General features: G+C 38.5%; 2 protein-coding genes across 3 annotated transcripts; both read left to right on the forward strand.

The window, feature by feature from the left end:
* Nucleotides 1-309: 309 nt before the first annotated feature.
* On the forward strand, nucleotides 310-28,844 carry daglb (diacylglycerol lipase, beta). Its single transcript, XM_052102450.1, has 15 exons — nucleotides 310-738; nucleotides 5,997-6,148; nucleotides 6,254-6,428; nucleotides 7,254-7,521; nucleotides 11,455-11,577; nucleotides 11,720-11,847; nucleotides 12,065-12,191; nucleotides 12,288-12,371; nucleotides 15,232-15,309; nucleotides 20,364-20,444; nucleotides 20,544-20,671; nucleotides 21,049-21,117; nucleotides 21,332-21,404; nucleotides 25,619-25,866; nucleotides 28,057-28,844. Exons 1-15 carry the CDS (start codon nucleotides 644-646, stop codon nucleotides 28,250-28,252), a joined length of 2,025 nt encoding a protein of 674 aa, XP_051958410.1. The 5' UTR covers nucleotides 310-643; the 3' UTR covers nucleotides 28,253-28,844.
* Nucleotides 28,845-33,542: 4,698 nt separating this feature from the next.
* Nucleotides 33,543-106,475, forward strand: spag9b (sperm associated antigen 9b). Of its 2 annotated transcripts, XM_052102445.1 has the most exons (29): nucleotides 33,543-34,169; nucleotides 59,576-59,696; nucleotides 63,662-63,732; nucleotides 63,897-63,988; nucleotides 77,191-77,341; nucleotides 85,549-85,759; nucleotides 86,917-87,010; nucleotides 87,234-87,355; nucleotides 88,324-88,381; nucleotides 89,990-90,142; nucleotides 90,254-90,305; nucleotides 90,492-90,622; nucleotides 90,742-90,798; nucleotides 93,438-93,614; nucleotides 93,959-94,088; nucleotides 94,772-94,864; nucleotides 94,945-95,118; nucleotides 97,436-97,607; nucleotides 97,797-98,003; nucleotides 98,353-98,536; nucleotides 98,666-98,788; nucleotides 98,959-99,039; nucleotides 99,133-99,200; nucleotides 99,361-99,509; nucleotides 99,783-99,954; nucleotides 100,044-100,157; nucleotides 102,818-102,994; nucleotides 103,230-103,361; nucleotides 103,447-106,475. In XM_052102445.1, the coding sequence occupies exons 1-29, from the start codon at nucleotides 33,870-33,872 to the stop codon at nucleotides 103,563-103,565; spliced, it is 3,885 nt and encodes a 1,294-aa protein (XP_051958405.1). In that variant the 5' UTR covers nucleotides 33,543-33,869; the 3' UTR covers nucleotides 103,566-106,475. The 2 variants fall into 2 exon arrangements, with proteins under 2 accessions (XP_051958405.1, XP_051958406.1); XM_052102446.1 differs by lacking the exons at nucleotides 33,543-34,169; nucleotides 59,576-59,696; nucleotides 63,662-63,732; nucleotides 63,897-63,988 and adding an exon at nucleotides 69,331-69,608 and having other exon boundaries at nucleotides 103,447-106,474.
* Nucleotides 106,476-144,179: the final 37,704 nt, after the last annotated feature.

The following is a 144,179-nucleotide window of genomic DNA, read 5'->3' on the forward strand; positions in this document are numbered from 1 at the left end:
GGAGTAAATAATGTGTCACTTCAGGTTTTGTTAGGAAATGGCCCAAAGCAATCAAGAATTTATCAAGAGAATAAATAGAATATAAGATACGTTTTGTGCGTTTTCCCAACCACACTCCAATCCAGTAGGTGGCGGGGCACGTTTAAGTTCGATTGCCAACTGCCATAAAAAATTCAGAAGAAGAAGTAGTCGCCAGCATTTTATTTATTTATTTATTTTTTTTTTTTTACAAATGCATTAAACTGAACAATAGGTGGCGGCATGTGCTCATGACACCAGTCCGCCATTAAAATAAAAGAAGAAGAAGAAGAAGAAGAAGTAGTCAGGACTTCATTAATGTAGTAAAATCAGTGTCGTGATTACAAGTAGGCAGAGTAATGGGGTTTTATAATATTCATTGTCGTTTACGATCGCGTAAGAAAATCAAGATTTAAATAAAAAAATATATATACCCGCTTTTCATCTGTTAATGATTTGGCTGCAGTATCAATAGAGTAAATATGACAGACTTTCAGTCACAGGTCAGCTAGCAGACAGATCAAGAGCGATTTGCTGTATATCTGGACAGATAATAGTGTAGCTCTTCTGTGGTCTGGGCGGTGGTAGCATTTCGCAATCAAGATTTCATTACTGTGTTGTCAGGATGCCTGGGATGGTGGTATTCGGACGCCGGTGGCGGATCGCCAGCGATGATCTTGTGTTTCCCGGTGCCTTCGAATTATTTGTCAGATCGCTGTGGTAAGAAATAATTTTACAATATATTTTAATTTGAATAACATATAGGTTGTCTCAACCTATTGAGCCGACTACCTAGTCTGCACTTTTGGTTAAACACTCTCCTTCCGAAGTAAAATACTGCGGTCAGGCTAGACTCCACTGGTAATTTGTTTTTTTTTTTTACTTTTATTGACCAGTTAGAAAGGTACATTACAAACATAAATGCAATAGCAAACATTTCTTATCCAGACAACAGACAAGCATAAAGGATGAGAAACTAAAGTACATAACATAAATAACAGGGTCTAGGTAAGTTTTACTTTAGAGTTACAAAGTTCCAAGGCAACTTCTTCTTCATTGACCTCAGTGACAGGAAATAATGACATAGCTCCTTGTGAAATGTATAAAAGTTCGGTACTGTTTTAATGAATCTACTTTTATGTAAAAAGAATTTCCCAAGAATAATAATTATGTTAATTGCCAAGTCGTGTGTTCTCTCTTTAGGAAATAACCAATAATGTAATCTTCCCAGAAGGCATTAACAAATTTACATTCATAAAAGAAGTGTTCTGTCGTTTCAATTTGTTCATCACAAAATGAGCAACTGTTATGATCTAGACCAAATCTGCATCTTAAAAGCTCTCCAGAAGGATATATTCCATTAAGAGTTTTAAAGTGGACTTCCTTTGCTTTTGGTACAATTGGACATTTAAAATATTTTGTTCTCAATTTCTTAAACTCATCATTAGAAAAATATTGGAAAATTGATTTTGTTTTTGTGTGTGTGAAGAAAATGGATATAATTCATTAACAATAGCTTTCTGGATTGTGATATTTGGTAATTTCAGGTTAGTAAGAGCTAGTCCATTCAGCAAGAGTTTAGGAAGATAAGGAGTTACACTACTGTGACAAACTGTAGGACATTTGAATTATAGATTGTGGGATTGCTTTGATAACAATATCATACTGTGTTCGGTCATTTATCTTAAATTTTAAACAAAAAGTCTCAAAAGGTATAATGATTCTTGTATTTTCCGAAAGGTGCACCACAGACCATATTCCTCTCTCATACCAATTGTTGTAGAATAAAGATTTGTTCCTACACACCTTATATCTACAATTCCATAACGGGATGTTATGAGGGCTACAATTGTGCTTGTAAATCAATTTCCAATATAATAATATCTGTTGATGAAAATCTGATAACTTGATAGGGAGCTTTTTAGGTCATAATCACATCCAAGAAGGAGGTTGATGCCCCCTAGTTTCATAAAAATGTTGCTAGGGATATGGAACCAAAGGCTGTTTTCATTTTTCACAAAGGATCTAAGCCAATTAGTTTTGATAGTACCGTTTAATACACTCAATATCAATGGCATTCAGACCTCTTCATCAAGCTCTTTCACCATAATTCCTTTCCTAATGTAGTGTGTTTTTCTTTTCCAAATGTAATTAAAGTTTGCCTGGTTTATAGCATTTATTGCATTTCTGGGGAGTGACATCGAGTAAGCTGGGTAGATAAATCTTGAATTACATTCCATTTTTGTAAGATAAATACAGCCAATAATAGAGATATCTCTTTGAAACCACAAATTCAAATAAGATTTACATTTATCTAAATTATTCCAAATTTTGAGATTATTTAGCGTGTTTTTATCCTTTGTAATGTGTATACCTAGGTATTTAATGGTTGACTTAACAGGAATATTATGAATTGTCAACAGAGGGGAGTTATGAATTGGAAATAATTCACATTTGTTTAGGTTTAATTTTAAGCCAGATGCTTTAGAAAATAAGTCTATTGTATTGAGGACTTTTTGGAACTTGGTTACTATTTTTCATAAATATAGTTGTGTTGTCTGCCAGTTGGCTGAAGTCTGAGTTTTTTTTTATAAGAATAGAGAGCATTTACGCAGCAGTAATAAATAGTAAAGGAGAGATAGGACACCCTTGTTTAATTCCTTTGTCAATTGAAAATCTTGGAGATGTTCCATGTGGTAATAAGTATATAAATATGTCCTTGTAAATTAGTTTAACTAAATTTATAAAGTTTTCTCCTAATCCAAACAATTCTAATGTACGAAACATAAATTTATGTTCAGTTGTGTCAAAAGCTTTAAAAAAATCTAAAAATAAAATAAAACCTTTATCTTCATTTAAATAATGGTAATCCAGTAAATCAAGAACAAGTCATATATTGTTATGAATTTACCGACCTTTTAAAAAACATGACTGTGTCCTTCCATTCATCCATCCATCTTCAACCGCTTATCCGAATTCGGGTCGCGGGGGCAGTTATGTTATTCATTAATTACGGCATGTAATTTTAAAATAAAAGCGACCTTCCGGTGAACATTTCACATTCAGTCTGTCAATAATGAATCAATGAAAAAAGTAAATGAATAGAAATGCACATAACTACATAAAACAAACTGAATATATATATATATATATATATATATATATATATATATATATATATATATATATATATATATATATATATACACATACACTCACCTAAAGGATTATTAGGAACACCTGTTCAATTTCTCATTAATGCAATTATCTAATCAACCAATCACATGGCAGTTGCTTCAATGCATTTAGGGGTGTGGTCCTGGTCAAGACAATCTCCTGAACTCCAAACTGAATGTCAGAATGGGAAAGAAAGGTGATTTAAGCAATTTTGAGCGTGGCATGTTTGTTGGTGCCAGACAGGCCGGTCTGAGTATTTCACAATCTGCTCAGTTACTGGGATTTTCATGCACAACCCTTTCTAGGGTTTACAAAGAATGGTGTGAAAAGGAAAAACATCCAGTATGCGGCAGTCCTGTGGGCTGAAAATGCCTTGTTGATGCTAGAGGTCAGAGGAGAATGGGCCGACTGATTCAAGCTGATAGAAGAGCAACTTTGCCTGAAATAACCACTCGCTACAACCGAGGTATGCAGCAAAGCATTTGTGAAGCCACAACACGCACAACCTTGAGGCGGATGGGCTACAACAGCAGAAGACCCCACCGGTATCACTCATCTCCACTACAAATAGGAAAAAGAGGCTACAATTTGCAAGAGCTCACCAAAATTGGACAGTTGAAGACTGGAAAAATGTTGCCTGGTCTGATGAGTCTCGATTTCTGTTGAGACATTCAGATGGTAGTGTCAGAATTTGGCGTAAACAGAATGAGAACATGGATCCATCATGCCTTGTTACCACTGTGCAGGCTGGTGGTGGTGGTGTAATGGTGTGGGGCATGTTTTCTTGGCACACTTTAGGCCCCTTAGTGCCAATTGGGCATTGTTTAAATGCCACGGCCTACCTGAGCATTGTTTCTGACCATGTCCATCCCTTTATGGCCACCATGTACCCATCCTCTGATGGCTACTTCCAGCAGGATAATGCACCATGTCACAAAGCTCGAATCATTTCAAATTGGTTTCATGAACATGACAATGAGTTCACTGTACTAAAATGGCCCCCACAGTCACCAGATATCAACCCAGTAGAGCATCTTTGGGATGTGGTGGAACGGGAGCTTCGTGCCCTGGATGTGCATCCCACAAATCTCCATCAACTGCAAGATGCTATCCTATCAATATGGGCCAACATTTCTAAAGAATGCTTTCAGCACCTTGTTGAATCAATGCCACGTAGAATTAAGTCAGTTCTGAAGTTGAAAGGGGGTCAAACACAGTATTTGTATGGTGTTCCTAATAATCCTTTAGGTGAGTGTATATATACCTAATTTAATAAAAAAAAGGCCTACAAACTTAATAATAATTTAAAAATAAAGAATATATTTTTTTTATTGCAATTTTAACAAACAGAGAATACAAAAATACAAACAATATTTCAGATAACAAACAAGTTATGTCTCAGAGAAATTATATAAAATGTTTAATTAACCTATTGAAAAAAAAATATAATAAATGAAAAAAATATATATAATAAAGAGAAAAAAAAAAAGAATAATAATAAAGAATAGATTTCCAAAGACCATCTGACTTTTAACCACCAAAATGACAGACTGCCATTAAGAAACTTCCTGTTGTTAAAGCCCTTTAAAATGGCATATACAGGCTGTGATTTCTATAAGTTCAGATATATATTTAAAAGAAACTACCTGTTTCCAAAGAACACTCACTTCAAAGTGATAGTACACCACCTCAGACATTCACACAATGTCAGGGCAGTCTGATGTTAATTTCAAAATTAAAGCCTTCTAAAATTACACACACACACGTGTGTGTATATATATATATTATTATATTATATATTTAAAGAAAGTTCTTCCAGGTGTGTCCTCTGTCATCTCCACTGTCTTGAGTGTGTTCAGTTACAAGTTGTTGACTGCATCAGACTACTAGGTGCTCAGCCTGTATATCATTCTGAAGTGAAAGTGTTCTTTGGAAACAGAGAGTTTCCTTAAAATATCCATCTGAACTTATAGAAAGCACAGCCTGTATATGCCATTTTAAAGGGCTTTAATTTTGAAATTCAACAGGCAATGTCTTAATGGCAGTCTGTCATTTTGGTGCTTAAAAGTCAGATGGTCTTTGGAAATGTATTCTTTATTATTAATTTATTAAGTTTGCAGGTGTTTTTTTTTTATTATATTAGTTTATTTTTTTATATTCAGTTTGTTTTATGTAGTTATGTGTATTTTTATTCATTTACTTCATTCATTATTGACAGACTGACTGACAATGTTCACCTGAAGGTTGCTTTTATTTTGAAATCGGTTTTTACATGTTCTTGCCATAATGCATAGCATACCATGTTTTTCCAAGTGGAGGCTGGCCTGAACGTAGTAAAAAACTAGCTATGTTTTGTGTTATAATGTGGCAAGTTGATATACAATATTTTTCATGGTACTCCAGGGCACTTTAAGTATATAATGGTACATGTCCATTAACCATGGTATTTATTTAAGCAAAATGATTAACGGTGATATTATCATGGTACCATGTTCAAAAAACATAGTATTACCATTGTGCATGTCCAAAAACTATGGCTGTGCAACGATGACATGTCCAGAGAGAGAGAGAGAGAGAGAGAGAGAGAGAGAGAGAGAGAGAGAGAGCACAGGGTAGTACATTTTGGTTATTTTTTCTTAGTACTGTGATGCCCAAACATGCTGTCTGGATAGGCAGCTTACTAGACACAGACACAGAGTTAGGGAGTACATTTTCAGAGATGATGTGTGATATCGGTATGATTTATGTTGTTTTGCATGACACCGAATCCTCCTTTGACATTTCATTATTTTGTCTCTTAGCTGGATTGGGACCTTAATTCTGTACACCAACCATAAGGGTCGATTTGACTGTAAAGGTGGAACAGTTTTGCATAATTACCTTGTTGTGCTTCTTGTGCTACTGGCAGTCATTATCTTGACACTGTGTGCAATTGTTTACATCAGTGCTCAAGGTAAGTGTCTTTTCTAGAGTAGTCAAAAACCCAAACAGGTTATATGATTTCTCTATATTTGGTGTGATTTGCCAAGCAATTTAATGTTGCAATTATTTGTTTTAGGAACCATAATGAGTCCAGGGCCTCGCCGCTCTATGCCAGCCCTGGTGTATCTCCGCGCCCTCCTGTACATCCCTGAGTTAATATGGGCCTGTCTCGGGGCTTTATGGGTCTCTGACAACAGCACGGGATGTGCGCCAGCAGATGTTGGAGCTGTGATAGGAGCTGTGGTTTCCAGGTAACTTAAAGGAACAGTTCACCCAAAAATGAAAATTCTCTCATCATTTTCTCACCCTCGTTGTTTATGACTTACTTTCTTCTGCAGAACACAAATTAAGATTTTTAGAAGAATATCTCAACTATGTAGTTCCATATAGGTGAATGGGGTCCAAAACTTTGATGCTGAAAAAAGCACATAAAGGCAGCATAAAAGTAATCCATAAAACTCCTGTGGTTTAATCCATGACTTATGAAGTGATCCAATTGGTTTTGGGTGAGAACAGACCAAAATATACCTCTTTTTTCAATATAAATCTTGACATCAGCAGTCTCCTTGGCATTAAGGATTTCAAGCCTGATTACACCTACAGGATTTCCTAGTGCTCTGCGCATGCGTCAAGTGCTAGGAAGTGTAATCGAGCTTGAAATCATGATCATGCCTAGAGACAGTTATGGCAATATATATAGTGAAAAATGTGTTATATTTTGGTCTGTTCTCACCTAAAACTGATTGGATTGATTCTGTAGACGGATTAAACTAATGGAGATTTATAGAATACTTTTATACTGCCTTTATGTGCTTTTTGGAGCTTCACATTTTGGGACTCCAAGAGCTGAGATATTCTTCTAAAACAAATTGTTTGTGTCCTGCAGAAGAAAGTCGTACACATCTGGGATGGCATAAGGTTGAGTAAATGAGTTTCATTTTTGGAAATTCTAAATGTTATAAATGTAAAACATGTTAATCTAGATTTTATAATAGCTTTGTTTACACCCGGTATTAACTTTTAGGGTTTTAACAATCCTTGAGAATGATGTGATTGTGGTCTCTTGCTATCTTTAGCTGGATCATCCTTCTCTCCATGGCAGTAGGTGTGCTCATTGTGTTTGACCCGCTGGGCAGCCAGAGACTGACTGCTCTGATGGATGATCACTCAGGCCTGAGGGACATGGAGAGCAGCGAATCCTCTCAGCTCTTTTACACTGCACGCACGATGGCCACACGGGTGTGGGAGAGTCGGCTACGTCTGCTCTGCTGCTGCCTGCCACAGGACGACAACCACCGCGCAGCCTTCTCAAGCATCGCCCAGCTAGTCAGCAGCTTCTTCATGGTTAGAGAAAGAGCCACAATGCACCTTACCCTTTCATGTTGTTCCAAACCCATATAACTTACTTTCTTCTGTGTAACTAAAAAAAGGTGAATTTTCAAGAGAATTCTGGCTGCTGTTTTCCATATAATGAAAGTGAATTAGGACTGGGGCTCTCAAGCTCCAAAATGGAAAAAATAAAATGCACCTTAAAAGCTGTCCATACAATTTGCATGCTATAAGTCTTTGAAGCTATTAGCTCTCAAATTAAACCTCAGATTGTTGATGAAATTATACAGAAAATAACAGCATCAAGTATTTTCCGTTAAAATTTTTCTGGATTTCATGTTAAATATTTTAATGAAATGTTATGATAAAATTGTGTAATCAAATACATATGGTACAACTTTAATCAAATAAAAATATAGTAACAATATATACAGGTATATATATATACATACATACATACATACATACATACATACACACTGGCGGCCAAAAGTTTGGAATAATGTACAGATTTTGCTGTTTTGGAAGAAATTGGTACTTTAATTCACCAAAATGCCAGTCAACTGATCACAAAGTATAGTCAGGTCATTACTTCTAATCCCCATTTCCAGCAGCCATCACTCCAACACCTTATCCTTGAGTAATCATGCTAAATTGCAAAGAATATCACTTGCCATTATATCAAACACAGCTGAAACATATTTGGTTGGATAAATGAAGCTTAATATTGTCTTTTTGTTTGTTTTTGAGTCACAATATGCAATAGACTGGCATATCTTAATATCAATATTAGGTCAAAAATGGCAAAAAAGGCTTTCTCTAGGCACCCATCAGTCAATCATTGTTTTGAGGAATGAAGGATATACACTGCTTGAAACTCCAAAAACCTTAAGATTTCATACAAAGGTGTACACTACAGTCTTCAAAGACAAAGGACAACTGGTTCTAACAAGGACAGAAAGAGATGTACAATTCCAGATGTACAGCTAAACAAGAGGATAAGTACATCAGAGTCTCTAGTTTGAGAAATAGATGCCTCACATGTCCTCAGCTGACAGCTTCATTGAATTGTACCCACTCAACACCAGTTTCATGTACAACAGTAAAGAGAAGACTCAGGGGTGCCTTATGGGAAGAATTGCAAAGAAAAAGCCAATTTTGAAACCAAAAACAAAAATAAATGTTTTGAGTGTGCAAAGAAACAGACATTGGACAACAGATAATTGGAAAAGAGTGTTATGGATCTTAACCACATTGAGCTTTTGTGGGATCAGCTGGACTGTAAGTTGCTTGAGGAGACAAGACAGCCACATCTATGGCAAGTGCTACAGGAAGTGCGGGTCTATATATATATATATATATATATATATATATATATATATATATATATATATATATATACACACACACACACACAGTTAAAGTCAGATGTTTACATACACTTAGGTTTAAGCCATTAAAACTAATTGTTGAACCACTTCACTGATTTCATATTAGCAAACTATAGTTTTGGCAAGACATTTACTTTGTGCATGACATGAGTCATTTTTTCAACAATTATTTACAGACCGATTGTTTCACTTTTAATTGACTATATCACAATTCCAGTGGGTCAGAACTTTACATTCACTAAGTGAACTGTGCCTTTAAGCAGCTTGGAAAATTCCAGAAAATGATGTTAAGTCTTTTGGCAATTAGTTTCTGATTGGAGCCAATTGGAGGTGTATCTGTGGATGTATTTAAGGCCTACCTTCAAACTCAGTGCCTCTTTGCTTGACATCATGGGAAAATCAAAAGAAATCAGCCAGGACCTCCACAAGTCTGGATCATCCGTGGGAGCAATTTCTGAACGCCTGAAGGTACCACATTCATCTGTACAAACAATAGTATACAAGTATAAACACCATGGGACCACACAGCCATCAAACCACTCAGGAAGGAGACTCATTCTGTCTCCTAGAGATGAACTTCGTTTGGTGCGAGAACTGCAAATCAATCCCAGAACAACAGCAAAGGACCTTGTGAAGATTCTGGAGGAAACGGGTAGATATCCACTGTAAAATGAGTCCTATATCGACATAACCTGAAAGGCTGCTCAGCAAGGAAGAAGTCACTGCTCCAAAACCACCATATAAAAGCCAGATTACAGTTTGCAAGTGCACATGGGTACTTTTTGGAGAAATGTCCTCTGGTCTCAGGCTTGCAAGCTGAAGAACACCATCCCAACCGTGAATCATGGAGGTGTCAGCATCATGTTGTGTGGGTGCTTTGCTGCAGGAGGGACTGGTGCACTTCACAAAATATATGGCATCATGAGGAAGGAAAAGCAACATCTCAAGACATCAGTCAGGAAGTTAAAACTTGGTTGCAAATGGGTCTTCCAAATAGACAATGACCACAAGCATACCTCTAAATCTGTGGCAAAATGGCTTTAGGACAACAAATTCAAGGTATTGGAGTGGCCATCACAAAGCCTTGACCTCAATCTGAATTTGTGGGCAGAACTGAAAAAGCGTGTGCAAGCAAGGAGGCCTACAAACCTGACTCAGTTACACCAGTTCTGTCTGGAGGAAATAGCCACTATATATATATATATATATATATATATATATATATATATGTATATGTATATGTATATGTTTTGTAAAAAAAGATGCACAACAGAGCAGAGGAAAAGGTTGCCATGTCTGAATCACAACATGCTGATGACACTTGCTTTTGTGATATTGCTTACAGATAATAATACTAATAATATAACCATTTTATATTATGTTATTTTTACTATGAGTATTATTGCAACTGCTTTGAATTATACTTTTATTCAATACTAATATTTTTCTGTTGTAATGTCTTCAATTTCACGCAATCAGCTGAATAGAGCTCTCATTTCAGCGGGACTTTTATTTTTAAAGTTATTTGAAGTTCTTCCTCTTTGTGAAGAGTTTGTTATATCAAGCTTACTGTGACTCGTGAGCTGAAATCTCCCAGGTGCAACGGAGAAAGAGTTAATTTAAGAGTTCAAAACTGTTTATACACTCAACTCACTGATTTGTGGCTTTACAGATGGACACTATTGGACACACTTCATGAAAATCAAGCATTAGTGTGTGTTGCGATTGTGTGTGTGTAAAGGAGATGACAGGGCAGAGAGGTGCCTCAACTTCATACTCTGGCACGCAACGCATGTGACTATATTATTTAATTAAATTACATCCTTCTGCTGTTTAATGATCACACTTGGACAGATATAGGCTTTTTTATTATTATTTTCAAATGGTCTTTGATCTCATCTGAAAACTATTACATTACATTTAGCTAATGGCAGCGTACTTTAATATGGTACCGAAATTAACAACAAGATAATATCGTACCTTTTAAATTTTTTGGTATTGCAATATTTCATTAGTAACCGTATACCACGCAACCCTACTGCCGTCAAACCTGATGTGTCTAATAACGTCATAATTGATTTGACGGCTACAGAGGAGGGCAATATTTTCAGGAAATAACATCTTACATTTGGGTCTGCTTACACAAATTATCATATGGCTACAGAAGACTTGGAATACAGCACACAATTTGAGTGGACCACTTTTATGGTATTCACTTTCATTATATGGAAAAGAACAACCAGGATATTTTGTTTCATTTCCTATGTTGTGATCCACAGAAAGTGAACTGGTTTGGAATGACACGAGACAGAAATCATGACAGAATTTTTATTTTCAACTTTTTTTTTCTGTGGCATACTGTCACAGTAAATAATTTCGATTCACACCTTAGTTTTAAAAAAAAAAAAAAAAAAAAAGAGCACAGAATCGCACTTACAATAGAAGTTCTTGTGCACAACCATTTTCTTAGCATATGCGTTTATCTGGAGCAAATAAACGTTACCTTGCAGAGGGTAATATGAAGTTAACTTGCCACTATCTTGATCTCTGTGTTCAGGATACAGACCTGGTGCCCAGTGACATTGCTGCTGGTCTGGCCCTTCTGCATCAGGAACAGGATAAAATGGAGCAATGTCGAGACCCTGATGAGGTCCTGCTTCACAGCCCTTCCTCCCCCATAGTGAGTATGCATCTCTGATAAATGCTGTCATCACAGTAAATTTAAATTGGAGAGGATGTATGCAGGAGTTAAAAGATTAAGGGACGTAAAATATGACCTGTGCATTGAGTAAACCCTAGCACTTTCTTGTGTCTGTGTCCAGAGAGAAGATCTGGAGATTGAGCTTGAGAAAGCTGCTCACTGTATGCAGTTTGCTGCAGCTGCATATGGCTGGCCAATGTACATCTACTCAAACCCCCTCACTGGACTTTGCAAACTCAGTGGAGATTGGTGGGTATAACATTTGATGGCTTAAAAGGAAAGTAAATTAGGGAAAGGGAAATTAGTGATGCACAAATACAACATTTGTGTGACGATACCAATATACTGATGCAGATAACTGTAGTTTGCCCAGAAACTACACCATTCCCCTTCAACAACATCAAAGATCAATTAGATTCCTTTTTAATTTTCGATTAGAAATTACAGTAATTGTTCTGGGTTTCAGCTGCCGAAACCGTCAAGTAGAGTACGACCTAGTTGGAGGAGACAGCCTTGGTTGCCATTTCACCTCCATATTACAGAGCACAGGACTGCAGTACAGAGATTTCATCCACATCAGCTTTCATAACCAGGTGAAATTGCATGGTTTCCTCTCTCCATTGTCAAGAAATGCATACTAATTTCAGAGTGATTTGGAATTATTACAACAATATCTTTTTATTCTTTAGATCTATGAGATCCCATTTTTCGTGGCGTTGGATCATAAAAGAGAGGCCGTCCTGGTTGCTGTGAGGGGAACTCTGTCTCTCAAGGTGAGTGTGAAATAGCCCTTAAACACCGATAAGTATAGGGATGCTTTAAAGTAAGCAAGAAGTAAACGTGTTTGGACAAACCAATTAGGGATGCACTGATGACATTTTGTGCTCCTGATCCGATTCAGATAAATGCGCTCCTGATCGATACCAGAGTGTTTATTTTTTCTTAATCAGTTAAGAATATCTATACCTCACTGTGTGGGAAATTATTGGGGGTACACATTTATATGTAAAGAAAGACAAGCCTCCAACTACACATTTCATTATAAAATAGATAAAACAAAAGCAACTACATAATAAATGTGAAGCCTATTAATACATTTTTTTTGTTTTTAAATAGTTATTAGATAATGCAACTGCATATTTAACAGTAACTCAAGTCTTCTGTAGAAAAGAAGCCAGTTCTCTTTACACATTTTCCCAACTTGTATCTGGATTTAAATTGGCGTTGCTGTGGTATCCACAGTATGAAAATTGACGGTTATCATGGTATCGAGAAAAAAATGCAACCGGATGGAGAATCTCACCTGCGTGTGCGCATCTTCTTTCCTCCTCGACTACCCGTCAGACTCGTCAACTTGCGCCACACACACACACACACACACACACACACACACACACACACACACACACACACACACACATGCAGCAGAGAAAATGTCAGAGAGAAGCGATGCGAGGGGGTCTGACGTGTGTGTGTGTATGTGTGTGTGTGTGTGTGTGTGTGAGAGAGTAAAAGCAGTGTTTCTCTACTGGTTGGTCGCTGGTCTATTTGAACTGGGTTGCGGACAGCAGGGAAAGAACAATGCCATGGTTCTCCCATTTAAGATATTTCGGCAGCCACTCAAGTGATAGACTATTTAGGACTGCCGAGACAGATTTAATGATAATCAGCTAAAGTGTTTTTATCTGCTCTTTCACACGAGTGTAACGGAACCAGCTCGCAATCATGATCTGCTTTTCTCTCTGGCATGCGCGTGCAACAACCGGGCTTCCCTTGATATTGATGCGCTCAGACCTCAAAATTGATGTGACCAATTTCAATTCTAGTGAGAATTTTCTAGTTTAAAGTGTCACAGAGAAAGTCAAGTCGAACCTCTCAAACAGTAGGCAGCCCTGATATGCCAAACAGCACTGAGGAAAAGAGCAACACTGTGCTATGCACTAATTTTTTGTTTCATTATACATCACCTTTAAAAAAAAAATCATGATTTTACATGAGTAAAATTAACTGTGACAAAATGTTCTAGTTTCATATTAAATAATCTAAAGGTAGAATCTATTAGACCTCATTTTAAATCAACAGTGGCAGTTGTAGTTAAAGTTTCAAGATGTGTTTCAGCTATTACTTATTTTTTCATATATACTATAATTTATTATTATTATTACTAATATTCAAGACTAGCACACTGACCTAACCAATTGCAGGGTTTTCAGCTACTGACAAGAGGGCAGTCTCTGTTGTGTCCTTTTTCTGAAGCCAGACTTTTAAAAGTGGTGAAATATATGGCAGCAGTCAAAGAGTCTGTGTAGTTCATGTTCATTTACAAAAATAATCCAAAATAGTTCAGATTGGTCTATTTAGGTTTTATGTTAGGAACAGTTAGCTACACAAGGCCTGCTCTTTTCACTTGAATTGTGTGCGAGTGGGTGGGGCCAAGGGTGCAACGTTGCGGGATGTGTAAATACAAATGAGTGTCATGATGTCATGAACAGACAGATTTCAAAATGGGACGTTTCGGCTGGGTGGCAACTATAAATGCTCTTTTTAGACTGGGGAGAAAGTTTTGTGTTCTGAAATTTACAGTGTGTATTTATAGTATAGTTATTTCTTATATGTCTAAATATCAAGGAAAATGTTATTCTCATTTCATGACCCCGTTAAAGCTGACGTATGTAATTTCTGTAACACTAGCTCCTCTGAACGGAGTTGCAAAAATAAACAATGTTTCCAAAACAGCTTTATGAATACCCCACCCCCCCCATAAAGGTTTTTTGACATTATAAGTGTGAAATGAAATATGTACTTTTTTCATTGTTCATTTAGTGCTTTGAAAACTATTTCTTCTGTTGTTCAAACAATCAGATAGTCCTGCCCCCCAACTTACGGCATTTGTTGAATATGTTGTTGGGGCGGGTCTCTCAAAACAAGCACATTCATTTTTATAACACTATAGAGACAGTGTTTAGTTTGAGAAATAAACCTACAAATTGTTTACCTATAGATGTCTCTGCATATTAAGCTGGGTTAGAAGAAAATATTTTAACACTGAACAAGCTACATCAGCTTTAATAGTGCTTTTTTGACAGTGCTACTTGACGGTAATTACCATGATTAACACACAGTACCGGATTTGTATCGGGCTCGACGGACCGATTCCTGATCCGGTTAAAAACATCAGTATCAGAGACAATACAGATCCAGGTATTGGTTCGATACATCTCTAAAACCAACCTTTACTGAACCTTGTGTACCCAAAACTACAAGGTTGTTTGTACAGGATTGTCAGGTGTTATTTCCCTAAACAAATTGTGCACTTTACAGTTTGGACAAAAAATGAACTAAGTATTTTGCTGTGTTTGCTGAGGCAAGCTTCACTATTACTTTTGCTTATACTTCGAGTGAAAAATAATCCTGTTGAAAAATTCCATAGAATTGCATTGTACAAGGGACCAGATTTATACAATATCTAGGGCCCAGATTGTCAAAGACACGTGCAGGTGGATTATATTGACTTGGGCCAGTGACCAACCACCCACAACACCCTTGCCCAATCCCTATACCAATTCTCTTGGTCTTGCGTTATGAGTCTCTATTATACAATATTAAATTGCACTGTGTTCATCTTGTTTGCAGGATCTGTTGACAGACCTCTCCGCTGAATGTGAGAATCTGTCTGTTGAAGGCGTGTCAGGAATCTGCTATGCTCACAAGGTACGAAACAAAATCACAAGTGTACTTTTTCAGATTACTCCCATTTTTGGCTTACAGATGTTATTAATAACATTGTAACAGTATAACGGGTTGTGCAAAGATCACCAAAACAAACAAGAAAGTATATAAATGATGTGATTGAGCATTATTATTATGAATATGAATATTGACAGTTATACATTTTTTGTGACTGCTTTTTATAATGACCTGCTTACTGTATGTTTTTCCCTAACTTATCTTTTTTGTTATTAACAATTTTTATTGATTTGATTTTACGAATTAAATAACAGTAAATACGGAATTAATACCCCACCCCATCCAACACAAACACGTACTCCGGTGGTCATAATTATTTAGATCATAAAAAAAACAAAGTATACTTTCAAAAAACAATAAGAATGCACATACACATTTACAATTGCAAATCCCTCTCCACTGCCCCTCCCCGTGAACCCTCCAAAAATGCAAAATATCTACCCCACTTTCTATTAAACAAATCCCATTTTCCCAGCCTTCTATATATCACCTCCTCGAATGCCGCCACCCCGCTCATCTCTGTGCACCAGTCCTGAAATGATCGGGCTCCAGCCGACTTCCATCGCCTAAAAATGATCCATCTGCCGATTATAACTCTGACTAGGGCCCAACTTTATTAATGATTGGCAAAATGAAAATTGAGTGTCCAATACAGCACACATAAAACTCTGAACCTTCAACCAAAATTCTTGGATCTTAACACACCACCAAAAAAACATGGGTTGTGTCTCCATCTTCTGATTGGCATCGTCAGCAGGTGGGTGTGACTTTAAGACCAAGCCTATACAATCTAGAGGGGGTCCAATAGAATCGATGTAAAATCGTAAATTGCATAAGGCGCACCCTTGCCTGATCTGGGCTTGCATCATGGTTGGCAGAAGATTTCCATTCTTTAATGATTCCTTATAAATTCTAACAAAAGTGGAGTCAGTTCTGTAGCATAAGCTCTAAACAATTCAGCAGCAAAGCTCCTCCAAGTTTATATCAGAATCAAAATATTTGTTTTGCTCAGTCATCAGTTTAGGGAGTTCTAATGGTTCCACAAAGTTTCTAATATCTTCATCAGTAGACAAATACGTGGAACTATCGAGATCAAGATAGATTTCTTTAAAAGCATTATTAATATCAATGGACAAGGTAAATATTTCACCACCAGTCGATTTCACTATGGGAATGGTAGAAAACCAACATTGCTGGTACTCAACAACTGACAGATGAGCTGAATGGCTTTTATTGTAGGTCTGAAAAGTCCACAGTCACACCTCTCCCCCACTCCACAACCATCTTCAAACAACCACCTTCCCCCTCTGACACGCTGTCACCCCCCCTCTCTGACCCCTCATCTGCACTCAAGATCTGTGAAGAGGATGTGAGCCAACTCTTCCAAAGGCAGAATATCAGGAAGGCTCCTAGTCACTATCCTGCTTGAAAATCTGTGCAGACCAGCTGGCCCCCATCTTCACACAGATCTTTAACAGATCAATGGAGCTGCGTGAAGTTCCAGCCTGCTTCAAACGCTCCACAATCATCCCGGTCCCCAAAAAACCCTCCATCTCTGGACTAAATGACTACAGGCCTGTCGCCCTGACATCTGTAGTCATGAAATCCTTTGAAAGACTGGTTTTGGCCCACCTGAAGGACATTACAGGCCCCTTGCTGGACCCCCTGCAGTTTGCCTACAGGTCTAACAGGTCAGTAGATGATGCAGTCAACTTGGGACTGCATTACATCCTGCAACCCCTTGACGCTCCAGGGACATATGCAAGGATTCTGTTCGTGGACTTCAGCTTGGCGTTCAACACCATCATCCCAGACATCCTCAGCACCAAACTCACCCAGCTCACTGTGGCAGCCTCCACCTGTCAGTGGATCACAAACTTCCTGACTGACAGGAGTCAGCAGGTGAGACTGCGGAACATCACATCCAGCACCCGGACTATCAGCACTGGCGCCGCCCAGGGGTGCGTGCTCTCCCCACTGCTCTTCTCCCTCTACACCAACGACTGCACCTCAGGAGACCCATCTGTCAAACTCCTGAAGTTCGCTGACAACTCAACGGTCATCAGCCTCATCCGGGACAGTGATGAGTCGGCCTTCAGACGGTAGGTTGATCAGCTGGCTCTCTGGTGCGGTCAGAACAACCTGGAGCTTAACATGCTCAAAACTGTGGAGATGACCGTGGACTTCAGGAGGAGCCCCCCCCCCCACTCTGCCCCCCATCACCATACGCAACAGCCCTGTGTCTGCTGTGGAATCCTTCAGGTTTCTGGGTTCCACTATATCCCAGGACCTGAAGTGGGAGCCCAACACTGACACCATCATCAAGAATTCCCAGCAGAGGATGCACTTCCTGCACCAGCTTAGGAAGCTCAACCTACCTAAGGAGTTGCTGATCCACTTTTACACAGCCATCATCCAGTCTGTTCTCTGCACCTCCATCACTGTCTGGTTTGGATCTGCCACTAATAAGGACAGGAGCAGACTACAACGTACAGTCAGGACTGCAGAAAAGATAATTGGTGCATTCAGGACTTATACATTTCCAGAGTCAGGAAACGGGCAGGAAACATCACTGCAGATCCATCTGACCCCGGACACAACCTGTTCCAGCTACAAAAAGGGATTAATTAAAGAGGCAACTATATGATTTCCTTTTCTCCATTTGTGGCAACTACTACAAACTCACCAGGGTATATATAATCTGAGACTAAAATGTTTCCAATTGAGCAATCAACAACAGATGAAATGAGGGACTTGGATATATTAAAAAAATATATTCTAGAATAAATCTTATGGACTGATGAAAAAAAAACTATAGTCCCTATCAGATGGGTTCAAAAGTCTCCAAATATCTGTAAGACCAAGATTTTTACACATCCTGTGAAGCATCAGTATTGCTCTATGGGGCTTACACACTTTTGCTTCACTATGATCAAGGACTAAGTCTATCAAAAAAATTTAAGTCTCCTCCAAATATTATATCATAAGGGGTGCCAGCGTCATGCAACATCCATTCAAGATCTATAAAAAAAGCCCTGATCATCAGCGTTAGGTGTGTAAGTATTAGCCAAAATAAGAATTTGCCCCTGAATTTCTGCTAAAACAATAATGACTCTTCCTAATTTATCATTAATCTGTTTGAGACATTTGAATTGTAGATGTTTACTTATCAGTGTAATGACTCCCCTGCTCTTACTTGAGCCAGCACTAAAGAAAACATGTCCACCCCATATCTTCCCAAATTTTTCAGCTTCCTGCAGAGAAAGATACGTTTCTTGAAGAAACACTATATCATATTTCTTACGCTCAAGAAGAGAAATAACCTTCCTCTTTTTATGGGGTGCCCCAACCCATTCACATTCCACATGGAGAGAGACAATCCACTCATATTAACATTTGACATTTTGACATATTAGAAAAAAATAGATTGTGTGTCAGAAACAATTATAAAGACCACATTCCAAAATTAGTGCAACAATCAAACCCCAAACCAAACAAACAGAAAAAGAAAAACGTGTGCATTAACGCATTTTAAAATGGTGTCCATCCCTCTAAACTTAAACAATCCATGTATGCCTACGAGAGCCCCCACGACAACTTTGCTGTCGGATTGCTCAAGTCTATTGTTTCTATACAAATTTTATGAGACAGAATTACACAACAAAAGATAATCTATAAAACAAACTCCAGCCAATAGGCGGAATAAACACACAAAAAAGGTGCTCCGTTTCCTCAGACAGTTAAACAAATGTTCAGTGAGGTGGCCCATTCGGCTGCAACGTGAGTACTCCACAAAACAAACTCCAGCCAATAGGAGGCATAAGCACAAAGAACTTGCAGATTCATCCACAACACTGTCCCGAAGTAGTGTTACTCCATAAAACAAACTCAAGACGCTAGGCTGAACCAGCACAAAAAGAAACAAAAAAGGTGCTCTGTTTCCTCGGACAGTCAAGTGAATGTTCAGTGAGTTGGTCCATTCGGCTGCAACGCGAGTACCACAAAATAACTTACGGACTCCATTTACTTTATGAAGGACATCGCTTGCTGGGGACAAGTAAATGTTTACGGCCTTACTAAGGCCATCCTTGGCATCTATTCTCAATTTGGCAGGGAACATCAGTGCAAAAGCGAACTTCCATTGATGTAAGAGTTTCTTACATTCCTTGAATCGATCATGTTTCTCTCTTGTCAAATTCGCAAAGTCTGGGAACAAGAAAATGCTGTGGTTCTTTAAGAAAGCCTTCTTTTACTCCTCGCTTAAGGAGATCTTTATCGGATGATCTCAGAAATTTGGCCAGAATGGATTGAGGCCTGTCTCCCACAGTGTATCGCCAAGCTGGAACTCTGTAAGCTCGCTCGATTTTCATTTTATGGCCTGTTATGTCGAGCAGACTCGGAAAGAGCCCGTCCAGGAATTTCCCCATATCCTGACCCTCTTCGGCCTCAGGAATTCCAACAATACGGACGATATTCCACTGGCTAATGTCCTCCAACTTCTCCCAGACATGCTGCAAATCCACCTTGGTCACTAGCGGATTAGCAGATAATTCCCTCTCAGATGACTCCAGATAGACTTTCTCAACATCCCCCACCCTCAGTAAATTTAATCTCCATGGCAGTGATCGATCGACATATTGCAGCAAGATCCTCCAAGTCAGCAGCGACCTTCATCAACATTACCTTCATGTTCAACATTTCTTGCCAAATTTCCCTCATTTCTCTGACCAAATCAACTTCTGGGATCGGGGCCTCAATGGGGGAGTCAGCTTAAGCATATAAGTGTCTTTTAATGTCTCCAGAGTTCGAGGATTTCGAATTCTTTGACATATTGTCAACCTAGAACAGTTATGGAACAGTGTATCGAATCTCACCGGTTTATGACATTTAATATTGTTAAAACTAGCAAAGTGCGCAGAACTCGCCATTCACACATCCGAACCTTGCATGGTGTCCGTGTGACTCTCCTTCCTTACAGTGCTGAAATTTGCTTTGAAAGTTTTCTGTCTGTATCATAGGGCATGTCTCAAGCCGCAAACTACATCTACAAGAAACTAGTCAATGATGGTATTTTGAGCCAGGCATTCAACATTGCACCAGTAAGAGCTTTTGTCTTTTCTACTGAATTTAAACTATCACTATAGAATTCCACAATATTCCTGTGATGACTGCGTGTACATTTTTGTGTTTATTTGCAGGAGTATAAGCTGGTGATCACAGGACATAGTCTTGGTGCAGGAACAGCATCATTGTTGGCTGTGCTTCTACGCAGCACACACCCGACGCTGGAGTGTTACTCTTTCTCTCCACCAGGGGGCCTGATGAGGTAATACAACATCAACATACAGCTCAGGTTCTGTCCTTACAAAAAATTACTGTGATGGTACATTGATGTATCAGATGGCAATACCATGATATATACAATGTTACAAAGTTTTCATGTACCATGGTATTTACATGGTACTTCCAAGTTAATTTAGAGAGTGGAGTGGTATCACCATAGAACATGCTCAAATATCCATGACATTACCATGGGACTGTGCTAAAAAAAAACAAAAAAACAAGGTGACACCATGGTAGGTACTTTTTTGTTAGTTCTTAGTTAGTAGGAGAAAGAAAAGAACATACTTAACCAAGCAGTATTAAAATACCCGTAACTGCTTTTTTATTGCTTATCTAACTTCATCTAACGTCTCTCCTCAGTAAAGCACTAGCTGATTACTCAAAGCAGTTTGTTATCTCAGTGGTGCTTGGAAAAGACCTTGTGCCCAGGTGAGATTTAGTTGAATTGTTACATTGTAGTCAGGCAGAGGCTTGCTTGATTTTTCATTTGTTTATGTAAAAGTGTGGCTATATTTAGAGAGCCTGTTTCTAGCGCTACACCTCTTGGGTTGTACTGCTAACTTTTTTCAGTCTTCTATTTGTATAGAATTGTTGGTATCACTTCCAAGTGAGTGGCCTCACACATTATTTTTTTCCCCTATAGACTGAGTATTCCAAACATAGAGGACTTAAAAAGAAGAATATTAAAAATGGTATCTAATTGCAGTAAATCAAAGGTACGTTTATTTAATTAATTTTTGTGAATCAAGTAATCGTAAATAAGACTTTGTGTAAGGCATGTGCAAAAATACACATTTTAAAAATCTATTAGTCAGTGGGTTGCTTGAGTGAATAGTTGACTAAACAGTCTACAAAATCTCTGTATAATTAGGGTGGTTTAGATGGGAGTGTAGTTGAAGCGAAGCGGCATGATTTTCTCTGGAGTAAGCAGCAGGTTTTTTTTTAAACTGAGCATCATTGTTTTCTTGCACTTCAAGAGCGCCCCACTAATGGTCCATCACAAGCACAACACCTGTTAACAACCCATAATGCAGCAAGATTTTACCATATGTTAAGTAAGGGATAATGTACAGTCAGCCGGGTGTTATCACAAAATAAACCAGTCTGATCAGAACCCCCATGAAACGGAAGGGGTTTATTATTTAATAACCGGCTACGTGTACATCATCCAGCTTATTAAATGGCTATTAACCAAATAAATGAATAAATGGACGTGAAATATTGATTTTGGTTGAAATTGTTATAATGTGAGAAGAAATAAATAATTGAACAGCTGAATTCCGCCACCAACAGAACTCAAACTGGTGTTTATTTCATTATGAATGACTGCCTGACTGCACATTATCCCACTTATTACAAAACATATTACTTACAAGTAAATAAATAAATATACATGAAACATTGATTTGAGTTTAACCTATTTTATAAGATTTCTCCCAGAGTGATACGAGAATAGGAAAGATGACTCTCAATACCTAGATAAGTTAACCAGTCTTATATGTCTTAAAACCAGATGTGCAGTTGTTAAATATGTGACTGCTAGATGGTGCCATTGACCAATCAGAATATTCCAGAGACCTGTGTAATAAGCTATGTTAAACGCTATTGGCATGAAAGAAAGAAGGAATTCCTGATATTATCAGAAAGACTGTGAAAAATAAATATGAATGTATATTAAAAGTTAAAGGTGCTATAATATATTTTTTTTATGGAAAGGTATGCAAAAAATGTTCCTACTCCTTGAAAGATATTAATGAAATAAATGTTGTGAGATATCTCACCGCTCACTGTGACAGCTCTACACTCCGTAAACGGGCAGCGGTTTCTGGCGCTTTCTGCCTGTCGTAATTTTTCGTATTCTTATTGTGTTGTAGTTGCATTGAATTATTGAGGCATAATGCCATTTTTATGCCATGTTGCTCATAACAGTTGTCAGTTGAGGGCGCTATTTTGCTGCTGTTGTTTTTGACAACCGCTTCTGCTCAATGTCACTCTCAATAAAGCTAATTTGGTGTCTTTGGGGTGTGGCGTTTTGGAAGAAGAGGGCGTGACTAATCCAACAGCTATAATCCCTTTAATGATGGCAAAACAGAACACTAGTGGATAGGTGATTGGCTCTACCAAAGGTTTGTTGTGAAATCTTAAAAAGCATGTTTCATGAAGGCACGATAATATCCATTCACATGTAGAAAGAAAATCTCTTACTCCTCTAATAAATATTTTTAATAATCATATCGTTATTCTGATCTAATGCATCACCATCTCAGCTGTATTATGTCCCTCATTAAAAATAACTTTTAATGAATTAAAACACCAGCTGAACTCAACATCCCAATATTATCAATTTGTTATTGTTGCGTAGTTTGACTTAATTGATTGTCATCTAAAACTCATTTATGTGCCATAATTTCTGGTGATTTACAGGTGAAGAAGCTCAGCGAACATGAGCCGTGGTAGAAAGGGGTAGATTTTAAAATCTTTAAAAGATTTTAAAGATTCAAAAGCCAATATTTCTGAAGGTGAACTCTGCATTGGACAAATAGTTTTCATATTCTTATCTAGTCTTGATGAAAAAAATTGTGCAGAACATTCTGAGAATGTCATTCAACCAACCTTTTTCGTTCACAGAATTATAGGACCAGGTTAATTTATAATTAAATAAAAAATACAAAATGTATAAATTAAAGAATGGGCAAAAATACATAGGCCTAATAATATACACTGATGAGCCAAAACATTGTGACCACCTGCCTAATATGCTGTTGGTCCTCTGCGTGCCGCAAAACAGTGCCGACCCACTCAGGAATGGTCTCTACAAGACCCCTGAAGGTGTCCTGTGGTATCTGGCACCTAAACATTAGCAGCAGATCCTTCGAGTCCTGTAAGCTGCAAGGTGGGATGCCATGGATCAGACTTGTCGGTTCAGCACATCCCACAGATGCTCAACTGGACAGAGATCTGGGGAATTTGGAGACCAGTGCAACATCTCGAACTCTTCATCATGTTCCTCAAACCATTCCCAAACAATGTGTGCAGTGTGGCAGGGTGCATTATCCTGCTGAAAGAGGCCACTGCCATCAGGTAATACCATTGCCATGAAAGGGTGTACCTGGTCTGCAATGATGTTTAGGTAGGTGACACATGTCAAATTGACGTCCACATGAATGGACAGACTGAGAGTTTTCCAGCAGAACATTGCCCAGAGCATCACACACCCTCCACCAGCTACCTCTTCCCAAGGTGCATCCTGGTGCCATGACTTCCCCAGGTAAACAGTGCACACGTACACTGCCATCCACGTGATGTAAAAGAAAACGGGACTCATCAGACCAGGCAACCTTCTTCCACTGCTCAAAGGTCCAGTTCCTACACTCGGGTGCACATTGTTGCCGCTTTTGACATGGACGGGGATCATCATGGGCACTCTGACTGGTCTGCGGCTACACAGCCCCATACACAGCAGGGTGCGATGCACTGCACTGTGTGTTGTGACACATTCCTCCTGTAACATCATTAACATTTTCTGTGACTTGTGCCACAGTAGACTTTCTGTCGGTTCGGACCAGACCTTCTGTCAAACCAAATACTCAAACCAGCCCGTCTTGCACCAACAAATATTAATAAGATTATCTAATCAGCCAATCGTGTGGCAGCAGTACAGTGCATCAAATCATGCAGATATGGGTCAGGAGCTTCAGTTATTTTTCACAAAAAATGTGATCTCCGTGATTTGGACTGTGACATGATTGTTGGTGCCAGATGGGCTGGTTTGAATATTTCTGTAACCGTTGATCTTCTGGGATTTTCACACACAACAGTCTCTAAAGTTTTCTAAGAATGGTTCTGTGGATAGAAATGCCTTGTTGATGAGTGCGGTCAACAGAGAATGGCCAGACTGGTTCGAAAGGATAAAGTATATGGTAACTCGGATAACCACTTTGTGCAATTGTGGTGAGAAAAATATAATCTCAGAATGCTATCCTGAGATGCGGGTTGGTACTATTTTGGTGGCACGAGGGGCACCTACACAATATTAGGCAGGTGGTTTTAATGTTGTGGCTGACTGGTGTGTGTGTGTGTGTGTGTGTGTGTGTGTGTGTGTGTGTGTGTGTGTGTGTGTGTGTGTGTGTGTGTGTGTGTGTGTGTGTGTACTGTTTGGTAATCTGTTTTAGTTTTTTCTTTCCGTTTGGTAATTTATTTAATTCAGGGAATGTTATGCTGATATTTTTTAAAAGTAAGTTAGTATAAATAATTTATTATAGACTTAAAACACATTGTATCTTTTCTCCTATTATTGTGTGTATTTATTTTCCATTTAATACATCTTCTGCATGGACATTTGTGATATTTAAAAGCATACTGAAATGACTTTACAGTGGAGAGTAGTTGGGTGCAAATTTTGTCATGGATTGAACACAGAGCGGTGTTTCTCTTATCAGTGAGTGGGGAGCGAACAAAGAGCCAGAAATTGAAAAGCTGGAGTGGAGTTATTCTAAAATGCTTTGAGTGCGGAGGGGAAATTGTTGCCGCTCCACTTCACTCACATAATCTGGATCGATTAATTTAGGGGGTGTTTACATAAAGCGTGTTCTTGTGTTCAAAAATAGTTAGATGGAGTGCAACGGAATGGAACAGTCTTGAGACACGTTTTAATTTGACACGCTGTTCTAAAAATGCAACCCTTGTGATGGAATTCTCTAAAAACTGCCCAAGACAAGATGCAATGGCTAAAGACATCCATCTATCTCCAAACTGCCACTAAGAATATCAGAAATTGAAAAAAGAAATGAGAAAATCTTGATAAATTAGTCAACCTCACTAAAAACTGACTACAGTAGTCAACAGTCATGACCATACTCACTTACTGTATCTATTCAGTCTAAACGATTTGTAATAGTATCAGTAATTTGTTTTCCTCTCTCTCGCTCAGTACAAGATATTAATGCATGGCTGCTGGTACGAAGTGTTTGGAGGAACCCCTGATGATTTCCCCACCGAGATGGAAAACCGGCAGGAGGAAGAGCTAAATCAGCCGTTGCTAGGCGAGGAGAGCCTGTTAGTTCAGCGCTCATCCACTTATCAGCAATCATGCAATGACTCGCCCACCCAACCCACCCACTTACCCCTATACCTGCCCGGTCGTATCATGTACATCACAGAGGAGGGACCCACACGCAGGTCTGTACACCAAAGGTCCCTAGAACAAGACTTAAAAGTGTCAAACATAAAGCCAGTCTGTCTTTGATTCAGCATGCATTACAAAGCAGAATAAAATAAAAGCCGATTGGGTAACACTTTATTTTACGTAGTCCTTGATACAGAGTAATTACTTAGTTAATTACTTAGTAATAAACGTTGTAATTACATGTACCAAAATGTAATTAACATGTAACTAAGTTATGGTACAGCCTGTACTTACAGATTGTAATTACACACATGTAATAGGCAGCTACTGTTACACATATGTAACAAGCCGAGTCTGTTACATACGCGTTACAAACTTGGTACACTGTAATTATGTAAGAAAGTACTTAGTACCACACAATGTAACAAGAAGTACTAAGGTCTGCAGTTACACATGGCAAATGTGTACGTTTTGTAGCATTACATGTATGTAACATAAAATAAAGTGTATCAAGATTGTACTTGAGTGCAATTCATGTGTATCTACATACCTTATCCATCTTAAATAACCCACTAGTTCACCGCTAAAATACATGCATTAGCTTCTTTATTACATTAAAATTACAGAATATTACACAGGTATAAGCTACGTAAAATAAAGTGTATCAAGACTGTACTTAAGTGGACTTCATGTGTATCTACATACCTTGTCCATATGTACCTTAGTTTGGGTAAACTCACTAGTTCACAGCATAAATGCAAGCAGTAGCTTCCCAACTACATTACAATTACAGAATACTGTATTTTAACTCAATAGTGTAGAGTTGAATTGATGTGGTTACCCTTTCCATCCACCTGCCTGCACACAAAAGGTGACATCATCAAAATGACAAGTCAAATTGTAAATTTATTTTCCCCCTTCAAATACAACATATAATTAGCAATGTAATTAGGAAGCTACTGCATGTATTTAAGCTGTGAACTAGAGAGTTAATTCAAACTAAGGTACATATGGACAAGGTATGTAGATACACATGAAGTCCACTTAAGTACAGTCTTGATACACTTTATTTTACGTAGCTTATACCTGTGTAATTTTCTGTAATTTTAATGTAATAAAGAAGCTAATGCATGTATTTAAGCTGTAAACTAGTGAGTTAATTCAAACTAAGGTACATATGGACAAGGTATGTAGATACACATGAAGTCCACTTAAGTACAGTCTTGATACACTTTATTTTACGTAGCTTATACCTGTGTAATATTCTGTAGTTGCAATGTAATTAGGAAGCTAATGCATGTATTTAAGCTGTGAACTAGAGAGTTAATTCAAACTAAGGTACATATGGATAAGGTATGTAGATACACATGAAGTCCACTTAAGTACAGTCTTGATACACTTTATTTTACGTAGCTTATACCTGTGTAATATTCTGTAATTTTAATGTAATAAAGAAGCTAATGCATGTATTTTAGCGGTGAACTAGTGGGTTATTTAAGATGGATAAGGTATGTAGATACACATGAATTGCACTCAAGTACAATCTTGATACACTTTATTTTATGTTACATACATGTAATGCTACAAAACGTACACATTTGCCATGTGTAACTGCAGACCTTAGTACTTCTTGTTACATTGTGTGGTACTAAGTACTTTCTTACATAATTACAGTGTACCAAGTTTGTAACACGTATGTAACAGACTCGGCTTGTTACATATGTGTAACAGTAGCTGCCTATTACATGTGTGTAATTACAATCTGTAAGTACAGGCTGTACCATAACTTAGTTACATGTTAATTACATTTTGGTACATGTAATTACAACGTTTATTACTAAGTAATTAACTAAGTAATTACTCTGTATCAAGGACTACGTAAAATAAAGTGTTACCGCAGAGGGTATACAAAATTATAAGCTTCACATTTCTGCCTTTTAAACCCTAAAAAAATTGTCCCCATTCACCTCCATTGTAAGAACCTCACTGTAACCGCCATTTTTGCTTTTTTTTTTTTAAAGAAAAGGAGGGACAAGTCTAAATACATTCTTGTGGTAATCAACAATTGTAACCACTGGTAATACTAACAAATTAGCATGTATATATTTACTTATAACTTATTTTATTATATGTATCACATTGTTAATTGTTAATCATATTTTTGCTATTAGTTCTGAAATGGTCGAAAAGGGGAATTCTGCAGTTCAGACAGCCTCTCTCTCTCTCTCTCTCTCTCAACATAGACACTGTTTCTCTCAGGTGAGGTACCGTGCTGAGTGGTCCAGTGAGGCGGCGTTCCGTAATGTTCTGATCAGCCCGAGGATGATTGCTGATCACATGCCTGATGTGGTTCTCCGGGCCCTGCACAGTCTCACCCGTGACCGTCCATTTGCTCTCTGCCCCTCTTCCATGAGCAACAGCCACCTGAACGTCATTTGAGCTGTAGATGCCCAGGTCCCGGGGCCTTCAAACTGACTGTGGTTGTACATGCACAACCAGACTGCAAGGAGTGTGACTCCTCCCTCAGTCATTTTATTTAGAGCTCTTGCCTATTTATTTGAGTATTTATTATGCCATTGCTGTGCTTGTCTGCTTTTTAATGGCATCATGAACTTTTCCCCTCATCAATATAAGTCTGTACATGTACATCTTAAATTCAGTGTTGTTCCACTGTAACGTGAACATTTACATTTTTGTAATTTGTTCAATATGGATGATTACAACTTCAGAGGGAAGTAATCAGTATAATCTTTGTAATGATGGTGTGTTGTGATGTATGTCAGCCACATTTAATGAGAATATAAGGGTAAACCGTACCTAGCCAAACATGATGAAATATAAAACTGACAATGTAGATCAGAGAAACACATCTCGAGGATGAGATGTGCATTGCTTCAAACGCAAGAGGACATTTGAAGAGCTTTAAGTGTATCTGTTCATGAACTCCACTACACCTTTTCAGTTTGTTCCAGATAACATTTGCCTTTTTTTTCTAAATAAATATGCTGAGGAGAAATAGGTCTGCTCCGTTACATGTTGCAACAAGTGAGACAAGAAATTACATTGAGTGCATGTCAATTATTTACTTGTTCTTGTCAGCAAAAGAGGGAAACATTTTAGAAAATCTGTTTAGTCTTGAAGCACATACTATTATACATTTTAATGTAACTTGCTACAATATACAGTGGGGTTCAAATGTCTGAGATCACTGGTGCACATTTTTAAATTTGGCCTTTTTTAATACAAACATTTTCTCTACAAATTATATTAGCAGCATAACAATTAATAAGAATTTATTTACCTTTTGTACAAAGGAGTTAAAATGGTATCACAAATATGCTTATTTGATTAGAGACAGAATATTGTAGAAAATGTTACATTTATTCATTTTAAGATAACTGTCGATTGGAATTTGACTTTGATCCTACTCTATATTTTTTGTTGTTGCTGCAGAACTTGTATACATACATACAAGATCAGGGAAATGAAGCATCATAATGACTGAAAACAAATATTATGAATTTACAGACATCAAAATATGAAATTATGTACACAAAAAAGGAAAAAAAGATACAATTTGAATTACCAAAGCACAACTTTTTTATGTTGTAGAAATGGACCTCCATATTAACCAGCTGAATTAGTTTGTAAAAAAAATTTGTAGAATCTTTGATCAATTGTTGACTCCTGGCAGTAAGGTTTACGTTAACTTATGGTATATGCATGACATGCAGAAAAATCCATTGGTATATTTACATGCAAATATTTATACTTCAACTGTGAGAAAAGCAAATAATGCCATAATAACAAACCAAAAACCAAAAGCATACAGTAACTGGGTGCCAATAAAGTCTCTGTTCCCTGTGATGAAGGGAATGAGACATGTGTGACTAAGCTGACACTATGGGGAGTGTCCTACACAACCTAGTTGAAACCTTTTTACAATAACGGCAGTATTGGCTATAGTGTTAAGCCCCGCCCTTTCAGGCGTGAAGCTGTCCGGTATAGAAGAGGGTGCGCAAACACCATTCCTCAGATTTTTCTGACTGAGGGACAAAGAGCGCATCATTCGCACCTAAAAAAAAAAGAAAAACCCTGAGTCTGTAGTGCTGCCAGCTTCCGCAATATCTAGTTCCCTTCATCTCAGGGAACTCAGATTTTCCATATGGCAAAGCAGCAAGTCTCTGTGTTCGCTCAGTAGTGCCTCTGATTGGCTAGTAATAACCAGAGATGGGACCAAGTCACACATGTGCAAGTCTCAAGTAAGTCTCAAGTCTTAACCTTCAAGTCTCAAGTAAGTCCCAAGTATTTTTTTTTTGGCAAGTCAAGTCAAGTCCAAGTCAAGTCCAAGTCAAGTCACCTTATTATTGTAATTTTACCTGCAGAATCTGATCATAATAAAGTGAAAAGACAAGATATAAGTAACTGTCAGTAAATTACAATACTCATGTTCAGTAAAATACATCATGGAATCAAACAAAATTGTAACTTCATAAAATTATTTATTTTTCACTTCTGCCAACAGTGTTTGAAATTTTCAACATTGAGTCCATAAAACAAATAACAGCTTAACATCCAACCGACTCCTCTCTGAACACTTCCCTCTCTCTCTCTCAAACACAGTTACGTACATTAAACTTTGTTACATTTCTCCTCTCTCTCTCACACACACTCTCTCTCTCACACACTCTCTCTCTCTCACACACACACACACACACACACCCACACTCACTCCCACACACACTCTCACACACACACTCTCTCCCACACTCCCACTCACTCACTCTCGCGCTCACACACACACACACACACACTCACTCTCGCGCTCTCACACTCCCACACTCACACAGAGTATATCCATAAGCCTATTTTTGCAATGTCTGTGAGTGGGAAACGTTGAGGTACCAGTGCGCGTGAACGTCATGGCAACGTACAAAACAAAGTACCTCGCGCGGGAAACGCTTAACGTAAATGCGCGTAACTAACGTAAATCAAGCAGGCTAGTATGCAGCATAAGCCACGAAGTGTTGGCGAAATAAAAAATTAATGGACAGATTTTTTTTTTTTCCAGAAAACTTCTTGCACAAAATAAATTCAAGCACTTTCAATGACCTGTATCTATGTATGTTTATTTTCAAGAACTTTCCAGGGCCTTGAATTTTATTTTTCAGATTCACAAACTTTCAAGGATTTCAAGGACCCGTGGGAACCCAGCTATTATTACATTAGCTAACTACCAACTAACCAGATAAAATTAACAAACTGACAAGCACTTACTGGGCAGAATGGCTCTTCAAATGGTGGATCTAAATTGGAGGTTGTCGCCTGGCTGTCCGCGATCTTAACGTTGCATGTCTTGCAAAGCTGTTCGCTCTTTTGCCATCTTGATAATAATTTTGAAGCCGAAGCGATGACCCTCGGTAACGTTACCCCTCCGGCTGACATGTTGATGTGTTATCTGATCTAAGTGGGCGTGGTGTGCGTAAGGTACGAGAGGGCATGGCTGATGATAGTGTCGTGATCCAGTCATGACAAAACTATCCGGTAGTTAAGTCTGACGTCACGCGTGACGTTTAGCCTCTTCCGGGTCCAAGCGCTCCGCTCGTCCAGATCTAATAACAATGGCGGAACCTGTTAATTTATTTACGATCACGTCCTACTTTAGTGATGCACCCTTGGCGGTCAAAAAGGGTTTAAACTCTTTTAACTCCAACAGAGTGGTTAGTGTAGCTCATCATTATCAAATTTTGATAATACCTAATAACTGTATTACATAATAATATAATACTGTAATTCACTAAAAGGGGGTTTGTTTGTTTCAGGTTGTAGTACATTAATAGACATGAGTCTGATCTTATATCTCAGACAAATGAGAAACTTTAGCAGATTATCATACTATAACCGGTCTAATGTTTTTTCTTGCTATGTACACACATCTTCATGCTTCGACTTGTCTGTTGCCAAGCTAACGTTAGCTAGTTAGCCTTCCTTAGCTAGCTAACTTAGTTTCATCTTAACTAGGCGGCAGAACAAGGCCTGACAACCGAAACATCATGCAAGATTTGGGTTTATAGCAACAAACAACATATACAAACCCATAGACTACATAAGCCCTTTTCTTAAAGGGCTGGTTTCGCTTAAGCGCCAGTGGGTGTTAGGGATTAAGGGATAGCACCCACTGGCGCCAAAGTTTCTTCAATGCAAATCTAAAAAGCCACCTGTAACGCAGTGCAATTGGTACATGAAGTACACATCCATTAGATCTATTGACACAAACCAGTCCTGAGAACGGATGTGCGATAAGATGTGTTTCTGTTCCTCGCATAAAGAACACTTACACGACGACATCTTTAAAAAGACGCGAACACATAAGCGGCTCTTTTATATATATATATTTATAATTAGATTTACTTAATTTATATTTAAGCAATATCACATGAGCAAGAGCCCTACATCGGCCAAAGGCCAAGTGCCATAGGTAATCACAGCAGTGCTGATTTAGGGCCATATAGCATGATCGCAAGTGCGATATTGCTTTTATACAACAGTTCAATGAACAAGTACATTTTTAAAAATGAGGAAAAACTGTAAGTATATGACTTTCTGCTTTCAGCCAAACACAATCAGAGTTATATGAAACAATTTCTTACATGACGGATCAGAATCTGCCGTTGCTCGTTCAAACCAAATGATGCGTCCAAGCCTACATTAGTAATTCAAAAATAGTAATATGGATATTTTTCTTACAAAAACGCATCACTTCGCTTCAGAAGGCCTTTATTAACCCCCTGGAGCCGTATTACTTTTTTGATGGATGGATGCGCTTTTTGGGCTTTGGGCTAAGGTATCATTCACTCCCATTATAAAGCTTGGAAGAGCCAGGATATTGTTTAATATAACTCCGATTGTGTTTGGCTGAAAGAAGAAAGTCATATACACCTAGGATAGCTTGAGGGTGAGTAAATTATGGGATCATTTTAATTTTGGGGTGAACTAACCCTTTAACAGACCTGCACTGCTCTTACACTTTAGTTTAGAACAGCACGAACACAAGCAGAGTGATACACACACAGCAAAGTGTCCGAGTACTGATGGTGTCAGACTATCAGTGCTCATGGAACGTCTCTCGTCCAATCAGATTCAAGGACCGGAACTAATGGTAAACTCCGACGCTTCACTGTGTGTGTATCACTCCGCTTGTGTTAGTGCGGTTCTAAACTAAAGTGTAAGAGCAGTGCATATCTGTTAAGAGCTATGGTTTGTCTTTTATTTTTTGACAATACATATGTTAGCCAGCAGGTGGTGGCAAAAGATAATTTTTGTGCGTAATATCAGCCAGTTAAGTGATTTGAAGTTAATCTGTGTCAGCCAGTGTCTATAAAACAGCTCTTCATGATCGCTTGCCTACACTACACTACACTACTAAAGCTAGGAAATAGTTTTAAATGGCTTTAAAGAACAACTTCAGCATCATGGCTCATTGCAGCTGAGAGACACAACAGACTGATTAATTACACAAAGGGTGCTGTATAAAATAGTTGAGGACTATGCGGGGCGGGGCTTAAACACCAATGGCATTACTGTAGAAAGGTAGAAAGGTTTCTACAGTAGGAGGAACTGAAGGACACTCCCATAGCATCAGCTTAGTGACGCAATGTCAAGTGTACTGAGTCATAAGGGAATCAGGATTACTTTTCCCTCACTCTTTCCCGCCCATCTCGCTCTTAGAGCGTGATGTCATTATGTGACGTTTAGGTCAACTACTCTCCGGACTGTATTTAATAACAACTGCTGTTTGGAGTAGATTATCCCTGTCAAATTAGAACGGGTTAACGTTGTAATTTAACAGATTTGCTGTCACTTGATCTTGAAGTCCCTTTCAAAAAGTTACTCGTAAATGTACTCTTAACTACTAGACGTCGCGAAGTAAACAGTGATCTCGACAGTTGACTGCGCTAGCTGACTGCTAGCGCGAGCTTAAATTAAAGACAGCCCGCGTGCGCGCTTTATAAAGAACTCGAGACGATCCGAACAACGGGGAAAAAACGAAGTAAACATGGAGTTAGAGGACGGCGTCCTTTACCAGGAGGACCCGGGAACTTCGGCGATGATGTCCGAGCGGGTGTCCGGCTTGGCGAGTTCCATCTACCGCGAGTTCGAGCGGATGATACTTAAATACGACGAGAACGTGGTCAAGGAACTTATGCCACTTGTAGTGGCGGTTCTGGAGAACTTGGACTCGGTGTTCGCGGAGAACCAGGAGCACGAGGTGGAATTGGAGCTGCTGAAGGAGGACAACGAGCAGCTCATCACGCAGTATGAACGCGAGAAAGCGTTGAGGAAGAGCGCCGAAGAGGTGAGATAAAGAGATTGACATCTGACAACATGAGGCAAACTAGGCCACTTATGGAGTTCTGCAGGCTTTAAAAGTTGATAATATCACTCGTATGTGGATGCTGAAGCTGTGTGTGTGTCAAAGTTATGCATTTGTGTATGTAGACAAACAAAAGTCAATCTCAGTTTCAGAGCAGTTTGTTTTAGAGGAAGTCAGCTGTTTAATGACTCATTATCATAAATCCAAAATCACAAACCTGTTTTTTGCAGTCTAGAACCCTAAAGTGTGACAATAATGCTTATAATGACCTAGTGGTGCATTCTTTACCTGGAGATGTACTTTTCTGCAGATCTACTACATCAAGCTGTATAAAACTGCATTCAAACACGCCTGAATTAGCTCACCAATGTGTTTGGGTTCACCTGAAAATGACAGGCAGGTGAGTTAGAGCAGGGTTGGATGTAAACTTTGCAAGAAGTTATTAAGTACATGGTGCAAAATGGGACAAAACCCTCAATGTGTAAGTATAGCTGGCCAAACTATGATTTAGTCAAAAATAACCTCCCTGTTGCACCGACTCATGCAGAAAGTTTCCAGTGGTCACATTACATCAGAGTTCTGTATTGCTTACATTTGGATGTGTCAGGTTTTCACATGTATGAAGGAAACTCCGCTTGGATGTGTCAGGTCATCACATGTATGAAGGAAACTGTCTCGGCTCATGCTGGCAGGTGTCTGTTACATATTGCTGGAATACACTCAGTGAGTTAGAGAAGACAACACACCCAAAGCTTATAATAAGGCTATCAAGTCATGTCTTGTCATTTTAATTTGATTCTAACAGCATCAGATGGTTAACGTTTCATGCATAAATTAAAAATATTTTTTCTTTTCTCTGCACACATCTTGATATTTAAAGGAGAATTCCAGGTTCAATGCAAGTTAAGCTAGATCAACAGCATTTGTAGTATAATGTTGATTACCATGAATATTTATTTCGACTCGTCCCTCTTTTCTTAAAAAAAAAAGCTTATTGCTCACTGTTTCAGAAGTATAGCCGTGACGACATAATCAATGTGCGTGTTAACATGCTTTTAATGTGATAAAATCACATACTAACATTTTCTGTGTAAAGTTATAGCCATTATATTATGTTATAGCCGCTGTATGTCAACAAACCCTGAAATTACGATTCCAGCCCATGTACAGTGGTGGCCAAGATATGAGGAACGAAGGCTGTGAAAATGTTTTCTTATTTGTTTATCCTCTTGATCTAGACGTGTGTCTATATTGTATCAAAGCATGGTGAAGAGTATGGTTTAATTCTCAAAGGATCACAGCTGGAGAATTGCAGAAATGAGTTGGGTCATGTGGTCAGAAAGTCTCCAAAATTACAATCAGACATCACTTACATCACAAATTGTTTGGGGGGTTTCCAAGCAAAAATACTCTGCTCTCATCAAACAACAAATTCAAGCATCTACAGCCACTACTGGAGCTTCAAATGGGACTGGGTTCTATGGTCAGAGGAAACAAAAATAGAGGTTTTTGGTAGCAAACACTATGGCTGAAACGATTAGTTGACATTATCGACAACGTCGACAATAAAAAAAATTGTTGACAAAAATGTAGTTGTCGATTAGTCGTCCAATTTCATTTAACACAACATGAGATCTTTTTATACGCTAATGATGACGCGGGAGAGCAACACTTCAGTTCGCACTTGATTGAGGAGAGGAAGAAATAGCAGCTCGCAGACAAGACGCACTGCAAAATTTCCAAACAGATTAAGGTGATGTAGATTGCAGAGTATTGTAATACAGAAGCAGTGTCATCGTGAAATAAAGTACCTGGTGTTTCGCTTGAGCAAAACTTGCCTGTCAGAGCATCTAAAAAGGAAACACTGTGCCGTTATATACTATATTTAATGCATCCTTTATTAAAGTTCAAATAATAAGGAATCGGACTCTATAAATAAGCACAAACTCTGAAACTGGCATTTGTCTGTGCGTTCAGAGCAGCTTGTATGAGTCACGTGAAAGACGGAGCGCGGAGACGCTCGTCACTGGCACACGCTTGCTGCAGCTAGATTTAGTTTATATTGTTTGCTCGCAACATAGTGAATATGAGTGTCACGTCACGGTGTGTATCTTATGGTGAAGAAAATCGGCGATATGCAGCTCTATAAAGATGAAAGAGTTTGTTTATTGTGAACAAAAAGGTGAGAGGTGTAGTACATTTTTTAATTAATTAAACAATAAAAATCCATGTAGTTTTTCTCCTTTAATTCAGTGAATGTCATTTAGAGGTATTTTTTAAAAGATGATCTTATCCTCTTTATTGTTAGTAAGCATGTTTAATACAACCTTTTAAGTCAGGCACTGAATAGTCAGTTAAGAGCTAATGATTAATCGTTGCAATAATCGCCCGAATAGTCGAATAATCCCGCTAATAATCTTTAGATTATTCAATTATAAAAATAGTGGTTAGTTGCAGCCCTAGCAAACACCAGAGATGGGTTTGGCGTGCACACAGAGAGGTATCCATATGGAAAAGTACCTCATGCCCATGGTTAAATATGGTGGTGGATCTTTAATGTTGTGGGGCTATTTTTATGCCAAATGTCCTGGACATCTTGTTCGTATACATGGCATCATCTATCAAGTGCCAACTCTATCAAATGCCAACAGATAGAAAAATCTAAACCTGATTGCCTCAGCCAGAAAGCTTAAAATGGGCCCTGGTTGGATCTTCCATCAAGACAATGATCCAAAACAAACATCAAAATCAACACAAAAATGGTTCACTGACCACAAAATCAAGGTTCTGCCATTGCCACCCCATTCTCCTGACCTGAACCCCATAGAAAACCTGTGGGGTAAACTGAAGAGGAGATTCCACCAACATGGACCTCTGAATTGGAAGGATCTGGAGAGATTCTGTATAGAGGAATGGTCTCAGATCCCTTGCCATGTGTTCTCCAACCTCAGTATGCATTATAGAAGACTCAGAGCTGTTATCTTGGCAAAGGGAGGTTGCACAAAGGATTGAATAAAAGGGTGCCAATAATTGTGCCACACATATTTTAAAATATTAGTTTTTTGATAAAACTTTGTGTTTGCAATTGTTTGATATTCATTAGAGGATATATTTTTGTGAATATGTTTAATGAAAAATCAAAAGGATAAACAATAAGGACATATTTTTCTCAGCCTTCTTTGCTCATATACCAAGGATGCAAATGTATTTGGCCACCACTCTACGTGGACAGGAATGAAGAGTGATATTGTAAAGCATATTATGTATTATAATGGTTAAATGACACAGTCATTTGACTGAAATCTGGGCAGAATGTGAAACAGAATTGAGGCAAATGAATATCACAGTCACATGAATAGAGAAAAGCATCATTTGATAGCGAATACACACCTGATAACATTAGTGTAAGTGAACAGAACTGCATATAACATCTCATAACACTTATTTTGATGCTGTGAACTCTTTATTTACCATCACCTTTAATAAGACTTGAATCAGTATGTAAGTTAATGAATGTTAAGTTATTAGCTTTAATTTACCTTGGAGCAAATGTTGATGTCCTCACTGATGTTATACATTCATTGGGAATGAGGATTGACACTTTAATCCATATCTTTAAATAAATCTTAAGAGCATAATATGTTTTAAAAAGTAAGAAGTTGGATAGCAATTGCTAAAAAATGCAGCACTCGAATCAAACATCACTTGAACGTGAAAGTTCATCATCAACCTAAGCACAAGTGCCAATCTACACCACAATAGTAACCCCCAAAACACCAGCACAACAGACACTCTTTTAAAATACCAAAGTAACAGAACATTAAAAATCATCTTGCTCAAACATGCATCAAATAACTCTTAATTTCAACATTTGTTCGCCCCATCTAGTCCCATGTAAAGCAGGCTGAGTAATGGAAATCAATAAAAATTATGAATGTAGTCCAAACTAAGTACTTTTCAGTTTTACAAATGGATAGAATGCAATGAAATCAAGTTGTGACAAAATGTTCTAGAATCGTGATGCTTTAGTTCATTTTAATTAAGTAAACTGAACAACCTGCAAAAATCCTCATTTTGAGGGAAGCTGCTTGTTGGGACACCCACAGAAGAGACTGTAATCCAAGCCATACTGAAAAAAATGCTTTTAATTTACATGATCTAATCATATACATTGGTTCCTTGTAAATCAGTTAAGTTACATCAACATAAGTCACAGCCTCTTGGCATAGTTTATTAATTCTTTGCCAGAAATCATAATTTGTTAACGTTATTTTAACGTAATGAAATGGTTATTTTTACGTAATGAAATAGTTATTTTTGTTAAGTAGCCTCAAAGTGTTTTTTATATGTGTCCCTAATATGATTAAACCTGCGTTTTCCCAAATTTTTTTCTCCATGTAGAGATGCCTTTCTTTTTCTGTAGCTCTCCCTCCCCAGAAATGGGTGTAGATAAATTACACACACACACGTCACACCGCCGCAAGCTTTCAGGTTCTTTTGAGCAGCAGATTTCAATGGTGAACATGAGCAGTGCTGCCGTTTTAAGAAACTTTTAAGCATTTAAAATGTAAACATGTTTGTTGATGTAAATAAAAGTTAGATATGAAGATATATCTATAGTTTACAGTGAGTAAATTATGTAGGTTCTTTCTGAATAATCAGAAATAGGGCTGGGCGATATGGCAAAAAATATTATCATGACTCCACGCTATTGTTTTATCGCCCAGCACTAATCAGAAAACAAGTTTTATCTTGATTCATTGTGCCTGTATGGTTATGTTGGACATGTAACAGGTTGATGAATACACATCCTGGCATATAAAAAATGAAAACTACCACCAGTCATACAGTATGCTTCTTTACTGCTTAAATTATTAACCCACATACAGTATTATAATAACATTTGACTTAAATATTTTCATACTCCACGTTCAAACTTAATTTAACCGTTTTCGATTTTACAGTTGTTATTACTGAATTGCAAATACATAATTTAGCCTTATGGCAATTTTTTTTTGCATATGCTTTCACAATCAGTATCTTATGTGCTGCAATTGTGGAGACAGGGTCCTGTTCTTCCTTCCATGGGTTTTGTTCATATAAGCACATTGTTAGGTCCTTTGGCCTCTGTCATGGCAGTTTGCGATCATAATTTGTGCAATTACTTTGTAAAAAGTTCAAATCCATCAACAGAAGCTGCAGTGTCAATTGGGTCTCGATAGGGCAGATGGGATAACAATGATGGTGATTCGTGAAATATTAAAGCATTATCACACGAGCAAGTGTGCTGTAAGGCCCTATATCTGCACAGCTGTGATTCGGCCACATTCACAAGTTACATTCATGCAGGCAGCGATGTGATCTGGTTATAACCAGTGGGAGTGAAGACACTGGAGCTCACATGATCTGTCTACTGTGATATACTGTAGTGTGAATGCAAGACGAGGAGTACTTAAAGGAGTAGTTTAAGTTTAACTAAAAAATAAAATTCTGTCATAATTTACTCACCTTTTTTTCCCCTTTTTTGGAACACAATAGGAGATTTTAGACAAAATCTTTCAGCCATGGTCAGCATACATTTTAACTGAGCGATTGTAGTGTTTTGTATGATTTGTCTCTACCTATATGCAGGGATATATTAAGTCATGCAGTCATTATGAGATCATTTGTTAAAACTAGCCCACCAACAACATTAGGACAGTGTTTCCCAACCTTTTTTCTGCCACGGCTCACATTTTTACAATTAAACAAATCCCATGGCACACCTCTATCACTGTCCCACATAACCATTGTTGATAGTTTAGTTTTTTAAGAACTTCCATGTTTTCTGTTCATTTTAGTTGCATGTTTACTTGCATTTTTTGCATAGCCGAATTTCAAACAGTACAAGTCATGTAGGTACGGTGTAATGTGATCACAGGTGGCAAGAATGCTAATTCGATAATGAATAAAACAACAAATTTGCCTCTTTTCTTATTTTTATATTTGTTCTTGCAAATTAATTCTTGAAATGCCACAGCAAATAATTAATCATTTACAAGGCTCCAGACTAACATTTAAATGTGGTAGCACCGGTGTTAAATTCTACAAACGGTCGCACCAGCACTTGAGTTGGTTGCACCAGTCCAACTGAAAGAAAATTAGTTTTCTTTCACGGTTTCATTTTATCAGGATCTTGATGATTAAAATACAGTCATCTTAAGACAAACAAAGCCTTTTTCTACAATCAGAGGGCATAAGAGGTATTTTACACCGAAGGAAAGTTCCATTGTATCCATAGTTTTAACTGTGGCATTTGCAATAAGATCATAGTAACCAAAAGTAAAGCCATGATTAGCAGTAAACTTTAAACAAATTATGGCATTTTTCATAAGAAAAACACATCCAGAAATTAAATGAATATTCTCTCACTACTATATTGATGTAAGTTCATGGTAAATATTTTTTTTTAAATATCTGCAATGTGTGGATTGAAACCTTACAATTTCTGTCTTTTTATTGTGCAGATTTCTCCTTTATTCCTTTTCAATGCTGTTTAGAATTTTGGGGCTGTTTAATACAATTTTAAACTGGTTTAATCATCGACACATTATGGGCTTTCATAGAGGTTTTAAACAAATAATCAATGCTGGATTCGTGACCCAGCCTGTGCTTCTCTCAGCTATGTTTATGATGATCTGCACGGTTTAGCACTCGAGACCAGTCCACATGTAAATGCAAAACTGTGCTGATCTGTCCATTGAGCAGCACTGGCTGATCCGGGTAAAGCTGTTTCCCTTCGCTTGGAACATTTGCCCTTTGATATTTCTCATACGGAATAAAAAGTGGCAGAGCACAATCAGAGAGTCAGCCAACTTTGTAGTCGCACCAGTGTGACCTCTTGCAAAGTTTAATCGCACTTTTAGGAAAATGGTTGAAAAATTTGTCTCAGCCCGGAGCCCTGATTTATTTTGTGGAATCTGTAATTTTCCACGGCACACCTGACAATCTTTCATGGCACACTAGTTGGGAAACACTGCATTAGGACATTCAGTGACACAAATGCTGTTTCTGTAGTCCTATGCCTCTGTACATGCTTAAACCACATTAATTGTTAATGTGACAACATGATTACAGCTTGAACAATTTAGTGCTTCACTGTGAAACAAGCATCACCTTTGTGTGAGAATGTCCCTTAAGAGTACACCATGGCCCCAATGGCATTTAACCAGTTATTTGACGTTATGGTCATTTTCTCTTTGCGGCACATTCTCTGCTGTCAGAATTTTATGAATAAGCTATATGGGTGTTTATACAGAACACATGCACACAGAAGTATTTACAATGCAGTTAGACTAAGAGTTGCAGTTTGCATTTGCATTTCTAGACTCTGGAAGGAAATGTCAGGGAAGGGCTTAGAATGTACCAGGAAAAAAGAGCTTCCTGAGTTCCTTTCTCCAGTCAGGATATTTCTGAGGCTCCCGCTCTTTTCTTCTCAATTCCTGAAGTAACGTCACAGCGGTCAGACTTAAGAGTGACTTCATAGACCTCAACGTGCACCGTTCTTTCAATCCTGCTTCCTTCACAAGGAAGTTTAACAAAAAAAAATTGTTTTCAACATTGTGTCCTTCACAGTAATGTTGAGCAAAAATACCTTTTATTGTTTATTCTTAACTCTGATTTCCTGATACAAGCTTAATATTAAAGGTATATTCCAGGAATAATAGAAGTCAATCTAAAGTGACAGAATTTGTGGCATAATGTTGATTACCACAAAAATGAATTCAGACTTGTCTCTTCTTTAAAAACAGCAAAAATCAAGGTTGCAGTGAGGCACTTAAAATGAAAGCAGCCTGGGGGACCAATTTTTGGAGGGTTAAAGGCTATGTGAGGCTTATAATTTCATAAAAGAACCTGTATTAGTTATACTGTTAAAACTTGTGTGTTTTTGTAGCTTTTTTTTTAAGTTGAATTAATCATCATTTGTACAATGGTTTTAGGGTTTACAAGCGTTACGTCGTCATGGCAATGAAGTTGTAAAAATTGATAAAACTTTACATAGAAAAGTTGATAAGTGATTTTTATCATACTAAAGTCATGTTAACATGTATATTGTTTACGTCTTGTGGCTATGCTTTTGAAACAGTGAGCATTTTAATGTTTACAATTGGCCCCATTCACTTTCATTGTAAGTGCCTAACTTGGGTTCCAGTGAGGCACTTACAATGAAAATTAATCTGGCCAATCCGATTGTTGTTTTAATGAAATGGAGTGGCGAGTCGATGTAATCAACAATATGCCAAAAATACTGTCGATTGAGCTTCGCTTGTATTGAGTCCTGAATATTCCTTAAAGAAACAGGGCATTCCTAGCTCTTGTTTATACATTCTGTAGTGTTTGATGCTGTCCATTGTTACAATTTTCCCCTGTCTAGGGGCTGGGGAGAGAGTAACAAGGCAAACATAAATAAATATATATCGATATATGGAGTAAGAAATTAATTTCTAGTCTCCGGCCCCAGCACTTCATACTGTACACACAACAAATATTGAGTTGTTTATTTTGTATAACAATAATTGGAATATCATAAATTCAGGAGGGGATATAAGCCAAAACAACAAACATAAAGAATAGTCTCTTAAGAGTGAAAATAGCTTACCTAAAAAGCAACACAAAAGAAAAACTCTCACTTCCATCTCTATGAGTAAATAGGAGAAAAACATTTTTAAAAATCAGCACCCGCCTCCATACTAAACTTCCTAATATAATAAACACATCTTCTTACAAAAGATAACTAAATTATTACAGATAAATGAGGAGATTAAGAATATAGTTCATCAACAACAGACCACCTCCCCTTTTTTATGTGAGCCACAGTCCTCTTAGCAGACAATCACAACAGGCAGGACTCGATGGTAACAGGAAACAGGAGGCAGTAATTAGTACCTGCTCAGAGGAAAGTGGTAGAGACAATAGGAGAAACAGATGGATAGAACAAGTTTCGGGGACAAGAGTGAGAGATTTAGGCTTCGCATTTAGAAAAAACAATTGGACAAAATGATATAAAGTGTTTTGTTCCACATCATAGCAATTTTTAAGATGCCTCTTATTGCATGTTTCCTAGATTGAACTGTTCTTGCCTGACCTCATGTGACTGCCTAACCCTGTTCAGAGCAATTATATCCATGCACACCACTCAACTCAGATTACCAAACCAAGGAGCACCCACAATGAGAGTCAAATCTTGCAATTAGAGCACATCTTGTGCCCTTGCCTTTAGGACTGGGTGTTTATACACAATTTTTGTAATTTTATTTTATTTCAATCGAAAAATTTAGATTTTGGCAAAACATATTGCTAATGCTATATTTAGATACATTGTAAATCCACCAAAGGCTGAATAATGTAGAGAAAAATAATTCATAGTGCTTGTCTTAATGCCGATTCCGATCTGATCAGCTGCATGTGTGGCGCGCTCAAAATGAATGTAACAGGTTAACAACACTGAGATGGATATAAAATGGCTGTAATATTCCCAGTACAAATGTATACCATGTGATTGTTGCTCAGCTTTGTCCATCATGCAGGTATACAACGGCTTAAGACCATATCTGGTCTCAGCATGCACGTGTTGATGAACGGTCTCCTTTTTGTCTTTTTTTTACCCATAAATAGCGTTCGTTACATGACCGTTATGGTGCGTTCACATACAATGCTAAGAATATTTGCCTCGCATTACTCGCGTGAGTTTGACCGCTGGATTATAAATGTGTGTTTAAATTCGCGTTCACGCATGTAATGCAAACACGCGAGTATTCCCCCTTCTCTTCCGGAAAAGGAGAGAAAGATGGGCTTCTTCGACTTGGTTCATAGTAAAGTACAACCAATAGCTGGAATCAAGTAGATGCAAATATTTTCAGAACTTACCAGGTAGTCACAACTTCCTCACTCACTTTCCTCCAAGCAATGTCTTTTTTCATCCGGTCTCTGAACATGTATGATGTTGTGTTTCTCAAATTTTTTTTTTCATTCATATTTCCAGATTTCTTCTGCTACTACGTCAGTATGTCAGTGACATCCGAACAATCTCAATGCTGATAGGCTTTTGCGAAAATGCGTCATGCAGATTTTTGAAGTGATTTCGTGTGTTTGAGAATTCGTGTCTATTTGTGTCGATTCGCATCTTTGCTCGAAATGCTCGCATCGCAATGTATGTGAATGCCCATTATGGGTGCTTCATTTCAAATCATGGAGAGGCTATATATGGGACAATCAAACATCCACCACTCCATTTGCCATGATGATTGAGATAGATCGCTAATTATTATTTTGTTCTGTGACGTGTTCAAGTGTTCTGCAACTATAGCCAATATTTGGCAAGAGATCATTTTGACAAACTGCAAGTTGAAATGTAATAATAAATTATTTAATATTGCGCTGCTCAACGTGAACTGCTAGAGGGCACGTCTCTATCTGCAGGGGTTTATGAATATGCACAAATTGTACTTCATAGATAAACTTGATAATTTATAGATATCAATTTTTAGATAGACATGGTTTAGATAAAATGAATACCTACACTGTATAATAATTATTTTTCAGTTTTCTTATTCTATTATTTCTGAACATGTGGGTTTATTAGATTTTAATTTATTTAACAGTTATACTCTGACAACCCCATTTGGTGCATTTGTACATTTTTCTCGCATACCTTTTTTCAATTAAAAGAACTTGGATTTCTCTAACCATGTTGCCTTGCATTCTAATAAAGAACATACAATTTGAATCATGTTGTTGTACATTTAAAGTTGAAGAAGAAAACAATCGAATCGTAAATCGTCCATAAGTTTGATACAAATCAAGATTTATTTTGCCATATCGCCTAGCACTACTTGCTTTGGCATTTATGAGCTATGGCTCTGAGCCCCTGAGGAAGTCCAATAAAGGCGCAGTTGACTTAAAGAGAGCTCAATAGAGTGCCAGTACACAGCAGCCTCTATCTATGGGGGCACAATGGGGATATTATGAGGAGCAGAGAGCCTGCATTCTGTATGCAGCCAAACACTCTTCCTCTGCTAAGCTGTCATATGAGCACTGTCCTTTGGATCATATGATGAGCACCAGAGATAGAAATGTGTACATATTCACAAGATATTCCTGTGTGAGAGTGTTTTGGCTGATAAAGCTGACAGGTTTTGAAGTGGAAATCTTGTAGGCTGCCACTGAATTCTGTGTTTGTAAATCTAGACTGTATTAGATGGTAATGCACCAGTACTTGAAAGGACTTCCTTCAGTCCATCAGGCTGCTTGTCTACATGATAACAACAAGAACAACAAACCATTTTGTCTGTTTGGAAACATATATGTGTCTCTCTATAAAGTGAGACCCATGCACTCTGGTGTGACAGCAAATTCCCTTATTAGATTTTTAGTAGCTGATTATATATCTTTATATGATTATATGATATAATCGCATGGATGATTGTTGGTGCCAGACAGGCTGGTTTGAGTATTTTTGTAACTGCTGATCTCCTGGGATTTTCACGCACACGAATTTACTCAGAATGGTGCTAAAAACAAAAAACATCCAGTGAGCGGCAGATCTGTGGATCGAAACACCTTGTTGATGAGAGAGGTCAACAGAGAATGGCCAGACTGGTTTGAAATGACAAAGCCTATGGTAACTCAGATAATCTCTCTGTACAATTGTGGTGAGAAGAACAGCATCTCAGAATGATGCGTGTTGGCGCTGTTTTGGCAGCACGAGGGGGACCTACACAATATTAGGCATGCGGTTTAAATATTGTGGATGATCGGTGTGTGTAGTAAGCACTCTTTTTTTTTTTTTTCTTTTTTTTTTTCTTCTCTGTATTGATTGTGGAGAATCAGCTACATTTAAAGTTAACATGAAATGATTGATGACCTATTTTACATTTGTAATATGATGAATTTCAGGGTAAAATAGGATGAGAAATGAGGAAGAAGTGCACAACATATTCTGTATTGATTGTGTATATAGAGAGAGAGAGAGAGAGAGAGAGAGAGAGAGAGATCTATCTATCTAGCTATCTATTTAAAATCTGTATATAAACAACTTTACAATGCTATGGCAATACTGTACTACAACTGTCATGCCAATAAAGCTGAATTTAATTAAATTGAGAGAGACATAAAGAGAGGGACAGACTCTGTTTCACTGATTACTTGCACTAATTTATATGTAACCTTATAAAAGCTGTTTTATTCTACATGAAGAGGGGGCTGCCTGGTTAGAATCATATGACCAGCCGAATACTCACTTAATTTCAATAACCATCCTGTTACTTAACATTTCACTCATTGATTAAAGTAATCATGGCTGACTGTGAATCCTAAATTTCTACAATGGCTTCTGAAACTGAAAACTATTGATTTTAAATGATGCTGAAGTCCAAGATGACACAAATGCTAAAGTTACTGAGTGCACCTTTATAAAGTTCAGTGCGTTAATTTTTCTTAATTGGGATTAATACGTTTACCATTAATACAACATAAACACCTGGTGGGAAGAACAGAACCTTTTGTAATGTGTCCACCTTGAGTCATTACACTGATGCACACTTCATAACACTCACACACCAGAGCCCTTCTATCTAGGGGAGCCTACAAGCTTAGTAAAAAATAGCATAACGTAACTGTCCTGCAGACATTCTATGGGCGGTACTGTCGTAACACACTAGTTGACCGTTTCTCTCCTATGATAGATCCGTGGCGGTTGATATCTCAGTAAATAATATAAGCTCTGCACACACACAAACAACAACGCTTCCATGATAAAATGATGGAGAAAGGAGTATTATTATTTAATTTGATGTACAAAACAACCCCAGATGGGACTTGTCATAGGTTGAGAAATACTTGATTTCTATGTAAAGTGTGTTTTAATTACCACCGAAGAATGTCACGTCTTAACTATCACCAAAACACAGAATGAGAGGTTTTTGTTTTCAAGCACTCTTCATGTGAAATTCAAAGCAAAAATTAAAATGCCCTGATGCAAAACATGAATACAGCTTCAAGATTGCTGAAACAAAGCACTGCCTATCGGTAGATTAATATTGTGGAAGGTGAGAGTTTAAGAGATGTAATGCCCATTGCAATGAATTCTCAACCTATGTGGGGACTAGTTCTTTCAATTTGTCAAACTCCCACTTAGACTTTGAGAAATGTTTAATGTTTCTTGAATTGGTGCTATTTTAGTTGGGGATTCACCGAAATTTCGGCCACCGAAAATGGCATTTTTTATTTTGGCCGAAAGAGAAAAAAGGCCAAAAATAAGAGCCGAAAATATATGCCTCCCTGCCCCTCAGTGCTCAGGTTTCACTCTCGATCGATCTAACCATTATCACGGCGCTACCCAGCAAAGGCCCATGTCAGCGGTGTGGAAATATTTCAAAGCAGTACCGCTGCTCCCTATAACGCATACTACGCAGTCTGCGTAGGGCACCAACTCCCCAGGGGGGCACCATCTTACCCTAGGAGGGCGCTGGGTGCCCTTCCTTGCACGTTATACGTTATTCAAGGACCTGAAAGGAGTTGCGGAACACAGGCGATAGCTTCACACTCATATAACGCGAACGCGACAATCCTCTTGACTACTGGTACATGAACAAAGATTGCTTTCCATTGCTTGCGCGGATTGCACGCAGATATTTATCTGCCCCAAGCACCAGTACAGAGAGAGAGAGACTATTCAGTGCAGTATCTCATGGTGTTGATGAGAAGAGGAACCGTCTCTCCTGCCAGAAAGCTGAGTGACTTTTGTTCTTGAAGATAAACCTGCCACTGTTACTTAAATGGAAAGCAGTCCAAGTTGCTACGTGTTTAGCAATTACATAAAAATTTGTTTAGCCCTGCAAAACTTTGTTCTATTACTGCTGTTTTGCACTGTTGTTTTGCACAATAATTTTATATTAAAGTGGAAATACGTTTACATAAACAGAATAGAGTCCCTCTGCTGTTCTGTGTTTTGCCTGTTGTTTTCATTAAAATGACTGTGTAGCATATTCAATTTTTTTGTATTTGCAAGATGCTAGCCTAGAGCTGCTAAGTTAATTACTTGACTGCTGTTTTGCATATCATTAGAGTTTTCTAGAAAATTATTTGGATAATGGGTAAAAAAAAATCTGTTAAATTTGATTGTTAAGGAATAATATATTCAATATTTTTTTAATATATTTTCTGTCCAATTTTGGTGCGTTTTTTTTTTTTTTTTTTCAGTTTTTGGCTAAAATCATCCTGAAGTTTTGACCCAGAATTTTCATTTCGGTGCATCACTAATTTTAGTGCATTACTATATACTGTGGAAGGCATTGTTTGGAAAATTTTAATAAAGCATTATATTGTTACATTTTGTTTTCTTTGCTAAAATGGAAATTAATGCATTTTGAAAGGAAAAGAAGTATATGTATATATTGTCACATTTCAGCACTTTCAAAATATGCGTTTAATCGCGGTTAACTACAAAAACAATGATACGATTAATCGCGATTAAAAAAATTTAATCGACTGACAGCACTAATCGCAGTATATCAAATCGTGACATGTACTGCAATAAGTATTGTATCATGAGGTGTCAGGCGATACCCTGCCCTAATCAGTTCTTGTCAATGAATAGTTCAGAATGGTTCACAAACCGGTCAGATTCATTATTGATTCTGTCTTAATCATAATAATTTCTGTCATCACAAATGTCTGGAAAAGTCAAAACAAGATTTGATCAAGTGGTCTACACCAGATGCCGTATAGGTCACACAAATCTGACCCATGCCTTTTTGCTTAAAGGTGAAGACCCAACCCTATGTATGTTTTGTAATATTCCCTTATCTGTCAAACATATTTTACTAGATTGTCCTGGTCTTAACACAAGTAGAATGCTCTTTTATGAAGTTACCTCGTTAAAGGACTTATTTAATGAGATTGTGCCTGAAAAGGTTTTGGATTTCTTATCATATATTAATCTTAAAAAAAATATTGTATAATATGACTTGCTATTTATATTTGTTTTGTTTTTATTGTATTTATATGATATTTGTTTTTTGTAATTTAATTCTTGCCATGAAAATAGCTTTGATCGCTGACATGGCATTAAATATAAAACATACTACTACTACTACTGGAAAAGTCATGGAATTTCGTTGGTCAAAAAGGTTGGGAACCCTGCTGAATGAACTTCATGAACCTAAGCATTAATAAATACCAACTATTTTTGATGATCTGTTGCTTTGTCTTTGCAGCAGATCCTTTGTTTTATCTAGCAGCTACGCTATAGCCCATCTTATAACTGTAAGGCTGACCTGCTAAATTTGACAATATCATGACAGTTAAAGCGAAGTGTACACTACACAACTTGCAGTCAGCATCCAACGACTCACAGTCTGGTTTTTGATTGTGCTGGTGCGAACACTTCAGGACTGTAGTGTATCAGCAACATGGCCATTCGTCCACGACTGAGACCATGTGTACACCTGGTATTAAGGTGAGTTTTGGGTGATCCAATCACAAATGTTCAAGCGAGATATCACCGTTACACCTCGTCATCTCTTTTGACCACTTTTGTTCAGATTTCGAGGATTTAAGATTTTCTTGAGGACATACATCAATCATTATGTCTGTGTTTAATGAATGATAATAAAGCGCAAAAATCGCGGAATAGCAGAATTTTGAGTTATTTTAGTGCAGACCTTTAACTGCTGCTTCTATCTGTGTCCCTATTGTATGTTCATAAATGTGCTTTTTTTAAAATTAATTAATTTATTTATATATTTAAAGCGTATTCCCTTGAAATCCAAACGGAACCGTAAAAAAAAAAAAGAAATGTCTGTTATCTTATAATAATAGGGCAGGGATATGTGGGTGAGTTTTTTTTTATTATTATTATTTTTGACACCTCCTACTAGAGGTCGACCGATTAATCGGCCGGCCGATTTTTTTGCATTTTTTACATAATCGGCATCGGCCAATATCCACGCATATCAAGCCGATTATTAGGCAGGCGCATCTGTGGGCAGCCTAGTGTTGTTGTGGAACACGTGTTTGACGCACGCTGCCCCTAGAATCATTTTCCAGCAGAGTGAGCAGACCTCATCCAGTGCCTAAGGAAGGAGCTAAATTCCTTGGAGAAAACAGTAAGGATTACATTTGTATAACTTCTTTAGATTTAATTAAAAACTTTTGATATGTTACTGCCAACTTCAAGAAAAAAACGTGACAAACGCGATAGTTGACATGACGTTCGGCTACTTTGGATATTGATAGCGTAGTTGAAGTTGCATTATCACAGCAGAAGGGTTGCTATCATGTCACAATAAGTAAGCAAAAATTTTGCAATTACAGACAGTGAATCTGAGACTTTTATTTGTTCTGTTTGTGTGTCTTATATTTGAGAGGGTTGTCACTCAATGCAGATAAATAAGTAATAAAAATATACCAACGCAGTATAGGCTATTGAAGGACTGGCTTTGGTAAGCTCGGACGTTATCGGTTTTGCTGTCGGTACTGGAGAAATTAAGAAAATACATTCTTTATTGCTATAAAGAGAAAGTTATTTTATCTCGCCAGCCATTTCTATGTATAATAATATGAAACCATTTGTCTGTGATGCAATTTAGCTATTTGCAGTCAGAGAGAGAGAGAGAGAACTCGCTCACGCGGTGCTACAGCGAGCACAAAACGAGCCCAGCTAAATGAGTGACAGAACTAAACATTCAAACATAGCCTGGTTTAGATCTGTGATTATTAGTCTGATTTTATTTTAGATTTCGCCTTCCAAAGATTATAAAAAGAATATTTATACATAAGTCGCATTCTGTCTAGCACAACTTCCTTCCCGTCACAGCGGTGCACTGACATTTCTCCCTAAAACTCAAACTTAACGTCAGATTCAGCACGATCGGTGATTGTTGTAAAATACAGTCTAGCTACTGTTGCTAAATTGCGGGACGCGTTTAATAATAAAAAGAGCGCAAGAGATACCGTTCCCAAGGCGGCGCGCGCTCCGAAACACACCGCAAAGAGACAAGCAAACTATAGGCTACTTTGGGTTTAAACGATCAACTATACACAAAAATATGTCAAAACGACCGGCTTGGAGATTCACTTAAACACAGTTTATGTCTTAAATGGACATAGTTATGGAAATAGTTGGGGAGAAAATATGCTGCATCAGGAGCCTATTAGATCTGAACTCGGTCTTAAAGGGGAAGCTGTCTATTAAACATGTGACGATTGAGCCATTACTGCGAATCAAACAACAAAAGGCAAAGAGAAAATCACTTACAGCTCTTGAATGAATAACTTCTGCATTAATAAGCATTAATCTATGATAAACTATGCAGTGTTATTTTACAATTGATTACTTTATTAGATTTCTTTTTAGACCACACCTGAACAGTAATGTTAGTAGACCTTCCTGAAATAAAATTATTTATATATATATATATATATATATATATATATATAAATAACAAAAAGAACCGTTAAGAATACCGTTAAAGTATCGGATCGATAAGCAGTATCGGTAAGATAGTAATACCATTAAAACCTTAACGATACCCATCCCTAGTTATGCCTGTGCTTCTCTTGGATGCTCTGAATATTGGATTACGTGTCTGGATTGCCCCTTAATTAAAGCTGCATTTGGATCTCAACCTTCGTGTCTCGGAGCAGTTCAGTAACACCTGCTTTGTTTATTTAATATATTTGTTATACATTATTTATACAATATGTTTTTACATTATACATTTTTAATTTTAAGTGTACAAGTGCAGATTGGTCAAGTGTTCAATAAAAGTATTTGTTGAGAAATGTTGTCTATCTTAAGTAATTATTTGTGTTACATTTTATCTTTCAAATAAAAGGTTCAAATAAGAGGTTAAAAACAAGCACATATCGGCCAAATATCGGCCAAAATAAATCGCCAGCAGTAATCGGCCATCGGCCGACCCGGATTTCAAAAGATCGGCATCGGCCTGAAAAAAACAATATCGGTCGACCTCTACCTCCTACCCAATACCTTGCTCTTCACTTTCAACAAACCGGAATGAATAGCTTGCTCCTGTTTTACGTGTATTTGTGCTAATTTGCAAAGGGAAAAAATTATTAAAAAAAGCTGAAAATATTTAAGAAAACGGGTAGGGAGATGTCGATTCATATTTATTTTCGTATTATTTTTTGTCTCCTGCTACCCAAATCTTGCTCTCCTCTTTCAACAAATAAGAAAGAATGGCTCGTGCCCATTTTGCTATTTGCCAATGGAAACATTTAAGAAAAATAAATTAAAATTATAAAGACAGAGGGTAAAGGGAATGGAGATGTGGGTGATTTTTAATTTTATTATATTGTAATTGTTTTTGTCTGCTTCCTAATTCCTTGCCTTCCTCTTGCACTCTCTCTATATTTCATTGGCTGTGGCTCATTTTCATCTCTTCCTTGTCGAGACAGTGCGCACACATGACGACAAGACGTCTAGATATCAGGAAGTTTTGAAAACGGCCGTAGCGTCTGGGACTCGTTTAGGCCTGTCGCAGGAGTGCGCACACAACAAGACCCTTTGGTGTGAGATCTCCTCGCGACCAGTCGCAGACTCAAAACATCAAAGGAGACGAGTCATGCAGTGTCCACTTGGCATAAGGTGTGATATTAGTTAAAAGAATAATTCACCCAAAAAGGAAAATTCTCATCTTTTACTCGCCCGCATGCCATGTCAGATGTGTATGACTTTCTTTCATCTGCTGAACATAACTGAAGATTTTTAGAAAAATATCTCATCTCTGTAGGTCCATGTAATGCAAGTGAATGTCCACATAAGAGCAACATAAAAGTACTCCAGACAACTTTAACAAGGTGGTTAAATCTATATCTTCAGAAGTGGTGTGATAAGTGGAGGTGAGAAACGGATCAATAGTTAAGTCCTTTTTTACTATAAATACTTCTACCTGCTTAATGTATCTGTTTCTCACCCACACTTATCATATCCTTGTGAGACCCAGCGTCCACATGCGTGGACGTTGTATTTTGGCTTAGCTTTACACAATGCATAATTCAAATGAATTTAATCCGACTGAATGCTGTTCACAAGACTCTAGACGGTTATTTAAGAAAATGTGACTTTCTAAAGCTTAGTGTTATTTAAAATTTCACAACTTAGTCCCGCTGTCCACATATGTGGACATCAACTTTTAGGAGAACTATTTGCTCTAGTGTTTGCTTGCTTGTTTATTTATTAGGTGCTACAAGTTACAAATCAAAAGGGAATTGGAAACTGCACACAGCAGTCACGCTCGGGTCTCAGGAGGATATTGTGTCTGAACACATGGATTTAAACACTGGAGTCATGTGGATTACTTTTATACTCCCTTTGTGTGGATTTTGGAGCTTCAAAATCTTGACACCCATTCACTTGCATTGTGTAGAAAAAAAACGTTATTTATGTTCTGCAGAAGAAAGAATGTCATACACATGAGTAAATCATGAGAGGATTTTCATTTTTGGGTGAACTATACCTTTAAGAAGTGCATAAATATTATTCAGATATTTTGTCTCATAGCTTTATTGTTAGAACTTTGGCTGCATTTGGAAGGCCTAATATATAGTCTAGGTCTCTAACAATTAATTTACACACAAAATGTATGTTTTCAAATAATTAAAATCTAATATAATATTTGATGTATTATCTGAATGTAAAAAGATTGGAATTGTAGTAACCAAGGTCATTATTTCATGTGTGGTCATACCTGATGCAATTAAAAATATAGGGACTTTTTTCTCTACTGATGGGTGTAGTAAAATATGAGCTATATGTGCTATCACATTTATGTTTGGGTGTGCTCATAGTTCAGACATTTTGCAGTAAAATAGAGGTCTGCACATGAGGACGTGTTGACCTGCAGCGCTAACATCATAAGACTCCTCAAACAGACCTTCCTTATGCATCAGGACTCTCTGATGTCTCCGAGCCTGTAGCAAAGAAATACTTTCATCAGCAGATACACTAAACAGATGGCAGAATCCACTTATTATTCCTGTGTGAAGTTTAAGGGAGATTGTGCTTGATAATATCATCAGGTTGAGCTCTTATTTGAGAGGGTGGAAGTGAGAACAGCAGACACACGTAGGCGTCTATTGCAGGGAAGCCTTTGAGGATTGATATTGATTATAGTATGGTAGAAAAGATTCTTTGCAGCACAGTCTTGAGCTGATTAATGTATGTGCTTTGTCACATTTTCAGGGCAGGAAGCACCAATTACCGTGACTCAAGAGGCAGGGTTGGGTGATGTCAGAATTCGTGGGTTCAGATTTTTTAGTAATGGAACTCCTTTGTGTGGCTTATGAGATTTTAAGTATCTCAAATGCCTTAAATGTCATTTATATATAAATGCTCAGTATAGGCTAATTACTACTTTTGTCGAGGTTTGTCTGGTTTCATTCACTGGCATCGTCACTCAAAATTAATTTAATGTGATGAAAGTTTCCAACATGGGCTTTCCCAAATAAAACAAAACTGCTTTTTCCAGGACACTGATATAACTGGGGTCTTCCTCTCATTTAAGTGTACATCATATATTGGTCAAAATTACTATTAATTTATTAAGCTGTAAAATGACTTGGTGCACCATTAATACTCCTGGCTTGTCACACACACACTCTCTCTCTCACAAACAAACAAGCAGTGTTTTGGTCCATTGTACCCATGTAGCTGGAGGGCTTAGGAGACATCTAACAATAGAGGTGAGGACACGGTGTGTTCGGAGTCTGGAAGCAGGGGAAATCCTTTCAGCTGCTCTGTGACTTGTCAGTGCTCCCTTTGAGAACACACCACCCATTATGGACCAGTTAATCTTTAACATATGAGAGAGTGAAGTTGAAATAAGTAAGCAGGGCAAAGTCACTGGATCTCTGATCAGATGTGTTTAACCTCTCAGGCAACTTTTTTTTTATTCTAAACCTCAGCCACCGTACACAGCTGTATTCAAGCTGTCACCGCTTCCATTGACGTTAATTGGCTTTGCACCATGACTTTGCATTTGATCTTTGATCTCCAGAGCTCAGACCCTGTTGTTTGTGTCTGATCATGATTTTTTTTTTTTTTTTTTTTTGATTGGTTTTATTTGTCTACTTCTATCCATCTTGCCCTCTGCAACAGGATTGCAGTCTGTGCAGAAAGCTGAGGCCCACATATCTGGACCTTCTGCCCCTAACAAAGTTGGCAGATACTTTATAACTTCCATGCCAGAGCAATTTCTTGGTAGTAATTCAGCATAAGTCCCCACTAGTCGCACAAATATTTTGTTTGTATTATTATGTAATTACATTCTGTGCTTGTACTGCAGTATGACCAGATAAGCAGGCGGTTTCGTACATCACATGACCGCAGTATAAAAACAAACACTGGGTGCATACCTAAAAATAAACATAATTATGAATACATACAATGGCAAGAAAAAGTATGTGAACCCTTTGGAATTAGCTGGTTTTCTGCATTAATTTGGTCATAAAATATGATCTCATCTTCATCAAAGTCACAAGTATAGCTAACAACACATAAACAATTATAAACTTTCATGTCTTTATTGAACACATCCCATAAAACATTAACCGTGCTGTGGAAAAAGTAAGTGAACCCTTGAATTTAATAACTAGGCAATCCTCAACCAAGCACTTCCGGTAGCTGCGGATTAGATCTGCACAACGTTCAGAAGGAATTTTGGACCATTCTTCCTTACAGAACTGCCATAGTCTTAGGATGTCTGTAGAGCTGCAACTAACGATGATTTTGATAATCTACTAATCTAATGATTATTAGAAAGATTATTCAACTATTCTGGTGATTATTGAAATGATTAATCATTAGCTTTTAACCAACTTTTCAGCTTGTGCCCTGAGATAAAAGGTTGTATTAAACTTGTGCTTACTAACAATAAAGAGGACGAAATCATCATTTAAAAATACCTCTCTAAATAACATTCACTGAATTAAAAGGAAGAAAATACTTTTTATTAAGTTTAATTCAATAAAAAATTAACTGCAATTGTTATCAAGTGTTTTTGTCTTGTTTTCCTTTTAAATTGTCTAAAAAATCTTTAAAACAAAATGCATTTACTTAAGAAGCAATATATAATATATTAAGAATTGCTTTCAGAAAATGTAAATGTATGTCTGAATATAAGTGTATTTCTTCCACTTAAAAATATATACTCATATTAAAGATATATATTCTCTGAAAGTAAGTCTGAATATATGATATGCTTCTCAGGTGAATTTAGGATCTAAAAAGGATTTTAGATATTTTAAAATATTTTAATATTATATTCAACATTCTCAGATAACAAATGTTGCATCTGCAGTATAGCTCCTAAATTAAATGTATGTTGTTTTAAAAGCGTTTTAGATATTTATATTGGAAAACAAGCTAAAACAAATCAAAACCATATTTTGTTGCAGTGTATAATGGGGCAAAGACTACCCTCTCTCACCTTTTTGTTCTCTTCAATACATCTTTAACTCTTTGACCACACAGAGAAATTTGTGTTTTGTACTTATTTAAATGACCTGCTTCCTTATTATTTGAACTTTAATAAAGGATGCATTAAAGATATAACGCCGGCGTGTTTCCTTTAAAAGCACACGTTTTGCTTATGCGAAATGGCAGCGCCGGCTCCGCCTTATTACAAAACACATGTACATCAGCTGAAGCTGTTTGGAGTGCATCAGGACCTTGAGCTGTCTTCTTTCCTCAATCAGGCTTTAAGCTGAAATGCTCCTCTGGCGTGCCATCTTTAGTTTCATTTGATCTCTTGTTACGTTAAATAAGATCAAAAATTTGTCGACAATTTGCTGTCGTTGATAACTTCGACTAGAGCCTGACTGATATGGGATTTTTGAGAGTGGGAAAATTCACTGATTACCAATATGGTAGTCGATATAGCTGATATTGGTGCTGGAGTGATAACAAACTTTTTCTATGTGGATTGTGCACCAATATGAAAATGCAAAGGTACTCCGAAGGCTGCTTTCTTAAATATTTTTATCAAAGAATATTTGACATTATTATTATTATTATTATTATTATTATTATTATTATTATTATTATACATTCTTGAAATTAACACCGAGAAAATAAAGAATAAATAAAAATACAATAGATAGCTGAATAAACATCACTACTATATGTTCAGTATCAGTCAGTTGCTGACTATTTTAATACTGCCAGTCAATTAGGGGCAGGTTGTAAAACAAGAAGCATTTACACCTGCCAAGTCAAGAGATAAACAGCGGCAGCGGTGTTCCACCGTTTTCTGCTATACAAGTTCTTGGGAAACTTTCAACGGTGGAAAACCAGACTTTTAAACATTACATTTTGTAAATGCAATGACTGTAGTTATTTGGTTGCAGTAGGTACCAAACAGAATCCTGAACAAAACAGTTTGGTGAATACTTGTTTACACATTAGCTTCAACTCAGGCTGACAAGCAAAGAAAGTAGCTACGTGGTTAGCTAGTTAGCTATAAGCTCGTTGTCAAAGAGAGTAAAAGATGGACGTTGTTTATTTCAGCATTGCGTCTCACCAACTAGGTGAAAAACGTATCATGAAATCAACACTCAACAGACACAATCCACCACTGCACTGTTGTCTGCTGAGCTGCAAAATGTTACTCTGACAAATTGTAGCTGGCTAACATGGCAAACAGATGTGATAAACATGAGTGACATGGTTGTCAGGGACAGGGTTAACGTTATATTAGTTATATTGTAAAGGGAAAATGATGGGGTCATTTTTTTATTAGCTTTCCAGTATGGTTTTTCACAAACTATTTAGCAACTTACCATGAAGACACTGCTTAACTCTGCACTGTCTGCAGAACCACCGTCAGCTCTATAAACAGTGGTGTCTGAGTGTGCTCTGCTGGACAAATTATGTTATAACACCAATTCTAAAGCATTGTTTTCTGCATTATATGTTCTGAAAAAAAAAAAAAGTTTTTATATCTGTGCATATCAGTAAACGTATACGCCGATACGATATGTCTTTGAAATTTATCGGCCGGCCAATAAATCGGTCGGGCACTAATGTCGACTAATCTTTTCAGCCCTATTCCACAGAATCTCTATTGGGTTAAGGTCTGAGCTCAGACTGGGTCACTCCAAAAGGGGGATTTTCTTTTTTTGAGGGCATTCTGTAGTCGATTGTTTTTCTATGTTTAGAGTCATTGTCCTGCTGTATCCCCCAACTTCTACTGAGCTTCAGCTGGCACACAGCCACCCTGTCATTATACTGTAGGATATCTTGATAAAATTAGGAATTAATCTTTACCCTGATGGTGTCAATGGTCCAGGCCCTGAAGCAGCAAAGCAATCCCAAATAATGAGGCTCCCTACACCATACTTCATTGTTGGGATGATGTTTTCATGTTGGTATGTGGTGCCCTTTATACGCCATACGTAGTGCTGCGTTTTCTACCCAAACAATTCAACCTTGGTTTATTAATTCACAAAACATTTTCCCAGTAGTGCTGTGGAGTGTCAAGGTGGTCTTTGGCAAACTTCAGGGACTCAGCAATGTTTTTATTGGAAAGCGGCAGCTTCATTCCTGCTGTTTTGACATGGACACCATGCCTGTTTAATGTTTTCTGTATAGTAGATTCATGAATGGAGAGGTTAACCAGTTCCAATAAGTCCTATAATTCTTTAGCTGTCACACTACAGTTCTTTTTTTTTTTTTTAATCATTGAGCATTCTGATGTGTGGCTTTTGAGTCATCTTGGCTGGATGGCCGCTTCTAGGGAGAGTAGCCACAGTACTAAATCGTCTCCATTTACAGACAGTTTGTCTAACTGTGGACAAATAATTATTTGAGCGCTTCAAGATAACTTTGTAACCCTTTCCAACTTTATGCAAAGCAACAATTCTTGATTGTAGGTTTTCTGAGATCTTGTTTTTGCAAGACATGGTCCACTTCAGCAGATGTTTCTTGTGAATAGCAAATACAAATTTTGAGTTTTTTTATAAGTCTAACCCACACATCCAGTCTCGTTTTATTAATTGGATGCCAGGTGTGCCAACTCCGAAATGTAGTTCGCATTTGTTGCCATAATTAGCCTATGGGGTTCACATACTTTTTCCAACCTGCACTGTGAATGTTTGAATAATGTGTTCATGATGTAGAAGAACAATACAATGATTTGTGTGTTATTAGTTCAAACAGATTGTGTTTGTTCATTATTGTAACTTGGATAAATATCAAACCAGATTTTAAGACTAATTTATACATAAATGCAGTTAATTCAGAAGGGTTCACATACTTTTTCTTGCCACTGTATATAGTTCTTGAATGGTGTGTAACAGTGTTAAACGTTTCTATTTGTATCTTCTAGAGATATATTGAGTGTGAGGACTCTCAAGAGCAGGACAAGAAAGATCTGCAGAACCGTGTGCTGCTTCTTGAGGCCCAGACCAGACAGATGGAGCTTAAGACCAAGAACTATGCAGACCAGAGTATGTCATCACTTCACTTTGACACCTAGAAAACCCTTTCTTTTTTCTTTGATAACTGTTATGATTTTATAAGGTCAAGTCTTTCCCGTAAAAGAGGCAAACCTTTTACATTCTCTTGAACACCTGGTCACATCTCTGATAGTTCAACACTTCACCCAGCCAGAGATTCACTCATTCACTGAATACAAAGTCTGTTGATCTCTGGGTGTTTGACTGATTATGTGCTGAACTGGATTATACATTAAGGCCTGTTTAGCTTCCCCACATGATAGGCAGATGACTTTGTTTACTGACAAACTCTGCTTTAGGTGGGTAGTACATTACGTAAATGCTCCTGGCAAATGAGTCCATCTATTCAATGTTATAATTTTTTGGTGTGTGTGTGTCTTGAGGATTGAAAAATTGTGCTCCCAGTATTTCAACAGTCTAGCATGATTGACATAATCCAATCAATTGGGTTTACGCAGGAACTTCCCATTTTATGGTTTACAGAAATGTTTGTCTATGTCTGATTGTCTGATTTTACAGTTTGTTGTATTGGAGAACTGTCTGACATGATGGACAGCTGTCATGGATGGATACACCACTAACCTTTGCCATAACAACAGCTTGTATACTCACTCTCTCACTCTAGAATCTATGTCTTGTGCCAACAGGTGTATGACATGTGCCCAACATCTTTAAGGATTTCTATAAGGAAAAATGGTGTACTCAAATACACATCACATATTGAAATGTAAACATATGAAAACACTATTTAATGAAGGCTTTTGTTATTCAGTAAAGTGATATACACTTTTTATGCCCTTATTTTATTTGACCATTAAAAGAACATTTCTTCCAAACTTGATAATTCTGTCATTATTTACTCACCCTCATGCCACCCCAGCTGTGTACGACTTTTCTACTTCAGAACACAAATTAAGATTTTTAGAAGAATATCTCAGCACTGTAGGTCCACACAATGCAAGTGAATGGTGACCAAAACTGTGAAGCTCCAAAAAGCAGATAAAGGCAGAATAAAAGTAATCCATAAAATTTAAGTGGTTTAATCCATGTCTTTAGAAGCGATCCAGTCAGTTTTGGGTGAGAACAGAACAAAATATATCTCCTTTATCACTGTACATCTTGCCTTTGCAGTCTCAATGGTACAATCATGATTTCAAGCTTGATTACACTTACTAGTGGTTGGTGCATGTGCAGAGTGCTAGATGGCACTAAAGGAAGTGTAATCAAACTTGAAATCGTGATAGCCAAGAAGACTGCAGATGTAAAAAAGTTATTTTCTGGTCTGTTCTCACCCAAAGCCAATTGGATCGCTTTAGAAGACATTGATTAAACAACTGATGTCTTATGGATTATTTTAATGCTGCCTTTATGTGCTTTTTGGAGCTTTAAAGTTTTGGTCACCATTCACTCTCATTGTGAGAACCTACAGAGCTGAGATATTCTTTTGAAAATCTTAATTTGTGTTCTACTGAAGAAAGTCATACACATCTGGGATGGCATGAGGGTGAGTAAATGATGAGACTAATTTCATTTTGAGCAAACTACTAAAGTCCATCTGATGTTGCAAAAAAAACTTTCAAAAAAACCCTTTATGTTAACTTTCTTAACTTAAAGGGTTTCTTGCAATTGGGCCCATGCCTTTTTAGACTTTCAAAATCCTCCTTGTTTCTTGAATCATGCGTGTGAGCAAGTTACATATTGTCTTGATAGAATCTCTGATTTAAACTTCCGTAGCTAAAATGTTGTTAGAGTATTCGTGAATCAGCTCAAACTTGTTTCTTTAAATCCATTCAAAACTCAGATTTTCCGATTTGTTTATGTCAATAACTTAAAAATGTTCACCAAAATCGCTGTGTAGAATCTCCTATGTATGTTGATGAATATTGCTGTGTATTTCCATGTATTGCTCTACTGGTGCATATAAATGAAAGCAATTAAATTGAACCCTTTTCATTTAGTGTGTACTGTGGAAAACATGCCGTGATTATTTTAACTGAATGTTTTTTTTTTTTACTGTATTTATTTTCTTGCATTTAACATTTTGAATCTGCATCACTACAATGGGCGAGTGATTGAAATTATGGTTCATCTGATTGAAATCAGACTTTTAAGCCATTTCAGAGCAAATACACTAATATGAAGGTTAGTTAGCCTATCAAATGTCATTTAAAAGGCAGATAAATATTTTTGTTCAGCCTAGCCCTAATTATCATATATTACAGGAACTTCTGCTCTTCCTCTTATTCACAATCATTAAATAATAGGAGGTATATTTCACTCTATTTAACACCTCAACTCTGAGGGATCCTTTATCTGAACTGTCTTGAGATGACAAAAACGGAGAGAAAAGTTGCTCTGTTATCTCCAGGCATAATACTGTTGCCATTTACTTTGTGTGTGTGAGAGAGAATATTCTGTTAATAACCATGGTCTTAACCTAAAGATTAAAGATAAACTAGTTTATATGAACAATATTCAGATATATCCTTTTTGATTAGATTAGATTAGATTAGAAACTTCAGTGGCCAAACAGCTGGGCCTGTGGACATTTTTGTAGGTACAAAGTAACATAAAAGAAACAGTGTTTGAAAGTGCTGTGTGCATTTGTGCAATACAGTACTATATACATTATACTATACAATATACACCACAATATCTTACTATACAATGTAAACCACACAATACATTACAAAAATACAAAACAATTTACAATACAATACAAACCAACAAACTGATACAGTGCAGACAGGTTATGGGTGGATGACATGGGAGGATTCAGTCAAGTCTCATAGATTAAAACCTATTTGTGAGCGGAAGCTTATCACAAGTTCCCTTTTTCTTTTACAGTTGTTAGTACAAGAATGAGAAATTTTCAGAATGAAAGTTATGCATGATTGAATGTAATTTTGTTTCCTGTGTTGTATTTTCTATGGAAACAAAAGGTTGGGGTAACACATATGGAAGGGCTTATGCATTGTCCACTTGCAAATTTGGCCTTAAAGTTCACAGAACTAAAAGCCAAAAAACTACAAGTTTGATTTAAAGGGTCAGTTCATCCCAAAATGTGAGTTCTCCTATCATTTACTCACCCATTTCAATCATGCCATTCCAGATATGTATGACTTTCTTTCTTCTGCAGTAAACAAAGGAAGATTTTACAAGAATATTTCAGCTCTGTAGGTCCATACAATGCAAGTGAATGGTGGCCTGAACTTTGAAGGTCTAAAAAGCACATAAAGGCAGTCAATATGACTCCAGTTGTATTAAAGTATTTTTTTTACTATTAATCTTCACTTTCACATTCTTAAATTGTTTTTGGTGATTCACATTCTATATGCATATTGCCACCTACTGGGCAGGGAGGAGAATTTATAGTAAATAAGTACTTAAGTATTGACCTGTTTCTGTTTGTCGTATCGCTTCTGAAGACGTGGATTTAACCACTGGAGTCATATGGATTAATTTTATGCTACCTTTATGCATAAATGTGTTCATCAGAAAGAATGTGTATGACACATCTGGAATGGCATGAAGGTGAGTAAATGATGAGAGAATTTTCATTTTTGGGTGATCTATCTCTTTAAGGCTGCCTGTTCCTGAAAGGATTATGGTGTGTTAATCTGTCCTGACTCATGGCCATTTGGAGCTTTCATGGAGCCCAAGTTTTCTGGGGCTTTGTTTTTAGCATGTCATTATCCACTGATAAGATTCGTTTTCTGTTGCACTACCGACCCCTTGTGGCTGTGTGTTATTACTACAGAATGAAATCACTGTTTCAGGAGGCTATTACAAGAAAACCTTTCCCTCAGAAGCTAAATGCAATCACAGTAGACCTGTGTTTTATATTTTGGTGGTGTTACCTAGTGGGTAAAGATCTGAGCTGGTAACTAAAATGTTGAAGATACATCAAATAAAGATACATAAGGATTCTAAGATAATGCTACTCTTGTTATTAGTTGGAAGATTAGAAGAGCGTGAAGCTGAGCTGAAGAAAGAATACAATGCCCTCCACCAGAGACACACAGAGGTAAGAACCTCTGTATTTATGTTGTGTTTGTGCCATTGTGAAAGAGGATTTGCATGTGTATAGCTGTCTTTTGCAGCTGTCACCAAACAATAATGAAGGTGTCCCATGACAGACTGCCTGATATCACACTGACTGTGTATCTCTGCACCTATTTTGACTTGCAGATGATCCACAGTTACATGGAGCACTTGGAACGTACCAAATACCAGCAGCTGACAGGAGAAACCACAGACGCAGGAACTCTGTGCAGAATTAAGTGAGGATTTTATATTTGTTCTCTCATTTCTGGTTCATTCATAAATACTACACTGTATTTCGTCCACTTACACATTTAAAACCATTATTAAACCAGTTACTACTAATATAAAGCAAGCTTCAGTTGATTTTCCTGTAATATTAACTCTGTTTAGTGAGCAATTCCATCAGTTTCCCTGTGCTGGTATCAATCATTCAGCTAGGATTAGGTACTTAAACAACCCCTGTGCGCTCTCCTACATGTACGCACACATCCACTGTGAGTATCTCTTAATGTAGGTCAGTAGTGTGTCTCAACTGAGTGTGATGTTGATTGATGGAGAAAGGGAGAATCGTCTGGCTGATGTTAATAAATATAGAAGCAGTGAGAAAGGTCACACAGTCATTCTGTAATAGAGTGACCATTTGGAATGGACACAACACATATTTCACACCTCTCTCATGCGTATTTTGATGTATGTGGTTTCCATAAGGGTTTAAGTGCTGGCTGGCTGCAGTGTGTGTGTGCGCTTGCATTTATTTGCATGGTTAACATGGTTAAATTATGTCTCCTAGACCTAGACTCTCAGCCACGCTGCAAATGTTGGTAGAATCTTGTGTTGTTTGTGATGGACGTGGTGTCTGGTTTATATATGGATTGGTTTTAAGGCCCATCTGGTGACTGAGAGTATTACGGGATTATTTTGAAAGTGTATCTTTTAAATCAAATGGTTTGGAAAAACACCAGTTTGTGGATTAAAGTGTCAGTGCCATTACATTCTCGTATTCTTCAGATCCGTTTTTTTTTTTTTTTAATTAGTCCATGTAAACATGGGTGCCTTTTTGATCATTGAAACTCATCTTAAGTGTTTTTTTTTTATTTATAATTTTTTTATTTTATTTTTTTATTCCCCAGTTGTTACCAGTTATTGTGGTGTGTCATGCTTAACAGTTAATCTTTTAGAAACGCAGCTGGTTCTGTTCAGGGACCAAAATTAAATCTCAGTCATCAAGCGTAGAATGCAAGTACTTATTAGAAAAAAGAAAGAAATTGAAACAAAATGATTTACTCACCGGTTACTTTATAGGCCTTTGTCACACTTTCTCGTTCGCACAGAAGAAGCTTTGTTTAGTAGCTTAAAACAACTGTTTCAATGTCTGTGCCCATTGTGTGGTATTATCATGATCTATTTTATATACAGTTTATCTCAAATACTTCAAATATTTTTTCTAAACAGACCCATCTCATCTGTCAATCATTACTCATGGATGAAGACACAAAGAAATGTTTATGTATATATTTATATTTTTTTTGTTAGAGGAATGCAAGAATATACAAACAGCAGTACATTTTACAAATTAAAGAGCATTAGAACAAGATCAATGTATGCAGTATGCCGCTAAAAAAAAAATATTAAAAAAAACTTATATTATATTCAGAGTAAAGATTGTACAGACTGAGAAATGCTAATGATCACGTTGCTTTTATGTACTTACTTTTTATGATCTCTGTGTATGATATATGATCCATTTAAAAAAATGAATGAATTAAGAAACATTTCCATCCCAGAGTCTGATTACAGAAAATAATGTTTAATCAGTGTTCCATTTAAAAAAAAAAAAAAAAGGGGACACATGTGTTAAGTTCTCAGAAATGTAATCTTTGTGTCCAATTTTGTTTCATATGTATGTATGTGATATATATATATATATATATCTATCTCTATCTCTCTGACTGGACGAGAGATGTTCCATGAGCACTGGCGGTCTGACACCATCAACATTCCGACGCTACACTGTGTGTATCATTCCGCTTGTGTTCGTGCCGTTCTAAACTAAAGTGTAAGACCCTGAGCTGAGATGTCTGAGGTCATTTGCAGTACTCGTATACGATACGATAAGACAAACGAAGTGTGAGAACCTTTTACATGTGTGTGTTCCACGAGACTACACACCTCCCATATCAGCCCGACATACATGCGCATAGATGCTTATAATATAATAAAGTGTTTCTTCAAGTGCGTGTCTACGGGCAAATTAAAACGAGCCAAATATCATCTTGGCGATCACTCTGACCATCTTCAATCCCCGAGATCATCGTCAGTCGGTACAACCCGAATGTGCATTTCTCTCTATAAATTAACAAAATGTTCAGACAGCCTCTTGCTGGTTTTTCCGACACATTCAGAATCATTACTGCTTTTGCCGGAGTCGCTGCGGCTCACTTCGGTGTGCGCTTGTACAATTTATATTTTAAATGTTTAGTATTTCTCTGTAATGTAGAACAGTGATGGCAATGTTACTTATAACATTCTTTCTCAGCCCAGCTACCCATATTCCGATGCCCCCCTCATAAACGTGCGACAACTAGTCGAATAATGGCTTAAACTAAAGACTACTAGTCGACTAGGAAAAAAATTTGGTAACACCGCAAATTAAATTTTGTGGACAAAAGCATTTTTAAATATGAATCGTATTTTAAAACACAATTGTTTTACTGTTTTTTATTTTTTATTTTAAGAAATAATAATAAAAGATTATTCTGCACTAGTCATGACAAAAAAATTATTATTTTAATTTTTTCATGAATTTCAGCTTCTAATGAGACTGTGTCTCTGGACACCACATGACATTTTTCACATTTAAGCCCCAGAAAAAATACCATTATGACTTTAAACTCAGAAATGTAAAATGTACTCATCATAGAAGAGGTGTATTCAAGTAAATGGTTTGTGTGAATTGCATTTTTGTATTTGTATTTTTTTTAAATGAATAGATCTGGACAAAAATTAGCGTCACTTACTAGTTGAGTGGAACGCAGCACTACTTTTCAAAACTTGATCCGACACTGAATGCTCAAGCAGCATAATTTACACTTAGAAAACTCCTGATGTTGCTATAACAATGCAAAAACCACTTACCAATTTACTTGAAGTGAAAATCAGTCCTTCTTTCCTGTTTAATAAATTAAGCAATCACATGGTCATGCAGAACATCTCGTGTTTGTAAATCCATATGAATCCCTTTCTCAATGGCAATACCAGCAGTAATGACAGCCGACTCATCAGACAGCTTGATCTTACACTTTTCGCTCTTGATTTATGTACATCACTTAAAGTGTGATTGCGTTACTCAATGCCAGCTAGAATGCCTCTACCACATATCCTCAATCTGGCTGATGAATCTGAAAATCTGACTTTAGATGCTCATTCATTTGTTGAGGGATTCTGAAGGCCCGAGGGGGTGGAGCACAGACTCACGCGCTGCTTCTGGCATGTGATTTGTAAAACAGTTGCGACGCTTTGCTTGTAAGCATCAAGGAATATATTCTGACTGGATAAACTTTGTTTTTCTCAATTTGTTTGTAGATTAATTGTGGAAAGCGATTAAAAATACATAGGCAAAAAAGGTGATTGAGAATGAAAGGATGAAAAATATGTTTTCATTTGGCAGGTTAGGCCAGCAGAGAAGACTTTGCTGGCCCTGTGAATTCGCCACTGATTAAAGTGTAACACCCTGTCTACACCGGGCATGTCCATTGATGTTACTCGATGCGCCATAACGGCTTGAGGCTGTCTACACTGGACACGTCGATACGAAAGTTCTAAACCGTTATTTGTATCGTTGGCAGTAGTAGCACCAGTGCGTGCAGCACAAAATGGTATGGGACATCCGTTTACTGTCGGCGTGACGGATGAGATGCAATGGATGCTTACAGTTTAAAAGGCATCATTGGTTATAATGGGGTTCTTTTGCTTTTGATGCAACGCAACGTGCCGCCTGCATCTGATGTAGACACACATGGTGAAGTGCTGTGTTAAGCCAAAGAAACAATTAAACGGATGATGTTTATTGCTAAGTGCATCCAGGTTGGTTTAAGTTATTTATAAAAACTGGCAATGTTTTGTTACGCTACTGTTGGGATTCAGAGGAGGATGTGATGACAAAGCGGACTGTGACAAAGGCTTATAAAGAATAAAAAGGACAAATAATATACTACCAGTCAAAAGTTTTGAAACACTTAACTGAAATGTTTCTCATGATCTTAAAAATCTTTTGATCTGAAGGCGTATGCTTAAATGTTTGAAATGTGTTTTGTAGACAAAACTATAATTGTGCCACCATATTAATTTACTTAATTACAAAACTAAAATGTAATGATGAAAAAAAAAAGTTTTTGAAATTGATGACTTATAATAAAGAAAATAATAAAGAAAAGAAGCCAATAAGTGCTCAACATAGACGGGAACTCCTTCAATACTGTTTAAAAAGCAGTCACAACATAATTCCCATTGTTCCGTTTATGTTATTCGGTAGTTTTTATGACTTTACTATTATTCTAAAATGTTAAGGAAAAACAAAAAATTATAATAAAGCATAAAAAATACAACTTTTGACCGGTTGTGTGTGTATGTATATGTATGTGTGTGTGTGTGTGTGTGTGTGTGTGTGTGTATATGTGTATATGTATATGTATATAAATGTGTGTATGTATATAGTAAAAGATTGGTCGTGGGATTTAAGAATTTGTATCGAGATTGTTCAAATGAAGATGGCAATGCAAAAAAAATAATGCAAAATACAAATCCTGGTAAGAAATATTTATAGCTGGTGGATTTTCTCAATTCACTTGCCAATGGCAGGTGTGGCAAAAAGTTCAGTTTGGACCCTGGTTATATTCCTGTCTATTGTGTGGCATTGCATCTAGCTGTTTTTTGTCAGACAAAATGTTGTTTTTGACATTTTGAAGTGCATAAATACAATTACCTTTTCTTTCAAGTACTTCAAAGTCAGGACTCCATTCACCTGACTGCAGGTGGATTAGGCTTTTGTGCTCCCAGGAAACGTGCTGAACGTTCCCTTTATTGTCCTCTGTGATCTGCATGCATCCTACTCCCTCTGTTTTTTTTCTCTCTTCTTTAACACAACTAATCAGCTGAGGAAGAATTACAGAATTAGCTTTTAATTCTAATGTTGAAGAGAGAGGGATGATGAAATCTCTCAGTATCACGCAGAAATGATTTTAATTTATTCTGCTTTTCATTTCAATATTACATTTCATTTTAACACTACTGTTACCTTGTCTTCCCCACTTTTTTCTTTGTCTGTGTTGTTTGTTTTGCGATCAAAAGTTTTTTTTTTTGTTGTTTTTTTTTTGCTTTTTACTCCGTGACAGAGCTGTTCATTAAAATGTCTAGCAAAGAACAGAAGACAGTGAGTGAGCACTGAAAACAACAAACTGGGAAAAAACAGCTGCTGCAAAGCCTTTTCTCACACTACGCTGCGTGTGTGTGTGTGTGTGTGTGTGTGTGTGTGTGTGTGTGTGCACTGCTCACCAGAGTGGATGATGTCACAGCACTGAGAGGCTGCAGAGCTGCACATACACACACAGACACAGGTTCTCGCTCTGTGCCGATGTGGATGGGATTGTTTTTGAGTTTTGGGGGGGCTGGTAGCCCATAGCGCGTGGCGGCAGCCATGAGTCCTGGATGCATGCTTCTGTTTGTCTTTGGCTTCGTGGGGGGAGCGGTGGTCATCAACTCTGCCGTGCTGGTCTCTCTCTCTGTGCTGCTGCTGGTGCATTATTCCGTCTCCAACGGCCTGCCCGCCATCACACACTCACTCCCTCGGATCAGCAGCAGGTAATGCACTGTGTGTGGTTGTGGATGCTAACCTAGTTTCTTGTGAAACATTATTTTTGCTTCCTCTGTGCCTGAGTTTTAATCCCTTTGTAGCCTTATCATCATCACAGGCTTGTTTGTTTACAGGCTGCATCCACCCCTCTTATCTTGACTTGTACATCTCCGCTTTAAACTTTTGAATGTTAATCCTCAATTTTCTCTACGTTTCAGTCAATCTCTCCTTTTACTGATGATATGCATGATTTTTCCTAATCTCTCCAGTCTCCACCCAGATATCAATGTATTCTTACTGCCATATGTCTGTTGTTCCATCGAGTATAGTCTCAGAGATGTAATAAACAAGAGCTGAGTGTTAAGGCAGGGAATGATGCGGCAAGAACCAGCATGAAAGAGAGAGAGAGAGAGAGAGACAGCACTTTTTGTCTTTCAGATTCTTAAATAAAACACTGCAGACATCTCACTTTTAAATATGTTTACTATACCAACAACAAGTTTATTTATCTTCTTTTATGGCTTTTACTTTTTTTTTTTTATTCTCAAAGTTTGTGTCCATACTTCCTGATACTGCACTGGAGTTGCATATAAATGCAACTGAACACCTGATTTTGTTTGTTGCTTTTGAAGAGCCTTTTTTTTTTTCTTTTTTTTTTTGTGGGTGTTAAACTGGTTTCAGTGCTGTAGTGTTGTTTATTCAGGCGATTATATTTCAAAGTAAACTGCTGTGAAGAAATGAACTTGAGCTGCTTACCTTCACACACTGATTCACTTTCATAAACATGCCCTGTTTCACCCGATATCAAAATAAGTTATATTTTGCTTAAAGAAAATGAAGCCTATTTTTTTTAAATGTGCTTCATTGTTGAATTTTTCTTTTTTCTTTCGCAATGCCAAAAGTCCTAATGGTCCTAAAATAGCCTTGATTTTCTTTTAAGCAAAAAAATAAAAAATAAAAAACTTATTCCATTTTGTGGTAAAATATGATGCTGACATTTCTTTTTGAAATTCATCCCTTTAATGTACACATATTAATTGTTAGGTAATTCTTGAGTTTGCAAGGATCAGGGAAAGTTGATAGTAGACCACTAATCATGAGCCAAGCAATATCACATACCAATTTTTGACTGTATGATATGCTAACATAACCAGTGAACATTTGATAAAAGTTATCTAATGAAAATTATTGTAATTTTGATTGATAGTTATTGAAGTTTTGTTTAGGCTGTTAATGGCTTTTTAATGCTTCTAACTGATACAGACTCGAGAGAGTAGCTTTGATTTGGTTTGTCTCATGCCCAAGGAATGAAATTGTCACTTGAAATTTTGTTTTGATTAAAAGGGAAACTGTACTTGTTTCTGCATCCCTAAGGCAGGGTTTCCCAAACTTTTTTTTTCCAGTTGAACCTCATTGACCTAAATTATTTATTTGAAGATCCTCCTGATATTTTATGTAATGTTAACCTTTCGAAATATAATTAATGTTTCTTCTTTGCACTTTATATTTAATATTACTGTTGAATGAAACTTTATTATATCTATTGTTCTTTTACTATATATTTAATTTAATTTACCATTACCATTTCTATCCCAATCAGAGATTGCACTACATTCCCAGTTGTAGCATTCCCAGTATTTTAGTAGCTAAAATTAAAACTAGGCTAAGATTTTAAACATGATTGCGTCGCTGATAATAATGGTAATTATGCCACGTCATAACTTTGTTTGGAATGTAGCGCATCATTTACGTTTGCATTAAAAATATCAATTTCTCACCATCAGTCCATTGCGTGAGAGCACACACACACACACACAAACACATATGGTCAAATGGTAAATGGTCTGCTCTTATATAGCGCTTTTTTTTTTAACCTTAGAGTTTACCAAAGCGCTTTACACCGCATATACGAGAGAGAGAGAGAGAGAGAGAGAGAGAGAGAGAGAGAGAGAGAGGGCATCATGTTCTGTACTTGGTTTAAGTTGTATTTGTTTGTTTGTTGGTTAAATGGCGGAAATCATCCGTTTATAAAAATCATTAAATGACCGATACATTTTCGTACGCAATATCTACACACTTTCACAAACCCCCTGGAGTTCCCTCACAAACCCCCGTTTGGGAAACCCTGGTATAATGTGATTTTTATTCATCCAGATTTTGTATAATTTAGATCAAGGCTTTCCTTTTAATGAGCACAGACCAAATTCTCCAAGGACTAGTTTTAGTAAAGTTTTATTATGTCTTATGTCATGCTGGTCACTATTATGTGAACTGACTACACTGGAATATTTCTCTTCATTGAACCCTGGACTGGAAGTTCCACCCCTCTGTTAAACCATGACCTCTGCTGATTGACATGTGATTGACAGTATGTGTACTCTGACGTGTGTAATTACACAAGGTTTTGCCCTTAGCACAGGTATTGATGTAAACATCATATAGAGCTCACTGTCTGTTTGTTGATCATAGTTAATGACTCTGTAGTCCAAACAAACCAACAACATTATTAATTACGCTAAGAGTTTCATTATTCAGTTTTATCCATGAAGACCTATCTGCATTAATGTCTACTTAATGCTAAAGTCACTAATGTGCACTTGACTGTTGCACTAGGAATGCTTTTTCCTCGATAGAGTCAAGCCACTTCTGTTGGCTACATTAGCATGTTTGATTGTGATAGTAACTGTGTAGTATTGTATTCTCACTTCCTTAAACTAGATTTTTGTTTTCGGCCAGTATTTTACAAATTTAAGCCCTTTTCTCACTGTACAGTTTTAGCTGAATAGTCATGTGAGCAGGTCTGGTCACTCCCTACAGAATGTGCAGTCAGCATGTTCAGGACTCTGAATACAGCTATTGCAGCATTATGGCAACCAGGGGACAGGAAGAGGGACAGTCAGAGAAGACTTTCTTTTCCAAATGACGCACTATACACTGTGCACTATCAATATAAAATATGCACTCAACCATGTAGTGGATGAATTTTCAAAGTGTTGTATCATCTTAAACGGTGACGTCTCGTGCTCATTATTTCTGGTGGGGCACAAACCATAACTTATCCCAACTTGTAAGGGGTTGCGGTAGCCGAAAATGAACCATCCCGTCATTTATCATTTTAAGAAACACTAGCGGATATATCCAACTGCTGTCCATCATTTTGACTGATAAAAAAGAAACAATAAAATTATATTTTTTTTTTTGACCCACAGACTCTCAGACACACTCCTGCTGTGTGTGTGTGTCCCCTGTTTTTCCCTTGGTATTAAGATGCATATTAACAGGCACCATCTCCATTTACACCTAGTAATAAGCATCTCATTTGACCAATTTTATTTGGATTTTGAGTGAGTGTAGGGCTGGACGATAAAACAATATCAATATTTATCGTGGAAAATAAGTTTGCGATTTATTGATGGTAAACCTTTGAGTAATTTTCGATATTTATCCTATGTTCTACAACTAGACGATTGGATCAGTTACATGTCACTAAAAAATGCAAGCAGTTTGGCAAAGTTATACATGGCTATCTAAGTGAATCACAGTCACTATTTAATTTACTAGTATTAGTAAACAGACTGTCATGGAAACTGGTAATTTCATTCTGCCAATTATACTTGCATTTAATATAAGCACAAACCTAAATATAGCTGCAAGCAGCAATGACGGGCCCAAGCACCATGGGTCCATTTCCACCCGGTGGCTTTGGGAAAAAATGTAAGGTGGTTGCATGCATTTGGCATTTGACATTATTCAAAACATTTGGAAGCAATTTGGGTAAATATAAGAGGAGTATTTTAAAGTATTTTATAAGAGCCACACTTCCTGCTGCCAGGTGGTGGCACTATTACCCTGACCCAAAATATTAGCCCCAAGACTAAACATAATTCTCAATTTTGATCTAAATCACACATTGCACACAGAAGATATTGGACACATCCTGTTTCCCATTTTTCGACATTAATTTATTGAATCGCCATGGCAACACATTTTGATATATCAGAAATTTGTTCACAATTTAGCATATATAATGTCTTGGCATAATTTTGTCTAAATATGGTGATAGTCCCATGAATCCCCTACGAGGAGTATTTAAAAGTTCAGAGGCTGCAATATTTTATCAATCTAAAAAAACAGACTTCCTGTTAGGCAGAGCTAATAACTATAATTATGAAAGTTGTCCAGCCTGATGAGAAATAAATATGAACCAATTTTGATGACTGTTGGTGAAAATGGTGGTGCTACAGAGGCCGTCTTACAAGTCCATTTTAAAGGGGGCACTACAGAGCCCGCCTACATGGCGATGTGTGAGCTTTTGCCCAGCTCGGATGGCCAGTGACAATTTCATGAAATAGAGGGCTATTTCAAAGTCTGTTAAAAGCACCATATTTCCTGTTGCCAGTTGGTGGCAGTATGACCGTCTTACACGCTCATTTTAAAGGGGCCACTACAGAGCCCCCCTGCAACTTTTGCCCAGCCCTAATGTCTGAAGACTGATGTGTGTGCAAAATTTCATGAAATTTTAAGCTTGCCAAGTACCTCAAAAACACCCAAATATAGAAAGGAATAATATTATGTGTTGCCATGGCAACAGTATTTAATATATCAAATATTCCTTTAAATTTTACATCAAAATTCTTTAAAGTAATGTCAAGACACTGCTGAAGCAATTCTTGTAAACACAAGAGGGCTATTTCATAGTCTGTTAAAAGTGCCATACTTCCTGCTGCAAGTTGGTAGCGCTTTGACTGTGACCCATAATAGCCACATCAATGTGATCACCCCCCATTACCAGACATACAGCTGCATTTTCATCAAAATCACACAATGCGCACAGAAGATATAAAGCACTTCCTGTTTTGCCATGGTGACCCCGTTCATAATTTAGTATCTACAATGCCTTGGCATGATGTTGCACAAATTTGGTGCCAGTCACATGAATCCCCTACGGTTATTTAAAAGTTCAGAGCCTGCAATTTTCAGAAAATCCAAAATGGCCGACTTCATGTTGGGTGGAGCTTATGTCTGCAAGTATGAAAGTTGTTTGGGTTAATGAGAACTATATACATACCAATTTTGGTGACTGTATGAGAAAATGGGTGTGCTACAGAGCCCACCTTAAATGCCCATTTCATGGGGGTGCTACAGAGCCCCCCTGCACGCTACAACATTTTCATGCATGTTAAGTACCCCAAAAGTACCGGAAAAAAAAAAAAAAGAATAATAATAATAAGGTCTCCGCATTTTCAGTGCTGGTGCCCTAAAAATCCTTAGAAGAACATAGGGATGGGCGATAAAACAATAGCTATATATATATATATATATATTGCCCTAAAGAAAATCCACGATAAGCGTTTGAGGAATTTTTTATATTTACTGCGTGTCGCTAAAACACAAGCAGTTCGGCTTTCTCAGGCTGCGTTTCCACTAGGGCGGACAGAATCCACTCAAAGGCGCTCACAGCGCTAGGAGCTTGCGCCGCACCGCTGCCACTCCTACAATCCACCTTGCTAGCATGACGCTCTGCTTTCAAAGGAATTATTTGAAAACGCTCTCTGCTTCGCTTACAACCTGCCAGTGGTAACGTAGGGTCAGACTGGATGAACTTGCTAATGCTAGCTGCCTTGCTAAAGATTAGGTTACGTCGGACACCGGATTGATTCCATCCGTACCGCAAGACTTCATGACAATGGTTGCGCCCGCTCATCGTCTCTGGTGAAGAGCGCGACAGAACAACAGTGATGTGGACAACAGCTCTGATCTTTCTGCGCTGTAATCTTGAATATTGTTCTCTGGCACCAAACATGCATCATTTCTACCCTGTCCCGCTCCGCACGCGTTGCCTCTTTTCCTTGCATTTGTGTAGACATGAAGCGCCGCATGAGTTAACGTGGTTTCAAAGCACCTTTTAGACCATAACTTTTTTCCCTTCTAAATGTATCTTTATTAATCAGCATGTTAAGAGCCTTTAATAATGAACAAATTTCTGTTCTAATTTTGTGAAAATGAATTGGATGTCTGGAATGAATAAGGAAAGACTAAAATTACTAGTTGGTAGACTAGTCTCCCATTTTAATGAAAATATAAAAATGTTTAAAAAAAAAAAAAGTTTTCTAAATTTTCACTCGGGACACCCCTGAACACGCATTCAGCATCATTCCACAGTCACAAGGGCTTCTATGCCCCATACTTTGGTATCTCTATGCCCCATACTTTGGTATCTGAATCTAAAGAAATATAAGAAATATTTCATTTTAATGTAAAAATATTCCAACAAATACTGGACTGCTGTCACTATGCTTCAGAACAAACAGATGATCTTTTAACGTTCATTTTCAATTGATAAACGTTAAAAGACGGTAAAATTGGTAAAAGATCCCACAGACCCCACTGCTTTGGCCGTCTCTGCACCCCCTGAGCAGTTTTGTAGAGACTATTTTGACTGTTTAGAATTAATTTTTTCTTCTTTTCTTCTGTCAACTTTGAAATATCGAACAATATTAAAAAGATTATCGTGATAACAATTTTGGCTATATCGCCCAGCCCTAGAAGAACAATATGGTCTCCGCACTTTCAGTGCTTGGGCCCTAAAAATCTTTAGAAGAACAATAGGGTCACAGCACTTTCACACATTCACACATAAACATGCACATTCATGTCAAAATTGACCGTGAAAGCAAACCAGATTTAGGCATTAGCCATATTTTTGCATGAACAGTGTTACAAAACTAATCAAAATTAAAGACTCAATATTTTGCAGTTATTTTAATCTAAATCAAACCAACACCTCAAAGCAATGGCATTCAATTCATTGAAATAATGAGTGGTGTGCTTTAACTAATCCAACCAGCAACACATTAGATTAAAATGAGCTTTTAAAACTTACCAATAGAGTTAACAACGCAGGTCTGCACTTGAGCATAAACTTCCGAGGACCATGTCAGCTTGACATTCATATGATCAAAGCTTTTGACTGGCTGAGGGTCAAAGGCAAACATACCCATCAGGCTATTATTGAAAGGTCATTGCACATGCGCATTACATTCTCACAAGATTTCCCTTGATTAACATAGAGGATGACGGGTGAGCGCCACATATAGCAAATGAGAACGATTAAATTCGTTATATTGTGAATATACCCACAATGCCCTATAGCCATGACTATATTCACAATATATCACAGCCTCTCTTGCTTAATTCATATTCTGAGAAAATGTGAAGCTGATGGAAGGGATGTTTCAAATGCATGCAACGTGTTGCCGCTTGCTTTAATGCATTAGCCAACCTCATTTGCCGAAGGAAGGTACTTGATTTGCTCATTCATTCATATTTTAGATTTACCTATACTCAAAATTCTATAATTGCAATAAGGCACTGAAGGCCATATTGTGAATATACCCACAATGCCCTATAGCCATGACTATATTCACAATATAGCACAGCCTCTCTTGCTTAATTCAAATTCTGAGAAAATGTGAATTGAGAATTTTATGCAAAATTCAATATGCAATATGTTTGAGGGAATAAAGGCAATCATTATGCATCTTGCTCAATTCTTAACAATTGCTATGGCATACTATTTGTGTGTACCAGGAAGGAGCGCCCTGTCTCTCTTGGGATTTTTTCATTGCCAGGAAGTGATGCGATGACCCCCAATCTGCATAGAGAAGCTGTGGATACTCCAGAAAACGACACATGGAGATACAACAACCTCAGCCACCTGCGATCCAACACCAGCCTCAAGGTGAGCTTTTATTTTCCTACTTTTCCAGCCCCAGTAGGAGAGTCATGATTGTAAGTCATACATTTTGTCCCATTTTTAAAGATGGCATCCACTTGTTAAGTTGTTCCAAAACCGTATTACTTTTTTCCATGGAACACAGGAGGAGATGTTAGGTAGTATGTTTGCCTCAGTTACTATTCACTTCCAATGAATCTTTTATTCCATAAAATAAAAGTGAAGGGTGACTGAGGTTAACATTCTGCCTAATATCATCTTTTGTGTTTCATGGAAGAGACTAAGCCATTGGGGTTTGAAACAACATGAGGTGAATAAATGATAAGAGAATTTTCATTTAACAACAACAACACTCCGTACAGGCTGTTCCCCAATTCCCAGAAAGAGAACGTATGTTTGAGGGAATAAAGGCAATGACGACATGGTTAGTTTGAATTGCGAGAGCTTGCCCCTTTCAATGGATCCAGGCAGAACATACGTTTAAAAAAGCCAGAGCCGGGCACTGCCAACAGGGTGGCAGCTCTTCCTGAGAGGAAGGCTGTGCCCTGCATGCTTAAACAGAGCTTCAGCGGAGCCAGCAGGCAGACAAACAAGCCATTGGTGATCCTGGGTCAACTGTCTACAGTAGAACAGGCAGCCACACTACAAAACACCCCCTTTTTCCTGCTCTGGAATCTTCCATCTCTTGTAGAAACCCACAGCACCAGGCCCCTTCATACATATTCATGCCAATGAAGTAATCATTTGCCATGCCAATGAAGTAATCATTTGCCGTCAACCTCTTTTTGCCATGTTTGTGTTCACATACCTCTTATAACAGGGTAAGGTGGGCAAGGAGGAGGCGGGAACCGGCTGAATAGTCAACGTAATATATGTAGATTTAACCAGATTGTGGACTTTAAAGGGGTCGTGAAGTGCTTTTTTATTTTATTATCTTTCCTGAGGTCCAATGATAATGTTATAAAAAAAACATTTTTGCACCAAAACAGTCACAATTTAGTTATATATTATCATTTCCCACCCTGTTTTTGTCCCTTTGTCTAAAATGCTCTGTTTTGGCCCTAACTACTCCTTAAAGCTTCGACATAAACGCCCACTGTTTTGATTGGGTAACATCACGCAGCCCCTCAAATTCAGCAAACTCAATCAGGAGAGTATGAACCTCGACATTATAAAGCAAATTTGGAGGGTTTTCACACAACACACATCATGCATGTGAATATATGAAACTATTAATCTGAAGCACAACTGTTAACACAGGGCACCATAAACTATCAAAAAGTCATGACATTTGAAATATTCATGAATGAAACAGTTTACCTACGTTTACCCAGCTTTCAGTAAGGCTCATAGTCCAAAGAAAGGTAAAATTACGCACACACAAACTGAAGGCGCACTGAGGTGCACATCGCCGGAAACGCACAGAAACGGTCATCGTCCATCGTCAAAGATGTCCTATGTTTACATACACCAACGATTAAAAATAGCGCAGACGGGCAAAAGAACGTGTCCATGACAGAGGCAGCTGTGTCTTTTTAAAGACTCAATATTTTGCAGTTATTGTAATCTAATACAAACCAACCATGTGTCTTTTAAAAGCAGGGAGATACATGGCAGCAGTCAAAGAGTCTATGTAGTTCATGTTTATACAAAAAATAATAAAAAATAGTCAGGGTGGCAACTATAAATGCTTTTCTAAGACTGGGGAGGATGTTTTGAGTTCTGAAAAATACTATTACTTCTTATATTGCATGTCTAAATATCAAGGAAAATTTGATTCTCCATTTCATGACCAGTTTCAGCATAAAATGATGTGTATGTAAATGTGGTAGTTGTCTATAGCCAGTACTTTCCACTTTGGAACTTTCTAGATGAGAACAATTAAGAGGAGCTTAAGCTGCACAACTGCGGAGACTTTTCCCTCTTGCATTCACACTAATAAAAGTAATCCCCGTAGTGACGTTTTTTTTCTTCAGATGTTTTCTGCAAGCTATTCAATAGCAAAAAAAAAAAGGGGGACCATTCCATTCCAAAATGCGCATTCTTATGCCACATTCCCTTCAAAGACTTTACCATCCACTGTGAGAGCTTTGGAAGGCTGAAAGTTGTGGGGCTCAATAATAATGTTTATTCGTAAATCATCTTTTGAGTCATTTTTATTGGAACAATTTTTATAAACAATTCTGTTTATAGCACTCTAACAGCATGACTATCATTATTGATCTCACTTTGAAGTGCCCTTCAGAGGCTGATTTAGCCCATTTATAGCACAGGGAAAATCAACAACAGCGGTGGAGGATTGCAAGATTAGCGCTACACTTTTGTTAGAGCTGTTTTACACAAACTATGTTTTCCTTTACTGCAACACATTTTCCATGGACGTCAATCAGAAAGCGAAGTATTGCAAGAAATCAGCGTTCCCATTTACATGGACCGTATACGCGGCATACTGTTTACTCCCATATACATGAGGTTCTTTCAGTAAGCTGCTTTCTCCACAGCAACGTAATTTCCCAGCAACTATTGTGCAAATTATAAACAAGGTATCAGAGGAACACTTAATTATTTTATACCCCGTTGCTTTAGTTTATTTCCAGATATTCCAGAGTTGTTGCTGTTTATTTCCATTACTTTCTATTGCGAACTACAGTTGAATTGCACTGCAATGGTGGGATTTCCCTCTTATGTAGGACTCCGGGATTCTAAATGTACGTGTTTACAGCTGTGGCCAAAAGTATTGGCAGTGACATAAATTTTGTGTTTTGCAAAGTTTGCTGCTTCAGTATTTGTAGTTGTATTTGTATTTGTTTTTCCACATGTTTCTATGATATACTGGGAAAACAATGATAAGCGTTTCATAAGTTTTAAAGGCTTTTATTGGCAAAAACACTTTTACACAAAGAGTCAATATTTAAAGTGTTGTTACCCTTGTTCTTTATAACCTCTACAATTCGCTCTGGCATGCTGGATATCAGCTTCTGGGCCAAATCCTGACTGATGGCGATCCATTCTTGACTTGGAGCTCGGATTTGATCACAATTTGTGGGTTTCTTCTTGTCCACTCGCCTTTTGAGGATTGACCACAGGTTCTCTATGGGATTAAGATCTGGGGATTTGCCTGGCCACGGATCCAAAATTTCAATGTAATGGTCTCCGAGCCACTTCATTAACACTCTTGCCTTGTGACATGTTGCTCCATCATGCTGGAAAATGCACGGATCATTACCTAATTGCTCCTGGATCGTTGGGAGAAGTTGCTCTTGCAAGATGTTTTGACCATTCTTTATTCATGGCAGTGTTTTTGGGCAGAATTGTGAGCTGCATGTCTTTCTTTAGAGGTAAACATTGCGAACAAGAACACAATGATTGGAAGCAATTCTTTCCTCCTTTTATAATACAATCAGAACGATAGAGTGATTACACCTGAATAGTACTCATTCACACTTTCCCAGGTGCTGCTGATATGATTAGTGATATGATGTTGGCTGGTCATTTTGTGCCAAAAAGCTGTGAAATGGGTTTTTGTGATAGTTCATTTTTGACCAATTAAGCTTTTTGCAATTATTTAAAATGCATCTGATCACTCTGCACAATAATCTAGAAACAATGTGAATCAACACCACAACAACTGAAGCAATTTGCAAAACACAAAATTTATGTCACTGCCAATACTTTTGGCCACGGCTGTATATACGTAAACCTGAAGGACAGTTGACATTTACAGTGGTGTGTATAAATGGGTATAGTTTATAGTGTATGTGCTTATCTCACTTTAAAATGTTGAATTCTTTCCACTGTGTTGATTTGTTGTTTGGCTCCATCCTATGACGTTTGTTATCCGGTCAACAAAAGCAGCGTACTTCGGGAGAAGCCGGTGTTAAACCACTTGTCGAACCTAAATTTGAGTTCTATTTTCTTTTCTTTAGGCAGCATTAACTGTATTAACAAAGCACAATACAAACACAAATTCAGTAATATATTTGGCAGCATTATTTTGGGAACGCAAGGGTATTTATTAGGCTTACACCTAATATGAAACTGTAATATGTTGAACTTGTTATAGGTAATGTTTTTTTATTGTATTATTATTATTAGCTTTACATTTATAATTGCCTTTAGTTCTTGATTTTAGCTGTTAGTAATTTCGCATCTGTTAGACTTTTGACGAATACTTGCAAGATGGCAAATGGGGCCACTGTAGACCGTAAATGTTTGGATATGAGAAGGTGGTTATATAAGATTTTTTTTGATCACTGTTATTTTAATAGCTTTTTCATTTAGTTTTCAATTTGAATTTAGAAATATATTTTAAGTTTTTCATGTTTTAATAAATGAATATAGATTTTGCTTTAAAAAATACAAAGCAGAAATATTCAACAACCCTCAGCAGGGGTGTTGACGCTATAATCTGATATTGTGATATTTTCTAAAGCGATTATCGTAAAAATATTTGCCCAGCCCTAGGGCCGACTCTCTCCAATATTCACGCATTGGCACGCAATATTCATGTGCACGCGTTTCAGGGTTAATCATGAACTCCGAATCAAACTCTTGAGTTGACAGAACATTTGTAGCGAGTGTCTTGAGATCACCAAACTTTTTCTAAACCGGTTTGGCTGTAGCTGGTTTTGTCAACCTGAAACTTACTCTGAATCTGTGAGTTTATTCAACTAGTTTAGTGTAATTCTGAGTAAGAGTCCCTATAACGGGCTTTAGTTCCTGCAGTGTAAAAAATGATACTAAACAACCGCCTGAACTGGATCCTCTACTTGCACAAACTATTTCACAAGCTGCATACATTTTTTCAGCTAGGATGGCATTGTCAATGACCTTGAAGCCTGTCTCCATCTAAGAGTATCCCTTGAGCCTGTTGGCCTGATGTAGGCATCAGTTTTTGAAGGGTGGAGATCATTTTCAGCTTTCGGAAGCAGGAATGGATGAGAGTGCTTACAGTGCTGGAGTCTGATGGTGATTGATGGTTGTATACTGTAGGTAACTGGACCCATGGAAACACCTAATGTAGCTTTGCTGCTCTTAAAAATAATCCTTGTTTGCTATTGTACCACCTCATGTCATCTTTTCCTATAGTGAAGACGTCTTGTACTTTTCTACATTTCCACAGTGTCATATAATTTGTGGTTGTTGTTGTTATTGTTAGTTTATTTTTCCCTATATTTCGATCTGATCCAATTAACAGATTCAGTTATTTAAGATCTGATCCACTTTGTCATATCTGATATCTCTTTTTTTGCTGCTATGCCTTTACGACTTCTATGTAAAAAGCCTCTTCAGATGTAAAATGAGTATCAGTTATTACTCAAGGGCTGTGGGTTTGCTGTCAAGTTCAATATACTGTAGTTTGTGCTGCCCCATCCTACAGTAACAGCCTCTTTGCAAAGCCTGTATATATTGTGACAAGATCACATAACAGTTTGGTTTTAAATGTGTTGCACAAACTGTTAAGATCAGATTTAAATGTTTGGGGACCTTGTTAAAAATTAATTTCATTTCTAATGTTGGGATTCTTCAAAAGGATGGAAAATAGCAGGTGCTACACACAGATAGGAACAGCATAACATTTGGCAAACCTTCCCACATTTTATTCTTATCGTTAGTTCTTCTGGTGTTTTAGAATAATAGTATCTATCCTTCTTCCTCTGTATTACCTAATTGTGAGTGGTCTGGCCAAGTTTCTGAACACCCAATAGGTGTCATTGTTGTGTAATTGTGGGTTGTCGTGTCCAATTTAGTTAAAAAGATATATATCTTTTTGGAGTGGGGAGGAAGTTTTGAGTGCTGAAAGTTTATACTGTACATTTTAAAGTATTTTTTTTTAATTTCAAGATAAGCAAAATTGATTTCTCATTATAGGACCCCTTAAAACTTGCTGTTGAATCATCTTAGTCTCAGTAGCACAAAGGCTCCATCAGACTTCCACTGTGAAGTCATACAGAGTGGCCTTTGTGTGCGCCGTGACTCTGCATTTCTCCATATATCATCCCCCAGAGTCTGTCATGGGCTCAGCAGCACTGCTTTAGCAGGCTTTTGAGAGAGCAGAGAAAACTAGGGCATGACTTACTGTCTGCCTCTCCTCAGGTTAAATGGCTCAGAACTGCCACACTGAGAAAAAGTGGGCACATGCTGCCATGGCAATCAGCAAGCATATGTGAGCATCTTCCAAGTGTGTGTGTGTGTGTGTGTGTGGGCGCGCGTGCACTTTTTTGGGTTTGTTTGCATATGTCTGGGAGAGACAGTAAGAGGAAAAACGCTTTGAAGTTTGTTCTTTGCAACATGAGAGTAAAACATGTTATCGGTTCCTCTCATGCGAAGTGACACTGGCTCCCTTTGGATTAGTTGTTCTTCTATAACCGATTGATTTTAATGAAAGGTTTTTGTTCTTTATATAGAGCCTAGTCACCAGTTGCCTTGACGTTTGAAAAGTCACATTATAAAACATCTAATTATCTAGAGAGCTGAAGGGCAGCATCCTCTTGCACAAATATAGCATTTATGTAGTAATTTACTAGATTGACATTGTCAGCAAAGAGAGAGGTACAGAGAAGGTGAGGATTAAACACTGGTAAGCTCACTAAACTATTCAGAAGGATTTCATCAGTTAAAAATATAATTTTTTGCCAACATGGAACCAAAATTGAATCAAAAAAGTTACTTTACAGGGTGTTATATACTGTGTCATGTTTTGATAAAACATGAGAGTGCGTCCCTTAGAGCTAGATTGCTTGTAATGCTGGCCTACAGTAATTGTTTTTTATGGAAACCACAATTTTTCTGTAGTTAACAGATTAATCTGTGTTTGACAAGCTGGCTCTGGATGCTTTTTCTGGCAGGGCTGGCCTATTTTCTTTTTATGTAATGCCAATGCATTTCCCATCGGCAGGATAAACCCCCGTAAAAGGGTGTAGTACTGCCCTACCTGCATGATGCTGACTGTATATTTCTTTCTGAGCAGCTGGAGGCAGATGAATCCCTCCGGAGATGGGAGGGTAAGAGTTCACAGGACAATTTGGAAACCCAGTGGACCAACACCAGTAAGATAGCCCTGTCCAAAAGTCCTGCCATAATCTCAATGGCAGTAGCAGTGCTGTGTAGGGTGCTGTTCGGCTTGTCACCACACCTCTCAATTTTTGTGTTGATATTAGAAATGTGTTTCCTTGCAGTGATAGTCCACAAACTGCTGCATACAACCACCTACTTGAAACACATAGCAAAATTGTGCTCATGTTGAAATGAGGCGTTAAAGAAACAGGTACAAACTTTAGTCAATATCCCTGGAAATATATATATATATATATATATATGTATAATTTATAAAATGTGGTGGTTGATGTTATTGAATGCTAGGTTATATTCTGGGTTGTTTTCAACGTAATGTCTATGGACCCCGTCTGTTGCATTCTGTCAGTTGCAGCAATATCGATGCATCCCTCTTGACAAATGAATGGGAAACATGTTTATTGTAATACACATTTAGATTAATAGGTTTAAAGTCACACACACTTTCAGTCTTTTTCTTAATGCACTTAAATTCTATCTTTTTGGGGCAATAGTCTGATACTTGAGCTGTAAAGTTGTCAAAATCATCCTTTTGAGGTGAGATTACTTTAGGAAATTAGTAACTTCTAGTTAGCTTTACCAGTGTAATTACTGTTGGAAGCCCTGTGGAGTTCAGCACCAATGCTTTACAGATAGTAATGGTACATTCCTTCCTGGTATTCTGCCATGGATACAAAGCAAAAGTAACTGGGATTACTTTGTTAGCTGGTCATGACGTGAGTTGATATTACATTACATGAGGACCTAAATTTGCAAAGAAAGGGTTAAAGTAATTCTATTACACCATACTGCTGCAAACATGTTTAATTGTTATACTTTTGAAATCCATTATATGTATTGCAAACCCTTCCCCGTTCACATACAAACTGAGAGATCAAGTTTGTCTGTGTATAGACCCTGAAACTGAAAATAACCTGGAATATTTATTTTAAGTTCTAGATGGATGTGCATGTCACATGGTGTGCAGAGCTTGGTTGATGGCTTTCTGGATTTGAACCATTGTGTGACTTCATGATTAATATGCATTGTGCCCAGTCTCAACATATGTGTGCTTGCTGACTAATGTATCATGAATTTCTATATTAATATTACTATGTTTGCCACTTATGTCACTTCATGCCACCTGGTTCTGTTCACAGGATGAACTTTGTGATGTTAATAAGGGAGAGTCTAAATCAGCCACGGCCATGTCGGCAGCAACCTCAGATGTTGCCATGGCGTCAGTGGACCCTCCCCGGGCAGAAGAGGCAGAGGGCCTGAATAGGAACCTGGATTCCAGCGGTGCTAAGCCAGACAGCAGTAAGAACATCCGAGTACAGGATGCTTTGGCAGCTGAGACGCCATCTTCAGGTGAGTATTAGTGTCGCAGCAGAGATGTTGCAATCGCTTGAAGCCCTTAAATTCATCATCCTTCTTGTCAGAAACATGGGTTTTGTTCTGTATTTGAGAAGTAATGTCCTTTTTGTAGAAGATACAGGAAACATTGAGCTTACCTGTGTCGTTTTTACATTTGGTACAATAGCTTGAGTACAAATCCAAGTTTGATTGTCCGCTTATCCCAGCATGTCTGCACTGACTGCTTTTTTGTGTTGTGTTTTTTCCAAACTGTTACATGTGCCAAATGCTTTTGTCAGCATCACGAGTAACAAAGCTTGAAATCTAAGTGTATTACCAAACAATAAAGCAAAATATTTGTAATCAAATGGAGAATGAAATGCAATTCAAGATTGCATTCACATCAACCATGGAAATTTAACCCCAGACCTCCTATTCCACACATTTAAAGGGACAGTACACTCAAAAATTGTAATTTTCTTATCATTTACGTACGCCTTACCAGATGTGTAGCATTTTCTTTCTTCTGCAGAACACAAAGATTTTAGAAGAATATCTCAACTCTGTGGGTGAAGACAATGCAAGTGAATGGTAACCAGACATTTCAAGCTCTAAAAATCACATAAAGGCAGCGTAAAAGTAATCCATATGACTGCAGTGGTTTAATCTATGCATTCAGAAGCTATATAATAGGTGTGGGTGAGAAACAGATTCTTTTTTTTATACTATTAATCCCCCCAAAAAAGGATTGAAATATTTAAGTGATTGCAGTGTTTTTGGAGACATGTATTAACCACTGGAGTCATATGGATTACTTTATGCTGCCTTTTATATGATTTTTAGATCTGGTCACCATTCACTTGCATTGTCAGAGATATTCTTCTAAAATTCTTTGTGTTCTGCAGAGAAGTAATTCATACACATCTGCTCTAGCATGAGGGTGAGTAAATTATGAGAATTTTTGGATGAACTATCCTTTTAAATGTGGTTCCTTAGTGTGAGCTTGAGCATGAAACACATTGTTCATACTAATCAAATGAACCAAGCTTCAAACCCAGATCTGCAGCAAAATCTTTAGTGTGAAAGCAACACAAGTCACAATATTTAGTGCTTAGTTTGTTGTCTTGTGCATAATGAATTGTAGAATCTGATATATTTGTGCTTTGGCACAGATCAAAGTGAGAAGGCAGAGAGGTCAGAGGTTCAGGTGATCATTGATTCCACACCAGAACTAGACATGGACCTGAGTGGATGCAAAGGGTCCAGGTACTATACATCCACACTGATTTAGTCATTAACACACAGTTCTTCCCTTATCACGCTTACCCAGTGATGAACAAAAGAGGCTATCATTTTCTACTCTCAAAGTTTAAAGGTGGATTACCTTCAGTTCAAACCTCTTTTCACCTTCTTTCATTTGAAAGTTATATAAAGGATAAGCTTTCTCCTTTTTTCTGCTCATCACTTCAGTTTCTCTCTCTTTCTCCAGCACTCCCACGAAAGGGATAGAGAACATGGCCTTTAACCGTAACACTGACTCTCTGTTTGAGGAGCTCTCCTCCGCAGGAACTGATCTCATTGGGGATGTAGATGAAGGTGCTGATCTGCTGGGTAAGTTTTGAATTACCCAGAGCTCAAATGGGCTCTGATATTTGCTGCTGCCACAAGATTACACCAACCTTAAAGGAATATTTTACCCATAATTTAAAATTATGCCATAATTTACACCCCCTCAAGTTGTTCTAAACATGTATGACGTTCTCTCTTCCTTGGAACATAAATGGTTAATTTTTTGTGAATATTCTGGCCACTCTTTCATACTCCAAAATAAACAAGTTCCATAATCAGAAAAAAGTTGTTTTGCAGTAATAAGATGTTTTTAAGTTGCTATACAAAAAAGAATGTGCCTTCCTCGGAAATGGACTACAAAAGTTGTAAACATGAAAATGGCCATACTGGTTTGAAATTAAATGAGGGTGAGTAAATGAAGACAGAATTTTTGGGTGAACTATTTCTGTAAGGATTCACCAGTGCTTTTGACTTTTTTGGTTCTTGTGATTGTATTTCTTTTCCTTTAGTAGTGATGTCACCCCTTCATTTAAACTCATCAATTTTCACTAACATTCAGTCTAATCCATCTAATCATGTTGTTTTCCCTCCATCATTTTTCGTGCTTCATTTCGTGGCTTTTTCTGTCCCCCAGACGAGTACTCTGGTGTGTATTTTTAAAACTGGTCTTTATTTTATCCAGCTTAATGTCTTTGAATAGAAGCTCTGAGAATATATTTTGTGTAGACTTCATTCCTTTGCTGTCACTAAGTAGTGTTACTTGTCTCTCACTCACTAATTGTTTTCTCTGTTTTGCATATACATTTTTAGACCTTAATTTCTTTGGTAAGACTGATTTCTTGCTATTTATCTCTTTCATGTCCGTGTTTGTATTCTCTGGTGAAGTATTCTGTCTTTGAAATAGCTTTAAACAGCAATTTGAGGTTTCAGAGGTCTGGTTTATTATACTTGTAGTATTCTTACCATAAAAGAAAGGAAATCTGTATTTGTTTTATGTTGTTGTCATGAAGGTATGGGTCGAGAAGTTGAACACCTGATCCAGGAGAACACTCAGCTATTGGAGACAAAGTAAGACATGGTGTGATATTACTAGTCTGACCTCTGACAACTTCATGCATGCTGAAAAACACCAAAAACTTATCAAACCTGATTTCTTCATTATGCAGCCCTGTACTGCCCCCTACAGTGCTAGGAATCACAGCAGTGCTTAGTATAAAATCTGGACTTAAAGCTAATGTGTGTATATTTTTCCCTTTCATTGTTGAAATTGTTTCTCCCACCTTAATATGCAAAGTCAACTATTAGTATTGAGTGGCCCATCCAGTTGACACCGCAACATTATTTCCACCAATGGTGTGAGTTTGGGGCGGGAAAACAATGATTATATTTGCAAATTCCGTTTGGTGACTCTAGTGGTGCAAAAATTAAACACTTCAGCTTTAAGAGTAAGAAGTCAGAAGTCATAATTACTTGATTGGTCTTTTTCAGTGACTGCATTTGAATAATACATTTATTTCATTCTAACCAGGTATGTATACTCACTGAGCACTTTATTAGGAACACTATACTAATACTGGGAAGGAGGAAGGGCCTCCTTTTGCTCTCAAAACAGCCTCAATTCTTTTGGAAACATTATTTTGAGTATCTGGTCCTTGTTGCATCACACAATTTCTGCAGATTTGTTAGCTACACATTCATGCACGTATCTCCCGTTTTACCACGTCCTAATGGTATTCTATTTGATTCAGATCCGGTGACTGGGAAGGCCACTGAAGAACAGTGAACTCATTGTTATATTCATGATACCAGTTTGAGACTACTTTTGCTTTGTGACATGGTGCATTATCATGCTGGAAGTGGCCATTGGAAGATGGGCAAATTATGGCCATGAAGGGATGCACATGGTCAGCAACAATTCTCAAGTGGGCTGTGGCATTCAAGCGATTATTGATTGGTATTAATTGGCCCAATGTGTGCCAAAAAAACATTATCCTCACCATTACACCACCACCAGCCTGGACTGTTGACACAAGGCAGGTTAGGTTCATGGATTCATGCTGTTGGTGGCAAATTCTGATCCTTTTGACTACGTTTTTTCTGCCTTCAACTGTCCAGTTTTGGTGAGCCTGTGCCCATTGCAGCCTCTGCTTTCTGTTCTTGGCTGACAGAAGTGCAACCCGATGTGGTCTTCTGCTGTTGTAGCCCATCCGCCTCTGAGATGCTATTCTAGTCACTACAATTGTACAGAGTGGTTATCTGAGTTACCGTAGCCTTTTCTGTCAGCTCAAACCAGTCTGGCTTTTCTCCGTTGACCTCTCTCATCAACAAGGCATTTCCATCTGCAGAACTACTTACTGCTCACTGGATGTTTTTTGTTTATGGCACCATTCTGAGTAAACTCTAGAGAGTGTTGCACGTGAAAATCCTAGGAGAGCAGCAGTTCCAGAAATACTGAAACCAGCCCGTCTGGCACCAACAATCATGTCACTTTTTTCCCAATTCTATGATTGATATGAACATTAACTTAAGCTCCTGACCCGTATCTGCATAATTTTAAGCATTGTACTGTTGCCACACGATTAGACCGCATATAGTGTGGTGTGCAAACATTAGCCAAAATAAATTAAGAACAATTATAGAAACAGATACTGATAAATAAATACTGATTTGCTGCAGGAACGCCCTGAATATAGTGAAGAATGATCTGATAGCTCGTGTTGATGAGCTGGTCTGTGAGAAAGATGTCCTTCAGGGAGAGGTGGAGGTCCTAAAACAGGCCAAAAACAAGTTAGAAGAGAGGAACAAGGAGCTGGAGGAGGAAATCAAAAGGTTAGTCATTTCAGACATGGAGACAAATAAGCAAATAAGTCTTGTGTTGCTGATAAGCTGATATAGCTTATCAGCAACACAAGACTTATTTGTTTTTTTTCATCCTGTTAGAGTCCGGGCAGAGATGGAGGAGGCCAATCAGAAGGCAAAGGAGGAAGATGATGTAAGCACTCTTCCATAATTCAATTGATTTTGATTTCAGTTCAATAAAATTTTTAGTCAAAACAGATTTCCATAACAAGTCTTGGTGCATCTCAATTTTTCAGTAAAAAAATTTTGAGTTCAAAGATACCACATAAAACATGTAGTATTATGATAGCACCAACTTTCTCTCTATTGCTTCTGTCAGAGTGACGTGCCCACAGCCCAGCGGAAGCGCTTTACACGAGTGGAGATGGCACGTGTCCTTATGGAGAGGAACCAGTATAAAGAGAGACTGATGGAGCTGCAGGAGGCTGTCAGGTGGACGGAGATGATACGGTAAGCCAAGAGAATCTCATTTAGAAATCTCCAAGCAGTGTGTACCATGGTCAAACTGATTCATACTTTCAACCTTTTTACCCTGTATTGACTGAAGTGGGTTTTTCCCTTCAATATAGAGCTTCACGAGAGAATCCAGCCTTGACTGAGAAGAAAAAGTCCAGTATCTGGCAGTTGTAAGCTCCCCTTCTTAGTTCTCTTAAAGTTTGTTATGTTGGTTTGTGTGGTTTGGCATTCAAACAATGTTTCCCCTTCTCATTTTATGTTCCACTTTTATTTCATTTGTTTCATTTTTTCTAGGATGTAGGTAAAATCTTTGAAATGCTAGTAAATCTTGCACTTGGTTTGATCCTTCAATCCAAAAATGTGGTCTTGAACATGGGAATGGTGTTTCTGTTAAAGCTTTAACTGGGATTTACTGCCAACAGGTTACAATAAACTTTACTAATGGCTCTTATGCATTCATTACACAGATTTTTTTTTAAAAGATTTGGCAGTTCGGTATTAGAAAGCAGCATGTGGGGTGTTTTTGTTTGTTTGAAATGCCGTTTCCAGAGCATGTCAGTCTACTTGGTGTTTTGCATTTGGTGTTATTTTTGGTTTTGCATCTATTTTAAACTCATTCATTCTCCTCTTGTGTGCTCCTGTTTTTTCTCTGTAACCCTGTTCATGTTGTCCTGTGTGTTTGCAGAAGGTATGTTGGGGCAGGGGACAGAGCTTTACTAGACAGAGAGGTCTTATGTTGGGTGTTTGTTTAGACTTGGAATAAAGCTGACCTGATGTGTTGCTCTGTTGACATGGATCTTTGAATGTTTGTAGAAGGATTGTTATGGTAAACTAAGGTGTGTTTTGATAAACAGAAGAGGTTTATCCATGGGTTTCAGGTAACGTTTAGTTAACAGCTCTTCCTTTATGATTTACTTTTTATTTAATTTCAGTTTACACAAGGAGGATACTGAGTTGAATCAAATTGGAATGGTTGATATGACCAGGATATTACATCAACATGACTGGACAAGTAATTCTATAGCACAGTAACAGCATATATCACAATATAGCCTAGTTATTTTTGCTAGAAAATCCAAAATATATTTTTTTAATAACCATGTAATAATGCCAACTTTTGGATAATTCCATTAATGAAATACTTTAATATACGGTCCATGCAAGAGATGGGATGAAATGAGAGTAGAAAATATATCTCTTTAAATTTAAAGGTAGTGTTTTGTGGTTAAAGAAGGTTTGTTTGTAGTGATCGAATTGTTAGCCTAAGAGATGCACTGATACTACTTGGTAGTACATATAAGGGGGATAAATTCTTGTACTTGGTATTGGTGTCATAATTTCATATTTAAGAGTACGAGTACATTAACGCAATGACATGATTGCATATGCCATGCATGGCACTTCTAAGAGCAGTTTGAAAACATGAGAATCAGTTTGGTGTTTAAACCATTTAAATCTAGAATATCAGTTTTCATTTTATCCAACTTTACCTGATAAATAGTACTGTGCAAATGTTTTAGGCACTTGTGAAAAATGTTGCATTGTAAGGATTTCTTCAAAACATAATGGCATTTTTATTTATCAATTAATGTCAAAGTCCAGTAAGAAAAAAGCTAAATCAATATCTGGTTTGACAACCTTTGCCTTCAAAACAGCACCAATTCTCCTAAGTACACCTGGACACAGTTTTTCTTGGTTGTTGGCAGATAGGATGTTCCAAGCGTCTTGGAGAATTTGCCACAGTTCTTCTATTTAGGCTCTGTCAATTGCTTCGTTCTCTTCATTTAATCCCAGACTGACTCTGTGCTCTGTATAGGCCATGCCATCTGTTGCAGGGCTCCCTGTTCTTGCAAAAGGAAAGTTTGGGAGTCCAAAATGTATATTTCCTATTTACACACAAAAGCTGAAGATATAAATAACCATCTTATGACAAATGTTTTATTGACACATCTTATATGCCTAAGACATTTGCACAGTTCTGTATATGCTGCTTCTTTTACGCAGCACGCACTCTGTCTCTCTCTTTCTCCACACGCTTGTGTGGTTGAGCGAGAGATCGCTTTCATAAGCGTTTATCAGTAATCCATGATTTTTTGAACGGATAATTTCAAATGTTTTCCTTCATTTTAAACAGCAAGAAAAGAAAGAATGAAAATTATTTTATTTTATCCATCTTCACATGACATATGAGACTTCTCCCTCTCTCTACCCAACAACAATGAAATGAACGTCGAACTCTGTCAGGTTCAACAAAACAGGTCAGAACAATCAATCAATACTAAAGCTGAATTGCCCACTCCATGAATGCCCAGAACAATATGCATTAAAATAACACCTTTAAACAAGAATAACATATCATACGTGTTAGCTGGTTTACTTTTAAAGGTAAGCTACATCATGGTAAACGTGCCTGAATTGTAATTTTTAATTACTGAAAACGCTAATATGGCTATTACTGTACCAAGATATCAAATACAAATTGAATGGAATACGTATAAAAAAACACCAAACTGCTCTTATCGGTACTCGTATCGGCCGATACCTAAAACTTGGTACGTGTATCGGTCTTCAAAAATTGGTATCAGTGCATCTCTAGTTAGCATGTGGTATCTGCATGTTTTGTGGTTGGATATTTGGATGGTTGGAATGATAGGGTTTGGCTAAGCTGTGTGAGGGGCATGGCTGATGTTTGGGAATTGACCCTACAACCCCATAACTGTTAACCTGTGATCTCTAACACAGCTGCTGCCGCTTGTGTCTGCATATGAGTCTCTCTGTGTCGTCTTTCCCTCTCTCCCCCATACCTCAGTTTCAGCAGGCTCTTCAGTTCGTCCTCCAGCACGGCAGCAAAGAAACCAGAAGCACCTGTTAACTTGAAGTACAACGCCCCAACTTCGCAGGTCGTCCCTTCAGTGAAGAAGAGGAGCAGCACCCTCGCTCAGCTGCCTAGTGACAAATCCAAAGCCTTTGACTTCCTCAATGAGGAGTGAGTGACTTCATCCATGAACTCTTATTCAAAGATTCCACCCCTACACAACGTCTCTGATTCAAGCACTTCAAAGTATTAACAAAATAAAAATGATGCTTATTAATATATTTAATTGTTAACTTAGCAACATGCTAGTGGCAAACTGTCTCCTGTGCAATTCCTGTGATAAAAGCTACTTGCATGAACTATACGTCTATGTTGCTGCCTATGTTGAGCATTCCAAATAAGTCACTTTTGAGGTTTCATTTATGTCAGAAAAGATGATGCCTTGGAAGGCAGTTGCCTATGTAGGTTTTCAAATGGAGCCTGTTAACAACTATCTGTTTCTGTTTGTTGTGCAGGGCCGAGGTAGAGAATGTAGTGTCACGTCGAGAGCAGAAGAGAGCTCAGTACAGGCAAGTGAAGGCTCATGTACAGAAAGAGGATGGCAGGATGCAGGCCTATGGATGGAGTTTACCTCCAAAATTCAAGGTAATGTCTCTGACACCATGTCCTTACCAGTCACAACATAATAAAGCAACCAGCAATAAATCAGTTTTGTGTTAATCTGAGTTGTTTTCCTAACCAACTGAATTTTTTTTCGGTTGGATTTCTGTGTTTTTAGTTGCGTCATGCCTTTACATCTCTGCCCACAATGAAATCTCATTGGTCCAAAATCCAACTCCACCTAGCTTTATTTTAAATTGATTTATGGAATTTTATGGTAAAATACCACAACTACAAGAAAGCCATTTGTTGGTTGATTTCCCCTAAAGTGTAAATAATATGTGGCTTTGTCACACTATTAAACAACTTTTTTGAGTGGGCCAATATAGCAATGTTGACTTAACCAGTGGCACAAGTTTGGGGTGGGTGTGTTTGTCCTACAACAGATGGGAGGAATGTTTTGGAAGCCTGTTTGAATAGTCATAATTTTTGCCATTTTGTTGCATGCTGCTAGTGGTACCGAAGTTATACATTTCACTTTTAAATATCAAATACATTTTTGACTTTCAGTGATGACAAAAAAAACTTTACAATGGATCCTGGTTACGAAATGGTGTTTGAAAGCAAAGGTCACAATGAAAAGCTTGATGTTCGTAGTTTGTTTTTTTATATTTAAGTGGTTATAGAAAGCATTTTATTCTTCAAGCAGCCCTATTCTCTTTTGAAAGGTTGCCAATGGTGGACAAGCAGATGATAAGGTTAAAAATCTGCCAGTGCCTGTCTATCTCCGACCTTTAGATGAGAAAGATGCTTCTATGAAGGTGAGAGAAGTATTCTTATATATTATAGTTTCTGACATCAACATTTATCTGCGTGTTGACATTTGTTTTTGTGTGTGTAGCTGTGGTGCGCAGCAGGAGTGAATCTGTCGGGTGGAAAGACACGTGATGGGGGATCCATTGTGGGAGCGAGTGTATTCTATAAAGATGTGTCTGGAGGAGAGCATGGTCCCCTCAGCCCCAGGCAAAAAATAGGCTCTCAAAGCAGTCTGGACAGACTGGATCAAGAACTTAAGGTAAGACATTCCTCCCCCCAGATAAGAGTCACATGTTGGTCAATGATGTAACTGTCGTTTTTTTGTTCCGGATCTATTAATTATTCAAAAATATATAAAAAATGCAATTAACTTTTAAGCAATAACTTGAATACACATCTAATAGGCTTGGGATCAATGTTTTTTTCGCGCATCGATAATCCCAAAATATTCCAGATGATTATCGATATACAGTATATTTAAAAAAAAAATTAGATATAAATAGGGCTGCTCATTGCACATTAGTCTTTTTCTCTTCAAACATAAACTCACTGAGAACTTTATTAGTATCACCTCTACAGCTACTTTTTTATGTGATTATCTAATCAGCCAAACTTGTAGCAGCAGAACAATGCATAGAATCATGCAAATATGGGTCAGGAGCTTCATTTAACTCAGATAACAACTCTGTACAGTTGTAGTGAGAAAAATAGCATCTCAGAATGCACAGCATTTCAAATCTTGAGGCGGATGGGCTACAACAGCAGAAGACCATGTCGGGTTCCACTTCTGTCAGCCAAGAACAGAAAGCTGAGGCTGAAGTAGGCACTGGTTCACCAAAACTGGACTGTTGAAGACTGGAAAAACGTAGTCTAGTCTGATGAATCTCGATTTCTGCTGTGGCACACAAATATATTAGGGTCATACTTTGTCACCAACAGCATGAGTCCATGGACCCAACCTTTCTTGTGTCAACAGTGCAGACTGGTGGTGGTGGTGGTGTAATGGCATAGAGAATGTTTTCTTGACACACTTTGGGCCCATTAATACCAAACCATCATCGTTTGCATGCCACAGCCTGTTTGATTTTGTTGCTGACCATGTGCATCCCTTCATGGCCACATTTTACCCATCTTCTAATAGCTTCCAGCATCATTATGCACCATGTCACAATGCAGAAGTCATCCCAAACTGGTTTCATGAACGTAACAATGAGTTCACTGTTGTTCTGTGGCCTTCCCAGTCACCGGATCTGAATCCAATAGAACACCTTTGGGATGTGGTAGAACAGGAGATTTGCAGCATGAATGTGCAGTTGACAAATCTGCAGAAATTGTGTGATGCAATCATGTCAACATGGACCAGAATCTCAAAGGAACATTTCCAACAGCTTGTGGAATCCATGCCACAAAGAATTTAGGCTGTTTTTGAGAGCAAAGGGAGGCTCTACCAATTTAACTATGGTGTTCCTAATAAAATGCTTAGTTGGTGTATTTTGCCTTGTTGAAGAGATAGATCAATGGAGGAAAGCCAGACTGGTTTGAGCTGACAGAAATGCTATGGTAACTTTGATAACCACTTTGTAAAATTGTAGTGAGCAGAATAGCATCTCAGAATGCACAACACGTCAAACCTTGAGGCAGATGGCCTACAACAGCAGAAGACCACATCTCGCTCTTTATTTGGACCATAGTGTTCCTAATAAAGTGCTCAGTGTGTGAAGCTATTCTGTTGTCATTTGACAAAAGAACCCATAAAACAGAGAGGACCGCTTTAGATCTTCATGGCTGTATGTTTTTAAAAGATTTCATATATTTTGTCACTTATGAAAAGGCACATTTTGTTCAGGTCAAATGGAGTAGCCCTAAGACAGCTTCTTGATATGTGCGACTCAAAAAAAAATTGTAAAATTAAAAAATGTGTTGGAATGCTTTTTTTAAATTAATAATTAAGTTGTACCCCCAGGTGTATTCAAGGTGCAAGGAAAATATTTAAATACCTCCAGTACACCACTTGACATTTTTAAAGCCATTAAATCCATTTTGGTTTGTGAAAAAAAGCTATAAACTGTATTATTATTATTATTTTTAATTTGAAACCAACTTGTACACACAGATTACATTTCTACCAATTTGAAGCATGTGTTTTTAAACAATTTTTAAAGGATTTCTAATTTTTATCACATTTGACAATCATTTGTCAATGACCCATGTAACACAGCTTATGTGTGTGAAGTACAATACCTGAGAATGCTGAAAGAATGCCACTAAATATGCTGATTTCATTGCCAATGTATTTATTGTACATGCAATGGAATCAGGTAACAGACAAGACTGTGCAATGCATATAAATTAACTTGATTGACCCTCAAACCTCATCTACTTCTGGCAGACATTATGTATACATCAGTACTACTACTGTTATTGGTTGTGCTGAGTGCTCATTTCTAAATTTTCTAGAGATTATCATTACTCATTAACAATTAAGTGTTGATGCATCCCTTTTGCCTTTTATATTGGACCTGTAGTGTGGTTAAATTTAAACATATGATATTAAGCTTGAGAGTGCTTGCGTTTAGGATCAGGAGAAGGAACTAAGGCACCAGGACGAACTTTCCAGCCTGGTGTGGATCTGCACCACCACACACCCCACCACTAAAGTCATGGTCATTGACGCTAACCAGCCTGGAAACATCCTTGAGAGCTTTTTCGTCTGCAACTCTCATGTTCTTTGCATCGCCAGCGTGCCCGGTCAGAAAATACAAATGCAACTCCATTAAAATCGTATTATAGTTGTGTCATAACTGGAAAGATGGAATGCAATTAAATACGTTTTATAGATTATTGTAATATACACAAGTGCTGTTGATTTTAACAAGTTCTGTTTGTGTTGTCTCTGGATGTTGAGCATGCTTTTATTAGTTTGTTTCTCAACAACAGGTGCGCGTGAGACAGATTACCCTGCTGGAGAGGAGGTGGCTGCAGACAGTGGTGAAGGGGCTTCTAAAGTCAACAGTGCAGCTAACAGTAGCTCTACTGGCTCTGATGGATGTCTGGAGGGCATTACTGTAGTGGGCTGCTCTACAGAAGGATCTGTGGCTATCCCTCAAACTGTCTGCACAAACTCCATAGAACCCACAGACTCCGGTAATGCAGACTCTACCCCCATTTCCATCTAATTACAGTAATATATATATATATATATATATATATATATATATATATATATATATTGTTGCAATGGGAGGTGCTATTTACTTTTAGTTTGCATAGAGATAATAACATAGAGAAAAATGTTTAATTGCAAAGGGTGGTGTACCCTGGATGTTAAAGATCTGGACTGTTAGCCAAAAGGTTGCATATTTGGCGAGTTTGACCACTTCATGCTATAAGTTTACCTCTTTAGTAATGAGATTATGGAAGTAAAATGGATTGCAAACTTTTTCTCATGTTGACTAAACACCCTGATTTCACCTTAAATATCTGGTCCACTTAGATGAGGTTTTGGGGCAGTATAGGAAGGATGCAGTAACTGCAGCAGAAGAAGCTCTGGAGGCCACCGAGAGCAGCAGCAACACGCCTGCAGATGAGAGCCAACCGGGAATCTACACAGAACATGTCTTCACTGACCCACTAGGGGTGCAGAACAGCAGAGACACACCACTCACCTACACACAGAGGTGTGTACCAGTCATGTGTGCTAACATAGCACGTCAAGTCACTCAGTCTATAGTTTTAGAGTGCTACTTGAGGATCAGATGAGTATTCAGATGTGTGTTAGTGTAATGTCATGCTCCTGGCTGCTTTAGGGAGTGTGATCTGGTGAAGGATGGTGTGAGCCCAGTGCCTGAGGAGCAGGACCTAATGAGAGAGGAGGCTAGCAAGATGAGCAGCGTCCTGCCCACCATGTGGTTGGGGGCCCAGAACGGCTGGTATGTGGACTTCCAACCTGCCAGTTCATATTTCCAACAGTAATCGGAGACATATTGCTTTTGTTTAGAATTGTATAAAACTAAAGTAGTGATGACAGATTGGGTTTTTATTTTATGTTATAGAACCTTAAATGGAGATTTGTGCATTTGTTCCTCATGTTATGTTGCAGCGTGTACGTGCACTCTTCTGTGGCACAGTGGAGGAAGTGCCTTCACTCTATCAAATTAAAGGATTCCATCCTGGGGATTGTGTAAGGACACAAAGAATCATTTACTGTAGATATATTTACATACTTTAAAGACAGCTGCTAATTACACTTTCTCTTTCATTCTCTCCTATGAAGTCATGTAAAAGGACGTGTTCTGGTAGCTTTGGCAGATGGCACACTTGCAATCTTCCACAGAGGTGTTGGTAAGACCAAAGCCCATGCAATCCTGTTTCTTAGAGATATTAATTGCCATATGTAAAACCGCATAGATAACATTGATTTCTCACCCTTGATACATATGTATCTGGCCATACTATACCAGAGGAAGTGCTGTTATAATAACAGATATTTGTGTTGTTACAGATGGCCAATGGGATTTGACCAACTACCACCTATTAGATCTGGGCCGACCACATCACTCTATCCGCTGTATGACTGTAGTGCATGACAAGGTCTGGTGTGGCTACAGGAACAAGATCTTTGTGGTGCAGCCCAAAGCCATGAAGATAGAGGTATGATAGCTAGATGAAAACCTTTCTATGTTTTTTTTTTTTTTTTTTTTTTGAGGTCACCGTTTATCAAGCATTAAATTGATTTTTTTTCATCTATAGAAGCCACTGTCAAAACGCAAATTATGATACAAATAGTTCTGATTAAAAAATCTGATTTGGTGTGATTGCACACTCAAAAACTTTCCCAAAAAAAGCTGATATATGCATAACTATACATCAAATAAATTTTGTATAATATATTCATGCGTTTTTCATTCCATTCCCCATGTATAGAAGGCCTTTGATGCCCACCCTCGTAAGGAGAGCCAGGTGAGACAGCTGGCATGGGATGGGGATGGCATCTGGGTGTCTATCCGTCTGGACTCAACCCTCCGATTGTTCCACGCACACACGTACCAGCATCTGCAGGACGTAGACATTGAGCCCTACGTCAGCAAGATGCTGGGTGAGGATTATGACTCCACTAGGACTTCACAGCATTGAAGTAAATTAAATTCACTCCCAGGCTAAATAATGTTATTATATGTTTCACAGGGACTGGTAAGCTGGGCTTCTCCTTCGTGAGGATCACCGCCCTGATGGTGTCATGTAACCGCCTGTGGGTCGGAACAGGAAATGGCGTCATCATCTCCATCCCTCTATCAGAGCGTATGTCAGCAGTTTGTTGAACATAATGTGTCAAGTCATGTTATCATTATATTGTTATTTTTTTGTGGAGCATAAAAGGAAAGTAGACAGTGAAAGAAAAAAAACATGATTTGTCCACTATATTCCAAGTCTTCTTAAGCCATATGTAGTGTTGTCACGATACCAACATTTCATTAGTCGGTAACGATACCAGTACAATTTCACGATTCTCAATACCACTTTCGAAACCACAGAAAACATATGTAATATGCTATTAAACAAACTCCTTTAGAATATTAAAATGTTTTACTTCAATGTAAATGATTAATTAAAACAATAGAATATTTCCTTCAAGTAGGAAGTTTCCTTCCTTTAAGTAACACCCCCCCCCCATTTCATCATCATTCAAATTGTGTCTAACCAAATTTATCCAAACTTTATTAAAATTAAAACAGATCAATTGATTTTTCAACAAAACAATAAAAAAATTTTTTAATGAAGTGCTTCAGTAAATTTCCTTACAACATAATCTAAAACACAACATTGTTCTTATTTTTGGCAGATCAAGTGCTGCACAACACAGGATGACATTATAAATGAAAACATTGATAAAAAAACTTATATTCAGTACAACAGCACTCTTGCTTTACAATATATATAATAATAATAATAATACTAAACACTAGTAATAATATTTCGCAATATCTCAAATATCACGTCTAGCTTTTATTTTGAATCAAACTTTTGATTTTGGCTACATTCACACCACAGGTGAATGTGGCCTAAACCTCAGATCAGATTCGAATAAAAAATGTTCCCGATGTGCATTAAGTGTGAACAGCCAGGTCAGATTTAATGTGATTTTTTTTAACATCAATATAACTCAACATTCATACCTTGCATGCTTGGTTTTCATTTACATTTATGCATTTGACAGACGCTTTTATCCAAAGCGACTTACAGTGCACTTATTACAGGGAAATTCCCCTGGAGCAACCTGAAGTTAATTGCCTTGCTCAAGGACACAATGGTGGTGGCTGTGGGGATTGAACCAGCAACCTTCTGATTACCAGTTATGTGCTTTAGCCCCCTACGCCACCACCACTGCATGTGGTTTACCGCGTAATATGCCTGTTATGGTTTAAAACCTTTCATTTCAATAAAAAAAAATTCTTATTTAATTAATTAATTTATCGAATTGTCTGTCCTTCGATTTTTATGATGTCTCACTCATAATATAACATTCTTGAGCATTAATGTTAATTAAATTCCACCGTGCGAGTGTAAGTTACTTTATTTAAAATTACTTATCCATCTGGTCTTCCATCACTTGCGGATATTTTATTAGACATTCATTAAGTGTCCTATTCTGGTAAAAAAAAGAACTGCTAATAACAAAAGTTAATTCTTTATACATATTCAAATAATGAACATGTCTGAGTTTGTTATACACGGGTCAGTTAATGAGTGTCAGCTTTTCAGACTTGTGTCTGATATGGGCTACATTTAAAATCAAATCAAATCACTTTATTGTCACACGACCATATGCACAAGTGCAACAGTAGGTGAAAGCCTTGTGTGCAGTTCCGAGCAACATAGCAGTCATGGCAGTGACGATACCTATACCAATTACATTTACATTTATGCATTTGGCAGACGCTTTTATCCAAAGCGACTTACAGTGCACTTATTACAGGGACAATCCCCCCGGAGCAACCTGGAGTTAAGGGCCTTGCTCAAGGGCCCAACAGTTGGTGCTGGGGCTTGAACCCCCGACCTTCTGGTCAGTAACCCTGAGCCTCAACCACTGAGCCACCACTGCCCCTATTGCCCAATTACAATAAACAACATATTTACACAACACAATTTACATATCTAATGTACACATAATTACACAACACAATAATAGTATACAATGTATACAGTAAACAATACACACAATATGGAATACATGTACAATAAAAAAATAAAACCGATTCTGTGATTTTGACATAGGTTTCACAATTCTGGATAAGATGTTGGTTATATGTCTCAGTGTGTTTATTGAAGCACAAAATGCTGTGATTTCATTATATAAATAGACAGTCTGCAGGTGCTGTGCAAGTCACAGTAAATGAGTGCTGTATTCTCAACTACAAAGAGCACAGTGTGCGATGCTCATAAAATGTGGCGTTTTCAGCATATGAGCTGCCTAACACATTATTTTTGCAGCATGCAGTACATGCAGACTACGTTTATTTAATTACATTAAATTTGGTGTTTAATATTCACACTAAGACATATCACAAATTAAATTTGATAAACTGTCAATTTCTGTATAAAAGAAGTATCTGAACATGCGCTCAAATTAGTGTGTGAGCATTTGTATGTAGCCGTCTGACACTCTGAACTTGTGGGACCGAATTGAACCGGTACTATAGCAACACTGGTATCATTACATCTTTTTTTTTTATTTTAGTATCGACTTGGTACCAAAGTACCAATCATGACATCACGAAGGTAGCATGTCATTGTATGGAAAAGAGCTGTGTGAAGGTTGTTCAAATTTTCTCTTTTATTTATTGCATGAAATAAATAAAAGCATACAGGTTTGGAACAACACGAGAGTGAGTTAATTGTAAGTTTTGGGTGAACTATTCCTTTAATGTTTACAAATGCGTATTTTCTGTTTCTCCCAACAGCATCCAAAGTTACAACAGGAATGTCAAATCGTCCAGGCAGTGCGATCCGTGTCTACAGTGATGAAAACAGTGATAAAGTCACACCGGGTACCTTTGTGCCTTTTTGCTCCATGGCACATGCCCAGCTCTGTTTCCATGGACACAGGGACGCAGTCAAGTTCTTCACTGCTGTCCCAGGTAGACTAACCTCTGAATTATCGACCGATCCTCCCGGAGGCCTCGTCATCTCGCTTACAATATGTGGCTAAAACAGTATTTATGTTTAAATTATGGTTTCAAGGCCTAGAAATGTCATGCAAAAATTCTTATCCAGTAATCATGAGTAGCTGGAAAATTCTTATGGAAATCCAATGGTCAAAAATTCTTGGAACCCTTTTTTTTATAAACGTATTTGTTTTTTCCTGCATTTCAGGTCAGGTGGTCCCGTCTTCAGGTTCAGGGGGTGAGGCTGGTTCTGACAAGTCTTCAGAGTCGACCACGCCAGAGCAGGTCAAGTCTGTCCTGGTCATGAGTGGAGGGGAGGGTTACATTGACTTCAGGATGGGTGAGAGTCACACATGCTTCCTGGTGCCCACATTTTCATACTGCTGTGAGCACTCACACATTCTCCTTTCTCCTTCATATTGTAGGGGATGAGGCAGGGGACACTGAAAATTTGGCTGAGCCCACCCTGAAGCTACAGCCCTTCCTGGCCAAAGCTGAACGTAGTCACCTTATCGTGTGGCAGGTCATGCCCAATGAGGAGTGACTTATTTCACTTCATTTCGGTCTTTGCAATATCCAAAAGAAGCTCACCCCACTTCAGACTGTTGACTTTATATTTTCATGATTTTTTCCTTGTGCTTTGGAACTTTTTCATTCAGCTTTGCTTTATTTAAGATATTTGAAGCATTGGCTTATATTATTTGTCATACAGATCACAGTTTCCATTAGAAGTATGTTTAGCTTAAATTCTGTTTGTCTTTGCATTATGAATGAAGGTAACAGAAGCTTTTTGCACATCGTCTTTGGCAATACAAACAGCTCTGACTATTTTACCCTTCTTCCTTTAAACAAATAGAGAATCCACACAAACAGGAAGCTGTTGGATTGGAAATAATATTGGATATGGATTTTCAGTACTTCCATTCCTATTCTATTTTATAGGATGGCAGCAGAAGGTACAATGCTTAACTCTGGCCACAGTGCACCATGCAACTATTTGTTTGTGGGGAAAGGAAGGAAAATACAAGCAAGTGAAAGACAATTTGCACAAAGTGCTTTTTCAATCCTTGCATCAGTCCCACTTAAGATGTGTAGGGTTTCTATAAAATACTGTGATGCAGTATCCTCAGTGTGTGGACTTTAATATCAATTTGAATGTTTCAGTTACCAAAGGATACAGAAAAAAAAAGAATGTTTTGATAACCCCGTTGATGGACTTCCAACAAAAACTTAAAATCATAATCAAAGGCATTTTTACACTCCTTTGTTATGCAGTTCTATCTTGACCATGTACCACTGTCAGAAACATCACATGTTCTTCACGTTCACTGACCTTTTTAACACTAGAACGGTTTTTCGAAGGAACGGTATTCCTTTGACTTAGTGTGTAGATAAACATGCAGAGGCAAAAGCATATTTTTATGACACTTTTGTACATTTTGTCTTTTAGACTTTAATCTCTAATCACAGGCCTCCGTGCTCCACCAATAGTCAGCCAGTGTGCTGATGCTGCACCGCTGTTCTGCTTGCAGTAGAGGTGCAGTGCTTCGTTTGCAGTTGTTCCTCCTCTCCACGAGAGCAGAGATGACTTCATATTGCAAAGTAGTCATTGCAGTATTTATTTCTATGAATGAGCCTTTGCAGTTCAGAATGTAACATTGTACATTTGAATATAAATATATAAAAAAGCGTATGTATATGAAATGTAGATGTCTTGGATATGATTTCTTACAGCGATTTTTAATGTAAATCACTTCTTTGAGGCTGATTGATGTGAGTGAATCAGTCTAAATAATTTACTTCAGAAATGTACCTTTTCGAAGCTATGCACTATTTTTAAAGGAGAGTGTGTGTTTATGTGGTGTAGATGAATGTGTTTTGTACAGCATTTTGTAGGTGGGTGCAAAGGGAAGAGTGCTCTGTCCCATAATGTTGTCAGATTCCTATGATGCTTGTGTCCTTACAGTATGTTTATTATTTCCCCTAATCTATCTTAGCCTTATACTTTTAGAAGTCTATTAAACTGACAGATTTGGGGGGCATTTAATTTTTTTTTTTTACTATTGTTGTTAATGGAATCAATTACATTATGATTTTAAGACAACAGTAATTACATTTTGAATACAGTAGATAGCATCTGTCCCTGCAACAATTTACAAAACAGTAATATTTGAACATCTTCAAGTAAACCTTCATATCATATTGTTTGTTCAAATACATTTGACGTCCCACTATACAGTTTTGGAGAGCCAAAAATGCATAAATGTCATTGCATTTCATTAAAAAATATCAAACCTAGTGGCATTTATTTTTAAAGAAAGATAGCACAAGCACACTTTTTAATCAAGACATTTCACATTTAATGTGTGTTGAAAATATAGTAATTATAGAGTGTTGCTGGTTACTGATCTGATGCTGATTACAAATTTCATGATTTAAATGTTAAACTAATGTAATATCTTGGGCCATCTAATCTGATTACTTTCGGTGATGCATTGGATATACAGCTCTGAAAAAAAATAATGTGACTACTGCAAAATGATCAGTTTCTCTGGATTTACTATTTATAGGTGTGTGTTTGAGTAAAGTGAACATTTTTGTTTTATCCTAAGTACTGACAACATTTCTCCCAAATTCCAAATAAATATATTGTCATTTAGAGCATTTATTTGCAGAAAATGACAATTGGTGAATGTAACAAAAAAGTTGCAGTGTTTTCAGCTGAAGCACCCCCAGATCATCATCGATCCTCCACAAAATTTCAAAGTGGGTGCGAGACACTGGCTTGATGGCCTCTCCAGGTCTCCGTCTAATCATTAAATGAGCAGGTGGAGGATCGGTGATGATCTGGGGGTGCTTCAGCAAGGTTGGAATCGGGCAGATTCTTCTTTGTGAAGGACACATGAATCAAGCCATGTACCGTACAAGCTTATCCTGGACGAGAACTTGCTTCCTTCTGCTCTTGACAATGTTCCCCAACACTGAGGATTGTTTTTTCCAGCAGGACAATGCTCCATACCACACAGCCAGGTCAATCAAGGTGTGGATGTAGGAGCATCAGATCAAGACCTTGTCATGGCCAGCCCAATCTCCAGACATGAAACCCATTGAAAACCTCTGGAATGTGATCAAGAGGAAAATAGATGGCCACAAACCATCAGTCAAATCCAAGCTGCTTGAATTTGCACCAGGAGTGGCATTAAGTCACCCAACAGCAATGTGAAAGACTGGCAGAGAGCATGCCAAGACACATGAAAGCTGTGAGAATCATTGTTATTCCACAAAATATTGATTTTTGAACTCTTCAAGTTAAAACTTTAGTATTGTGTTGTTTAAAAATGAATATTATCTTGTTTTCTTTGCATTACACTGCATATTTTTATTTTGACCAGTTGTCATTTTCTGCAAATAAATGCTTTAAATTACAATATTTATTTATTTGGGAGAAATGTTGTCAGTACTTTATTGAATAAAACAGTAATTTTACTCAAACACATACCTATAGTACATCCAGAGAAACATAATTTGGCAGTAGTCTCAATTTTTTCCTGAGCTGTATATTTAGACATAAAAAAAACAGTTATTTGTCTAATTGTAGCATTTTTTTTCTAAACCACTTGTGTTGAAGTGTCAGATTTCTTAATGATGCTCTAATGTCCAGTCAAACATGACAATGCACCACAGTCAAGTCTGGTTGTGTAACAAAGGAAAAACAGGTATTGTTTTGTTACCTGTCATTTATATCAAACATCAAAATTCTAGCATAAACTTTGGCACACAGGAGTCAGACTCAGACTTCAGCCTGTGTGGTATGTTTGGTATAATTAGAGACAGGTTTGTTGAGGCCTGTGATGGTCAGATATCCTCATCAGTAAAAAAAAATAAAAACTCTTTTTTGATGTTGATATTCAAATCTAGTGATGTGCACATGTTTTTGTAATGGTTAGGGTTGTATTTTAGTATTTCCCATTCACTTCTTATGGCGAGTCAAAAATGACCTGGAACACAAGTGTTGGTTTACGACCCTTTACACTTATCGAATCAAGTCCAGATTTGTTTTGCCGTGTGTGTTTTTGGATAACTAGTGGAGGAAAAGTCACCAAGTCTTTTACCACTTAGATAAAGGATACAGTTTTTTATTAAAGAAAAAACAGTGTACAAGTGTTTAAATGTAATTTAATCTGATTATCCTAAGAAATTGATTTTTGTATTTTGATTACAAAATCTAGATTACATGTAATCTGCTACTACTCAGCAATGATTATGAGTTCCGAGCACATAAATAATGCAGCAACAGATATTCTAGTCAATAAAATGTAATGACTCATTTTTTTGTGAATAAGCTAATGATTGTTTTATTAATAATTACATAATCTTCTAGAGACCAAGCATTAATAAACCATACAGGTTGTGTAAATTCATGCTGGTAAATTCGCTTATGCTTTTTCACCGGTACAACAGAAAAAATATAGATTTTACCATAATCTTATGTGTATTTGTTTTAGTTTAGCTGCTTCTTTGATTTTAACTTGAATGCATCCAACTCATAGGCTACATAGGATCTTCCCAAGTGCACTTGAAGGCAGCTATATTTAAAATGATTAAACTATAGAACTACTCTACAAAATGAAGATTGAAGTATTTGGACAATTTATGGTAGTCAAACCTAGTGGATCATGCCCATTTTATGTGATGAACAACACCTTTACTCTGCTAGTAACCTTCGATCATTTACTAAAAATCACCTGTTGTTGGTTAAAAATAATAGCAAAAATAGCTCCTAAAAGAGAAGTTAGTTGTGAGAAAAGATATTTATTTTTTATTATTAATGATGGGAATAAGTAATGACACATGGGGGCAGTAGTGTGCCACCACTTTATTCCCTTTGAAATTACTTTCACTCAGGGAAGGTGGTGGTCCTCCCCCTTCTCTGATTGGCTGCTGGTTGGGTACACAGTACATGTTCTGAAATACCACACTATTGAACTTCTGAATCAGCACCCAAGTATTCAATAACAATGGAGGGAGCTCTGAATTCAGAGTGGGGGGAAAACTTTGTTCCCAGCAGATGAATGATGTTCCACAATGATATTGAACTGGGCAAAAACTAATTAAATCTTAAACTAAAGCAAACTTACCCATACATATGTATACAGCCCTTCCCAAAAGCATTGGTAGTGACATACATTTTGTGTTTCGCAAAGTTTTCTGCTTCAGTTGTTGTGGTGTTGATTTACATTGTTTCTAGATTATTGTGCAGAGTGATCAGACGCATTTTAAATAAATGCAAAAAGCTTCACTGGCCACAAAAATGAACTTTATCACAAAGTTTCACCTTTTTTTGGTCCTGGCACAAAATGACCAGCTAACATCATTTCACTAATCATATCAGCAGCACCTGGGAAAGTGTGAATGAGTACTAGTCAGGTGAAATCACTCTATCATTCTGATTGGATTATAAGAGCAGACTGATTGCTATAAAAGGAGGGAAGAAGGGCTTCCAATCATTGTGTTCTTGTTGGCAATGGTTACCTCTAAAGAAAGATGTGCAGCCATCATTGCGTTGCATCAAAATGGCCTCACAAGCAAAGAAATTGTTGCAAAGAATATTGCACCTGAAATAACCATTTACTGGATGATCGAGAACTGCAAGCAGAGAGGTTCAACTGCAGTGAAGAAGGCTTCATTACATCCTAGAGTGTCCAGCAAGTGCCAGGACCGTCTCCTCCTGAGGAGTCAGCTATGGAATCATGTCACCACCAGTGCAGAGCTTGGTCAATATTGGCAGCAGGTTGGTGTGAGTGCATCTGCACACACAGTGAGGTGAAGACTTGGATAATGGCCTGGTGTCAAGAAGGGCAGCAAAGAAGCCACTTCTCTCCAAGAAAAACATCATGGACAGAAATTTAGCTGAAAGTACAAGGACTGGACAGCAGAATCTGGTGCAAAGAGATTTTCTCTGAAACTCCCTTCTGACAGTTTGGGACATCTGGAAAATCGATAGTCCAGAGAAGAAAAGGTGAACGCTACCATGAGTCCTGTGTCATGCCAACAGTGAATCATCCTGAGACCATCCATGTGTGGGGTTGCTTTTCATCCAAGGGAGTGGGCTCTCTCACAATTCTGCCCCAAAACACTGCCATGAATAAAGAATGGTATCAAAACGTCCTGCAAGAGCAACTTCTCCCAACGATCCAGGTGCAGTTTGATCCGTGCCTTTTCCAGCATGATGGAGCACCATGTAACAAGGCAAGAGTGTTAATGAAGTGGCTCGGAGATCATTACATTGAAATTTTGGATCCATGGCCAGGCAAATCCCCAGATCTTAATCCCATAGAGAACCTGTTGTCAATCCTCAAAAGGCGAGTGGACAAGCAGAAGCCCACAAATTGTGATCAACTCAGAGCTCTAATAAGGCAAGAATGGATCGCCATCAGTCAGGATTTGGCCCAGAAGCTGATATTCAGCATGGCAGAGTGAATTGCAGAGTTTACGAAGAACAAGGGTCAACACTGTAAATATCGGCTCTTTGCATAAATTGAGTGTTTTTGCCAATAAAAGCCTTTAAAACTCATGAAACACTTTCTCATTGTTTTCCAGTATACCATAGAAACATGTGAAAAAATTATTACAAATAATGAAGCAGCAAACTTTGCAAAACACAATGTACTTTTATTCACCAAGTGGCATTCAACTGATCACAATGTATAGTCTGGAGATTTATAACATCAAAAATTACAATTTGAGAAAAATATTAGAACTACTTCAAAGAATTCTCATCAAAAAATCCTCCATGTGCAGCAATGACAGCTTTGCAGGTTCTTGGCATTCTAGCTTTCAGTTTGTCCAGATACTCGGGTGACATTTCACCCCACACTTCCTGAAGCACTTGCCATAAATGTGACTTGTCTTGTCTTAAGCACATTACAGTCTAGCTGATCCCACAAAACCTCAATGGGGTTATGATCCATAACACTCTTTTCCAATTATCTGTTGTCTAATGTCTGTTTCTTTGCCCACTCTAAACTTTTTGTTTTCTGTTTCAAAAATGGCTTTTTCTTTGCAATTCTCAAGTCCTGCATCCCTGAGTCTTCTCTTTACTGTTGTACATGAAACTGGTGTTGAGCGGGTAGAATTCAATGAAGCTGTCAGCTGAGGACATGTGAGGTGTCTACTTCTCAAACTAGAGACTCTGATGTACTTATCCTCTTGTTTAGTTGTACATCTGGACTTCCACATCTCTTTCTGTCCTTGTTTGAGTCAGTTGTCCTTTGTCTTTGGAGACTGTAGTGTACACTTTTGTATGAAATCTTTTGTTTTTGGCAATTTCAAGCCTTGTATAGCCTTCAATCCTCAAAACAATGATTGACTGATGAGTTTCTAGAGAAAGCTATTTATTTTTTTGCCATTTTTGACCTAATATTGACCTTAAGACATGCCAGTCTATTGTATACACTAGCAACTCAAAAACAAAGACAATGTCAAGCTGCATTTCCATGTTTTAGCACAGTGGGTGGAAATTTCAGATGGTCCCTTACATACGCCAGGGCAATGAAAGCACATCTGAGCATGTGCAGGCTTTATTCTGTAGCTATAACAAACATTGACTATTTTAAGTCAAATGATTTATGCCCATATAGTATGGTTATATACTCTTTAAATGTATTGTGATAATGACATATTTGTATCCAGAGAGAAAGATAGGAGAAATCAAATATACGCTGGGTGTGTTCTATTCAGAAGTGATTATCCCTATGCCATATTCCCTTGGAAGACTTCACCATGCACTGTGCAAGCTTTGGAGGGCTAAAAGTTGTGGGGCTTTACAATGAGGGTAATTTGGAACTCATTTTTTATTGGAAACTCTGTATGAAGCAATCTTACAGCATGACTATCATGGCTGTTTTCCCTTCAAAGTGCCCATTGGAAGGTGATTTATCCTGTTTGGAAAGCAGGGAAAGATGAACGGTGCCACTTATAACGTCACAAATGCAAAATAAAGTCACAATTGCATGATATAAACTCACAATTGCGAGAAATAAAGTTGCATTTCCAAGTTTATCATGCAATTGCGACTTTATTTCTCGCATTTGCGAGTTTATATCATGCAGTTGAGGGTTTATATTGGGTAACTGCAAGAAAAAATTAACAATTATGAGATTAAAAATTCAGAATTAGCTCTTTTATTTATTTTTATTGCATTAAAAAAAAAGTTTAAAAAAAAGATTTACAAATAAATGTTTGAACTCACAAACACAACACTGCCCAGCATTAATTTGTGAATTGTGCATATTAATTTGTGGCTCACTTCCTGTGCATTTGTGGATCACAGCACACATTTGTGGATTCTGAAACATTTCTAGCTGCAAGATTTTACACAAATGCAAAAATCGATGGGCTCCACCCACTGTCTACTCAAGCCAATCAGATAAAGGCCATATTATGATCAATCCTAGCACGTTCTAGCATCAACCAATCGCGTTTTGTTTTAGATTCAGAGTGGGATCAATCTTTCATTTCAAAATGGTCTCTTGACAAGTTAGGACTTCAAAACTTCAAAAGAAGGATACTGGATACTTTCCCTGACTAGAGGTGTCGGTCCCCCCAACTAACACTACAACATGCAGTGGCAAAGAGGACGTTTATGTACAACAACCTCAAGCAAAATGACAAAGAGCTCCAACTGTTATGTCCAATTCCAATGTTTGTGTGTGCACATAAAATATACCCACATTTATTGTCATTTGTTGTAAAATGAATCACAATTTAAAATCTTTGTCACCAAAATAAATACATCTCTTTAGCCAACAGACTTGCTTTTGAGAAATTTTTCAAAGGTTATGCTCCCTAATATTTATTTACATAAAATGCCTTAATAAAAGTGAATAAAACAATATACTGAATATATATGCTATCTAAATGTTAAATTGTCATTTACTCTTCTTCATGTTGTTAATATGTAAATATTACCATATTGAACAAAATGTGCTTTATAATAATTCTCACTATAGCAGATCTTGCAAAAACTGTAATATAAGATATTTATAACTTATGGTATGTGCTTCTCAGCTCATAATCTGATATTTGAAGTTTGCAGATGACACTACGGTCATTGGCCTCATCCAGGATGACGATGAGTCTGCATACAGAAGGGAAGTTGAACAGCTGACCGTCTGGTGCAGTCAAAACAACCTGGAGCTGAACATGCTCAAAACAGAGGTGACCATAGTGGACTTTAGGAGGAACACCCCAATACTGACCCCCCCCCTAAATGGCCCTGTGGCAGCAGTGGAGTCATTCAGGTTCCTGGGCTCTACCATCTCACCAGTGTCGTGCTGTGCATTTAAAGTCTAGGCCTTCAGTGTGATTCATGCCATTAAGAAAACACAGTTTTACAATAAATAAGACACCCTGTGCCTTTGGGCATCATACATTATGTCACGTAATACCAAATGACATTTTAAAAACTCGTACACGCATGAAAGCCAGAACTTGAAACGACACTTGATGCTCAAGCAAGCCTAATTTACATACCAATATGTAGTCTGAATTGAATGTTGGGGAGCTTAAAGACCATATGCTGCAAAATAATGGCTTTGAAATTAGTTTTTGCTCCCGGGCGAAACACAACAACATCCATCACGTGTATTCTGATTCACATAAAATTACTCTTATGAACTGATTCTTTTTAGTGAATCAAAACAGACAGATAAACCACTGTAGTCTGACAAACAAATGAGTCTTATGAACCAATTCTTTTTAGTGAATCAAAACAGACAGAGCAACCAGTGTAGTCTGACAAACAAATGACTCTTACGAACCGATTCTTTTTAGTGAATCAAAACAGACAGAGCAACCAGTGTAGTGTGACAAACAAATGACTCTTATGAACTGATTCTTTGTAGTGAATCAAAACAGACGGAGCAACCAGTGTAGTCTGACAAACAAATCACCCTTATGAACCGATTCTTTTTAGTGAATCAAAACAGAGAAACAAGTGTAGTCTGACAAACAAATGACTCGTATGAACCGATTCATTTTAGTGAATCAAAACAGACAGAGCAACCAGTGTAGTCTGACAAACAAATGACTCTTACGAACCGATTCTTTTTAGTGAATCAAAACAGACAGAGCAACCAGTGTAGTGTGACAAATAAATGACTCTTTTGAACTGATTCTTTGTAGTGAATCAAAACAGACGGAGCAACCAGTGTAGTCTGACAAACAAATTACTTTAATGAACCGATTCTTTTTAGTGAATCAAAACAGAGAAACAAGTGTAGTCTGACAAACAAAAGACTCGTTTGAATCGATTCATTTTAGTGAATCAAAACAGACAGAGCAACCAGAGTAGTCTGACAAACAAATGACTCTTATGAACTGATTCTTTTTAGTGAATCAAAACAGACAGCTAATCCAGTTTAGTTGAAAATGACTAATGAATTGGTTCTTTAAATAAATCGTTCAAAAGACTAATTTTCTTTATGCCAAGCTTTATTTAAAAGGCATTTTTGTAAAAAATATTCATTTATAAAAAGCATTAAAACCAAAATTCTCAGCAAATAATCAGAGTAATGGTAAGTAGCAACGGGATTGATGTGGTTGTCCAAATCATTTTAAACTCTTAACCTAATTAATCCTTATACTCTGATTATTGCAATAATCAGAGTATTGGTGTACATGTAAATGTAATTAATGTTATTTTAAGAATTAGTATGTTGATATACTTTTATCTATATACTCACCTACACTAACTGTCCCTGCCAGAAATCATTGTGAGTGTCACAAATATGAGCTTGTCTGTCACAATAAGACACAATAGGCCCACGCAATGGAATTATCATGTGAGACACAAGGAGCTCATCAAACATTCACAACCACCATCCACCTAATACTGCAACACCCCCCTCATCCCTTTATCTGTCTGTTCCTCTGTCTCTCTGTCTGTCCTCCACCTCCCCTTAACAGAACTCAACCCTTTAATGTCGTTGGATCTTATGTAACTCAGCAGCTGGTGTATCCAGGGAGGTTTCCCAGGGCTTAGGGATTGTAATTGCCAGTCGCTGCCTAGTAAGGATGCCTGGGGCTCCTGGACATTAGAGTCTGCAGCAGGCTTTAAATCAAATCAAATCAAATCAAATCACTTTATTGTCACACTACCATGTACACAAGTGCAACAGTAGGTGAAATTCTTGTGTGCAGTTCCGAGCAACATAGCAGTCATGACAGTGACGAGACATATACCAATTACAATAAACAACATACTTACACAAAACAATTTACATATCAAATGTACACATACTTACACAAAACAATTTACAAATCAGATGTACACATACTTACACAACACAATAATTATATACAATGCAGAATATAGAACAGAATATACAATACAATACAATAAGTGGGAGTATATGAAATATATATGTGTATATATATATATATAGCAGTTGTATTGAGGAGAATATGTTGACAGTCCAGTGTGAGATTATAGATTAATAAAGTGCAGTGCTAATTATTGATCCTGATAGATCAAGAGTTCAACAGTCTGATTGCTTGGGGAAAAAGCTATCATGTAGTCGGCTGGTGCGGGTCCTGATGCTGCGATACCGCCTGCCTGATGGTAGCAGTGAGAACAGCCCATGACTTGGGTGACTGGAGTCTCTGATGATCCTCCGAGCTTTTTCACACACCGCCTGGTGTATATGTCCTGGAGGGAGGGAAGCTCACCTCCGATGATGTTCCTGGCAGTTCAGCACCACCCTTTGCAGGGCTTTGCAGTTGTACGCGGTGCTATTGCCGTACCAGGCGGTGATGCAGCCAGTCAGGATGCTCTCTACAGTGCTGGTGTAGAACCGTGTGAGGATGTGGTGGTTCATTCCAAACTTCCTCAGCCGTCTCAGGAAGAAGAGGCGCTGGTGAGCCTTCTTCACAACGGCCTCAGTGTGGACGGACCATGTGAGTTCCTCAGTAATGTGGACACCGAGGAACTTGAAGCTGCTGACTCTCTCCACCGGTGCTCCATTGATGGTGATGGGGCTGTGTTCTCCGTCTTTCTTCCTGAAGTCCACAACAAGCTCCTTGGTTTTACTGACGTTGAGGGAGAGGTTGTGCTCCTGACACCAGCGTGTCAGAGTGTGCACCTCCTCTCTGTAGGCTCTTTCATCATTGTCAGTGATCAGACCTACCACCGTCGTATCGTCAGCAAACTTAATGATGGCATTGGAGCTATGTGTTGCCACACAGTCATGTGTGTACAGGGAATACAGGAGTGTAAAGCCCTCAATGAGGTGTGAAGAGTTTCTATATTTGGACAGTTTAAAGAAAGTCTGTCTGGAACTGACTTTTTACCTCCTTACTCGACTTCTTATAGGCTAGTTTAAGTCTTATTAGTTTTCATTAATTGTCGGCTAAAGAAAGGATTCAAATATCCTAACTGAAATCCTGATGCTAACCAAATAAACCTCGTAGAGCACTATTGGATTCAGTTTTCCTCTTTTGAAGGAAAACAGGTTGCTGCCTCTTGTGTATGGCACAAAATGAGATTTGTGTTATGTGCATTATTAGGATTACAATGTTACATAATGCAACATCCCAGAGGTTCTTATCTGTCTGTCAACTCTTTTTTTCCACTGGCATCCCCCCTCCCTACTGGCTTGGTTAATGTATAAAACAAAAGTTGACCATTTAATTGGACATGTGAGATTAAATATAATTAGCCTTGTGGACTCTTTAAGTTTCTCCTGATCTCTTCAGTTAAAATCTTTCCTTTCTGTCTTGCTCTGATTTGTTTTGGTTTCTTTTAACCCTCCTGTTATGTTCAGTTCATTTTTGACCAATTTAAGAGATAAAATAATCTTATTCTTCTATTTGTTCAAAATACCATTGGATTCTCCACAACGAGTAAAGGAATAAGTAAAAAATTAAATGTATCAAATATTTATGATACGTGTTTATATTTATGCAATGTCAGGGTGTTTTGGGTGGTTACTAGGGAGTTGTGAGTGTGTTGATAGGTGGCTGCTAGGGCATTACTAAATTGTTGCTACTAGGTGGTTGCTTTGGTTGTTTGCTGGCCCAAATCAGAAGAAACCATCCCCTAGTCTCAATGACATCATGATCCCTCAATACTGTATGTGTGGAAACATTTGAATGAAAGTCTATGGGTTTTTTTCCCCCATCTGTTTGAAAAAGTTTTCCAATTAATATATTTTCTCACTCAATATGAATGAAATACTTTGTATCTACTTTTAAAAGAATAGATCAGAAGTAAAAGAATGTCACCACTACTGACATATGGGTGGTGCTTTTTCCAGATGAAATGCCACTATAAAAGAAAAACAAGCCAATGTCAATGCTCATGTCTGTAATCAACAGTGTGCTGTATACCTACTGAACTCTATCAGATCTTTTTTGACCCAAACAGAAAAGTTGATCTGAATTTTCTCACAAAACAGAAGGGTTAAAAAGGTGTGTTTCTCCAAAAATATTTTTTCTTTAGTACAGAGAATAAAACTTATTCATAATATGCAGTTTAAGAATAGTATGTTCTATGGTAACAAATCAGAATGCAAATGTATTTTCATTTCCTTTGGCTCTTTATAAATATTTATGTTATCAAATCTCCTACCAAGATATTGCAGACATCAGCGAATTCTATTCTGGCTAACAGACTGATTTTGTTTATATGTTAGCAGCTGCGGCAAAGCAATGCTAAGGCTAATCTCAGAGCCTCACAAGTTATTCAGTGCATGATTTACTGTGAGACGGCTGCATGTCAGTGGTAGTAGGAAGTGGCCATATTTGATGAGCTTGGACTCAGTCTAGTGTTTAATTTAAAGCACACTAAGGCCTTTTATGCAAGATGGCAGACCTCCTCTCCTGTAATGTGATGCGAGTTCATGTGCATCTGCCAGGCTGGATCAAAGAGGAGCGGTACAGACTCTCCCCCAGAGACCTTGCTCTAGGTCCAGCCTCTCACTCTCAACCCTTTCAGACTTCTTGTGCATGCTCAAATAAAGATGAGCCCAAATTAGCCTGGCTCCAGCCGGCACACGTGTGACAGTGCGAGAGTATTGCATGCATTATGGTGGTGAGTGTTTTTAGACAGAAGACGCTTATTTTCACCTGCGTCAGCTGTGGATTCTGGCCCCCTCATTATTATTTTTATTTTCTTTCCTATCTCCTGAAAGTCATAAACATGTTCTGATAGCCCAGGCTATTAGTATGCTGTTTGAATTTTTATTAGATAGATTTTCTCCCCTTTTCGTACCTGCTGAATCAAAGAAGCTCTATATCTGCAACTTCCTCAAATAGCCAAAGTGCTTTTCAGAACCATAACACACAAATTGGTATGCTCTGAGCAAGGACGTTTAATACCTGAAGAGAGCTATCTGTTGAAGAGAGTTATGACTCTCCGGTAGTTACCTGTAAGGCCGGACTTCCTTTCAACATCTGTTGACCGTTTGACATTTCAATCTCTCCCAATCATTTTAATAGAAGTGGCCTGTCTCTGTTAAATTGTCTCTGGTTTATTTGCGATAACATGTCAAAAAACAACATGAAAGATCGGCTTGTGCCCGTTTTTGAAGTGATTTACACAGAAAGGGAAATAATGATGAGACAGCAGTTCGAGAGATGTGGGTGAAGTTTTTATTTTCTCATAATTTTTTGTCTCCTGCTTCTCCTCTTGCACTCTCTGTTTCTTTGGCTGTTTTGCTTTGGCTCATTGCCGGTCTGTCGTTCGCCGGAATAGTGCGTGTTCAAGATTGTTGGATTTCTTAAGCAGCAACTCCACTATTTGTTTCACTTTACTATCACGTGTGGTGTGTAAACGAGAAGCTGACATCTGCACTCTCACAGTAGCAGATTTCTCATGTAGCCATCCTGAACCAGCAACCATTGTGGTAATAGTCATAGGATAGGGATTGATTATTTCTAAATTAATAATATAATACTATTTAATACTGAGTGTGTGTACTGATTAAAAAATTGGAGGACAAGTTGCATCGTGAATTGTTCAGTAATCGAATTGTGAGGCCAGTGAAGATTCACACCTCTATTGAGCAGCAATGCTGGTCGTTTCAACAAATCATGCTACCAGTCAAAACTTGACCCTTTGGTTTTGACAGTTTGTTTTGTGTAGCTTTTGAAAGTTAACTTAATGTCATCTCTCATAAGATATTAATAGATACAGCTAGACTGGAAATGAAATATGCTGTAGTGTGGCTTCCTTATTTCCAAACGAGTGCTGAAATGTAGGGATTTGTGGAAGCCGCCATCTTGGCTTCCTGCCACTGACAACAGCGCAACAGCAAGCATGATAGGTGAGCTTAATGAGTTAGAGTTATATCTGGAAACTGGATATAACACCTGCTGTATGCTTCCACCCTTCTTTCGACCTCCGCCGCCCCCTGTGGATGTCCATCACTCTGTGACCAGTTAGGAGATCCCACCCCCCCTCCTCTTCCTCCTTGCCTGGAAGTGCTTGAAATGGTATGTCACACATAAGCAATGATCTTGTGCTCACATCACTGGCTAAAGAGACCAGAGCATGCCAGAACTAATCTAAGGATCCATCCGTCTATTTTAAGTACTGTCACATCTACAGTTTTCCATGATCTGCTTAAAGGGACAGTCCAATGAAAATGAATATTCTATCATCATTTACTCACCATCATGTCATTTATAACCCGTTTGACTCTATTTCTTCTGTGGGATAACACAGGAGTGGGATTTTTGAGGTTGCACAGATTATGCTTTGTGTCCCTGTTTGGATTCAGACTCTTGCTGACCTGGATGTGGGTACGGCATGTAAATCTGGACCTTTACACCTGAGATCTAGGAACTTACAAAAGAAAGTGCAGTAACACTTTTTCCCATTGGCTCTAAAAGTTCTGCATTGTTTTGTCCGTGCTCTGGGATTAAGTGTGAGTTGTATTTTGACAGCTGGAGGAGACTGAGTCATGGCCTCCTCCAGAGTGAGATTGCCTTAGTGGAGCTCACTCAGAGATGACTCAATAGCCTGTAGGATACAGGCTACAGTCGCATGCATTTTGAAATGCATATAAACAAGTGCTAAGCTTCATTCTTCATTCACGTCTCCTCCCAAGGCCTGTTTCACACAAAGTCAGACATCTGTTACCTCAGGGTTAAGACCCTGTGTGCTAAAAGGAAATGTTCCCAGTGCACTGTACATTCAAAAATAGCTGAGAATAACTTGGTGGAGGCAACACATTAAAGCATAGCCTGGTGCAAAGGGGTCATGGCCCAGTCCCAACTGGTAAATGCTGTAACTATACTATTATGAGAGTAAAAAGCATCTTTTTCTGTTGTTCTGCCGTGTATTCTGACCAAGGAATATTAACATATCTAGAGAAAGCTACTGTATCCATTAGCATCCCATTCATCTCTATGGCGGTGCTCGGCTAGCGCAGGAACCCCTGGAAGATCGCATTCTGGATGCTGCTATCTTTGCCTATAGGTGCTCAGTTCTGGTATTGGCTATCATGTGATTAATCTATCATCAACAACGGCAGCAAACAGGGAAAAATAGTCAATTTCCATTTCACGATTTTAAGAGCCCTCCAAAAACAATCTGTTACTGGTAAAACATTTACTATGACAAATAAATACCTAAAAATACAAGGTTATTTTTAAATGGCCATCAATGAGGAAACATGCTTTTTGGTGTAGTTCCAGCATGTATCAGCAGGGGCTAATATGGTTATGTTCAAGTTATTTTGTTTTGGTGTGCTGACATGAATATGTTGACATGATATGTTCCAAAACATAGGTATCTTAATTATGGTGCCTCATAAGATATCTAATTTTGGCCAAATTGTAAGGTAACATCGTATGTATCCTTCCCTGGGTAGGCGATCCCAGAATGCACTGTAATACTTAAATCCAAGATGGAGGATGAAATGAGAGAACTTATGATTATAAATGTACGGGGTACTCAGTGCTGCCAAATGGAGTCTCAGGTCCATCACGGTCTGGGTTGATCAGATATTATGCTTTAGCTATGGCCTGTAGAGAGCAATGACGTGTTGTCAGTGAGAGAAAAACAAACAAACAAATGCACACTGAGTGTCCAGCCTGCTGCTTTGATCAATTAATGCCTTGATGACCGGGCTGGACATGCTTCCTTCTCCCATAGCAAACTTGGCTAGAGGGGCTGGGATATGAGAGAAAACAGAACCTTGAAAACATACAGCTTCAGCATAGTTACTTTTCCACATGCACTCATCTGCGGAGCAAGTATTGATTTGATGTCCAGACGAGCTTTGGTATATATTGATTTGCAGTCTTTATAAGGCAAATGTATAGAGTTTTTCTTCAAAGATAAAACAGCACCCGGTGCATCTTTCATAATTTGGGCTCATATTCCCATACACGGTTATGGTAAAAAAATTACTTGTTTGCCACAGCTGCGAGTGAATTGAGAAAATGTATTGGAATTAGTATTTCTTACCAGGTATGAAACTGTATTTTGTATTAGAAAATGCTCATTTGCATTTTTTATTTTATTTTTTAGAAAATGTCATTATGATGACAGGATTAGCTGCTTTTCCTTTTATATGTTTGACAAACATTGTCATTGTGTCAATCAAATATAAGATGAACTAGTCTATGTTTCCAGGTAAAACTGTCCTTATATTTTAATTTGGGTTGCTTAAAGAGAGCTACGTTCCCCATATATGTCTCCACATTGAGTTCTGGTGGGGAAAAAATAGCCATAGTAGATAAACATCCAACATGATCAATGAAAAATCGACATGTTGCTTCCGAAAGTTCTTGTCCTCTGAAATCAGCCCTATTCAATCCCAATACCGACAAGCTCTAACTTTCTCGGTGAGTCAGCTGGTTTGTTCCTTCTGTGTTTACGTTCTCTTTATGTTTTTCAGGTGCTGCTGGCTCGCGGAATCATCGTTTATATTGGAACCTTGATTGTTTCCATGGGAACGCTGATCATGCTGACAAGCGGCACCTGATCGTGATTTGTTCCCTGCCTATATTTACCCACTCTGTTTCGTGTTCATTGATAGATTGTTGTTGTGTGTTTAGTTATGCACCAGTAGTGTTACCACTAAACCATAGTTCTCACTGCCCTAGTCTGTCCTGTTGTGTGTTTTCAATATTGGTTGCCAGTCTTCACTGTAGTGCCCGGATTGTGGAACCATACCATCCTGTTGGTTGCATCACTTGAGTATTACTCGTCGGTTATCTCTCTACACTGGATCTGCTCTTCACACTACCAAAAAGTATCCAGACCTACGTGTTAATAAAATCTGCATTTGTGTTGACAGTATTAAATAATTTACTACCTAAAATCAGCCTGCTTTTGACGCCACTCTGTGGATATTTAATGTAGAAAACTTGCGCTCACTCATGCCCATCCATTCAACAACACATCCAGCTTCTGCCACTGGGGGGCAGTGATTCTAATTTCAGTAAGCACAGACTGATTTCAGTAGAAGAACTTTAGACCTACTGTCGCCAAATACACAGTGATATCAGTTTGAAACATCAAATGATAAATTGTCCATTGAGGTATTCAAAAAAGTTGTTAGAAGACATACAATATACGATTTGTGTGCCTTTGATTTTAATCGCTTACGCCGCTTCCATTAGCAAGGGTAAGACTTAACGTTCTTACAATTTTAGTTATACCACGTGTTATGTAGCAGTTCCTTATACACCTTCTGGACAATTTTAACTCACATTTGGCCTTTTGTGTGTGTTAATTTTGGACACAGTAATTTAAACATGAAAGACAAACAATGTCATAATCATCTCACAACCTCCAGAACTACTCCAATGATGGCATTTATAAATATCACAAGACATTAAACTAATTAAATGGGGCCAACTTTAAAGCTGACAGTGTGGAAAGTAATGTGGGAGTAATTATAAAAATAGCAGTGTGTGTGTGTGAGAGAGATGCTTAACAGTGTGCATGGTTTGTCCACTATTGCTGACCTTTCCTGATGACAGGATCTTCTCTATTTCATTGAAAATGGATGCTGTTGATTTTCGTTTTTGTTTGCCAGCAATTCGGTCTTGCTTGGTAGGTGAAATACAATAGCTCCTTGATAAACACACATATTTGTGAAAATGGACCCCTTTCACTCAGAATGGTGCACATCCACTGGCTAAATTTGAGCTAGTACTAACATCTAATGTCAATATCAGATTTCTTTAGTCATGTCTCCTTTTTTCAAGGTCTCTGATGGTTCAAGCGGTAAGAGCCGCTAACCACAAATTATTTCAGTGAGAAAAGCAGCAGTGTTCATATCATGTAGGCTTTATGGATTGCACACTATTTAGTGTATGAGGTATAAAGGGAACAGGAAGTGCTTAGTCACTCTTCATCCTACAAAATAAAAACTTCACCAATGAATTAGCCATTTCAGTTAGCGTCCTTTCTAAGCTGTTCTACACAATATTTTTGGCTTGGTGCTAGAACAGGATAGACACATGCATTTGCATGTCGACAACCCGAATGACCAAAGTACTCTAGTGGCCTTGTTGGGAGGTGTTCTTGCAATATTTCCCTCACAGCTTGACTTCTGATTGGCTTGCATAGGGGCAGTCCAGAAATAAACTGTTTGTCTTGGTTCAAGTAAGCTTGACGTTTGATTCTGCTGAGTACAGAAACGATGTTCCTAGTGTCATAGTTAGTATGTGAGTAATTAGATCTTCCCTGCTCAGATTCACTTTGACCTAGTTCTGTCACCACCAAAGGAGTTTTTCCATAACTTTGCTGGCTTGATTCTTTGGTGATAAAATAACTATTAAAACTTTATTTTGTTGGATGCCAAACATTCAATAATGGTTTAAGCACCTGTATAGAAACTGCAAAAATTCTTTTTCCAACTAATTTTTCTTCTTGTTTTCCAGTAAAAATCTAAACCTCAAAACATTTTGTTAGATTTCTCTGAAAACAAGACAAAATGTGGCATGTTGCTTCTCGGGTAAATATCTCTTGTTTTAAGGAAATTTAGATATTTTTACTTGTAAACAAGACAAAAATACAGTGTAAGAAAATGACTGTGAGCTCACTTTTTACTACTCACTTAAGTAGCACTCAGCTGGCTGACTACAGAAATAAACATTTGAGAACAAATAGATTGAAACGATTAATTCCGAACATCAGGTGAGCTGCAGCTAAATGCGCAGCTGTTATCCGGTGATGTCTTATTTTTGAAATATACATGAAACAGTCCATTGTCCCAGGAAAGTTTAAACAGATGGTGTATGTTTGATTTTTGTTTCTCTACTGCATCAGGGTACTCTCCTAAATGGTATTTTAGGGTTTTAATACATCAGCTATTGTTGTGTGCTGCTGAGCTGTCCTACATGTGACCTCTTGACCTTCTGGCACACCCCTTAGAATGCTCCTCTAATCGCGTAAGTCATTTCCATGAGAGTGGTTTGCTGGCTGAGTAATTACTTGGAGAGGTGATCACCATGACAACATTAAAGGACATATGGCAGAATAATTGGACAGTTGGACAGTGTTTGTGTTTACATCCTCCATCCATTAAAATGTTATTTCTGGCTTTGCACTCTGATAGAATTCGGAATGTTTGTTTGATACCAATTCAACATTCACATCTATATTGGGGGCAATAATTTTATGAATAAGGAATTATAAAGGCCACAAATTGTATAATTTTTGGTTTTAAAAGATACATGTAAGTCCACACAGTAAAACACTGTGTCTGCACTGCTAGCAGTTTACCTGATTCAGTCATCGTTTCTTTATTTTTTTAAGCTGTCTCTTTTAGTCTAATTTGAATTTCTTTTCATCATTGATGTATCTGTAAAATGACATGATTGTGTCTGCTGGCTAGCAAAAAAGAAAATACTCTAAATGATTTACTGCCCTCAAGTTGTCCCTCAGTGTTTTTTCCTCCCAGAGGAATCTTAAGAAAATATTTACTTCAAGAATCCTAACACTGCTCTTTTCCATACAAAAACAGTTCATATTGAGCACTGCTGTCAAGGTCCAAAGAGAAGAAAAAATAATTATAACAATATCATAAAAGCAATCCATTCAACACAAAACTGTTGTGTGGTTTAAGAAAGCTTGGAATATAATGCACAAGTCATATGGACAACAGTTATGATGTCTTTATACTGAACCTTTAAAAAGGTTTGAAATGGAATGGCGCATCTGCAGCTATGCGGGCCTGTCAGATAAATCAAAGAGTACAAGCCTACACGTTGTTAAACCTAGCCGGTCTCGAATCGGTTGATAAATCTGAAACTTTTGTGTATGCGAACGGGGAAGATCATGAGCATCCAGAGGTACTTCTAGATAAATTCTCTGAATTGTGCTTACCCACAACAAACATCATAATGGATACTCATGCGTTTAATACCGCTTTTCAAAACCTGTCGAATCTGTGCAAGCCTACGTCTCCACTTTGAAAATCGGATCACTGCAAGATTAACTCATTAGAGACCACATAGTTTGCAGTATAGAAAATGACACTGTTCGCAAACAGTTACTGTTTAACTCACCCTGTTAACATAGTTTTGCTGCATGAACAGCCAGAGAGAAGTATGAGAGAGCTGAGAAAAGACAAAGAAGTATGAGCTTTGGAAAAAACACGTTGCTCAAACTGTAATGGCCAACGTTCTTCAGAAAAAAGTAAGTGCTATGCATACAACAAACACTACAACAAGTGTGATAAACTAAACCACTTTGCGAGATGCTGCAGGTCAGCACCAGCACAGCCAGTAGTTGCTAAAACATGCTACCAGCAAAGGTATAGAATACATGAGCTGGATGCACAACCTGATAACAACATGCAGGACACTTTTTTTCTGTGACCATGTTGAGCTCACCAGTCAGAAGGGTGAGATTTTCAAATGCAGGTTCAATTCGGTCCAGAATGTTGGTCACCTGCTAACTGCTGATAGCGTTAAAACTGACCCTGAAAAAACTAAAGCTGTATGTGACATGCCAACACCTCAGGACAAACAAGCACTGCAGCAGTTTTTGGGCGTGACAAATTACTTATTAAAATTCATTCCCCAGTACAGTGACATCACTGGTCCTTTGAGACAGTTTGGTGTATGTTTCAGGCTTTTGCAAGACTGAAACAAGCTTTGACAAACCCCCCTAGTTTTGCAGTATTTTGATTCATCCATGCCAGTGGTTCTCTCATTGGATGCCTCCCAGCATGGACTTGGTGCAGTATGCTTACAGCGAGGATGACCTGTGGCATTTGCATCATGGGCCCTCAAGCCCACTGAGTCCCGTTATGCTCAAATTGAAAAAGAAATGCTGGCACTCGTGTTTGTGACAAAGAAATATCATGATTTTATCTACAGCCGGCCTGTCACTGTAGAAACTGATCATCAGCCCTTGATAACCATATTAAAGAAGCCACTCCACACGGCCTCACCCTGCTTACAGGGTATGATGATGAAACTGCATCGTTACCACCTAGATGTGATCTTCAAACATGGTAAGGAGCTATTTGTGGCTGATGCCTTGTCCCTGGCCCACCTCTCCACATCTGACCCACAACTCACTGATGACCTGCTGGAGGTCATGACCATCCAGGTACTCTCTTCCCATTGTATATATGAACTCAGGGCTGCCATGGAAAAAGATGTCACATGCCAACAGCTTTCTGATATGATTAGCAAGGGCTGGCCAGCCACCTCAAAAGAACTTCCGTAATCCTTGCGTCTATACTTTTCAATGAGAGATGAGCTGACCATTCAGGATGACTTGCTGCTTCGTGGGAAGAGATTTATTATTCCACCCACACTGCAAAAATTTTATGTTGGCCAGCTACATAAGGGCCATCCTGGCATTACAGCAACAAAGCACAGGGCTAAGGAAATGATGTAATGGCCATCGATGTACATTGATATTGACACTGAAATCTCTCATTGCGCACTCTGCAATGCACTCAAACCTCATCAGATGAAAGAATAACTGCAGCTGCATGAAATCCCAGATCATCCCTGGTCTTTCACGGCTGCTGACCTGTTTGATTGGCATGGAAAAACAAATGTATTATTTGTAGATTCAATCTCTGGCTGTTTTGAGCTGGACTACCTTCCTGACATGAGAGGCATCACAGTCATTGCGAAGCTGTAAAGACATTTCACAGTACATGGTACATGGTATCCCGCTACTCAGTTTGTGTGCAAGGAGTTTGCAGATTTTGCACACACATGGGACTTTAAACATATACGCAGCAGCCCTCACTACCCCCAATCCAATGGACTGGCTGAGCGTGTTTGTCAGATCTGCCAAGTATCTTCTGGAAAAATGCTACCGCGATCACACTGACATCCGTGCTGCTCTTCTCCATGTTCATAATCTTCCCCGAGATGGCTTATCATCCCCTGCACAATGCCTTTTTTCAAGGCAAACAAGGACCTTCCTCCCAGTGACCAAGGCAATGCTTCAGCCTGTTTTCCACACAAATGTAAACAAAACAAAGAATGAGGGAAAAGACTATTATGATAGAAATGCTCAACCCTGCACTGAAGCCTGGGCAAACTGTCAGGATGCAGATAGCACATGGTTTTGAGAGACTAGCAATTGTGAATTACCCTGCCCAGCAACCAAATAGCTAAGTCGTCACATCACAAGGTTCCAAGAACATCAGGATCAGACGACATCTCCTCCACGTCTCAGAATACCCTCCAGCTGACTTTGAGGATGATCTCCCAGTAGTGACTAATGCTGGGGCACTCGCAACACCATCCAATACTGAGGGGCCCATGCTGCAACTACAGTCCCCTAAAGTGGATTGTTACACTGACACAGATGGGAAGCATTCAGTGGTAACTCGTTCTGGAAGAGTCACTCCATGCATTCCTATATTTCATCATGCATGTTATTCACATGTTATATGATTTTGGTGCAGTCAGGTGTTCCTCCTTTATTGCACCTGTTTTTTGTTATCAGATGTCATGTTGTAGGTTAGACTTAAGTTTGTCTCCCACTAAAAGAGGGGGGATGAAGAGTTATGTGGTATTTCCCTTTAAGTCACCTGTACCCTGGATGACAGGATCACAGTGAGTCTCCTGTGGAGTGAAGGCGTACAGGTGGAGAATAAACAATTGTACTGATCAAGTCTGCTTCTGTGTTTCTGTCATTCACAGTTATGAATGACATACAAATCATGTACTGTACATGACTTATCAAATATTGCATGTTTAGTTAGATATTACCATCTCACATGACACAAATACCCCTTAACCTGAAATGCTAGCTGATGCACGGCACTAGAATAATCCACAAGGTTCTTAAATTTTAGTCCCGCCTTCATTGATTTGATTGGCTCATATGACATTGACGAGCGGAGTTAGACTACTGAGTGCGGTAAAAATATAATCTGGCCATATCTGATTATTGGGGGGAACTTGTCCGCCCCAAAGTATATTGTGGTTACGGCCTTGTGTTCACTAATAATTATAAGGCAAAGAGCAATATTGAAAATTGAATAATAATATTGAATTTCATTACACTTTGAAAGGAAATCAGAGGTCTTAACTTCACTACTGATACAGTTCTAAAAAGTAGGACAGGGGTCTTCAGCAAGGGGTCCCGTGGTCCATTGCGGTATTGCAGGGGGTTTGCCACTTATTGTTTGATCTTAAAATTTAAATATGCGTTAAACATTAGTACAATATCATGCTAAATTCAACCAAAGCAAAATATTTTTGCCTCCCACATAATTTAAGTAAAATTTAAATGTAACGTGCATGACTCTGTAAATGTGAAGTATATGACTCTGTACATCAATATTATTTTAATGTCTTTTTATCAAGTCATCATAACTGTGGCAGGGCGAAGGGCGGGTCTGGGTCGTGATTCTGCACACCCAGCCCCTAATCAGGCTAATTAAGCGTCCGAGAGGGATAAGGGCCGACTGGAAGCTGCAGTGCGAGAGAGAGAGATTTATGGACAGCTGTCTGTGTGTGCGTGTTTGTCTTCTTGGTTAAGTTTATCATTAAAATATTATTTATATTGTCAAGCCGGTTCTCACCTCCTCCTTTCCCCTTTACCTTTACAATAACTAAATATGCAAATATATTATGGTACTGTGCACATGTTATTATAGGCAAGACTTAAAATGCTTCACAATATGTTACATTGTCCTTTGCCATCTATTTATTCACTAAGGGTCGCTTGGCCTGAAAAAGGTTGAAGACCCCTGCCGAATGGATGTATTGCCATTGACACAACACCCGTGTATTAGAATGGAACAGATCCTATAGGGAGAGAACAGAGAGATACATTTGTTCTTGGCTTCTGTCTGGTCACTCAGAGAAGAACTAAAGTGTCCTGTGGATCTGACACCCTTCCAAAGACTCATGCTGCCTCAGGCATGCAGAGTACAGCTGCCGTTCTGATTAAACTTTCATGAGAGGGAGGAACAATATGAAACTCCGCCTCAGATGAATAAATGGCGATGATACACATTTATGGCCATTGTTGGGGCTGAGGGAGCAGAGGGAAAGATAGACTGCTTGGTTTTAAGATGAAACTAACCTTGTCTTAACCCTTGTGTTGTGTTTGTTTGTGCTAACAGTCCCAGTCAAAAATTAGCGGCCCACTAAGATTGTTAATAAATCTCTCATATTGCATATATTTTCCCAAGATATTACATAAACTCTTTCTGTCAACTTGACAGGTTTTGTTCTTCTATTTTGAACATATTTAAAAAAAAAAAAAAATAAATAAAAAAAAAATAAAAAAATATATATATATATATTTCATTATTGATAGAAGGATTCATTGAACTGTTAGTGGGGGGAACTCCCTGCAGAATTTAAAAAAAAATAAATAACTTGCTTGAGCTAAACAAAATAAGTGCCATTTTAAAGCTAAGAATTTTGGAATTTACAATGCATACAGCTCATACTACCCATTCTTACAACTACTCCAGTAATGTTTTTTTTTAATTTGTTGACAAATTAGAACCGTTTTGTTCTCATAATTATCAAATGTATGAGATTTTAACAATTAAATTCAGAGTTCGTAAAAACATAAAAAAGGTGAGACAGCCATGTGTTATATATATATATATCGTTAGAAATATCTCAATTAGTGAAATGCAATGAGCAAAAGTGTTTCACTCAGAGGACAAACTGCAGTGAGATTTAGTGTATGAAATTCTCACTGACACATAAATATTATTTACAGGAGTGTCTTTTTGTCACGTTTTTCCTTATTTCTTTCTAAAATCTACATTCTGTATAACATAGATAATGACATATCGTAACATACAGCAGACTATCCCGATTTAAATGAGCCCAAACACAACATAATATAATAAGTAGATCTTAAAATATTCCTCAATAAGTGTACATGAAGGCGATGCACAAAAGGGTGCTCAACACACACAGGTGTCCGACATATCCACAGATATGCTCACCTAAAGGATTGGATGCTCCTGAACACTTAATATTTCTGTATTTTGTAATCTAATCAATTAATTTCTATGGCCGGTCACTTTAGACCAGGAACACCACAAGTGTAATAAAGTGAAGAAAAAAAACAATAAAAATATCTAAAAAAAAAAATGGTGTGTTATGATACCCTGTGTTAACAATGGCATGGAATTTTATTCCAACTGGATTAAATAAACAACAGTTTAAAAATGCCATGGAAATTTATTTTAGTTTTTTTTTCCATTTTTTTCAAATTATGAAATGGTTTTTTTTTTTACATTTAGTTTTTGTTTTAGTTTATGATACTATTCTTGCTCTGTACAAAACAGCTGAATGTCCAACCATACTTTCTGTATAAGCGCTTTGGGTTAGAAATATGGTCCTATAAACACTGTTGTCTTTCCTGTGTTTCCTTTAGAGCTTCACAGTTGATTTAAATGCACTATATGATGTTGTTTTGTGATGTTACATTAATCCGAGCTCTGAGACTATATTCACGCCCGGAGGTAGTTTGAACAGAGGCAGAAAACTCTTGCAATGTCTAATTACAGAGTACAGTAGAGTAGGTACATAGAAAGGTGATTAAACTGACTGGAACTACCAGTGCATTAAACTGTTTTAACACACACATTCTAGCCAATCAGAATAGAGTCAAACAGACTATGTTATAACAATAAATTATACAAGCTGTAATTTTATAGCAAGTCAAACAGGCTCTATGAGGTACTAACAGGCTTATAGTCTAGTGGTCAAGAATGAGTAATGGCTGTCTGGGAAGGATGTTGTGATATATTTCATGTATGCCTTTAGTAAGGAGAAGAAAATCTAGTACCTGCTGCTTGTCTTTGAGTGCTAATGCTAAGAATAGATGTCTCAAAGTCATTGACCTATAGGCACAGTGCAGAGGGATTGAGGTCAGCCGTACATGGTGTCTATGGCAAAGAATGTCTTAGAAAGTTGCACGATTAGCACTGGGCTAAGATTGGCCTGCATCGCTCACTGATCCTCATCAAGCCTATTCGTTCCAAGAAAGGAAGAGTCACCAGAGAGAGGATCCTGTAGGAAAACAAATCACAAATGCCATCTTTTCAAACGCTCAATTGTTTCTCCAATTAAATGGAGAATAAATGGGGACTTCTGCTGAAGTCTCCACATTGAATTTGTCTCCTGAGAAATAGGCCCTGGTAATCTTACATATGTCTCACCTAGAGTTTCAACAATGTATCAAACTGTTCTCAGATTTCCCAAGAAATCCAAGGCTGTAATCGGAATTTCAAGGAAAAAGTCAGAGTTAAACATTTCTCAAAAACGTCCTCCCTTTATCTTAACTGTCGTCTCCACATTCATTTTATTGCTCTGTATTCTTACTGTGTGTCAATAATTGTCTAATTTGTTGCTTTTTAATACATTATGGAATTTTAATAGCAACACATGAGACAAAGTTGATACCTAAATGAAGCATAACTTACAGTATAAGACCATTAAGCTAAGAAAGAGAAACCTCTGAAGCAATAATTCATTTTGCACCTGAGAAGTTGCTGAATCAAAGAGCTATTACATACGGTGATAAACAGCTTTGTCAGAAATTTAGTGGTTGTAAATTTGAATACATTACACAATTTAAATTATAATCTAGTTTCTGAATACAGCTGGCAGGAGTGCATTTTATTAATTGCCTGCAGACAAAATCTCACAGGTCAACTTGTTTATCCAGATGGTGCACATCAAGATCCTCATGAGATGGTAATTGTGTTCCACTATGACGCTTCGCTGTGCTATCAGCTATCATTGTTCAAAATCTCCCATCTGTCCCCAAGCAAGAGGATCTAAGGCTGGTGGCTCCCATCTGATGTCAGAAGAGATGAGTATAGTGCCAGACAGACACATTCTGAAGAGTAAGTCTCTAGTGAGCAACAAGTTTCACGTGTTCCAAAGACCATCTGTGGAATCTAAATTTGAGGAGCTAGTGCTGCCTCCAATTATGGCAGAATTATTTTATTTACAAGATAAGCATGCATGACTGCCGCAACAAAGTGGTACTATTAGTGGGAAAAGTTGTAAATACTGATGGGAAACTCTGGATTTTCTTTGAGCCCTGACTTTCCAACTTGGGAGAATGTCAATTTAAGAATAATTTTGGCACCCCATTACATGACAAGTTGCATTAATAGTACGAGATGGCGAAACCATAAGAAATTGAGAGAGTTGGCTTGTATAAAAACATACAACTTTTACTACTAAAATAAACAAACCAACAAAAACACCCAATTCCAATTTCAAACTGGGATGGACGTTCCTATACTATCCAATGAATGTAGGGAATCTCAGTGGTTTGAAAACCCCCACTAATTGGGAAAAATATAATTTTGTTCTGCAGAGACATAAATCTCAGATATTTGCTTGATTGTGGCGACAGGCTTCTTCGACAAAACACATTTCCAATAATTTTTGGTCGTCTTGGCAACAAAGTTGTAAAATTGGAAATAACTTTAAACAGAAAAGGTTTGGAAGCAATTTTATCACACTAAAATCATGTTAAGCATATTGTTTACATCTTATGGCTATATTGATACAGTGAGTGTTTTAACATTTACGGATTGGCCCCATTCGGTGACAGGGTAGGGCAGCGGTAAGGACCCAAACGCAGAGTTCAAAAACCAAAATACTTTTATTAATAAAACAAACTCACACGAGGGGGGAACAAAAACAAGCAATCCCTAAGGGGACAAAGGGAAATCCAGGCTGGGAAGAGGGGTACAGGACAGACAGGATACATGAAACATGACTGGAAACAAGACGAACTGACAACTGACAGCAAACAAAAGGAGCCTAATATAGGGAGAGAAATCAAGCTGGTTAACAGAGAGGGCAGGTGTGACTTATGAAACAATAATGAGCAAACAAGGAGGTGGGGTATGGCATTAGACATATAAACACGTTGAGATACAGAAACAATAACAGATCCACTCATTCTAACACAAAACAAAACCTGAGTGCACATTGCGAGGCAAATGCCATGGGATGCACGCAACAGGCGACAAAATGAGACAGGACACTTCTGTGAGAGTTCGGCCACACACTCACCCGATAACGAAAACTGAAGTGACCGAACCTGAAGGCTGCTCGCGACCCAGGAGCGCAGCGCAAAGCGCTCATGCGTGGCCACGAGAGACAGTCAAAAAGACAGACATAAGTTATCTATGTGAGTGCATGCAACCAGATGACACAAGCACAATGCACCCACATTAATAACAGACAGACAAGGAATATGGATGTCCGGGTCCTGACACAGACTGGAACTAGACAGGAAATCAGGACCAAGACAGAATATTCCAGACATAAAACACAGACAGAAGAGTGTGGAGCAGGGAATAAATGCAGAGACTTCTTGCTCACACAAACACAGACATGGGCGGATAATGCCATGGTCCTGTCAGACCAAAACCCAGACTGACAAAGTGACAGGAACCTTGATAGTACCCCGCAAGAGTCCCAAAACGGGAACATCAAACAAAGACCAGACACACAGAACAAGAACTAACATAGACCAGAAAACACAGAGAGGGAGGGAAGGGAGGGAAACCAGGGAGGGAACTCAGAGAAAGGGGCAGGATCCAGTGGCATGGGAGGAAGCCTCAGTGCAAGGATGAGGTCTGGAGGCCTGGGAGGTGGCCTCAGGGCAGGGGTAGGGTCTGGGAGGAAGCCTCAGGGCAGAGGTGGGTTCAGGCAGCCTGGGAGGTGGCCTTAGGGCAGAGAGAACAGAGCATTGTGTAGTGGCCGCTGGAAAGGAACCAGAGTTCAGGGCAGCGGCAGCCACTGGACAGTGTTAGGAGATGGCTCAGGGGATGGAGCGGGACAGGTTCAGGCACTGGCTGCGACAGGGTAACAGTCTCCTTGGTCATGAGCACAGCCTTCGCGGCTCTGGGTGTGGCTGCAGCAGCAGGGATACAGCCTTCGGGGCTCTGGGTGCTGGCTGCAGCAGCAGGGGTACAGCCTTCGCGGCTCTGGGTGATGGCTGCGGCAGAAAGTGTACAGCCTTTGCGGCTGTGGGTGCTGGCTGTGTCAGCAGGGAAACAGCCTTCGCAGCACTGGGTGCTGGCTGCGGCAGCAGGGGTACAGCCTTCGTGGCTCTGGGTGCTGGCTACGGCAGCAGTGGTACAGCCTTGGCAGTCTACGGCTGGAATGATAGAATGGCCAGTGGGAGAGCTGCCTATACTGCGTGGTAATCCACTCCTTCCAGTGATGGACGTAGCTCACAAAATCCCAGAAGGTTATGGGCCCCAGCTCTTTCATCTCCCAGGTTCCAAGAGGATCCTTAAGGCATCTTTAAACAGATCCCTAAGCTTTGCCTCAGAGTAAATCAACTTGTCTGCCATAATCAGGAACCTGGAGGCGAAGTCTCTTACATCGCTCTCTTCTTCCCAGAGAGAGCGAAGTTGGGGGATCTAGGCCGATTGCCAGCTGCAGGTGTCATCTTGGGAGGGAGAGGGAAAAAGTAAAATGCCCACTGTGGCCTCTGCTGGGTTCCTTGCATATCAGTTTGTAATGTCACGGGGTGGGGGCAGTGGTAAGTTCAAAGACCTCCCACAAGGGGGAAAAAAAACATGAACAACCCTGAAGGGGACAAAGGGAAATCCAGACTGGGAACAGGGGTACAGGACAGACAGGATACATGAAACACGATTGGAAACAAGACGAACTGACAATGGACAGCAAAGGCGAGGAGCCTAATATAGGGAGAGCCATCAAGCGGGTTTACAGACAGGGCAGGTGTGACTTATGAAACATTAATGAGCAAAAAAAAGGCAGTTATGACGTCAGATAGAGAAACATGCAGCGATACAGAAACAATAACAAAGCTGCATATTCTCACAAGACAGCAAACATCGCCAAGACAATGAGGCGATTTTGCCAATTGACAAACAGGATGAGAGAATGCGTAGCAACAGTAAACAAAGCAATGCCACACATTCTCACACAAAACAAAACCTGAGCGTACATCGCGAGGCAAACACCATAACAGGTGACAAAATGAGACAGGACAATTGCGTGAGAGTTCATCCACAAACACCCGATACAAAAGACCGAAGTGACCAAACCTCAGTACAACATGAAGACCACCCACGGCTGCGAGAGACACAAAGTCACAAAGACAGACATAAGTTATCTACGCGAGTGCATGCAGCCAGATGACACAAGCACATTGCACCCAATAACAGACAGACAGGAGTATGGATGTTCGGGTCCCGACACAGATCGGAACCGAACTAGACAGGAAGTCAGAACCCAGACACCATACTCCAGACATGACTCTCAACAGACAGAAGAGCGGCAGGGAATAAAACAGAGACCGCACGCTGACAAAAAGACAGACACGGGCGGATAATGCCACGGTCCCACCAGACCAAAACCCAGACTGACAAAGTGACGGGAACCATTCACTTATCCTACTGATACCATTCACTTATCCTACTTCTTTTTGAAAATGAGGGACGAGTCTAAAATGCTGTCGATTGAGCTTAACTTGTGTTAAACCTGCAATATTCCTTAAAGTCTAGTCTGAAAAAGGGAAACCAGAATTTTTTTGGACAGATATAAAAAAAAACTTTGCTCAAGGCCAGTGGAAAAAAGTCTCGTGGTTAGACTGCAAAGCTTGACTGATGAACTAAAACTCAATTATTTGGAGGTTAAAATAATTCCTTTTATTGAACATGAGCAGAATTTTACATTACATATTCAAGTCAGTGTCACATATTCATTACATATTCAAGTCTAGCAGGCTAGACCTTTTGGGCACATCAGACTTGACTGGACTAACAATCAGCATTTCACTTGTGAAAGCCATGTTTATAATTAAAATTTATAATTTTCTAGGTTATAAAATAGACAGCTGTCCTAGATTCAGAGAACTCCAACAGAATATTTCACCACTGCAGTCTTGTGTATCTCTGTAACTGTGTCATTTTGCTCAGCTGTCCTCATGATATGGCTAAAATAGTACAACATTTTTTCATCTCAATTAATATTTAACCAATGTAACATGATATTGCACCTCTTTCCCTAAGCTGCTCTTGCAACCTTGAAAAGCTCACCTGACTTGAATTGTACAGCTGAGTCATTTTTACAAGTCAGACACTTGTTTAATATATGCAGTGAGATTGTTCATGTCTCTAGTGCAAAATGCTTTAGACAGTGACATCTCTCTGGATTGTGAAATGAAGGTTTATCTCTCCCTCCCGTAGGGTAGGTTCTAATAAACTGAACTACTGAGACAGCTACAGTATCCAAATGTCACTCTTTCTGTGCTGTGGTACGATTTAAAATATGAATGAAAAGTGTGTCATTTCAAGCTACCAATGCAGTTTCCTGGTGAAATGAACACTAGAAGTGCTATAACAATAATGACTATTATTTTCTTTCATACAAATAATGAGTAAAATGGCAGATTAACAGTTCATAAACACACTATCTTATGTCATCAGAACACATGTACTACAGTTGATCACATAACTTGTAACGCAACTACATTTAAAAGCTTATTTGAGTGCAATCAAATGTCTCGGTATCTCAACTGCTAGAGCGTTGCACTTGCGATGCAAAGGACCAGAATAGGATTCCTGCAGGGCATGCAAGTCATGTATATCACATTTGCTTTTATATGGGTATCAGTTAGGTTTAGGTTTAAGATTTAGGGTAGGGAGGTAGATTTCATTGATTTAAAACTCGATAGAGTTTGGTAGAACATCAAACTCATTTTTGTGCCACACAGTGGATATTTGACCTCGGAACTGCCGCGATACATGTAATGAACCATATAATATAATTTAGCAGAAATGTTGCCTCGGTCGCCAATTGTTTTCATGACATCAGGCTCCACTAATGATTTAATCACAGTTATCTCTGCATATTAAGTTGGGATAAAGTATTTTAACATATATTTAAATATGTCCATATGACCGTGGTTAAACTATAGTCTGTTTATATCCAAAGATAAACTTTCAGTGAGCATAGCGGAGCATTCTGTGTTTCTAAAATATTCCATTTGAATGGCCTGAGGGAGTAAAATGCACCAGGCATGCTTTCCTCCTGAGTATATTTAGAGACAAACGGGATATGACATTAGTGACAAGCAGTTATATTTCAAACTGCCATATCGCATGGTCATATTGACATGCGCTGTAGTGCCAGGTGAGCATGTTCACTCCAGAGCCTCTTCTGGTTTATAGCATACAGCTGCTGTGTCAGTTGAAGGTTTCTTTCCATGGCTCACTCACCTCTGACCTTCTGAAAGCACCCACCTGACTTGGCAAACTTGCCAAACCTGGATACTTTAGGAAACCCGGCCTGCACTCCCATTCCTCTCCCTACGTGTCCTTGGTATTTATGTGACTCTGGTGGCCCCTATGATGACACCTAATACGTCAGCTCCGTTCTTGTGTAAGAGGCTGAGAGAGTCAGGTTTGGAGGGACAGAGCGGAACTTCTGATTGGACGTAACGCTCATACGCCACAGTTCTGCCGAGGTATCAGAGGGAGGAAACCATGTGTACAAGAGCTTGACTGATTGCTGGGGCTCTGGGCATTTCAAGGTTGCCAGCTCTAATACCCACTCCTTTGACACTCCAGAAGTGAGAGGAAATTTAGCAAATTTAGCTGCACATGGTATATGGGTTGCATTCTTATATTTGCAATGCTTGCAAGGCAGTATTGTATAAATATACCTGAAATGTTCTGATTTGGGTTTGATCTAAAATTAGTTTTCTGTAATGTACAGACATCGCCGCCACCTTTTGGCATCCATCGCCTCCACCCAACTACAACTTTGAGGACAGCTCAAAATTCTGCCACGTCACTGAGCACTGTTTACATAGTTTTCCATTGAATTAGATTAAATTCAACCCAAATAACTATCAAGGGACATGCATTTTTGACATCAGCCTAGGCAATTATTCAGGAACAAGTGTGCTTTTTGTTGTTTGACTGCAAGAATGAAGGCTAGAGCACTTTATTAGGAACACTGTGGTCTTTATAAAGTGCCAGACATGGTCTTCTGCAGTTGTAGCCAATCCACCTCAAGGTTTGACGTGTTGTGCATTTTGAGATGCTATACTATATATGTCACGGTTCATAAATCCTGTCTCTTCCTCGTCTCGTGCTCTGTTGTTTACATGTGTGTGTGTGTGTGTGTGTGGATGTGTGTGGGCGTGACTGCTCGTTTACGTGTTCAGCGATCAGCTGTAATCACTTCCCTTCACCAGCTGCAACCCATTTCGTCATCCTTAAATACTCACCACTTTCTCATCTCTTTGTCAGATCGTTGTTTTGTGATGTCCGGTTGTGTTGATCCCTATAAGCTCCAGTCCTGTTCCCTCGTTGTTCCTGTTCGTGTTCGTGTGGATGTTATGTGGATTCGTCGTGTTTGTTCAGCACTCCTCACCACGCTTCTCACCGGATTCATCTGACCATTGGAGTTCCTGCGTCACTAAACCGTCACCCCGGACTTTTCCCCAATCTTCACATTTTGACTGTTAATAAACTTATTGTCACTTGCAACTTGCTTCCTAGCTTCATTCGTTACAGAACGATCTGACCAAGATGGAAGCAGCGAGTAACAGTTCAGAGAGACTGGAGGAATTTGTGAACAACAGCAGACGTCGTATGGAGAATCAAGAGAAGAATCTCAATGACACAGCTCGCGCTGTTCAGGCTTTAGTGGCGCAGGTGTCCGGACTCACCCAGCAAATCCAACTTCTGCGAGCTCCCACTGCGTCGCCCGCACCGCCGATTCCCCAACCACCACCAGCGGATCCCTCCCACTCGGAGCCCCGCCTACCGGTTCCAGAGCCGTATTCAGGTGAACCCAATTTTTGTCGAGCTTTCCTAACACGATGCTCAATGCATTTTTCTCTCCAGCCCAGAACATTCCAGGATGAGAGAACCAAGGTCGCCTTTGTCCTGACACTACTGACTGGGAGAGCGGCGCTATGGGGAACAGCGGTGTGGGAGAACCAAGACGTATGCTGCGCCTCGTTCCAAGCTCTGTCTGCCAAGATGAAGCAAGTTTTTGACCGTGCCGCTGCCGGTAGAGTGCTGGCCGATTTGCGTCAGGGAGAGAGATCCGTATCGGACTTCTCTATCGAGTTCCGGACCCTAGCGGTGGAGAGCCAATGGAACGAGGAGGCGCAGTGGGACATTTTCCTGCATGGGCTGTCTGACCGCGTCCAAAGTGAGATATACGCCATGGACCTTCCCACCAAGCTCAACGACCTCATCGCTCTAGCGTTAAGAGTGGACGCTAGGCTGTCCAAAGTGGAACAGCGAGCACAGACCAACCGTCCTTCGGGAGGACTTGGAGGCCAACGCTCTGGAGGTGGGGACGCGGTCAGCCCCGTCTGCCATCCCGAGCCCATGCAGGTGGGTTGCGCCTGTCTTTCCCAGGAGGAGAAGGAAAGGCGGAGATCCCAGGGCCTCTGCATGTACTGTGGAGGAGCTGGACATTTCGCTTACAACTGTCCTTTAAAAGGTCCAGCCCGATAGTAAGTATGAGGCTACTATCGGGTGGGATCTCCGCCGAGAAGACCTCATCGACATCTACTCTCCTTCCGGTAAGACTCCAATGGTCCACCCACCGTCACAACTGTCGAGCACTCCTGGATTCTGGGGCTGAAGGTAACTTCATGGATTACACGTTTGCACGCAACCACCAAGTTCCCCTCAGGTCCCTCACACATCAGATTGCTGTACACGCCCTCAATGGCCAGGAACTTCCCACCATTTCACTAGCCACTGAAGACATCACCCTCATCACGTCAGGCAATCACACCGAAACCATCTCCTTCTACATCCTGGACACTCCTCTCGCCCCCATCGTCCTTGGTCATCCCTGGCTCACCCGTCACAACCCTAAAGTGGACTGGCAATTGAAGTCTGTGTCGGCGTGGAGCACTCAATGTCATAAGTCTTGTCTAATGTCTGCCTGTCCGTCTGTTTCTGTCCCTGTGTTTCAGGAGGAGACCGTGGATTTATCTAACGTGCCCGCGGAGTACCTGGACCTGAAGGAGGTGTTCAGTAAGTCTTGGGCTGCTTCTCTCCCTCCACATCGTCCCTATGACTGTGCCATAGAGTTATTGCCAGGTACGTCTCCGCCTAAGGGCAAGTTATATTCACTCTCGGTTCCAGAGAGGGAGGCTATGGAGAAATATATTTCTGATGCTCTAGCAACAGGGTTCATCCGCCCTTCCTCTTCTCCGGCGGGGGCGGGATTCTTTTTTGTGGGGAAGAGGGATGGATCTCTGCGACCTTGTATTGGTTACCAGGGGCTGAACAGCATCACGGTAAAGAATACTTATCCTTTGCCGTTGATATCTTTGGCTTTCGAGAGGTTGCAGGGAGCATCTATCTTCACGAAATTGGATTTACGTAATGCTTATCATTTGGTCCGCATCAGGGAGGGGGATGAATGGAAGACCGCTTTTAACACCCCCAGGGGGCACTTTGAATACTTTGTCATGCCGTTCGGCCTGTCCAACTCCCCAGCGGTCTTCCAGGCACTTGTTAATGACGTGCTGCGAGACATGGTCGACCAGTTCATATATGTCTACCTGATGACACATTGATTTTTTCTTCTTCTCTCCAGGAACACGTGCAGCACGTCCGGCAAGTGCATCAGAGGTTGCTAGAGAATGGGCTTTTTGTCAAGGCGGAGAAATGCGCTTTTCATGCACAGTCTGTTCCTTTCCTAGGGTACATCGTGTTGGTTGAGGGAATGCGCATGGATCCTGAGAAGATCAAGGCTGTGGTGGATTGGCCAAGTCCAGATTCCCGTAAGGCTCTACTGAGGTTTCTGGGGTTCGCCAATTTCTACCGGCGTTTCAATCGCAATTTCAGTCAACTAGCCGGAATACATTCGCACAGCTAGAAGAATAAACTCCAGGCAGGCTCGGTGGGCTCTTTTTTTCGGTCGTTTTGATTTTACTCTCTCGTACCGCCCTGGTTACAAGAACATCAAACCCGATTCTTTATCGCATATTTTTGATCGCTCCGAACGCCCGTCCACTCCCGAGTGCATTTTACCAGAGACTCTATTCATCTCTTCACTCACATGGGAGATCAAATCGAAGGTCAAGACGGCTCGGTGGCCACCGAATCGTTTGTTTGTGCCGGAGGGGTTATGGCCCAGCGTTATTCAGTGGGGACATTGTTCCAATGTGGCTTGTCATCCAGGAGTTAATCGATCTAAGTTTTTAGTCAAGCAACGATTCTGGTGGCCTCTGATGGCTCGTGACGTTCACAGTTTTGTCTTGGCGTGCTCAGTTTTTGCCACTGGTAAGACTTCCAATGGACCCCCAGACGGGTTACTTCAACCGCTGCCGGTGCCTTCGAGACCCTGGTCCCATATCGCTCTAGATTTTATTACCACCCTCCCACCCTCCCAGGGGTACACGGTAGTTTTAACCATGGTGGACCGATTCTCGAAGGCGGCTCATTTCATTCCCTTGCCCAAATTACCCTCAGCCAAGGAGACAGCGGTGATTGTCATTGACCACGTCTTTCGATTACATGGCCTCCCGACAGACGTGGTTTCTGACAGAGGACCCCAATTTGTGTAAAAATTTTGGCGAGAGTTTTGCAAACTACTGGGAGCGACTGTCAGTTTGTCCTCAGGGTTTCATCCCCAGAGCAATGGTCAATCTGAGCGAGCCAACCAGGACTTGGAGAGAACGTTACGATGTTTGGTATCCAAGAATCATTCCTCGTGGAGTCAACAACTCTCTATGGTGGAGTACGCCCACAACACGTTGCCAGTGTCATCCACGGGCCTATCTCCGTTTGAGTGTAGTGTAGGTTACCAGCCACCAATTTTTCCTAGTCTGGAATCCGAGGTCGCGGTCCCCTCTGCTCACGCCATCGTCCAGAGGTGTCACCGCACTTGGACTAGGGCCCATGAGACTCTACTCCAAGTGGGGTCGCGCACCAAGGCCAAAGCCGATCGCCACCGGTCTAGGTCACTGGTCAAAAAGTGTGGCTTTCTACTAAGAACATTCCTCTCCGCTCCGTATCGAATAAACTTGCACCTAAATTCATCGGCCCATTCACTGTCACCAAGATTGTTAGTCCGGTGGCAGTCCGCCTCAACCTTCCTCCGGCGTACAGGAGAATTCACCCCGTCTTTCATGTATCCAAAATAAAACCCGTTTTTTATTCCCGCATTAATCCGCCGGTTCCGGTCCCCGCCGCGACTCGTAGATGGGGAACCTACTTATTCGGTCAATCGCATTCTGGACTCAAGACGGAGAGGACGCGGATTTCAGTACCTGGTGGACTGGGAAGGTTACGGTCCGGAGGAGAGAAGTTGGGTACCGGCCAGGGACATTCTGAATCACTCCCTTATCGATGATTACAATCGGCAGGTAAGGGAGCCTGGGAGCAGGAGGCGTCCCTGGGGGGGGGTACTGTCACGGTTCATAAATCCTGTCTCTTCCTCGTCTCGTGCTCTGTTGTTTACATGTGTGTGTGTGTGTGTGTGGATGTGTGTGGGCGTGACTGCTCGTTTACGTGTTCAGCAATCAGCTGTCATCACTTCCCTTCACCACCTGCAACCCATTTCGTCATCCTTAAATACTCACCACTTTCTCATCTCTTTGTCAGATCGTTGTTTTGTGATGTCCGGTTGTGTTGATCCCTCTAAGCTCCAGTCCTGTTCCCTCGGTGTTCCTGTTCGTGTTCGTGTGGATGTTATGTGGATTCGTCATGTATGTTCAGCACTCCTCACCACGCTTCTCACCGGATTCATCTGTCCATTGGAGTTCCTGGGCCACTAAACTGTCACCCCAGACTTTTCCCCAATCTTCACATTTTGACTGTTAATAAACTTATTGTCACTTGCAACTTGCTTCCTAGCTTCATTCGTTACAATATATTGCTCTGGGCCCCTTTCCTCTTAAAATAATACAGTTTCAAATTTGTTGTGGGCCCCCTGGACCTTTGGGCCCCTAGAATCATTACCACCTTTCACCTGCTACAGAGAGGTTATCTGAATTATCGTAGCTCGAACCAGTCTAGCCATTCTCCGTTGACCTCTCTCATCAACAAGGCATTTCCATCCACAGAAATGCTGCTCACTGGTTGTTTTTTTGTTTTTGGTAGCACTCTTGTTAAACACTAGAGACTGTTGTGCATGAAATTCCCAGGGGATCAGCAGTTACAGAAATACTCAAATCAGCCCGTTTGGCACCAAAATTCATGTCATGGTTAAAATCAATGAGATTGAATTTTTTTCCCTCATTCTGATGGTTGATATGAATTGTATCTGCATGATTTTATGCATTGCACTGCTGCCACACAATTTGCTGATTAGATAATCATATGAAATCGGATGAATAAGTAGCTGTAAATCGCATTTTGCTAACTTCAACCACATCTCCAAAAACATATCAGCCAATCAGATGTCAGCAATCCAGAAAGCACAAAATGATTCAGAGACATAGAGTGTTTCTGATTGGGTAATTTTTTTATTGGTTAAATAAGCACAGGCAGAGCTCCAAAAAGGAGCGGAAGTTTCAATCTGCCAGCAAAGATGTACAAGTAGGTATAGTTGCAGGTCAGAGATCTCCAAATGGGACAGGGTTACTCCGGAAGTGTGCATGGTTACTCCAAAAGGGGGTTGCGCCAACTCCAAAAGGGGGGCGTCACTTCCACTCAAGGTTAAGTTTAGGGAAAGGGTTAGGTTACGTGCTCCCTACATCTTTAATGGTGGTTTGGGGCTCCCGCTTCTTTTTGGAGCTCTGCCTGCAGCTACATCCTTCTCAAGATGTAGGGAGCCCCTAACCTAACCCTTTCCCTAACATTAACTTGAACCTTTTGGAGTTGGCGCAACCACGCTAGTATACCTACTTACAGCCCTCTGACCCTTTTCTTTTTTTTTGGCCATTTCAGTGATATCTGTCCATTAGTTCGCTCCAAAATATCCCTTTTTTTCTCAGTGTTTTTTTAGTAAAAAATATCTAAACATTCTTAAAAAAAACATATATTTACTATATATTTACAAAAACAAGACATGGTCCATCTTGAAGCCTGTACTGTGTTCAAATTAGTGCCGTTGTGAAATTTATAGTGAATAAGGACTTACATTTTGATCTGATAACATAGATTAAACCACTCAAGCTGTATGGATTCACTTTATGCTGTCTTTATGTTCATTTTGGAGCTTGAAAGTTTTGGACCCCATTGACTTGCATTGTATGGACAATAACCCATCATACAGCCTTTGAAATATAGCTTTGTTTGTGTTCCGCAGAAGAAAGAATGTCATTTGAGTTTGGGATGGCATAAGGATGAGTAAATTAATTATAATTTTTGGGTAAACTATTCCTTTAATTCATATGCAATTAATATAATCTATTTCTAGCAATAATAAATAGCATGAGTGAAAATATATAAAGTATTCTTCATCTAATATCCATAATAAGGCACGTCAGTGTATTAATGGAGTATTTTGAGAACAAATCCACTGGAGCACTATGGCTCAGTCTGATAGTTTGGCTGACCTTTGTGTGCCAGTTTCAAAAGTTTCAATGCACCTGCTGTTGTTGAAATGCCTAACGTATTTCTGCTTTCTTACATAAGACATATCATGAACATTTCACCAACCGTGCATGGGGTCATTGGTTCTTGCTTGCATACAATCTTTAGGCCACAGGGTTTGATGTTGCTGAGAA

The sequence above is a fragment of the Xyrauchen texanus genome, chromosome 33 (assembly GCF_025860055.1).
Source record: "Xyrauchen texanus isolate HMW12.3.18 chromosome 33, RBS_HiC_50CHRs, whole genome shotgun sequence".
Classification (NCBI taxonomy): Eukaryota; Metazoa; Chordata; class Actinopteri; order Cypriniformes; family Catostomidae; genus Xyrauchen; species Xyrauchen texanus.

Excerpts from the sequence above, each read along its gene's own strand:
- daglb (XM_052102450.1), top strand. The coding sequence starts at position 644 with ATGCCTGGGATGGTGGTATTCGGACGCCGGTGGCGGATCGCCAGCGAT. Across the intron at positions 6,429-7,253 it reads ATAGGAGCTGTGGTTTCCAG|CTGGATCATCCTTCTCTCCA; the intron begins GTAACTTAAAGG and ends TGCTATCTTTAG. Across the intron at positions 7,522-11,454 it reads TAGTCAGCAGCTTCTTCATG|GATACAGACCTGGTGCCCAG; the intron begins GTTAGAGAAAGA and ends CTCTGTGTTCAG.
- spag9b (XM_052102445.1), top strand. The coding sequence starts at position 33,870 with ATGGAGTTAGAGGACGGCGTCCTTTACCAGGAGGACCCGGGAACTTCG. Across the intron at positions 99,040-99,132 it reads GATTCCATCCTGGGGATTGT|TCATGTAAAAGGACGTGTTC; the intron begins GTAAGGACACAA and ends TCTCCTATGAAG. Across the intron at positions 103,362-103,446 it reads TTACATTGACTTCAGGATGG|GGGATGAGGCAGGGGACACT; the intron begins GTGAGAGTCACA and ends TTCATATTGTAG.